Raw genomic sequence first — 118,541 nt, 5'->3', positions numbered from 1 at the left:
GATAATACCCCTAGAACGAGCATAATTCTGACTACCCATTATGCCTGTAAGAATGCAGGGAAGCCCTTCTGGTAGTAGCCATAGTACGATGTATTTACACGCAACATCTTTCCAAAACCAAAGTGATGCCATACCCGTGGTAACTTAATTACATAGCAGTCAGATCCAAAGAAATTCAAGCTATTTTAGAAGTCATGAAAAACAAGTATAACTCAAGCTAAAAAAAGCTACCTTGAAGAAAACAGTCACATAAAAATATTTGCTATAAAAGGTCTTTTCATTAAAAAAAAAAAAAAAAAAAAAAAAAGCTCATATAGACCAGAAGTAGTGTGTCTTTACTGCTCTGCCCTTAGTGGCCTCTGCTCTGCTCTGGAGCTTTTGTAGCTGGCTCAGAGCTCTTGGGTCTCACTCAGAGCTGGAGACAGCCCCATTCCTGGCAAAGGCAGGGGAAAAGAGACTGCTCCCATGTACTGTAGCTGGCAGCCTGGGTGTCCTGCCCCTTAGCATGTGGCCAAGAGGGCCTGTGAACCCACTGCCTTGAATCTTCCTCTGATTTTATTTAAGATTACGATGGAGGAGACCCCAGAATCTCTAGCATATGATTCTTTCACCCCTTGGAAGGAAATAGGACTGAATATTCCCTGCCTGTGAGGAAGTTCTCCACAGAAAGAAATACTAAATTTTATCATGGGACTCACATTTTAATTTTTCAAAGATTAAGTTTCACCTGAATGAGTGAAATACTCAATAAGGAAATACTGAACCTCATCAAAAAAATTACCAGTGGAAAGTGGTTGCAACTTTTAAATATCTGCTATTGCTAAAATATTAATACAAGTTAGGAGATATCTGTAGGGACAGTAGCTCTCCTTGTGTTACTGCTCAGGCTGAGCCACTTCATCGATGCAGCTGGGTGCACAGCCCTGACAGAGACACCACACCACCACCACCGTGCCAGCACGCAGCAACTCCCCTCCATGGTGGGAGCCTGCTGGGCACTGTACAGTCACCACGTGTGCCAAGGGGTTCACAGCTTTAGCCGTGAATGTGAAATTCCTGCCCTGAAAAATCAAAACGTAATTACGATATGCACATCCAATAAATGGAATGAGAGGACCTAATTCTTTTTGTGAAACAAATGTTTACTTTTAGACCATAGCAAAAAAAAAAAAAAAGTTTCAATAATTTTGAAGCTTTTGTTTTTAGTCAGTCATTGATCAGCACATTGAGCACAGGCTCATTTTATAACCCTGTATAGAAGGCAACATCTGACCACTAGCACAGAGTATTTTCACCTTCAGTTAAAACTACACACAAACTTCTAATACCAGTTTTTGTTTTTAAGACTCTTTATATTCCTGTTTAAACCACCCAGCTGTGAAGAGGTAGTGAGTAAACACGTTCAGGATGGAAAAACATTTTCTTCAAGCTATATTATGTAAACAGATGTGCTATAGGGCATAATATCCTAACTGGTGGCAACTGAAAAGCTCCCATCAGCTAAACTGAAGCTGTATCTAACCCTCCATCTTCAAGGAAGAATCTGTGCAGCCACCATCAGATGGTGCGTTTCTCACCAGACGTCAACACCTGCTTTTGATATTGCTGGTAATTTAACCCCCACCTCCACCCCCCACCTTTTTTTTTTTTTTTTTTTTAAAAAAAAAAAAAAAAAAAGACTTCTTAATGCAGTCCTCCAGCATTTTCTGTTTACTATAAGCTATGTGTATGCATGTCATGTGTCATGAATGTAAAAATATGCATATGATCACTTTGGCAAGGCTTACCAGTTACAGATGAAATCCTAGAAAAAGAAAATTAGATACCTAAAGCTATATTAGCATGATGCTAAGTACTAGGATTCATGTGACAAAAGCCAGGCCAAGCAGCCTAGAGGCAGATATTATTTCTCGTGCTCAGCCCAAGGTGCTTCCAGGAGGAACTGTAAGCACTCTCAACTGTGCAGGATCTGAGATGTCCAGATACTCCTCTAATCCAGGAGCTAACCTGCTCAGTAACAGTCCCTGAATATATTTAATGTTAAATACCATGTTAAAGTAATTCATTTTGGGTTTTTGTTTGATTAGCATACAGCAAATCTGCCATGTACAAATGCAATTTCCATAGACACCAAAATAAGTAAAGGATTAATCCAGAGGAACTAGTGTGATTATTTTGGCAAATAGTATACATGCAAAGAATAGTTTTTAAATACAAGATGAATTTAGCAAATTTTTCAACTATAAAAAGTTTCAAATAATCTTTCTTAAAAAAGTTTTCAAAGGCTAAAGCAACATGAAGATGGAATGAAATACACAGTTTTGGGACAAATAAAATGTTTCAAGTCAACTCAAAGCACTTCCAAGGCCAAAACAAAACTATCCAGCATTCCCATAACACCCATGAATAACACTGAAATGTGTGTGGTTTATAAACAGAAATAAATTTGCAAAATGTGACACCTCACTATTCTGAATCTATCGCCTTGATTTATAAATTGTAAAATTGCACTGGTGTTTTATCTAGAACTGTATTTGTGTTCAGTTTCAATGCAACTTTCAATGGAAGAACTTGAAGACTTTATTATAACATAACACAAAATGGAAAAAAAAAAAAAAAAAAAAAAAAAACAAGCCTGAGCGAGCTTCAGGAAGATATTTTTAGAGAAAAATAAGACTAATATTTTACGAGGGCCTAAAAGCCAGTCCTGCCTCACTCTCTGACTGCCTGTTAGGGCTTTACTCTGGACTGCTACTGAGAAACATTTCTCTTAACAGCTACTCATGAAGCTGAGCACACCTAATATTTAGCCCCAGAAGCTCTCACTGCAGCCACAAAAGCTGTAACCATGGAAGGGTATGGAACAACATCAATCCACCAAAAGCCTACTGCCACTGCTGCTGTTCAATACAAGGAAGTGAAAAATCTTGCAAGTCCTAGATAGAAAGCAATAAGGTGTCAGGACTGGTTGGAAGACCATGGAACAAGACAGGGATTAACTGGAGGCACGGGGTAGAGCACAGACAACTGTGGGGTGTAAGTATAGAAGGATATGCACCTCTGTGTGCCTCTGAAAATGGACATTTTATTTCACAGCATTCTTAAAGCAAGTTTGTGCCAATACAAAGTATGAACAGAACATATAGATTGCTCCTATTTCAGGAATACGTAGATAAACTACATTTGCATTTAGACAAGTGGTTATAGAAATTAGAAGTTACTATAAAGGTGGCACATGGTAAAAAGGAGGAGTTTAAAAGAAAATGCAGTTAGGAAACAAATGTATTGTCTAGGGAACAGCAGTCTGAACTCCATTATAACATGTCATGATACACCAGTGTGAAGTTAATCAGAGATGTCCAGACCCATGCATCACATTAATTACAAAAAAAAAAAAAAAAAAAAAAAAAAATCTTCTAAATATAAAATCTATAAAGAAAGAAGTAGGTATGTTTCAAAGGTATCATACATTACAGGACAAAGCGTAGATTTGAAAGACACAAGTGTGAATAAAATTTCAATCAGCACTACTAGAAAATCACTCAGCGAAGGTGCAATCCTTCCTGGGTGTTCCCACATCCTCCACCCACTTGCCAAGTGGAGAGACTGAATCCTTTCCTCTGACTAGGCTGTAGGATTTCTGTATCTCCACTTTGTCCTTGTTGTGGAATAAAACAAGGAGGACTTCCACATCTGCAGTCTTTCTATCCAGAATACTTTCAAATCCACATCCTGCTAACCAAACCTATCCCAACGTTCTCAGAATGAACTGCTCTGATACTTGGTTTTGCCAAGGGCTTCAGGAGGTAGAGGGTCTCCATTTCATGTCTTCCCTAGCCATATCCAATGCAGTTGTACTGGTTCCACCTTGCTAGAAACCACAGCCATTGCAACTGAAAGCAAACATCATTCTAAATGCTAACACTGTCCTGTAAAACATCGTAACGCACACCACCACTTCAGGTGCCATGGGGTGCTTGCTTTGGTAGGACTTGGGTAAGAAACAGTGCCCTAATATACCAATCTTCTTATTTCACCAAGGAACAACATCTCATTAAAGATAATAAAAGCAAAATTCAAATGGTTTGGTCTTGCTCTGAGAGAAGTTAATTCCATAAAAGTGCTGTCTGCCTGGGAGCAAAGAGACCAAGCAAAACAAATACCATAGGTAGCCTGGAAACTGGAGAGCCGCTGAGGTGGAGTGTCATCTGACAGGGCAGCAGGAGAGTTCAGAGGCTGTAAACACGTACCAAAAAAGTTGGGAAACAATTGCAACGAATTCTGGGCACCCATGGAGTGTGTGAAGTAATGGGAACCTCAGAAGGTTATCTAGCTAGGAATGGCAAACAGCAGCAAAACAGAACTATGGCAACAGAGCCCCAGGGTGTGAGCTGGGGGCTCACCAGGAATGTCACACTGTAAGGATTCACACAGGCCAACTGGGAAACAGCTTTGTCCAAAATGAATTATTGCTAACAGAGGGCTAGTCACTCTGTAGATTCTGCCAGCAAGGTTCGGGCTTATAGTTTCACTCCCGTCTCTTAAGGCATGTCTACACTGCATATTTGGCCTGCAGCCTAGACTCAGGGGCTTTGGCCTGGCAAATCTCTTGACTGATTGCTGCTAGCATCCAAATTAGCACACAACCGGCATGCTCCCTGCTGAGGGGAGGCAACTGAGAGCCAAGAGGTGGTAAGGAACAATTTCTTAACCTCCCCTTTTCAGCTGTTTTGGAGTGCAAGTATAGGAGTGCTCTTCATCAGCTTCAATGCAGAGTCATCACGGGTTAGCCTGAACCCCTGCACCTGTGGCTGAGGCAGAGAAAATGCTTTCCCCTCCAATCAGGTACAGCTGAAAGGTAGTGAGGAGCTGGTTTGTACTGTCTCTCAACTACTGCTTGCTGCTCTTAATGTAAATTTCTATGTTGACACAGCATTGAAGCATCTGCAAGCACCTCCATGTCTTTGCTTCTCAGAAGAGAAACCTCAGTGTCACTGACTAGGCTCAGGGCAATGACACTGTTTACTCAACAGCGTGGATGGTTAGTAAACGGCGACATAAACATTGATTCAGGCCCAAGCCAAACACAAAATGCAAACTTGGCCCAAGTAGGGCCCAGTTTTCCAGTAATTTTATTCTGCCAAGAAAGCAAGAAGAGCAATTAAAGAGGGATGAACTGACAGTGGAAAAGCAAAGTCAAACAATAGGACATGTCTGCAACCCACCATTACTGCCACAACAGAGGTAATATAAGCAAACCTATAAACATGCCTCTAATCGTGAGGATGCTAGCTGGTCACAGATATTTAATTCATATCAGGATACAGCACAACTGAATTAGCATGGACCGTGTCCATGAACTATTTAATTGGGTATGGTGCCCAGCAGCGCAACTGCACTCCTCACAGCTTTTCAAAAGAAACCTCTTCAGACTCCTGCTGCATTTTGATGTTCTACCAAATGAGTTAGCAGGCAAAAAAATTTCCAATTAAGAAAGAATAATAATTAAACACTGGAAGAATGTAGATACAAAATAAATGTCAGACTGGTGATTATAAGCATTCTTGGGGAAAAAAATAACCACTCCAAGAAATCAGTGTTACAAAAGAGAGGTGATAAATAATGCGACCATTTGCATCTAGTCAAAATGCATCCTATTTCAGGCTGTAAAGTGTTGTAGCAATCTTTGCATCGTGTATTTACTGACCAAGAATAACTCAATGAATAACAGTGAAATAACAAGCCAATTTCAGAAAAACATGATGTTTGTAAACCATTAATGAACTGAAAAGAGGCAAGAGTCAAAGAGTCACAGAATAAGGTGTGTTGGTTTTGCTTTAAAAAAAAAAATATTCACTCAGCTTTAGCCATGATCATTAATTACAAAATTAACAGGCATGTGACAATAGACTGATTAGTTTAGAATGTGCCTACCCTGAAATACAATTAATTAAGGAAAGCAATTGTGATAACAAGTAGCTGATTTGTACAATGAAATTAGATCTTGTCTTTTAATTATAAGAAATTGCATCCTCAACAGTCTGTCCAACCACTATCCAGGCCAGCCACTACACTGCAAATGAAGCAGAGACAACACACTTGAGCTAAAAAGGGTACAGAGAATAGATTCTTTGCCAAAGAATACACACTGAATCTACAGTAAATTATGCAACTCTTCTTTACTGGCCTTGGAGACTGTTAAATACAGCTATTATGAATGGATAACAATATTTGAATAATAAAAAAAAAAAATGCTATACCTGAGGCTAGCAATTATATGCTATCCCTAGAGCAGAGCTGCAAGGAAACATGGTAACGATGAGAAAGGTATTTGTTAGAAAGTAAACCCGCTGTTATTAGCTAATATACAGTATAACACACTTTGATCCTATTTAACTGAATAACATGATGCAAGTTACCATAATGATTTACTCTTACCAGAAGTAAATCCAGTCAACTACAGTACTTCTATATGAGATGCTGGAAACTGCCATGGCTTTTCTTTAAGACTGAGCATCCACTCAATGAAATCTGTCTCCATTAATGATGAAACCAGAAAAATGAGAACAAGCAAGAAATGTCACAACAACAGAATTTGTAAAATTTCTGCAAACTCTGACAGAATATTTTTCAGTGTTTGGGACTCTTCAAAAATGTTTCTTCCCTATGGACACTAATGCCACTTAGCATGAACTCAGCTGTAGCCCCTTCCATTTCTCAAAGAATTTACAGGACATAATTACAGGACCTCCTTTATGTGCACTGCTCTCACCTACTCCTCAAATTTTTGGGAAACTTTTTTCCTGGGTTCTCATCCCCGTGACACTGATATTAACCATAAAGTACAATTGCACAAAGCTTAGCTCCTAAGGAAACGAGACTATAAAGCAGCATTCAGATTTACCTGCTTTTGAAACTCATTCCATCCATGTTTGAAGCTTTTCTGTTCATATCTGCAAACCTAGGAGGCTTGAATACTCACCTAAAAATGAGGGGTTTAGGGGGTCTGATCACATCACAAACTCAGAAGCTTCAGAGATTCATCCAACACCAGTGAAAATACAGCACTGTGAAGCAAAGCAAACATTTTAAATGATAGCACTAAAAACTCCACTACCAAAATATTCCAATATAGTTTTGGATTGGTGCCATTCCTGTGCTGCAAAGTCACAACTATCTAGTTTTTTGCATTTGTTTTTCTTCAAGGCTATCAACTCAATAGTTTCTCTTGGGGACTTGCTCATTTTGATGCTGTTTTTTTCTTAAATATATCTGCCTTTATACAAATGTTGGATATCTCAGTTTTGCTTACACATCTAGTGCTCAGATGATTTGCTCTGATGGTGCTGGTAATCTGTGAAATTGAAATATGCAATAAAAAGCTTATGCAAAAGCAATTCAGAAATAAATCTGAGAACTGGAACCACAGCAAGAGAGGATGACACATCTATATCTGTTTCACAGAAACAGAAAATATTAGTAGCCTTTACTAGTTCATCAACACTCACACGTATAAAGTGTACGGGATAATTTATAGTTAAATCTTACTCATTTGCTCCAGCAGCCTCTACAGATCAAAGAGAACCCAAACCTAGAAAAGTTAGGAAGGCTAAAGACCTTAGGATGTTCTACAGCAGTACTAGAATATTTGGTGCAAATAGCTACTGCACATCAAATGGACATAGAAAAAAAACACTTGGCCCCCTTTTCTGTGCTCATGGAGGAAGAAGAATGAGGAAAAAAAAATAAATCAAATAAATGTCTATTAAGAAGAGAAAACATGCGAAAATATGAAACGCTCAGAGACAGGAACCTTTCACAAGCTGGCTTTCTGGAAAGCTAAGATCTTTGAAATTGTCACAGTTCTTGAATGAAAGCACACTGGCATAATACCTACGTATTTGTTTTCTGTGAGTGTAATTTTCAGTTCAACCACCATTAAAATGAGAAATGGGTCATTTAGACACTGATCAATGGGTATGACACTAATAAAATGGCGTACCTCATTTCTCTTTTTCTTTATTTTGACATTAAGAGTCTTGTGAGAAACATCTAGAGAAAGACAGTGTGCACTCTATCAATATTATCTCATAATGATGCTCCTTTTTTGATGAATGCATGAAGTGAGAGATTTGGGTATTTCCATGGCAACTTTAAGTCTTTGTTTGTCTAGCAAAGAAAAGCATCATCAGGGATATCAATGGCAGATCAGCTTTCTTTACTTGCTTATAGGGAGAAAGAGGGCTGGAGAGAGAATGACAAATATGAGAAGCTGTCATACTTGATATACACATTTTTTAGCAGCATAAATTGGTTTCTGGCTCCTGTAAGTACAGCTATGCACTCTCTCATATGCAACTCCCATCCATTCTGTGACCACAAAGGTGAAAATTAGTGATGTGCAAATTATCTCCTTTTTCATGATTTGCTTGTTTACACTCAGATAGAGCTTCAAGAACCAAACTGCTGAGGGTTTATGAGAAAAAAAGATCATGGTATCGTGAACTGAACCAAACTTGCTGAAAACTCTACCACATCATGACCCCCAAAAACGCAGCAATAAATACACATAGTGGCTTCATTGCACTTCGTGCTTAGATAAAAGTACGTAAGTGCTTTCTACAAATGAAGGTCCAGGCTTTTTTGAGAGCCAGAATAAGTGAAATATTAATGATCAGGAAATAAGAAAGCATGCAGTCATTTTTCCAGCAAGGTCTTGAATTTTACTTAGAGCTAATGTTTAATAAATAAGCCAGTTACAATAGGCATGCAATGGTACAATGGGTCTGGCAGTAGAGTGAGTAGGACAGCGCATATTCACAGCCCATGTACTAACTGGATCATGCCCCACAGCACAAACTTTAATCTTGCCATGATTATAGCAACAGTCTTTGGCTGGCTGCAAAGGAATGCTTTGCCATAAGCGCAGTTATAAGATCTTTAGCAACTGAAATGCTGTAGCACTTATTCTTGACATGGTAATATTCTGTACATATACATTTATTCCCTTCGGTGGGTTTTACCTGCAAAAAGGGTCCTAGCAAATTATTAATTTTCTGGTGCTGTATGCTGAGCATATTCAGACGATTCTATTAACATTGTCTCTGCATTCATAGATACCCACACCAGACATATTTCACTGCTGTTTTGAATGGTATTTTCTCACAATTGTTTACCTTATGACCAGTTGTAACTTGGAGTAAAATCTGATTCCTGCCAAGTTTTCAGTCCTGCTTCCCATCTCATTTGTTTATAAGCCTGATTTATTATGGGTGGACTTCTCAAGGATATGCTCTGTGTCTCTTACTATTTTTTAATAAGACTAATACATTTTTTTGAGCACTTGAACAAGTTAAATGGGGCCAAGTTGTTCAATGGTTTACACTGGCATCATTCTGCCAGGCTTCAACAGAACGGTGATGATTTAAACCAGCCGCTGGTTTAGTTCATAAAAGAATTTTAACAGCAGGTAGCAGTATTAATTACTCATTGTGAAAAATTAAAATGAAATACAACAGCTCAAATCCTTCCCTTTAAAACCAATAAAAAGGGGAGCCTGCTTTAGATACATTTGATGAATAACAGCTTAGCAGCCTAGGGTAGTACTTACGCTATTGTGGATGATCACCAAAGCATATTATCCCTAGAAAAATAAATCAACTGATCATACTCTCTATACGGTACAGGCTCTGGAGGGAAAGAAGGACACTAGAGGAAGCAGTGTCTGGCTTGGCAAAGGAGGAATCCCTGGATTTCAGTCCATGGCTTAAAAGTTATTTTTGTATCTGCATTACCCAGCAACAAAGATGCACAAACTGTTTCTGAAGCAAGGGGTCGAAGTCAGATCTCCTTTCCCCTGCATGAATACATAGGATATCTTGTGAAGAATAAGAGTCACTATTTCTCTCTGACTTGCAGAAATATGGAGCAGAACAGTTCTGGAAAGAGAGGAGGAGAGAGACTGCTTATCCTTGCCTCCCTTTAACAAAATAGCTTAGAGGCTGGTGGACAGGGTAGATGAGGGAACACACTTTGAACATACACTCTGATTTCACAGATTCCTACACAGGGCAAGAGCTCCATCCAGAACACAGAATCATTAAGGTTGGAAAAGACCTCCAAGATCATCTGGTCCAGCCATCACCTATTACCAATGCCACCCACCAAACCACGTACCTAGAAATGTCTCCTAATTTCCAACCTGAACCTCCCCCGGCACAACTTGAGGCCATTGCCTCTAGTCCTATCACTATGTACCTGTGAGAAGAGGCTGATCCCCAGCTCCCCACACCTTCCTTTCAGGTAGTTGTAGAGAGCAATAAGGTCTGTCCTGAGCCTCCTCTTCTCCAGACTAAACAAACCCAGTTCCTTCAGCTGTTCCTCATAGGACTTGTGTTCCAGGCCCTTCACCAGCTTCATAGCTCTTCACTTGTCACATTCCAGGGCCTTGATGTCCTTGTAATGTACTGAGGAGCCCAAAGCTGAACACAGTGCACAGATTTACAAGGAAAACTATACAAGTGGTAGCTCCTTTCTGCACTCTACTCTGTTCTCTTTCCCTGCTTCTCTATCAAGTTTGCAATGGCTGCACAGCTCCTTTGCACCCAAATGTGTCACTAAGGCTGCATGCACCTGTCCCACTACAATTACAGAGAGAACTGATTGCAGGACAGGAGTCGCATATTGCTGTGGTTTGTGCAGAGTCTTCAGAGTGCTGAGCTTCCAGCAGGCAGGTGAGCTGGGCTCTAACAGGTCACCAGGCATTTTGGTTCTGTCTGTCAAGGCACGGGCACCAGACAAATCTCTGGCTACCTGGCAGCAGCAGAGCTCAACATGATGTGGTAGCAGAAAAGTAAGTCAGGGGAGATTTCAAATGTCTATCAGAAAACTCAATAAGACACCTCTATGATGTGCTGGAAATAGAGTAAGGTTTTGAAAACCGAAGTTTGTGGTTTAGGAACCTAAGTGTGTGTTCAAAGGGATGCATACCCTTCAAGCTGTTATCAGTGTAAGCTAAAGCTTTGTAAAGTAGTCCAAAACAAATCAGAAGCAACCTCACCTTTTCAGTATGCTGTTTCACCTGAGCTGATTTACCTTGTTTATTCCAAAAAATTCAAGCTCATCTATTGCTCCTGTCCATAATGCATTACCCCACTGGGCTATAACTCTGCAGCTTGCATCTCTTCAGCCCTCTCTTTTTGAATCTGTTGTGCAGGCACTTCCACCTACCCCTCAGCAGACCAAATTAGAAACACCATGCTCTATGACAGGTAGAATGTCTTGCTATGGACCCAAAGGCTTTGTCCAAAGCTTTGCTCAGGGTTTGCTCACCAGAAAGGCTGATTCCAGTTGCTTCAGCTGTTAATGAATACCTAGCTCTTCCAGATGGCCACACATCACTCCTTTGGATGTTGTTAGCCCTCACGGGCCCCCTATTTCTAGGTAGGTCTTTAAACTATGGAAAATTCTACTGCCTTCTGCTCCTAAACCCCACACAGGTGGTTACAGACATTTTTTAATCCTCTTGTGGACATTTGTCCTTAGGGAGCTACATTCTGCCTGAAACATCTGTACTGCAGAGCTTATTGCACAGTCAATTGAAAATACTGCCTGTTGTTCCAGTGAGCAACTTGGATTCAGACTGTAGGCTTCATGGTCTATGATACTCAGGGGGATGAGCTGAGATAAGCAAAGAATAAAACGTTTTATCTGAAGTTGATGAAGTAAGTCTTGTTCACATATTGCAGTGTCTCCCAAGAACGGCAACATAACTGCATTCTTAAATTCTTCACGAAACAGAGGCTGGGGGGCAGTGGGAGCACGGAGTATCTTTGTACCATCACACAGCTGATGCAGATACTGTTACCATAAAGGCTGTGAAAGTCAGGGCTCTATCTCGCAGAAAAATTCCATCAGCTCAATTAACTGCTGTTCAGTAGTCTCTGCAGATGCGATGATAATCAGCAGTTGTTGCCAGAGTCCCAGGACAGCTCATGAACTTATAAATCTGTTGAAGCCAAATGCAAATAGTAGTCAAGAGCATCAAGCAGATTTCAGATTGTCCTTGGAGAATAAAGATGCTTTGAGATGCTATGCCATTATGGCTACTTGCTTACAAAATAAACAAATGCATGCAGTATTGCTCATATGAAGCTGCAGAAACATGCCCTCATATTCTTCAGTCAGAGAAGTCCAGAAAATCATGTCTCAGCGTGAAAACCTCTTAGAAACACTGATGAAAATGACTTTCCATCATCCAAAAAGTATTCACACCTCAGCAAGAAGCTAAATAAGGACACTGTTCAGGGAGTGTCCCAGACACAGAACTATTGTTTTTAATCCTCTTACTCAAATACGCACAAGTACAGAAATCTCCTAAGGTGCTTAGCATTGCATTTGACAGAAACAATCTATGGCTGTACAAAGTTAAGGGAGAAGGAACTAAGCAGACATGTCTGTATTTATGAACAGAGAAAGTTCATGGACTGGGTCAGCACAGAGAGGGCAGCTCAGCACCCACGGTAACGGGCATCCTGCCGGCTTTCTGGCAGTGCGTGGAGATGTCTCAGGAGGATCATGCAGTCTGGATTTCAGATCCCATGAGGCACAGGAGCCTCACATACAATGCTAAAGCAGCCTTTCCTGGCAGATCTACTCAACATCCACAGCATGGAGGGACACCTTCCTATGAAGCAGATTCTAGACTAATAGCAAATTCTTATTTCTTTTGCATATCTTTTTATTTCTGAAAAAGGCTGTCTCAATCCTGCAGAATTTCTGCTTGCTAACACTGCTACACAAAAACAGCTGGATCCACCCAATATATCACTGCTTTCCAGAGCAACGTTAACAGCAGCACAAGTGAGGATAAAAGCACAGCTCTGTAAAGCTGTTTCCTCATTTTCTCTCCCATTCTTTTTTTTTTTTTTTTTTCCTCCACTTTCATTGATTTCACCTTTGTTCTTTACCCATTGTATTACTTTTTCTTTGTTTTTGCAATTTCACCTTCACTGCCATCTCTAGCTCTTCTTCCCTACCTGTGCTCTACTTCAGGAACAGTTCATGCATGCTACAGAGCAATGCTAGTGCCCTATATATTGGAGACCCAAATTTTCTGTTCCCACTCCTCTTCTAGGTGTTGGATTCTGCTTACACTTGCACCAAAATAGCAGTCCATATTACTGAGGTATACAGTAATATGGAAAAGGTGAAAACAAGTCAAGGTGCAGCACTTGAAAGAGTAAATATGATTTGTTGTATATTGTTTACTGACTTTTGCAATTATAATAAGCTATATTAGGAAAAGGAACTGAATACATATCTATGAGCACTTACAGGGTCAGAAAGATGTAATTTTTGGAAAATAGGGTATGCAAGACAAACTAAAAATGCCTATAAAGTCACTAAAAATAGTGTAAAATCTCTTTTTTAACATTTTTAGCTGGCTTTAATAACCTAATTTTGTTTTTCTACCTCTACAAAGATATTTTCTAGGCCAAATTGTCATTGTGAACATCAAAACCAGCAAAAGTACACGCAGCTAGGCATCATGAAGAATATTTGTGCAACTTTGAAAAATGCCAGAAATCAACACAAAATAAGTTGTGTGATGAGACCTAGAAAATCTGTTTGTTCCTGGTAGCTTCTCTTTAGCAGCCATCAGCTCTTCTCTTAAACCAGACATCAAAGGTCTGAAACTCGACAATGACTTTTGATGTTGGCACAAGTTCAGTAGTTAAAGTTGAAGACTTGTCGCATGAGGAGTTTATGCCAATTATAAAGCATAAAAAAAGAAATCGCACACATGCAGGCATATGTTCATTATTATAGCAACACGTCCACCAACGCTCCCTTCTTTCTTAATGTTTGGCTTATTTTTATGAGAAAATAAAGATGAAAAATAGCTCCGTTTTTCAAGGTAAAATGCTTGAAAGAAACAAACAAACATCAATAGTTGCTTTGCCTACATGTACGCTTTTTTATTTATTTCATCTTCCAGGATTTCATTTTCAGCTACACTGTGCTGGTACATTCTTCAGCTTAACCTCCCTTACCCCTCCATTTTTCTGTACTGGATACTTTTTTGTTTTTAAGTACAAGATGCTAGTTTCCTACTTTTTATACTATCGACCCATGGACAGGTCCCTTCCCCGTGAGTCATAATGGCATAAAACAAGTTTACCTATGCATTTCAAAAAAAACCTAGATGACAGTCTGAATTCTTATCTGAGATCTTTTAACTGCCCCTTAATATTACTAACACTTCACAAGGTTGTAATTATCCCCTAATGAATGAGTCAGCAGACACCCAATGGGTGCAAGTTTTCCAAAAATAATCTGTATGTTTTCACACATAGAAGACATAAAGTCCTGCAATTTATGGGTATTTAAGGGATGGGAGAGAGGATGACTCCCAGGCTTCAGAAGGAGGCAGATAAGCTGCAAAGCAAAAATGCAAACTGAATCAAGCCCAATTGCTGCACTTCCCAGCCAAGTGATGGGGCAGGGTGTGAAGGACTGAAATACATGTAATAATTATTAACGCATTCATTAACTTCTTAAAGGAAAATCTTCTAAAAGATCTTAACAATTTGGTATCCAAAATCTTACTGCCTTTCCAATAGTTGTTGATATAGCTTTGTCCTGGGGAATATTGATAAATATCTCACCAAAATTATTTGACTTCTTCCCAGACAGATAGATTCCTGATGGAAACATTTCCCATTTCCTTCCAGCTCACCTGATGCACTGCTGCAAACCCACCTTCCCAGATTTGACATTGAACACTGACCTTGCCACGCTGGCTACCAGAATATCAGGGAACTTGCAAGTTCCCAAGCCAGCAGAAGAAAGCTTGGAAGCCCTCAAAGTCATAGCTGACACATCTAGGGCTTCCAGATTTTCTTCCACAATTTGAAGCCTGACAGCCATCGCAGCTTCAACCTGAGCAACCCTTCTAACTTCAGGGAGCTTCCCAAGCAGCTTCCAACAAGCCAGGAGCATCCCAGAGCACCCCAGGGAGCCATGGCAGAGCCAGGAGTCAGAAGTTATGACAGCTGTTGATTGTTTCATTTAGGAAAACTCAAAACACATTTTTTGATTTTCCTGAACTGAAAAATTTCCCATTTTCCTTTGAGTGGAAATTTTTGAAATGTCATTTTTTTTGTTCCAATTCAGAACAAAAACATATTGGAATTCATCTCTCCTCCAGCGCCTCTCCCCATCATAAAACTTCTGAGTCTCAGCTGGTTCTTCTGTTTTCAATGCCCTCATGCCTTTGAAATCTCCCTCTGAGCTCTCTCTGATGAAATAGTAAAAGCAAGTGTGTGCAACTATTCAGTCAAATCCCAGATGTTTGAGTATAAATATTCTCATCGTATTCAACAAGCAAATATCTATTGGAAAGTTTTGGTTTACAATATTATAGGAATGACTCTTCATACAAATGCCAATATTAAAATGCTAGAAAGATAATTCATGCATAAATAAGAGCATTCTTTATGGTTATTCATTGTTTGCAACTGGCTGTTCATTATTCTTGTTGGAAAATAATTTTGTTTATCAAGCAAATAACAGACCAGGATTTCTGTGCCCAGCCACACACTACACACACCAAACAGTGACTGAAACTTGCAGCCAATGTAAGTAACAAGTTGGAAATGTATTGCCCCAAATTGATCTGCAAAGACTTACAGACATTACTCATAAAAAGTTAGATAGATAGAAAAATAGCAAAAACTAGCTGCTAAACATGCTACTACCAGTTCTTTGACCCACATTAGTAGACAGAGCATGCAGCAGTGAGGAATTAGCTCTGCCACCTCTCCCTGCCACCAGGGCATGCCCCACAACCTCAGCTGAGGAGAGGCTTTACCACAGCTGCCTCTGGTCTCCCATTGCTCCCCGGATCGTGGGAGCTGCAGGACTGCTGAGGAACACACCATTTGTGCTGGAAAGCTTCCTAACGCTTTTGAAATCCCAGCTGCCACAGGCAGTTCTTGGGAAAACAGGATCCATACAATCTTGGTGCAAAATTGTGTCACCACAAAACAAAACAAAAGGTTTTTGTGCGGTGGTAATCGGATCCCATCTACAATCATTCATTTTAAGACAAATAGGAAGTGATGAATGAGACTCAAATTCTTTTTGGTATGCACCACCAGCCTGGATTTTGTTAAGACCAGAGACACGTATAAGGAATGCAGTGGCCATGCTTGCAGCCTCTTTCCCTCCAAGCCGTTTCGACTGGTTCCCCCAGTATTTCTTCAGCAATGAATGCAGATCTGAACTCAGATCTGCTGTGTTTTCCATGCAGTTGTGTTTTGTAGGCCTTCAAAAAGATGGAGATAGAGGCCAGGTAGGGGGCTGTATTCTCTCTCTGAGCATCATCCAAGAGCATACTGCAGGTGATACGACAGTGACATCTCTTTGCACTCTGCTCCCCTTCATGACGACATCCTTTCCAGGTCAGTTTCACATTCTTGATCTCCTCTTTCAACACTGATGAACAACCTGGAGAGCCTGCTGGCTTTATCAACAGATCAACAGTGCTCAGCAGTTCCTAGGATTATGCCCTACATGTACAAGAACTGATGAACAATTAGCTAGCATTTCTGTTTGCTATCCAAGTCCCTTAAAACTATGTATTTTAACTCATATGCAGGAGGGGGAAACCAGAAGAATCCTCTTGTGACAGGAAGGTGTAAAAGAGATACAGTCAGCAGGAGGCAAAAAGAAGGCAATGAGACAGTGAGCTCACGAGTGTCTCCACCTCAAATAACGCCTGAAAAGTCCTTAGGAGGAGGAGGAAGAACTAGCATTTCTTTCGGTATGTTTGCCTCTCATTAGCATCTGAGGTCTCTTCCAACCTAGACAATTTTGTGATTCTGTGATTATCTTTTGTGTTAAGATAAAGTTCATGTCTCAGATTCAAGGACCCCATATGAATGCTGGAAATGGTGCAGCAATTCCAAAGTACCTGTTCTTTCATTTAGCTACCTGAAGTACTTCCACAACTCTGAAGTTTCAAAACCTGGCCCCAGCACACATTGTGCAACAGAGTTTAGAATGGCCTTTAGCTCATCTTGGCAGCCAAAGATGCTTTGACCCAAAAAATAAACTGCTCGAGGCTGTAGAGGAGTGCCTGTCAAACCACGAGGGGTTGGAGCTGCAGTGATGTCTGCATGTAATACCGTGTGGGTATGAAGTCAAAAGTTCAGCTACTGGGTACTGCCTCTCAGCAGAAGCTCCCCAGGTGAACTGGTGACATTCCCCTTACATATCGGCACAACCAGTGAAGTTGAGGTCAATACAGCAGAAGTAAGGCTGCAGCTAAATCTTATATTTCTCATAGGAAACAAGTACATTTTCTACTGTTTTTTTTCTACTGTTCTGAGAAATACACATAGCCATCTACACCAGAAGAGCCACAGAGGATTACTTATCAACGAACCTGCAAGCCTGTCCCACAGCCAGTCAGAACAACCTTGGGTTCAATCCCAGCTCTCTTGGGGCCATTTTTGGCAACAGATGAGCTCAAACACCTTCAAATTGTGTCAGCATCACATCAGAGAGGGTTTTTGTTGAGGGTGCATAGCAAACCTTTCAATACAGGCTTTCCCGAAAGTTATCAGTTCGCTAGTTTTGCCAATATTAGCTCTTAAACTGCTGTGCTTACAACAACCCCATAGGAAATACAGAAATAGGTTGTAGGTAGCATTTTTGCTGCTTGGTATTTTATGCACTTAAAACAGTGAGAATTTACACTTTACACTTGGGATTGTCAATGTTATCAAGTCAGACATATTTGCAGCAACAAAAACAACCCAAACAATGTGAAACTGTAAACTCAAAATTCAGGTGGTAATTAGGCCTAGTGGAATATCAGAAAATCTAATTGTTAAATATATTATTCGGCAGGTTTGACATGATCTAATAATTTTACTGTAATTATTATTTTATTGCTGGAAATACCACCTGCTGAAGTATTATACAAATATTTCTGGATTATCATAATAATATAGCCTAGACCAAAACAATCATTATAAACCCTAATTATTCTAAGAACTGGAACACCACTGGTCACTAAGCCCAGCTGTTGGCAACTATATGTATTCACCTCCTGCTTTCCAAGGAGTGATTTTTACAAATGCATTAGAGGAGCTTTCATTTTCAGAAGTGTCCTATTACGAGACCCATAGCATGCTCATGCTGTAGTGCTGTTAGGGGCAGCTTCCCAAAGAACATCAACACTTCCACTGTGGATGGAATACCCACACTGCTTTTCCTAAAGGATCTTATGCTACTACTTGTTCACTTATAAAGCAGTGCTATCAATTCCATGGTATTCTACCATGTTATTTAAGTGTTTTCTAAGGTGTTTCTAAGAGCAAAGAAGTTCCCACTTGGAGCATTTTTGTTAATTCCTCAGGAAGCCACTAAACTGGAGCACTTACTGTAGAAAATTAAACCCTACAGCTTATTTATATATGTTTATGTTCTATCAGAATAAAGAAATGCACTACAGACAGTGAAGTTCTTTTCATTAGCTTTTATTTATGGTCAGACTGCAGCTGTAGCCTTTGGGCTAGCTGACATACTTGAAGTGTTTTCTAAAATAATAAATACACTGGCAAAAAAGAGTTAGAATTTGGCTTCATATTGCTAAGGCAGTTACAACAAATGCTACCCTTTATTTACCTAGTTAACTTCCTTCAAAGTTAATTTTAATTAAAAGCAGAATTCAGGCTGCGTACCTAAATTTTAACCGTATGCTGATAAAGTGAAACAAAACATAGTACCACGTTGCTGAATATTGTATAGATATTGTATAGATTCCCAACAATGAACCCACATGATATAATACCACAAGTCCAACCCAGTCCGGTAGGAGTCTCTGCAACATCTATAGCTAAGAGCACTTTGTTGCTGGAATGCAGCACGCCCCAGCTGTAACAGGAACCACTCCACGAGCACTGCCTCCTCTCCACTTCCAGGTTCATGCAGATGGAGTCAGCTCAGGCCCATTTCTAACATTTAATTTCAACTTGTCCTAAATTCTCAGAGGCACAAGATGCTTTTTTGTTGTGCAACTGTAAAGCAGACAGTAGTCCTGGCAAATAGCGGCAGTTCAAAATACCACTTCAGAAGACGTGCAGCCTAGTACTAAACTCACTTAATCACTAGTTGCTACAGAAGAATGGACAAATCTGATTCATTACAGATAGTAGAAGTTTTACATTGGCAAAATCAAGCTATCAAAATGTAGAAAACATCTTAAATAAGGTTGTCCAGGAAGCAAGTTTATCAAAAAAAAAAAAAAAAAAAAAAAAAAAAAAAAAAAATGGAAACACTATAATGCCGTTCCAAACATACAATGAGTTAATCACATGAGTACTTGGCTCAGGACAGAGAAAGCACAAACTGTAGCAGTAGTAGGTTGCCATCTTCTTTATTGGACAGCCCCTGAAGGGAAGATACCACACAGGTGTTTTGACAATGGATCTCAAAAGAAAAAAGTTTCAGAAATATCAATTATCACCTTTGTAGAACATTACTTTCCTGTGACTACTCCTAATATCTTGTGATAGTTCCTTCCCTCTGCTGTCTTTAGTTAATCACCATCCTCCCTAGGTCACTCAACTCCTTAGCTGGCCACAGTTATCCCTCATTTGCAGTGTTCCTTGCCACATCCTTTCATGAAGTTAACCCCCTTACATTCCTTCCCACCTGCAGTCTCAACCTCACCTCAGAGCTGAGCTTGCCTCTTGATCCAGTCTCAGCTTCCTCCTACCTTGCAGGCATCAACTCTGGTCTCCTCACCCTAATAATGCAGCTTCTACTCATTTATTTTCTCTATGCCAGAATCAAACTTTTATCTAAGCACTGTCCCACATCTTAAACTGGTAGTGACAGCACAGAAGAGTTTCCTTCCATTTTGTTTCCACAACAGCCCAGCACAACGAGGAGAGGTGACCGCAAATACAGCGAGCACAGCACCTGGCTGTCCTGGGGCAGAGATGCTCAGTGCAACCCTCAACCTTTGAAGAAGTCATCTGCTTCTACTGAGCAATGCAGCACCAAAAGGTTTTGACCTACCTTATTTTCAAACATGGTCAAATCCATACTAGGTCGCTGTCCTTAAAGAAACACCAAAAGCTATCCTTGAACCTGCAGCCACTCCTCTGACAGGTTTGAAGACCTAGCAGCCCATTAGAAGAAACAAAGAAGAGAAAACATGTGAATTCTTTTTTCATCTGAGTGGATGAACTTCAGGAAAGGGATTTCAACTGAAATTCAGCATCAATACATGAGGGGAAAAAGCTAACAAAAAAAAAAACAAAAAAAAAAAAACAAAAAAAACACTCAAGAATACATTTAGAATGGAAATAAGCAAGAAGTTCCTAACCACATAAGAATTGGGGGGTTAAGAACCCTTTTTGCAGCAGGTTCCCCCCCACAACCACCACACAAACTCCCCAGATCCTGAGAGCAAGACTTATAGGATGCACTTTCCTGAATGACTTGGCAGAAAATGAGACTCAGTGTCTCAAGAAATTCCACCTGTTGCAAATACCTAGCATGAAAATGATTACCCTTAACAGATAAAGTAAAAAGCAACTCGTAAGGGAGCATTATGATGAAGAATGTTAAACTATAACTACCACTGATGCCATCGGGTCTGCCAAGAACGTGCAGAAGAGAAAGACAAATGCAAGAAAGAGGAGAAGCATAGCATGAAATCACAAATGTTTTTTGACAAGGTTCCTAACTGTCGTTACAAGCCTCTGATGAAACCCAGTACTGCCAGGGATGCGATGATGCTGTGCTACAGTTCAAGCAAATACTGGATGCCCAATACATAAAGAAGTAGACATGCAAACCAAAAAGAAACACACCTCTGCAGGGCCTCAGGTTTAGTAATGCTTTATTGAGAAACCCAGTGTTAAGCAGTGGGTCATGCCAGCTCACTGACTAGAAAGGGTCAGGTTCAAAAGAAAACCAATAAGTGTTCATTGGCACCTTTGTTGGCCAAAGTCCTGAGCATTTCCTTAAGATGCAGATGTTGTGCTTGAGGACCAGGTATTGTAAAATCTGGGGTACCTTGTAATAATTAGTGGAATGGAGAAAACCCTGTTGCATGACCACAAAAATTGAGAAAGAAATCAGATATGCTTACATTAACGAAAGACTGATTTGAAGCGATTAATTAATTTCAGATACAAAGCACTCTCACAAATTTAGCTGAGACATAAGAAATCACAACAGGCTTGTTATGAGACCCCTCACTAGCAAAGAACAGGTTTAATAATCCTGATGTTTCTCAGACAAAACATGCGGGGACCAGATGTCGTTTTCCCATCTCCAGCAGGGAAAATAACTAAATGCAAGTAGACTGTTGTGTTTGAAAAATTATTTTCTATTTAGAGTTTGTTTGCTTGTTCTTAATAAAGCTATGCATGCCTCTGGATTTGAAACTCCTACTGTCTCCAGAGCGATGGTTTGTTCAACATCCTCTTAAACTCACTGCCTTCCACATCCATATCATAAATCATGGGGGAAGCTTCTGAAATGGTCAGCTTGATTTTTAAAAATCCTTGTTTTCTTTAGGCTTACCTCTCATTAGTGAAACAGAAGCCTAATTATGCTGGTGTAGACCATTTGGACAGAGAAGGTGGTAATTTACACTTAAATGTCTTGCAGTAAGGACTGGGCAGTATATTGTCCATATACTGTTGTGCATAGAAGTCCTTTGCATGTGCACATGTGTCTAAAATTAAAATCCTCATTTTCATTTCTCAAATATGGTCAAGTGGCAGGTATAAACAAGTTGTCAGCAAAGACTATCGGAGTACCATAAAGGACTATATCTTCCATATGGAAATATACTGTGTTCTGACAAGAGGGAAGAGACATGAAAGTAGCAGCAGTGAACAAGAGACCAGCCAGACCACTGACACAGACTTCACCATCTACCAAGCCTTCTCTGTGACCACTCTGGCCAAAACTACTTATGTCCAAGCACTGGTCTCCAAGGGACTCCTGTTCTGCAGATCACCCAGGTGGGCCCTCAGCCCCTGCCTGCCCTGTGCCCTTCTCACTTAGACTGGGGGTTCTGGGGGGAGCATGCCCTGCAGCCCGCGCAGGGCTCAATGCACTGCCTGGCCCCTTGTGCTTCAGATCCCTGTACTGCTCCTGTTGCCACATACGGATACAGAATAAAACAAGCGTTGCTAACACTTGTGTGTATGTCACCGTGATGATAGCGTGGCAGGAAACTTATCACATTCTGAATGTACTTGTGAAAATCCCAATCTCGATGTGCTGGCATTTAGATGTATAACATTTTTAAGGAAGCTGGTTTGATTACAAAGGAGAGGTCACAGCGTTCTGGGTATGGAGGCTTCTCATCCACATAGAACTACAACACTTTTTTGACCTTCTTCACTTTGGCTGCTACAGAAATGCAGCAGAGGCTGCTATCTCATCACTGCCACTGCCATCTGGAGCCCTTTACTTCCTTTCCTGTTACTCAGGAGATCCCTTGGTATCTTTAGGAACATCAATTTGTACTTCTCAGAAAAACATCCATGTTTGCCAGAGAAATACTCTACAAACCTGGCGGATACATTATGTGAAGACACCTTGCAGTCATTAAGTGCGGTGATTGCTCTCAAGCCCATCACTTCCCACTTCTCACATCATCATGATTTTTTGACCTCTCAGTCTATGTGTTTTAACAAGGATTTTAAAACACTAACAGCACAATAGCTTCTGCCTAGCGCTTGCCTTAAACCTTTTCTAATTTCCCACTGTAGTTTTCATTTTATTCTTACTCCCACTTCTAATGGCTTCTTGGCATCCTGTTTCCTAACAACATACTATTAGCACTTCTCTATTGTAATCCCCTCTTTAGCTGCCTAACCCAACATTAGTATTAGCATCAGCACTATCGTGTTATCATGTAACATAGCTGCATGAAAAATTACAACAGTTGTGCTGCAGTTACAGTGTAATTACTTAGTGCCACTCAATCTGAAGAGCTGTGGTAATAGGTTGCATAACCAATTAAATTTCTGGATTCTGCTCACAGAAGAAGCTCTGAAACAGAGTCACCATAGAGGTTTCTCAATCCTGTCTGCAACTGATTTGCAGCAGTGATGTGTGAAAGGGAGCCAAAGCCTGAGATCTGCCTGTTTCTTCCACTTTCTCCAGCAGCAAGTAGAATGTACTACCTTGGTCTCAAACTCCTGCACTTATTAAAACTGATGGTGTTAAGGAAAATCTTGGCAAAATCTCACTCCACTCTTAGATGACTGAATTTATATTCTGCACATGATGTCCTTCAGCCTCAGACACAAGTCAGAAAGCAAAGAGTAAGCTACTTTTTCCAGTAGACTTTCATAATCCAGTTATTGTTTATGAATTTAAATTGTATCCAAATGAAAAGTGAATAAGCATCCTGATGGCTATTCCTTTGACATCATTGACTTATACAGTGTCTAGACATCTGGAAAACTACTGTAGCAGGCTGTTTTCATACATGGGACAATTTTCTTTCTTGAATCACAATGTTTTCTATTTTTCTGCTATATATTTGTTGATAAACATGGTGGAAAAGCTAAGACGTTGCCTAAATTATAACAAATACAACAATAGTCTACATCCATATTTTTCCACTACTTCTTCAGTTAAAGGGAAAAATTAAGATGAAACTAAGAATATATATATATATATATACACACTTACAACTATACATACACAGAGAAGACTAGTACATTTGTCTTCTAGAAGGTATATACAAATCACAAAAAGCTTCAGTCCCTTCTGAATTCTTTCTTAATCTTGGATTCCCAGGTAGTAGCAGTAATATAGAAAAATCAGTGGGGATTTCTCTATCCATACCAAACAGAAATTTGTGATGTTTCCCCTTTAATTAAGCATTTGCCCGATGTAAGTTACAGCAGCTTTTCCTGGGTAACTTTCAAAGGCTATGCAATCCACTGAAAACATGGTGGTGTTTGTATGAAGTTGAGTTTTCAAACTTTTCTTATATTGAACTATCTTTTCATTTGTTTTGCGGTGCAGAATAGTTTTTAGTCTTGGAAAATTTTACAGTAGACTACATTAACAAGCTAATTTTCATCCCTAATTGGTGCAACACTATGTTCAAGACAGTAATATCAGCTTTTATTTTCAGACAAAGAAAAAACGTAGTCTCTGTAATGCAACATTATGAAAAGCTTTAGAAATGCTCACACACCTAAGCCAATTTCAAAGATTGAAGCATGGTTACTGTTACATCTACGTGATAAGAATTTTGAGGTTGTTCTTTTATTTGACTTGTGTCCTCTCCTTTCTCTTTGGGAACATGGATGCAGTAGAGGGAGAGAGATTAATGAGAATATGGGAGAGAAGTGGGAATCATATTGTTCCCCAAATAAAAATAAAAAACTAAATCCTTAATATTGCCAAATATCAAATAAGACAACTGGGGGGGAGGGGGGGAGGAGGAGGTTCCTTCCCCCACCAAAATAAATAAATAAAAAGAGCACCTGGAAAGGATTTTTTTGTTTGTTTCATGGAATATCCCCTTTTTCACTAACAGTAAACATCTTTCAGCAAAACTTCAGTATCGCTAGAACACAAAACTCTTCTCCCTCCCTCCCATAATAAACAGCTTTGAATTATTTGCTGTATTGCTTATATTAATAGTGACACAGCATGAGGGAGTGCAGCGAATTAAGAGGGGCCACTTGTGAGAACTGCTGCATCATATAAGCTTGACAGAATCAACCAGAAGAGTTTAATCAAAATTACATTATTGATTTGTGTTTTAGAAATCATATTAAATATCTGCCAAAATCACAAAGCATCATGAAGACTTAAGAAATCTTCTCTAACTGCTGCAATTGCCCTTTCTAATAAATTTCTTTAAGAGAAAGTCATCCTTCCATAAAAAGATGCTGCTTCTTGAGGAAGGCTAAGGCCAAACAAATTTAGCATCTGCCCAAATAAAATAACTTTTTTTTTCCTCCTAAAAGTTTTTTAGCTGCAGAATGGCAATAGGTCATAATACAAGTATTACTTGCAGATCCGATAAAATATGTCTAATGGCTATAGAGAATTATACAATTTAAAAAGTGAGATTTAATACCTTTTTAAAGCAATTTGATATGAAGTTCAATCTCTGGGTTAACTGAGTAAAATAAAATCCCCATAAACAGACAAAGAATCAGTTTAGTCAGCAGGTTAGTTTGAGCAGAAAATTGTAACCTCTAAGCTTTAGAGTGATCATCCCACTCATTTCTCAAGACAACCCAGTGACTGCTCTGACCAGATCAGTAGATTATATCTGAGGAGCAAGCTCATCACTGTAATTTATAGAAAAAACTCTGCTTTGCTTACAGAAAATAAAGATACAAAAATTAATTATATGGATTTTAACTACTGCATAGTTCAAAGAGTTTGTGTATGTCTTTTCTAAGTGGTTCTTTCCTTCACTGTTTACTTCTGAAGAATTATATTCCTGTGTGAGCTCTCTCCTCATTGTCCCCTTTCTTCAGCATCTGAGAACTCAGCATTTTCCCAGTTTCCACACTAATCCTTACTTTACTTGAACTCTGGTCTCCATGTTTGCTTGAGAAGTCCAAAGTGTTAGCGCTACCAAGCTAAACGTCCTTCTAACACAACCTTGTCTTTTCAAGCATACTTATGCTCATCTATGTCTCTAACCAACACCTTCTAGTAAGTGCTTAGAGAATTTTCACATTTTCACATTAGTCCCAGAGGTAAGTGGCCTTTTCCATCATTCTTTATACTAAAGCAATCTGATATCTACTATCAGCTTTTGGAGATCTGTTGCATTTGACAGCTACCGTGGGGGTACCATAACAAGCAACTTCTGAAATAACATATTATTTGTTTAGCACTTTATTGCCTTTTGTTATTTAGAAAGCATTTCCAGAAAATAATATAAAAAAGCAGGACTTAAGGCAATCCTTACATGCATGCCTCATTTAACCCGTATCTAACTGCTTTCCACCTGGCAAAGCTGGAAGTTTTTGTCTCCTAAAACTCCTCTGGTAGTTGCAGCAACTGGCTGGTGTAATCCAGATAACTTGCTAGTTCTCAATGCCATCTCCTGCACCCCATCTTCTCTGTCTAGGCAAGAGCTACAAGGTGATAGTTATTTTATTGCAATTCAAAAGATGAAGGGACCAGTTATTCAGACTTAAGTGGCATTTTGAGTTCCCAGCTGCAAGATCCAACCTTCCCTTTAGAAATTCAATCATTTTGTCACTAAAGGTCTTTGAATGCGTGAAGTTCCACTTTTTTGCATGCTCAGAACAGATGCTCTGCAGATGCTACCAGTACTGCTCTGCTTGGTGTGTGGCTTTTAACTGGGCCTACTCATGTTCCTGCTAAGAGTTCTTCACCTAGCTCCAGAGGAACAGTATACAATAGGCAAGTTTGTCATGCTGACTCAAGACACACCTAGGAAAACTAGTTTGAAAACATGGAGACTGCTAGTCTATTTCAAACACACAGTGAGAAGAGAAGAGGTAACAATTGTACACAAGCTGTTAGTCATCATGCAAGACATGGTTCAGTACACGGCTCAGTTGGAAGAGAAAAAATGGAGGGTGAGGTCCCGATCTATCACATCCCACAAGAATGCATTCTGCCACATATCTACAGATGCACACTGTCCTCATGTTTGTAAGAGTTGTTGAAGCCATGCCATATTGTAATAGGAGTCAGCATTTATTGGCCTAAAGAAAAACCACAGTAGCATGAACAAGAGAGCGATGTACAAAAAAAAAGTTCATCTGTATTTCACTTACTCCTTGAAGGATCTCTCATGCACTGTAGCCCACTAAAAAATTTGTGCAAAATAACTCATACCTGTCATGGAAGAAGTATTCCAGTCTTCCATCCTTCCTTTTTCACTCCTGTCATAATAAAAAATTAGCACCAAGAAAAATTCTTGTTTTTCAAATCAGTCCTGGTCTGTCCTAAAACTTGATTTCAGTGCCAACAAACTGAAAATTGAATACTGCCACACAGATAATAAATAAAAGACTAAGTTAGAGTAAAAAAAAAAAAAAAAAAAAAAAAAAAAAAAAAAAAAAACACTAAAACACTTTTTCTTTCTTTTCCCAGGACTTATAAATTTGTGCTCTATATGCCTCAATAACTCTTTACACCTTTTGTGATCGTATAGAGTAGAATGTCATAAGATCATCTCATATACAGATCTATTAGAAACCATTTTAAAAGCTTTTAACGATTACAGATACTTGTTTTTTGCTGATGCCTTTTTTTTTTTATTTTGTTTTGTTTTATGACCAGCACAGTATCTCTAAACAGTTAAAAAAAAAAAAAAAAAAAAAAAAAAAAAAAAAAAGGCCAACCTGAAATCTTCACAAAATTACAAAAGATCCACTACTTCATTTGAGATCAAGAAATTGTTTTCTGCAAGCAACCCTGAGCTAAAAGCTCAAGGTCACCTTCTGCACACAAAATCTTTAGCAAGCACTAGAAGCCTGTAGAAGCTAGGTAAGGTGTTCTTCTGGTCAGTTCCTGCCCATGCTTTTGACTAGTGCCAGAGTCTCAGTGTCAAAATCCTAAGCTAAAAGTTTCATTTAAAATATCTTACCCTTTGGGATCTAACTGTGTTATGCTGGCCTTATGTTAAAAATGAAGGACACCTTACGTTTCCTGTTAGGCTTGATTTGACATTTCTTTCCCCTTACAGCTATTCATTGCTGCACAAAGTGATAAAGCATAAAGCTTTACTAAATCAAATTTTACATCTCTCAGGCACATTTTTCAGCCTAAGGAGGTAGGGGGGGAAAAACAAAAAAAAAACAGCCCCATCAGTTTTGATGAGCACAAAGAACCTTTCTGAATTTCCTTGACTAATATTGTGGCCTGAGTGTTCTGCTTCTTCTCTCCTTCGGTGCAAATGGGAAAGTCATTTTAAAAACAAAAACAAGAAAAGCAGCTTTCTCTCACATTCAAACGTTCAACCAGAAGCTCCCCAGAGGCTTCTGTGATAGCTCATTCATAATATAATTCAGCTAGAGTAGTTAAGTGATGCTGCTGTACAGTTTAAGTGCCTTTACTAATTTTCCTGGCCCTGGGGGGCTCTGAATCATATATTTCATCTGAAATGATATACGTTTCAGAGAGCAATCACAAACACTCCCAAAGGAGTACAGGGGGACAACTGGACAAAGAACTTCCTTTTATAAATACACATCCTGCATCATTTTGTAGTCACTCTTACAGTAATCTGTACATGTAGTTTGCTCTGAACATATAAATTTAAGTCCCCATTTGGGATTCTGCTGTGAACTTGAATGTTAACGCACATTACAGCTATACATACTTGTACTATTAGCACACTTTCGTATATATGATCACAGACATGCATGAAAATGAAATTTTTTTTTTTTTCTTGACAGAGCCCAGAATCAGACAACCTTCCTGACTCTGTGACCCCCGTGGCTGAAAGCTACACGGGTAGCACCACTTCAGAGATAAAAGGATAAGAGAAGTTCCAGGAGCAGTCTGAATATGTCCTGAAGGATCCATAGTTTCACTAGAGGACAAAGGTGGGTTGGGCATGCAGTTCAGTCCCAGAACACAGCAACATTGATCTCAACAGTCCTGACTGCTTCATATCTTCCAGCAGATTGCCTAGCAATCCACGAGTGTCTCCATGAACACCAAGTGGTCCACCACGACCAATGGGATATTCAGCTGGAGTACAACAAGCTTCATATAAAAGATACTCTAGATCAATTGAGTATAGAAGAATTGGTGCAGGGTTAATTGAAGCTTATAGCCACGTTCTCTGTTGCTCATACAAATGGCTGTAAAATCTACCATTCCATGCAAGAGCAGACATGGATTAGACCAGGAAATATCATAAGCCATAAAGGCATGTCCATAGTATAATGCAATGAGACGGAATCTCCACTTCCAATGAGAACAGCAAAGAACAAGAGTTTATACATTGCTGTACTTTGTCATATGCTAGATACATAGAAGGCTACAGTCCCACTACTCTTCAAAATTGTAATGAAAGGCAGGAAAACCTTTTCTTATGTTTATTAGCTTACACGGTTCAGTATCATTCATAACATCTAAAGTGAAATCTAATGCCACCCTATGCAAAGTGGCCATATACCCAAAGCTGGGACTCTAAGACAAGTATTTAAGGTATGTGAAGGCTTGAAGCATCAATGCTGCCTCTAAAATAGAAAGGGCATCTGGATTATTGGGCCCCACTCCTGTGGAAGGACTCGAAGATAAGCCAGTGTAAAGAAGTGTCATAGACATAAAAGCCCAAAGAAGTTTAAGTCTCACTGATGGAATGATTCATATGTTAAGCCCAAGCTGCATCCAGCCAAGTTCTGTAGCAACCTAACCAGTAACATTATTTATATTGCTCTTATATATGCACTTATCTATATTGTAACTGAACATAAGCAGATGCAAACAGAAGAAAACAAGATGGGAAAATTGGTTTGTTCATCGTTTAAAGCAACTCAGTAGGTCATCAGTATCCAAATGAAATATTCATACACACAGATTTAGTGTCCTTTTCCTTTAAAGCCATGGGAAAACAGATGGGCTGTCCTGTATGCCCTTTAGGTCAATACATTTGTTGAACCAAACAATAAGCAAATGCCAACAAACATTCTCTAGTAGCTTTCTATGCTTCTCCCCAGTCTGCTGTATTTTTACTTTCTCCCTTTAAAGATGTCATTTAGCAAGCCTGAAGTACCAAAATCTAAGTATAAAAATAACTGAGCTTTGGCAAACTCCTGGTAGCATATGAGAAATTGAGATGAAAGCAATTACAGAACTAAAGGGAAGTCCTTACATATCAGGGAGCATATTGGAAGAGGATGGGATATTTTTCATACTCACAAGGGTTCCAAGTGGTACTGGCCTTTGAGATGAGCAAGAGCCAGCTTTTTCCCCCCCTCAAGCAGCTGCAACGTCTCTCGTCATCATCTCCATTTCCCCACAGATGCTATGGGGTCACACCAGCTGGGACCAGGAGTCTGAAGGCTGAGATACCATGAGAATTGCTGTTCCTGCAACAGTATAAATTAAATGTATTCAGAAGTCACAAGATGTGACAGCAACACAAAATGTCCTTTTCAATTTAACAAGTCCGTTGCTTTTGGATGTAGCTGTTCCAAACTTCTGGGAACTTCTCTGAAGTAAATGTTTTAGTGCTATAAAAAGTGCACAGCATCAGCCAGTTTAAAGGCATTCTCTTGACTTTCTTCTTTTTAGAGTGTAACACTCTAATAACAACAACTTCTATAGAGATGGTAAAGTAATTACTTTGAAGAAACAATGAGAATTTCCAGTCTTAACCAAAGCTCACTGAAATAACTGGGGAAACCCCGTGTACTTCAGTGAGCACTGACTGAGGCCTCCAACATCAAATTCTATCATCCTTAAAGACTTGACCCTGCACCACTAAACATTACTGGGAATTATGCCATTGGCTTCAAAGGGAGCAGGAACAGGCCCTAAGTAAGCAAAATTCTTAGTTATTACTCCAACGGGAGTAATCCTGTCAGGCCACAGAATGTGCATATACAAGCCAAAAATTCAACAGTGCTTTCTAAATTATATCCATACACTTTGTATGAGCGCACTCTGTATTTACATATGCACGAATCATTCCAACACACGTATCAGGTAATTACGCAGAAGGGCAAAGGGGACTCCTAAGAGAGCTCACCTATAAACCTTAGTCTGTGTACCCGATGGGGTTCAGAGCACTTCCCTGATATTGTACCTCCAAAACAGGTATGCAGAAAGACAGTGCAGTTTCCTCAGATGAAATTGCAACAGCATGTCACAGGAGCTTTAAAATTAAGCTCTCCCTGTCTTCTGTCCTTCCATGATATGAAATAAATTGGAAAGAATTAACAGCTTTATTTAACCACACTGACCAAGCTGATGTGCTGACAAGTGGTACAGACTGTGTTTGAACCCACCGCCTTAAGCAGAAAAAGGCAGAAGAACAAACCCCATATTTAAGTACATGAATTGCTTTTGCAGGGTGGAACCTGATATCTTTGCATAGCAGTCATTACCCACGCAGCCACACATGGTATAACACTGTGAGAAGTATGGCAAAAAGCCATAAGATTCATATCTAGGGTCTGTGACTGTGGGCATATGAAGCTGGGACATGAGCTCAAGCAGTGAGAAAGCTGTTGTCAAGGTTTAAATCTAGAGAAGTTTCCAATAAGCAGCTAAAGCTCAGGGTGCTCAAATCTGACCCCATCTCTAATAAGTGTGGTTCAAGAATTGCTACAACTCAGTTACTTTTTTTGCCCACCATTATTCACGCCTCATTCTCCCAGACCAAAAGTCACCAAGATCAGAAAGTTTTATTGAACAGGTATCTAAATTTCACCTAAACAAAGTTTCCAAAATCTCTGATGCTTAAAAAATCTAGACCTAAAACACTTCTGAGGAGTGAGGAATTACATTTTGTTTTTTCCTAAGTCAAGTTAACTATTTCCTCCACTTTACCAACATCCACAAGGTCCACAAGGCTCAAAAACATCTCCAGAATTTTGAACATTCAGTTTTCTTTTGGATTTCCCATTTCCCTACAAGCATACCCTACCCTGCACAAAAAAGGAATCAAGGATGGACATATGTCAGACTAAACTTTCAAAATATCTTTTTTTTTTCCTCCTCATTTCAAGATTCATGACTACATTTGAAACCACAGATACACAAAGAAAATGATGATTCTTGGTATGAAACAGCATATTCAGGTTCATTTTTAGCCTAAAGGAGTTCAAACCTGGTGCTGAGACTTGGTGCAAAGGGATGTGATACGTAATATGCTGAATTAGTAAAGAATTTCAGTAAGAGAGGAGACAGGTAGAGAAGCAGCTCACATATTCCCTGAGATCATTAAATACCTCTCTTAGCAGAGGACAGGGTGTTTCACTGGGTACAGAAAGTAAACTCAAGTCTCGGCAGCAGAGGAGTTAAAGTTTAACTAAATAATGAGTTCCAACAGAGATGATGATAAAGGCCACTAACTCTAGAGACACCTACTGCACCAAAACTCAGTCCTTTGCCAAAGATTCCAGCTAGGTTATTGATTCAGTGAGAGTGCAAATTTTAAAGGAAATTAAATCCTCCTGGAGAAGGAGGGTTCCAAAACTGGTAGATAAAGATTGTGAGGGGGAATTGAATGCTAGAAAAAGCGCATGCATCCACCCTGAACAGAAGGGTTAGCACATTGCTTCCTGAAAGATAAAGAAAGGAAAAAAAAAAGTTTTTTGTTTTTTGTTTTTTGTTTTTTTTTTTTTTAAGTTAGCTGAGACACAATGAAATAAGTGTGCTTTCATCTACAAATTTTCATAAATGAAGAACTTGAAGGACATGTGTATACATTACTCAGAAGAACGCCTTTCCTCCCTCACCCTCAACAAAACCCTGAGGTCTCCACTCTCACCAGTTTTATTAATCAAGATCTTGTTGGCTGACAAGAAGAATCCACCAGCTTGACCCCCCTCCCCAGCCCTGGGCACGGCCCTAGATACATTTGCTCTGCTGGTAAGACAGACAGGATGAGGATTTCCCCCCAGTAACTCTCCAGCTGAACCAGCTGGAGGCCTCCCATGGCAGGAAGTCAATTTATAGACTTCTGACACACAGCAGCTGCTGTCGAAAGCTCCCCACAGCTTTTGAAGCCACATTGACCAGCCTGCTTCCATTGGCTCCCTATTTTAACAGCATCTTGAAAAACAGAAATTTATGCCCAAGGGTTCAGAGACTCTCAGGGCTTTCTCTTTTCTACTTCAGATTCCGGTGACAGCCTACAAGCAGACAAACACCTCAGTGGATCTGTTTAGCTCTTGTACATCATACCACTCCCAATTAGTGCCTACTCCCAAGCTCCGTGCTCTGTTACAGAAGTTGAATACTTGTACTAAAGGTAATGCTTCACAGCTAAATGTTATTTGGGGCAGTGGAACTCAGGGAGGAATGCAGAAAGCAAATAGTGGGAAATTTCTGTATAGGCTTTTGTAAGCGTCACAAAACCAGAAAGGTTTGAACTGCTGCTTAAAGCCATTATTTTTGGAGCAGGATGGTAGGACAGAAGGAAGTTGGGATTTGTCCCATTCAGTAGTTCTAAAACTAGCCCATGTTGTCTCCTACTTTGAAATAGACACATCAGTAAGAGACTGCTTCCATCCATGTATTTTGCTGCTATTTTGCCTTTGTGTTGTTTTTTGTTTGTTTGTTTGTTTTTTTCTTTTTTTTTTTTCATCCTGTCTGGCATTTCCACCAGTACCCATTGCATTACTTTTTCGATGGTATCCTGCCTACCACATTATTTCTTTCATAGCACAAGGGTGCAGAAAAGAGGAATTTCATGAAGTTCTGATGGTCTCTTTGAGTTCTGCAAAAGTCAGAAAGATTTTATCAGCTGGCATTTTTCATTATTCCCATCCCAAGAAGCAGCTGCTTTCCCCCCTCTGCTGGCATCCTGCCAGAAGAACAAAGCCGCCTAGTTAACAGAACTGTCAATAATCCATAGGCTTCAACCTGATAAAGTCATCAGGGAGGCTATTATTAAATTGGGTCCTAAGAATAGTGATAGATAATTGTGATTGCTTTACCAGGTAAATGAAGAGGAAATCTCTGAAATAATTTATGTCAAATTTGCGGAACTCTGAGCATCGACTGAGGCCTCCAACATCAAATTCTATCAGCCTTAAAGACTCAAGACTGCACCATGTGGAGCAAAAATTTTCCATGCTGGCATTCTCCATTGGGGTTGCTAATCTCTGTGTCATGGTTAATGTGCAGATTAGATGAGAATACTCTTTTTCTAGCTCTTTTAATGCCACAGTTCTGCCTCAATAACATACTAATTCTGGCCAACTTCTTTGGAAAGCACCTTTTCGGTAAAACCCTGGTGAGAGACAAAGAGGACACATCAACAAAACAGGTCAAGCAATTGCTTTCAGACTGACTTGAAATCTTCTCAATACACCTAAGAGTCCAGCATGGTGAGGCATGCACCATTACACTTTATCAGAGAAACAGACAGCTAAAATTTTCAGCACCTGAAGCTTTCAAATAAATACCTACATATTTTGCTGGCACAAATCGCTAGGAAGTACATCAGAGTAAGCCTAAACGTGTAGTTGGATACTGCATGCTGGAAGCTTCTGGATGCCGGATGCTGCAGACAAAATTTCTTGCTCTTCCAGAAAGACAAGAAAGTCCCTCCCAAACCTTCTGTGATCTTTTCTCTACAAACATCTCTATCTTTTCCACACAGCCTCCATTTTTCTCTTTCCTAGTCTTCTAAGTCAGATAAACTTTCTCCATCATTGCTTTTGTTCCCTTCATCCTCCACTTCTTTTAATACCAATTCTTACTTAGGACTAAAAGACTTTTCCTGGCTCTGGTAGTACTCAGCTGCTGTAAGAAAGAACATTTATTTCACCTGCTTCTACTTCAGCCTACTCATCCATGAAACAAAGTACACGACTTGCCCACCAGTCACAGTCTCCAATGCAATTTGTTCACACTACTTATATTGGTATTTAGGGAGGATGGGATATAATAAACTACAACTTCCTCACTGCAAACTAAAGATCTCATTTTCCTGGCATCTAGCAACCCTGCGGTATCTTTGTTGACAACCTGCCAAGATCTTTGCAGGTTCTCAGCAAATCTGTTAGTCTCTGCTGGGGCCAGCTGCTGTCTACAACCCTCACATATTCCAAGCTTCGTTCAATTTGACACACCCCTCAACGTATTACGTGCTTCTGACCTCAGGGGAAATCAGATGGAAAGACACTTCTGCTGACCATAGCAGAAACCTTACCTCATGAGCCCTGAAATTCAATTTGTATAGTACCACAATGGGTGAGAAGAGATGGGGTCAGAAGAATGAAGGGATTTTCATCCAAGCCTTCTCAAAGATTCAGGCTTGGCATCGTGTCCAGAGACATTTATCCACCCTCCCAAAGAAACAGATGAAATCGCAGAAGCTGATAAGATTTGAACAGTTACCAACTTTCAAAAAACACTTCAGATTTGTCAGCATTCTAGTTCTGATCCATCACAGACTGCAACGTGTTCACATGATTCAGCATTGTTTCGTGAGATGTTAAATATTATACACATCAAGAGTTTGAGTTTTGTTGTGTTGCTTTTGTTTGGTTGTGTGTTTTTTTGTTTGTTTGTTTGTTTTTTGTTTTGTTTTGTTTTTTGTTTTTTGTTTTTTTTTTTAGACTGTGGAAAGGTCATAATAGTTTTTCTTCATTGTCCAGCTAGGCTGCTTTATCTGTCACAAAGACATACACATAGCATGAAAGTGCACTAAAACTCCAGTTAGACTGACAGAAAGAGGTGACCATGAGGCTGCATAGTATTCACAAAGTATGCTACAAACATACCTACTGATTCAGGCTCTGGCATTGAAAGAGGGAACAAAGAAAAAAAAAAAAAAAACACAAAACACACTCAAACCCCAGATCATTCAAGCACATATAGCAGACTTCATTTGTGAGAATGCAGGTTGTATGAAACAATACTTCCACAACTAGGTGAAAACTGAGCAGGACTTCAAGGGTCAGTATGGTGGATTTACACACTTAAGTTAACAGGTCAGCATCTAAGTTCTTTATTGGAACTAGCCCAAAAGACAACACCCTGCAGAAATCATAAATGTAAGAACAGGAATTTTGTGACCACTCACAAGCTCAAAAGAAAGAAAATTATTCCCAACAGGCTACGTTCTTTTTCCCTTAGTAGTAGTAGGGGAAAAAGACAACCACCATTCAGATGCAGAGGAAGAGGAACAGACACCCAACACATTGAAATCAGGTGCACACACTCTCTAGCCATCACCAATGATACTCAGATACTCCAAACTTGCTATGGTCACACAGGCACAAATTTGTGGGAAATAGGTGTGTAGTTGGTGCTTGGATCCAGCTTTAAGATGGCCTATTTGTGGCCTTTAAGGTGGCGCTTGGCTTCAAGGTATCACTTGACTACTCTTTTAAACTAAGCTAATTCGAGTACAAAACCATACACTGGAAGTTTTCCATTCCTTGGTTTCCAGGCCCAGATCAGAGCCCTGCATGCCATCCTTTCTAGCAACCAGGTTTTGGCAGCTCTACCTTACCCTCCGGTTATTGTTGTATTGTAAGCATATGAAAAATGAAAGAAGCCATAAGGATAGCAGCTGAAGGAAAGCAGAGAGGGCTGGGTTAGTGCCTGGGGGGGGATATGAAGGTGTTTGTTGTGAGATGGTCTTTGGATGTTCTGGTTTAATGGCTCTGTGTGTGTGGGTGCTACATGATGGGGAGGTTGCTATTACAACTGCTTGTTATTTATAGAAAAGAAACCACACGCTCCTGCCTAACTTGTCAGCACTTAAAGCTGCATACAGGCAGCACCTTCCTTCAGGCAAGGTCTTCCAGCTTAGGTTTAATTCAGTTTTATTTTAAATTTTAAGCAAACATTCAGAATAGTAATAATGCTTCACCACAATCTTTTGGCATCACACATCACTCTTAGACTTTTTCCTCCGTGTTCTCTCATGCCCTTTTCTCCCCAAAACCCTGCCGAGGTATGAAGAGTAGTTATCCTCTAGTTTATTGCACAAACGGACAATTACCACATGGGAATCACAACAGCTATTTTTAGATAATCTCTCTCTGGATCTTCCACCTTATGCATTTAACACCTTTTTTCCTAAAGCAGTATATTTAGTGATACAAAATACATTATTAGTGATGCTGTCAGTAATATCGTATAACCTTAATGCATAGCATAACAAACTACACATCAATACTTGGTTAGCATCAGCTCTTGAGCCATGCCATCTAAGTGCACCCTGTAGGTCCTATGACATCATGTGTGCTAAATACCAACTGAACTCCAAACCTCTGCTCAGATGACTGAGCAGCCCCATGACACACTATAGGGGTACCAAAGGGCATGCTCAGTCAACCCACAAACCTTTACTAACATGATCTCCCCTTCAATACATATTAGTTCCAGCTAGATAACACTTGTCTCATGGGAGAAATGGACAAGGCGAGGCAACTAAAAGGAAAAGACTGTACATTTCTTTAATGCTGCCACATTGATATCAACAGCAAATGCAGAAGAATTTTTCACCTGGAAAGTCAGGGGCACAACAGTAGTATTACTTCTACAAAGGAATGCACATTGTCACCAGAAAAGTGTTACAGCTGTAATAGTGTATCTTGCATTACGCATTCCACTTGATTATATTTTATAATCATCTAAAAAATAGATTGTTTCTTCATAATAATCCATTCCTAAATGAAAAAGCTCTAAAGACCTCTCTAAGGCAAAATAAATATGCCCAAAGCGTAACACATTCATGCATGTTTTCACCGAGTTCTAAAGTTCTGCATCTTGAAGCATCAGGATGGAAGCTCTTAAAAGAATGCTGTTGAACAGGTCTAACAATTGTCTAAAATAAATTTTACAGTATGGAGAGAGAGTTAATCCGGAAGACTGATCCTTCCACTTCTTGACTGATAAATACTAAGCCCAGTAACATCATTGAAGTCTAGCCATATCAGCGTTCACATAGCTATTTAATAGGATATGCATATGCATTTTTACTCAAAATTTATTTCTATTATTTTGGGATAATATCTTAAAATCAATATGCTGTAAATACTGCTCTACTAGAGGATAATTCAGATTTTCATAGTTCAGGAAGCCTTCATATGCAGGAGCTCTTAATTTTTCTGAGCAGTTCTGCAGCTCAATCACATGTATATCACTTGCCACCCTGAAAGATGTACTAAGTCTTAGCACAGGTACACACACCAGCAGAAGGGATGCGACTATTCAGATTGTCTCATTTGTTGGATTGATGATTTGATCCCTAGCTACTCTTTTCCAATTTGTCTTTTACAATGCTCCCACTTCTCTACTGGCCAGATACAACTGACAGGTGCTTAGATATCTATAGGCACTACATCTATACAACGTTTTATTAAGGGAGTCAAATTAGTAACAGACTGGGAAATAGAATAATCCATACAAGAGACTCCCAGCTCATGTAAACATATTACATGCTGTGTGTAGCTTATTGCCAAGGAAAATTTTTTAGAGTTTAGCCAAGAGAAAATTTTTTGTTTAGTCCAGGAAAAGAATCTGATATTAACTGTGTTTTCTGATCCAACCAGAATGAAAATGCTCAAGTTTCAGATCAATTGTTCCAAAGATTTTTAAGCATATTAGGAGGATGTCAGTCACACTAATGTAAGTCACACTGCAGTGCAAAAGAAATCGTTCAAAAAAAGTCATGCTCTTTCTCAATCACTAAGTATTATAAAGTAATCTAGCATAACAAATCCAGAAAATACCAAACCCATAACTATACAAAGTGAAATGTAGTGTTGATAAGGTGTTTTAATTAGAATTTAAAGCTCATTTTGCAGTTACTCAGACATTTTCGTCTTTAGCCACCAAGTATTGAAAGTAAGAGATTTGCTGCATACATTAGTTAATAGGTCAAACAACGAAATTACAAATGTAGATATGAGGGAGAATCCCTTACTCAATGAAAAAAAAAATCAAGCCTAGGAAAAAAAAAAAAAAAAAAAAACTACAGAACAGAACAGACTGGAAAGCTTTCAACAAAATAGGCACTTCTCCTGCCCTGCCCTATTCTTCTGCTTCCCCCTCAACAAATTAGAACACTAGAGGCAAAACTTTTCAGAGGAAAAGATTACTTGGGAAAAAATCATTCAATTTGAAATTAAACAAATAATTATAACCTTTTTCCACTGAATATACTTAAAGGGAAATAGTAGGTACTGTTATTTGTTATAATAGATTAAAGTAAAAATGAAATGTTTTCACCAAGTTTCTTGAACTACTTGAAGTCTATTTCTTTAGGGTGAGTATGAAAGGAGGAGTAAGATCTTTAGTTCAGACAGCTTAAGATACTGTGTTTTGCTCCAATTTAGTAAAAAAAAGTCATTTTAAAGCTCTTAGCCTTTAAATTATATATTTTTTAATTGTATTTCCAGTGAATAAATTAAGACAACTTTAAAGTGTTGAGTAAATTAATTCAGATTAAACTCAAACCAAAGCCAAATCAAACTTTGTTTTGTTTTTCTTCCCTTTTTCTTTTCCACTTCTTACTTCCAAGTTTTCAAAGGGCTCAAATGAAAACAACAAGAAAAAAGTCTTAAGTGGGTTTGAACTCGCTCAACCCTAGATAATACAAGAAACCATACATGTATATGCCTACTCCTTCCAAACTTCCTTCCTGTGATCAAGAAATTGTCAGAGAAGTTCAGGTCAATTTCAAACCATTACTTGAACTGAAATAAAAATAAAATAATAATAATAAAACAGGATGCTATGAGGTAGAATTTAATTAGTGTCCATCCTCTTAAATACACATCATTTACGAATGATATAGACGTTTATTTATTTGTACATTTTAGAATCATGTGCAAGGTGAAATCATATTGAAATATTGTTTCATAAAAAGAGCATGAACAGTCCAGGTAAGTGAAAAGGCAAAATTTTCCTTACTTTAACATTTTGTTTTGAATCTTAATACAAGATTTGTGGTAGAATCCAAGTTTCACACTGTCAGAAACAAGAAATCAAAGCAATAACTGAAGAGCCTGCTGTGACTTGGAATGAGACTAGCATAGGAAATCTCATCCAGGGAAATATGATAGTTTGGTCTTGTAAAAACCAGTTGGAGTAGCCCACGTGACAAAGGTGAGAACGTGCATGACATGAAAGAAAGTTTCACCTTCCTTTTTGCTCTTTCCTTCCAACTGTACAAATAAGAAGTAATTTAATAGGAAAATTATTTTCACTCTTCCCTATTTTGTTCCAAAAAAATATCAAAAGCATTTTTCCCAACTGTTTCCTACTCCTTAGTTTGCTCCATACACCCTTCCTGCTTCCTGGTATGAAAAACGATTAGAAATGAGAAAATGAAAACTGACTTGCTTCCTTGATGGATAGCTGATAGCTTTCAGTTTAAAAGGCTGAATAAATAGAAGGAAAAATTATTTCAAAAAATACTATTTAGCAGGAAGGGAATCTTGCAAAAATAAAAAGCATTTCGGATTGGTGTTTCAAAACAGTATACTTTCTACAAAAATATTCCATAAACAAAACATCAGCTTTTGCACTGGTTGCAAAAGTTGGTTGGTTTTGGCACTTCACCGTCCCTGGGAAGTGCTAGTCATATGCGCAGTCAGTCCCTGCACCTGCCTCCCACCACAATTCCCAGCTGCTGCAGTGAACAGAACAAGAGAATTCCCAAATTCAGCCACTCAATGACCCTGTTCTTGACATTCAAGGATAAAACGTATTCACCTTTTATGAGCTGGCACAAAGCCTGTGCACTATTAAAATCTCACTTCAGTCTGTTAGGATTTTTTAAAGTAGTCTTCTGGATCTTTCCTTAGACGCAATTTCTCTCTCCGCCAGAGTTCCTGTACCAAGTAGCTGTACAGACTAATAAGAAGATTTCAGTTGGTTTGATTACATCAGAACATTACTGACCACTCTATGATCATTCCTATGATCATTCCAGCTGTACAACTGTTAAATATGGTAACAAAACACTGAAAACACCTTGGTCAGCATACCTTTGGGGCTTTGAGCGCTGGCATGCACCTTTCTTTCCAATTTTCTTCCTTTTTGCATCTTTAAATGCCAGTGAGGGATTTTTGTCAAAGTGTGTCAGTGGCAAAATCAGGGCACCAGCTTGTTAAATAAACAATCAGCCCCAGCCCCCAAGGCATTCCAGAAAAAGGAGAGATTTCTCATACTTATATCTTTTGCAAGTTAAGGTTTATTTAGGTTTTGAATCCCCTTAAGGCTAGCATACAACATGTAAAGCAGAAGCCAGTAAGAGAAATATTTTACTCCTATTGCTTACTGAAAAAGAACAAGGCTTTTGAAACAGATCAAAATGCCACATTCATTATTAGACAAGCAAGGCTAATGTTGTTTAAACTTTCTTCTTTATTTAACTTGAGTTGCATTCATTTGTATCTATTTTTAAAAGGTAGCTTAACTTCCATATAAACAAGATATTTGGAGAGCAATGGCTTTTAAGGCTCACACTAACAGAAACATCCAAATGAAAGGGAATTTTTACACCACCACCCCTTTTTTTTTTTTTTTCCCATTTAAGAATGCACAGGTGTTGCTCAAAAATAGCCCAAGCAGTATAGCTAAATGTAACCGTGCCGGGAGAGAAAAAAATCAGTCACACATACTAGAAGTTTTACTTGATCATTCATAACTAGATACATGCAAATATATAAACAACTATTTTTTTCATATGAATACCCAGCCTTTCAGGAGGATGCAAAGCAACCTAATACCAGAAATCTTTCCCTGTTTCAGATTTGGTTTAAAAAAATGACTCAATGGAATGGCTGGCTGAAGTTCACAAAGCTTGAAAACAGCTCTGGACCTGTTTTTAAGAGTTCATAGCTTTTCATTGCTATTAGAGATGAATCTGAAATTGCCTAAAGTTGGAGGGTATTCAGAGCCAGGATGGAGAGATAAGAGAGGCAAAGATAGGCTACAGTTCTAGAAATGAGCATTACTAAGTTGAAAAGCACCTAGATCCTGGTTGCATGTAATAGCTCCTCTCTAAATAAATGGAAGATTAGGACAGATTAGTGAAATACCAGTCTATTTGAAATGCACAAGTGAGGTGATTTGGATTCATGCATTCTTTGACTATTCAGGTAAAATTCACTGGGGAAAAAATAAAGTCCCATTGTGACCTCCAGCAGAATAGCTGCATCTCTTACCACGTTTATTGGAAGTTAACAGTGACCACCGCAAACTGGTGAGAAAGTTTACTATCCCATGATCAGGAAAGCAATACTTTTTCCATTTTGCCATGAATAAAGCAAGTTGGTGCTTGTGCAAATTTGGTGTTACAAAAAAGTGCAGAACACAAATGCTTCTTGTGTAGAAACTCAAGAAAGGAAAGAAAACTCATATCTATTTCATTTAATTTCCTTATTGAGGAACACCAAGCTTTTCCAGAAGTCTCCCCCGTTTCTCTCACAATCACGGACTAGCTCTAGACTGCATTACCTTGTGAAAAACAGAAAGCAGCTTTTTATAAAGTTCACCACAATTTGTTACTGCTCAGCAGGAACCTAATCTGGACTTCTTGCAGTGCTGCAACCCAATTTAATTTCTCTGTCAGACTGCCTGATGGATGTGTCCATAGAGTTTTCAAAAGGGAGATAAAATTCTTTACTACTTAAAGCAGAAAGTACTTTTCATTTCATTTGCTATCCAGGGGTTCAGACATCACCTACTCAGCAGGACTTCACTAATTCAGTTCTCTATTTCTTCAGCAATGTGTCTAAGTTTTATTCATTTAGAATGAACTATCAACAGTCCTGGCTATCGGGGGAGGTCCCAATCGACTGGCGGCTAGCAAACGTGACGCCCATCTACAAGAAGGGCCGGAGGGCAGAGCCAGGAAACTACAGGCCTGTCAGTTTGACCTCAGTGCCAGGAAAGCTCATGGAGCAGATCCTCCTGAGAGTCATCATGCAGCACTTGAAGGGGAAGCAGGCGATCAGGCCCAGTCAGCATGGCTTTATGAAAGGCAGGTCATGCCTGACGAACCTGATCTCCTTCTATGACAGAGTGACGCGCTGGGTGGATGAGGGAAAGGCTGTGGATGTGGTCTACCTTGACTTCAGCAAGGCTTTTGACACCGTCTCCCACAGCATTCTCCTCAAGAAACTGGCTGCTCTTGGCTTGGACTGGCGCACGCTTCGTTGGGTTAGAAACTGGCTGGATAGCCGGGCCCAAAGAGTCGTGGTGAATGGAGCCAAGTCCAGTTGGAGGCCAGTCACTAGTGGCGTCCCCCAGGGCTCGGTGCTGGGGCCGGTCCTCTTTAATATCTTCATCGATGATCTGGACAAGGGCATCGAGTGCACCCTCAGTAAGTTTGCAGATGACACCAAGTTAGGTGCGTGTGTCGATCTGCTTGAGGGTAGGAAAGCTCTGCAGGAGGATCTGGATAGGCTGCACCGATGGGCTGAGGTCAACTGCATGAAGTTTAACAAGGCCAAGTGCCGGGTCCTGCACCTGGGGCGCAATAACCCCAAGCAGAGCTACAGGCTGGGAGAGGAATGGTTGGAGAGCTGCCAGGCAGAGAAGGACCTGGGAGTGATGGTGGATAGTCGGCTGAATATGAGCCAGCAGTGTGCTCAGGTGGCCAAGAAGGCCAAGAGCATCCTGGCTTGTATCAGGAACAGCGTGACCAGCAGGGCTAGGGAGGTGATCGTCCCCCTGTACTCAGCTCTGGTGAGGCCGCACCTCGAGTACTGTGTTCAGTTTTGGGCCCCTCGCTACAAGAAGGACATCGAGGTGCTTGAGCGGGTGCAGAGAAGGGCGACAAAGCTGGTGAGGGGCCTGGAGAACAAGTCCTACGAGGAGCGGCTGAGGGAGCTGGGCTTGTTCAGCCTGGAGAAGAGGAGGCTCAGGGGCGACCTTATCGCTCTTTTTAGGTACCTCAAGGGAGGCTGTAGCGAGGTGGGGGTTGGCCTGTTCTCCCACGTGCCTGGTGACAGGACGAGGGGGAATGGGCTTAAGTTGAGCCAGGGGAGTTTTAGGTTAGATGTTAGGAAGAACTTCTTTACTGAAAGGGTTGTGAGGCATTGGAACAGGCTGCCCAGGGAAGTGGTGGAGTCACCATCCCTGGAAGTCTTCAAAAGACGTTTAGATGTAGAGCTTAGGGATATGGTTTAGTGGAGGGCTGTTAGCGTTAGGTTGGAGGTTGGACTCGATGACCTTGAGGTCTCTTCCAACCTAGAAAATTCTGTGATTCTGTGATTCTGTGAAAACAGAGAAATAAAATGTATGAACAAAAACCTTGCATTGGTGAGGCTCTGACTCACAGGCACAGGCACTCTGGAAATCGCAGCCTGTACTGTTCAGTGTTTTATCCCTTCATTTTAACTCCCAGTAATACTGACCCAAACACTAGCCAAAGAGATAGTATTTAGCCAGGCTGCATGATGGCTCTGCATGCAACATGAGCCAAAAGGCGATGGGGAATTGGCGCGTGCCATTTGCACAGTGGAGGGAGAACTTCATGGCCCTCAGCTACAAGCAAACCAGAAACCCTGCAGAAGACAATATAACCCTCAGGGAGAGCAGAAATAGCACCATCTTCTTTCAAAGGAAGTAAACAGTAAACCTGTGAGCCAAATCTCACGGATTAATGAGTGCTTGTTCTAGAAGATTCCCTGAAAAAGCACACATACACTTCAAGTGTTCCAAATACACACCCCTATGTAAGGGTGCTATAAATACTTTGGCTTTCATTGCTGTCATTATTAAACTTGGAAAAGTGCAGCCACACCTATAGGCGAATCGGAAATCCCCTCTGAAAATATATTAAAGCATTTTGATAACAATAGGGTTATGATTATTCTTCCATCCATGTCAATAACTGTTTTCATAAGGTTGGATACAAGTAACAACATACTGTGAAATGACATTGTGCTTTTTTTTTTAAACTGAGCATTTCCAATTTGCATCATAAATCAACCTTTTAAAGTTATAAAGCAAACTTTAGAATCGAACTTCTGAAAATTTGATAAATTCATTATCAAAATTTACTTGATCTATCAGTGATGATAAATTCATTATCAAAATTTACTCGATCTATGGAATTTTCAGAAAATTCCATAGATCGAGTAAATTTTGATAATGAATTTCAGTGATGCCTTCAGCACCATTCCTCTTGAGTAACAGAATTTGACAGAGCTAGAGGACAAGATAATCTGGATACACACATTTTATATGTGAAGTATCATGTTGATTTTTATCCACCACTAATTCCAAGGCACCCTGAGAAGAGGTGTAGTATTCTCCACAGAAGGCAAGAAATTAAAACAGTATCAACGTTGCGTAAGAGTTGTTTTAGGGTAGTTGAAGTTATAGAATACTTCTAGAGACCAGAAAAAGCAACTGCATTCACCAAATAGAAAAATAAACAGCCAGGGATGCTGAAATAAGAGCGACTTCACCGTCAATACATTGCTTAGTAAGAAGTTCCTAAGCAGTTACAAAGAGGACCCAAATGCAGGGATAACGTGAGCAAAAACAGCCTCCTGACAGGAGAGTTCGGCACCACCTGCACATGCTATGAAATATTGTTTGGGAGGGCAGAAAGTGAAGTTGTTGTAATCACACCCAGAAAGTCATTAAACACATTATCCTAGCATTAATCCACTACTATCCCAGCACTACAGATCAAAAAGAGTAATGACAAAACATCAACTGAACAAGTGTAATTATTTATCAAAGCACATTACTAAAAGGTATGTTGCTTTCAGGATCACAACTATAAAGCAGAAGGTCAGATTGCAAATAATATAACAGCATTTTCCTTCAGCATTCTTACATGTTTTTTTTTTGTTTTGTTTTGTTTTGTTTTTTTTTTCTAATTCTTGAAGATTACCCAAGCCCTTTAACTATTTTCTCTGAAGCCCTTCAAACACTATGACAGGATGTGAGATCCACATACATTTTAGTTTTCTTTATCAAGTTATCTGCAGTACAAGTCCTCTAATAAAAGTATACATTCTGTCTGATGTGAGCTTACCTCAACATAGGAAATAAAAGGATATTAGTAAAGACTGTCCACTGTATGTAAAGAAAAGTCATATATGCCATTTAAAGCTAGCTGAGCTTGTTAGACTAGATGGGTGCCCATAAAGTTGTGTTTTGCTACAAGGAAAAGAAATGTGGAGGGAAAAAAGACACCCACATGGAGGGAGCTAGTGGAAAGATATCACATGAGAAACACCAGGTCTTACACACTGAAACAGTGAACAACTGACACCACGTGATGTCCATAGACACTGTCTTCCCCCTGCCAGCTTGACACATTGATTACAAGTCTATTCCCATGCCTAAATGCTCTATCAACCTTTTCTCAGTTAAAAAAAAAAAAGAGACATGACAATTTTTAAAACAACTTCTGAAGTGGATTGCTTCATGAAATTAACCCTTTTCCCGAAGACTCAGATATTCACTTAATGCTAGAGCAAAGGAGATGAAGCCTTCAGGAGGAATTTAAAATCAAGGATAAAGTAATCCGTCAATGTTCTGCTCCTTTCCTGTTCCCCTAATCCAGCACCAGTCTAACAGCAATACCAAAACTGAATGCACATCAAAGCCAGGGGACTTCTGTTGTTTTCTTTTTATCTGTGTGGATGCAAAACAAAAGTAAGCTTGCCTTTGTCAGAATTGAATCTAGACTTCTAAATCTCAGAAATATAACCCATGGCTTTAAGCATTATTTTACTTAAAGTGGTACTCCTAATGGGTCAGTGAAAAGAATCCAGATGGCTCCACATAATGTCATGTCAGATGATGCTATTCCACAGTTTTATATCAACTAAAATATTTTTGTGAAAAGCATAAAGTAGGCAATGGCTAATTCAAATAAATAAATCTATCAAGCTTATTTCAAAAAACAAGGAATTGCCTTCTGGAATTGGAACTTTTCAGAATCTGAAGTTATAGGTACTGTATATAGAAGTCACGATTACATGATTAAAGTCCAAAAATAGTCACGTTTACATAGAAACACTCTAATTGAAAAATGAACATATTTACTTGGAAATCCTCTGAAAACACATGCTTAACGTGGAAAAGATCTTGAAAACTGTGGAATAAAAACCAGAGTATCTGCCACAATGTCAGATCTTTCCACAAGTTGAGCTCTTGCTGTAAAAGCAAGTAGTATGTAGTCTTTACAGTGATATCTCAGTGTCTCCAACAGTATATCTGGATGTATAAGGTGTTCCTCTTAGCTGTCAAAAAGAGTTCAAGACCCTTCATATTTGCTTTTCATGAAGATATTACAAATATAGAATCCAGCCTATTAACAGCTGGATAACCTTCCAAACTTATCTTAGGAGACGGAAATGACACCAAAAAGATGGTTAGGTCATTAGATTCATTGCTTTAGGGATGATGTTGCAAAATTTGAAAGACCTTAATCAATGCAAGCAGCTCAATAAAGTTTGACCAGCAATCAAGACTGAAATAACTATGAAAAGACTGTAGTTGCAGAAAACAAGACAGCACCAATCAAGGTATTAAAAGTGAAAGTTTCTTTTTTCCTCAATACCCAGGAGTAAAACATATTTAAAACTAAAGGCAAAAAGACACTATGTGATAGCAATTTCTCAATTCTCTAGAGTAAACTTAATTAGGTATGCATAACTTATTTCTGCCCATAACACCCATCATTCCCCCACCCCAGCACTGTGTATTGTTTTTATTTTTGTGATTTCTACAATACTTTGTTCTCCACACCTAATGAAGGTACCCTCTCCAGTAATCCAATCTTGCTGTTTCTCATCCTCTCAATCTTTCTCTAAACCGTACATCTCCAAGCACATCACCTCAGTGTCAGCAGAAATTGCACTTCGCTAATTCCCATCTTTATTACAGCTCTGTCTCAGTCCTGAATTAGTTTAGCTTTCCTCATTTAGGTAGATGGGACTTGTTACAGTACAGGACATGTGTCCTGCATGAAGCAGGACTATGGGAGCAGCTCTTCAAATGGTATTTCAGTACAAACTTGCATTTCATCTCTACGTAGGAGTGACCCATAAAATATAATTTAACTAAAAAGAAATCTTACTCATTAGAATACACATAACATGAAGTAAGTGCCCACACACAGAACTGCATAAAGTGAAGGGATGAATTAAAACCTATTTCATTACTTTAGTTCACTAAAATATTGACAAATGCTCACTTTAGAACCCTACTGCATACATTTACAATGTTATAAACACAGACCTTGCCACCAAAAACATTATAAAAAGCCTGTAACTTTCTCAAAATTTAATTAATTTTTGCTATCAATTTTCATAACCATCTGAAAAGTTGCATTCAATAAGAGATAAAGCAAAGTACGTTATTTTTTACACTCATTTCAAAAGCTAAGAATTTTAACCAATTATCATAATGTACTTAGAGTTTAGGTGCAGTAACTCTATATTTAAGAAAAATATACTAATTCAGTAATAGGAGCATACAAAGTCAGGTTTCTGAAAATAATGAACATACATTAATTCAAAGCCATCAATATGAACGCAATACTTCTAATCTTTTTCACATTGCAAGGACAATTTAGAAAATGTAGAAGGATTATACTTTTTGTGGCTGGTTATTCCACAGTTAACATCAAATCCATATTTTGCTTTTGCAATGCCAAGAGTTAGCATAAGAAGAAGCTAGGTTACAAATTACTCTAACAGCAGGGTTTTACAATAGACAAACATGGGAGTCATTTATAATGCATTTTCTGCTATTAAAAAACAAATAAACATTTACAGTCTGTGCTAATTAACTTTACTGCTGAATTAGTAGTATTCCTGACTGTTCTTAAACAGAAGAAATATTGCAAGGATGGCAGTAAAGTCAAACACTGCAGTGCAGAAAATGTCAATGCCTTTTAAAACCTCTCTTGTCCAAAAGCTCTGTATCCTCTGGAGGACTTCTTAAGACCCACCTATCTGTGCTCAGCATCAAAATCCTCCACAACATATGAACATGTGACAGAAGTTTATAAGAAGGACATTATGTCAGAAAAAAAGCGACCACAGTTTGAGCACAGTAGCTTAGTAGCCCTGCCTCACCAACGTACAGCATTCGTTCTCCAGAGTTAGCAAGTTTTGTCCTGGTGCAAGGCTAAGTGAATGTAGCTAAATAAAGGGCACGTTCTAACAGCTCATTTCTCCATGAAAATTGAAACTCAGCTTGGACAGGACTACAGTCTTCATGAGTTTTATAAAACTCATGAAGTATTTATATGCTGTTACCAATAAACATCTCTCTAGTGGTTTTGTTTTATATTGTGTTTTTTTTTTTTTTTTTTTTAAACACCTTATCTTGCTGCTATACTGCTCCATGGCAAGTGGGGAGTACAGAATGTATCCAATTAGTTTTCATGGAAAAAAAAAATAAATAACTATAACAAATGTTTTAGTTCTACCTTAACTGAAGTCAATGGTACTTTAGGATGAAGCCTGTGTGAAAGCTGAAAAGCATGTGACAGCAGAATCTCTAAGAACCAGATAGATCCTTCCCCTCATCTTGCTAGAAGAATTTAACAAGGTCTGGGCTGTGCTCAGCATATAGAAAAAGTACCTGTCAAAAGGAAGAGAAAAACATACTGGTTACTGAATTTACAGTCTAATAATATTTTCTAGATTATAGTCTCCACCTCTTGACAGAAGTCCCAGTTCATTTAAAAAAATTATTTACCTCTTAACTGTATCATAATTGGAATTGTTATTAAATGCCTCGTTAAATGACTTCCCCACTAAGTAGACATAAGTCTGGCCAAAGAGTTCATTTAAAATACGAAAGAAAACAGTTTACAATATAGCCATGTAATCATGACTGGTAACTTTATCTGGCAGGAATCCATCACCAAGATCTCTGCACCCTGTTTTATATTTGTTTTTATTTTTATGTTTTAAAGACATCCAGTCAACTTCCTCTCACACCTCCATATTTTTGTTGTGCTACAAGTCATAATTAGATGCTAATGCAGACAAACAAACAGCACTGCTAAATGCCATACCATAAAAGCACTCCAGGACAACAGTCCATGCATTTTCTTTACTCAAAAATTAATACAACAGTTCCTCTCCTTTAAAAGTCCTCAAATTTATTTTTTCAAATACATTTTTTCCAAAATGTGTGCCACAAAATATTTTATTTTTTTTTTCTCTAAAAAAAAAAAAAAAGAAAAAGAAAAACATTTTTCTGGGTGGATAATTATGGAAGTACCATTTCACGAGTACTGAAGACAGCAAGAGACCTTTTGTCACAGCTTCAGAGCTTTGGAGTCAACCTCTTACTTGCCTCTTTTCTGCTCAATTTCTTTTGTGCTTCAGAGCAAAAGATGTTGTATTAAGCTCCAATATTAAAGTCTGTTCTCTTTAGATCCAATATGATGTTTCCAGGCAGAAAACCTCAAGTTTTGAGAGCTTAAGTGGGGCTTCAGGCCTTTCACCAGCCTTAAACACATGGATCAAGTGCTTCAGAACTGCAGCTATAGTCATATTGCATCTATCCTTGCAAGTGTTAACAGAGAAGTGTGCTTCTAACCAGAGATATTGCTATCACCAACACAAACACATTGCATTAAATACATACAAATGTGAGTCCATGTCAGCATATTTGTATAGAACCATCTCCAAATGTTATATATTGAGCATTTTAGTCATTTGACTGCAACATACACTGCCTGAAGATACCTCCAATTAAAGAAGGGCAGACAACTGACACTGTTAGGTTGTACACTGGAATACCAGGAGAAAATGAAACAGGGTGTGTTACTATGATCCTTATTTCTGAGCTCGGTATGGTTTTAAATTAACGCAACTAAAATCAGCATTTGCTGCATGTCCTGGTTTTGGCTAGGATAGAGTTAATAGAGTTAATTTTCCTCCTAGTAGCTGATATGGCACTGTGCTTTGGATTTAGGATGAGAATAATATTGATAATATGCTGATGTTCTAATTGTTGCATAACAGTGCTTACACTAAGACAAAGACTTTTCAGCTTCTCGCACTGCCCCACCAGTAAGGAGGCTGGGGGTGCACAAGGAGCCAAGAGGGGAACAGAACCAGGACAGCTGACCCAGACTGGCCAAAGGGATATTCCATACCCTATGGCAACACACTGAACAATTAATATGGGGTGGCTGGGTGGGATGGGCATCAGTCAGTGGGTGGTAAGCAACTGCAGTGTACGTCACTTGTTTCATACACATTATTATTATTATTACTATCATCATTATTCTTTCTTTTCTAGCCTATTCATGTCCTGGTGCCTAGAAGACTGGTATACTGGAACACCCTATGGCCCACGTGTTAACATGAAGTTAGAGTTCCTTGTAGCGGTCAGGTCAGGGTTGCAGTTCTACACTTGTAGATCCTGACTTTGCTGCAAGGAAGCTAATCAACCTTTTAACTATGGCTAAACCAGAGGCAGATGGGTGACCGTGCAAGTGACAGAGATATTCAAAATACCCACAGTAAGCTAGCACAGATTGTTCTTTCTAGGAGATGGTAATCAATGCAAATCTATGCATTAGTTATGAGGTGTTTTAATTCCAATAATAAACATTCTGTGATTGATGAATTTTTCACAGCTGTTGTCTATATAGCTGTTTAATTAGAGCATGCTGGCAGAGGCTGTTAATTCTTCATCAAGTTGCCGACTCCAGTGCATTCCTCTTTCTGCAAGGGAGGATGACAGTTGCCAGAGCGATTTGGGCGGCTGGTCAGGGGACCTGACATTTGGCATAAGATCAACGTGTTAGATGACAAGCCAAATTCCATCAGCTTCCTAAAAATACTAGCAGAGTGATAAACAGAAAGTGCTTTAATTGCTGGTGCTACTGTCTTTGCTTTTCTGTTACTGATGGGCACCGGATCCAACTACACAGAATGCCTGCTCCATGATACTATTATTCCCAGAGAAGGGAAGAGCCAGCCAACCCTAATCTACCAGGAAGGAAACAAGATCAGCTGCCCTGGGGGTGGGAGGCTGCCCAAGGTTCTGGCATTTAAGTATTCAACCTTCTAAATCCACATATTCATCCATCCAAATCTCCTTCACTAGAATATTCCAGGAGGGAAAGGGAATCCCTATCTTAGGTAAGTATCATGTGATACATGCTCAGCTGGGGGTCTTAGACATGGAGATCCCCAAACAGATACAAAATAGGGGCAGCCAACACTATTCCCACATTGAGGCATCTAAGACCGGACTCAAAGAATTACATCCAGAGGCCAGAAGGATGATTTTAATTCACCTTTGTGCCTGCATCAAAAGCCCCAACAGAAATGTCAGTTGTGGACATAGCTCCTGTGCCACAGGTTTCTCTCCATTTAAAGCCGGGACTTGCAAACTTATTCTACATATGCCACCACATAATTTTTAGATGCAGTCAAGTTCATCCATGTTCACACTGGTCACATACAGATGGATCAACTGGACATCTAGAACACTGACCTAAAGTAGAAGACACCTTTTATGTTCAGAGCAGATAGCTGAAAAGTTTCCTGTCATTAATCTTTGTTTTGCTTTATAGGTGTTGATACAGACTCTAAGCTCTTTACAATAAAAAGATGTTTTGATTTCAGTCACAAGACTGGGTCCCTGAAACCAGTCAAAATTCTTGCAACAAAAAGTAAATTGGATCTGCAATTTCATTGAAACCTCAGGGAAAAGTTACATTTCCAGTAGCATGACCTTTGATACCAAAAGGGCATGTTCACATTCATCCCTTCATAATTAATCATGTTGAAAAGTTTGAAAAATTGAACTGCATCTGTTTAATACTGAACCATTTCTAGCTTTTAAATGAAGTGTTTAAATATCAATTCACTTCTACATCGTTTTTAATCTCAATTAGAACTGCAAAAAGCATCTAAACTTTTTCCACTTAAATTTGCCACAGATGCTTTCAACAGGAAAATTGATGTTGCTCATTGAGTCATGCCAACATACAGAGAAATACCTCTTCTAAAGAAGACTAGTTTGGCACAAGAGACAAGTGTTAACATCTGAACTATTGAAAACATTTGAAACACCACCAGTTCAGTAAAAACAGCTCTGAGAAGTAAAAGCACATACAAAAAATAAACAGTTAAAGCAAACCTTCATAAGATAGTAGCAGACTGATGTAATTTGCTCTGAGCCTCCAGAAGACACTCTGCATCCCTCACCAGCCTGATGTTCCAGTATGGAAATTCTACAACAGCCAGCCTGCTGCATTGAATATTTTTTTCCCTCATCCATCATAATTTTCCTGATCATCAGTAATCTGCTACTTCCAGAGGCAAGAATCCCTGTTCTACTCAGCTGCTAAAGCCTTCCACTCCCCAGCCAAAGTGAAGTTACCCTGTACCTTTCTTCACACAAAACAGCGCTACTGCCTCATGAATGGATAAATGCTGTGTAAATGGTCATCAAGATGGGCTTTAGATGCCTGCCTGTTGTCCCTCTCTCCCTCCAGACCTGAATCTATAATTAAGACAAAACCTTGCTTTTCATTTTCATTACTTTGAAAAAAAAGTTACAGTAGGTCTTTTAGTTTAGATGCTCAGTAACCCAAAAGCAGCTAAAACAACTTTGCTCATTACCTTTCCATTTTTTGATTTGTTTCTAACAGTGTAGAAGACTAAGTTCATGTGATATGAAAAATAACAAAACACCAAAGCTCCTGGCAAAACCTGTAAGAATTCATAGTGCCAAGTCTTACATTATAGCATTCAGCAGCTCTGCAGGTTGCTTTGCTTACAGCAATTCAAAATTTGCAAGCAGCAGCATGGAGTTCAACTTATCATTTGTCAATGCCTTCCTGAAAGGCAAAGGATGAGTTCACAGACTTTAGAGTGGGTTTCCGCAACTGAAACCTCTGGTAAATGTTTTACCATGCTTCTTACCAGAAAGTTGAAAACAAAGAGGCTTGAGAAAGATGAGAGTTTTATGATTGCAAATCTTCCCCTAGTTTTAGTAAGATTCTTCAAAGTCATTTAGCATTTCATACCTGTACTTGACTTACACCTATACATGAAATCAAAAAGCCTGACCAGTTCTCAACACCTACTCCAGGGCAATGTGTTTGCATACTTCATGCTCTTATTTTCTGAATGGCTGAGGGGAGTGAAAGAGAAACAGGAGAGAAAAGGCATCTTTGTTGCTTGTTGTAAAGAGAAGAGAAAAGAGAAAAAAAAAGAAAAAAACTGAAAAGCAAAATTAAGGGGATCATTTATTTGCTAGTAACTGACCCATCACACTCAAAGTTTCCTTGGTCACCAGGTATCTGTTACAATATAAACTGTAACAAGGGAAACCAGTAAGGGCACTGCCGTACATACCTCACAGTTTTTCCATTAAAATCTCAGACTACTTGGAGTTCATTCGCATGATTACCACATTGTCCTACATACCATTTAATATGCACCACGGTCTTCATATCACAGTTGCGCGGCATTCCTCTGCATTCTTATGTAAGTCAGATTACATGCATTGCCTGGTTTTCTAAAGAGTTAGTAGGCAGCAAACCATATTTGACTCTTGATATACAAGAAATCACCACTTAAATTCAAACGATCACAACACTTCATATTATCTCTGCCGTTTTTCACCTCCTCCATGCAGACTGTAGGAAAACTCCCACAACAAGTTGGGCTATGGTCATTAAGCAGCAGACTTGGAAATACTAACCTCCCATCTTCCCACTATTGACTTCCAGATCTACATACTGGTCACCAATTCTCTTTGCCAGAAAGCCAAGCTTTTTATCCGTTTATCTAATTTTATTAAAATGTTTAAGCTTTCCTGGTAAACTTTGCTGTAAGCAGCTCTCTTGATAGTGCTAGCTCTCAAACAAGCAGCAGCCCGCTCCCAGAGGTGCAAGTTGCCAGGGGGTGTCACCAGCCCCAGGAGAGCTTGGGACCAGCACCTGGCTGCACACTTCTTCCCCTGCTGGTCATCGCCCCTCACCTTCCCCAAGCTGGAGCTGGGAGCAGCAGCAGTATCTGCTTTCTCCAGGATAGGATTTCTCACACCACTTAGGGCCCTTTTGTCACCCTGCTCCATAGCATCAGCCAGAATCATGTTACTGTTCAAAAAGTATTTCATTCCTGTTTCATATTTTTGCTAATCATTAGCTGAAGCTAATGCTGATGAAAAGCAGGAGGAAAAAAAGTTTGAGTATGCTACGTAATGTTACAGACTGGTTAAGTGTTATTAGTTTCATTCATGGACAAGGAGTAGAATAATACATGTACATGGAGAAGACACCTACTGATACATTTCTTCTTAATATGTTTATCAAGATAAAGAGCATAGCAGTGTCATTTCTAGTGGTCAGTCCCTTTGTCTTCAGTCATTGATACATTAATTTTCTACTCAAAGTATAAAATTATGTTACATAAAATACACATAAAACCCCAGGAAAAAAATGTTCTTGCACATTTCCCATAACACATCAGGACAGGAGGCAACTTATTTTTTGTTCTTTAAGGTCATACTGTAGCCATCAGAAAGTAGAGCTGAAGCCAGGAGCATTGACCTGGACTTTTTTCCTCATTTCTGCCAGAACTATGCAGCTTTTCATCCTCTCCCAGTATAATTCAGTGCATTTGCTAGGCAGGCTCAGATGACAAAGCATTCATCCATTTCTGAGTCTGGGAAGCCATTTTTTCAGAGGAAACCCTAAGGGACTACCAGTACAGCTGTTCCCTGAAGAAGTACCCTTCTGTTTTAGGTTTCCTTCCATCTTTCAGAGTCTGAAAGGAAAGATCCAATAATCATCTCAAATTCTCAATTCCCACAGGAGAGTAAACCAACCTCTGAAGCAAATTTGTTAAGAATCCAAGTTCAGAACCAGTGAATCCAAAAACACTAATAACTTCTGTGAGAAAAACAATTTGGCTCAAGAATAACTTTAGAAAAAGTAAAACAAACAACAACAAAAGATTTAGAAAAGCAAAAACCTTCACTAAAGCAATTATTGTTTGCAAATATCAGACAGCCAAAATTCAAGGCAAAACCAGAAGTGTTGATGAGTTGATCCATTGCAATTAGTGAACAAAATGTTATGCAGAATCACAATACATACTTTTAATTACTGGAGACTGGCTAAGCTTTCATACTGGACAGAGAAGCTGAGAGAAATTCTTTCCAGCTGCACTCATGGAAGACTCCATAGACTTCAAGTAGCTTACACACGCACAGCGCAGCACTTACTCCACAGCAGGCCAAGAGCCTACTCCAGCTGGTATCATATTATGCAACACTCCCTCCTCTATCATAATACTTCAGTGCTCTGACAAGCAATGCTTAAAAGCACAAAATCAGTCTGGCTTTAGCTGCCTTCTTTTCACTTCTCCAAGTTTAAAATCGCCCTCTCTTCCCATGGAAATAAACCACATTGCCTAAAGTCACTGAAACAAAGACATCACCAATAAATTAGTGTAAAGACATACAACAGTGAATAGATTGCCAGCATCTGAATCTTGAGTAATTCCTTTTGATTCTATGGTGCAGCACTACAACAGTGCAAGTGAAAATAATTTTTTCTTCCGGAATCCTTGGTTAACCAGAAGTGGCCCAATTCCGTTATTCTTTATATTTGGAATGACTTAGTACCAGTATTTCAGAAGCTTTTTATGCACAGGAAGTGTTCTTTATGTAGCCTTTTTTCTTTAAAGAAGAAAAGTCATAATAGTGATTTAATTGATTTTCAAATTCATGGCCTCTAACTTTACCTAAAATTGCTCAACATACAGGAGTCACTGAATTGTCTTGGTGGAACACTGAAGCATTCAACTGAAAATATAATGACCATAGCATCTAACCACATCGTAGTAAAAAAAAATAATAAAAAGATAGGGGAAAAACAAGGGGGGAGGGGAGGATACAAGAGTAAAAACCATCAAAGAAAAAAACCAAACAGCTACTTCTCATAATGCACTGTTGTAATGGCATCTCCCTTCTAACCTCTACCAGCTGGGCATTAGGTACTGCACAAACTTGCAAAGTTGACATCCAAACATTCCCCATGTAAGAGGAAAATATTAATGGACTGGCATTTCACACACATGTATTATTAAATATTTCCAAAAATAATCTTTTTAGGAAGGAAATGAATGAGTCTCTATTTGCAGGCTTTACTATATATGTGTGTTGATATACAAAGGAGAAATAAGCAAATAGAGCATTTACACGCTCATAGATCTAAATGCATTCATAAAGATGACTTTTGTGAAGAAAAATATCTTTCACTCTTTCATCAATCCCACCCCAGTGTCCTCTTTATATCTAGTCACAAGAGTTTTGTTTGAACTGTAGGCTTTCAGCCATGCCATATAAAATATGAAGGACACAAGCCAAATTCTACTCTCAGTTACACAGTTTCAACCTTGAACGTCAGACTTGCACCAGTGTAAACCAATAATAGATTCTGGCTGCCCTTATGGACCTGATTTTGGCAGGTGGATGGAACAGGATTTGAAAGTTGTATTTATTTACCTCAGGAAACTAGAATTCACATCCAGCTTAGAAGAGATTTGAAAGTTTTATGGTCCAAAAAGCTAATCTCGAATGGAATTCCTCACAGCATAACATCACCATACAGAAGAGTCTTGCACAATTCATTTTTATGCCCTTAATCCTTGCTTAGATATGGTCCAGGAAAAAACAGGCAGGATATTGCAGCGCAGAGCTAAGGTGTAATCATAGCAAAAGCACGGGGATAGGACCTGGAGCCAGCGCTACTTGTTGTCAGCCTGCCTGCTTGCAGAGGGTTGCCATTCCCCAGTGGCTTCTCAGAGCGCTAAATTACAGCACAGATGCAATGGCAAGGAAAGGAAAGGGAGGTAAAAATAAAGTGCCCTTTGAGAGTTTTTAATAAGCCTTACAAAGAAATCATGCAACTTAGGAAGATGTAAATCACTTCCCAGCTGAAAGGTTCGCTATTTATGCAATATATGCAGCTATTTCAAAATTACCATGGAAGTCATTAGAAATACAATTTTTAATCTTGTAACAAATACCATATATAACACATAAAATAAAACATATAAGATTGGAGTGAAGACAATTTCAATGCCAACATACCATTAAATTGCAAGAAACATTCCAGCTCTATATTATCATCAGTAGGTGGGCTGTTTCTCCTAATCTGTGCCAATGGGGAAAAAAACACATTCTGAAAGGAAGCTAATAACCAGTTCATACTAAAGGGTTTAAGATCCATCAGTGCAACCAATATAGGGACACCACACAGAGGCAGAGTTACAGCACGACCAGATACATAACATTACTTCATCAAAACAGATATTTAATACTCGATAGCCACAGCCCCTTATTATTTATCCTACTTAATTTATCCATTTTCATGAGACTACTAGGATACCAGCAGCAGAGCAGAGGAAGATGGCTGTGGAACAAGATAGAAAACATGCCTAAGAGGAGCACATGGAATTAACAGTACTTCAGAGCTTTGCTCCAACTTGCAACTGGCAAGCATACCAACCTCTCAAAAGTTTAGTTCTGAACTAATTTAAATAAGGTAATTAGTAGTACTTGAATGGTGACTGTCACCCACTAAGCAGTGATGCATTGAGATTCAACGCTTATGTCAAGAGCTTCACATGGATTCTGCAGACTCTATTCTATTCAGAAGGATGGCGTGAAGTTGTTTAAACAAGATCCTGTAAGACACCTTCTTCATACTGCGGATAAGATCTGGAAGCAGGTTTGCTTGGCAGAGTCTTGCACCAAGTGAAAGTTGTTTAGCTTGTCAGCATCAGGGAACCTTAGTGCAATAAGTCAGAGCTGTTTCAACAAGTGATCGCAATAGAGCTTTTGAATTTATTTCCATATAGCAAGGAAGCGCCCATAGCTTCAAGGCATATAACATACTAGACCTGGTCAAACAAGAGCACTTGACAGCAGATCCAAGCTAAGGAGCTTAGTTGGGATCAACGCACCATTAGAGCTGACTATACACATTCAAAAAAAATTACATAAAGTGATATGTATCTAAGGTCACTGTTAGAGCCAGAAAGTAGTGCCAAAACATTCTTGCAGGCTTCTCCCTTCCTTGGCTTGCCCTCATTCACGGACAGAGAGCCCAGGCTGAGACAGGGCTCAGTGCAAGCTTTCACTGGCTTACCCCTCTCTGACGACTGAACAGGTCATGTTGCAGAGTCATTTATATTTAGAGGAACAGGTGGGCAGCCCCACTCCAAATTTAATCAAGTTAACACTTTATACTTCTTCATGGCTTTCATAATTTTGATTAGCTTAGTGTTGCAAACTAAGGGATGGGCTACTGCAGCCTGTTAAGTTACAGAGATCATTTCTCTACAAACAACTGAGTTTTCTTCTTTCCAGGAAGGTTGTTGGTTTTGTTTTTTTTTAATGTGCAATTTCAAATACACATGATTTTTCTTACTCCCAACACAGATGTTTATCAGTGAAGAATTCTCCAAACTCAGGATAAAATAGACCTTAGTATGACAGAGACAAGAGAGTAACGTTATTTTCATATGCAGAGTTGTGTCCCCAGACTGAACACTGGCAGTTTCCCACTTTCCACCAGAAATCCAAAAAGGAATTCACTATCAACATCCTTACTCAATTTCAGTCCCTACAAGTCTATGGACACCATGTCCTCCATCAGAGATCTTGCCAAAGTGAAAGAACCACCCCTAGGTTTCCAGCTCTTTCTATCTGTAGATGTGGCCTGGGGATCACCCCCATAGCACACAAAGAGTTACCCCAGCATTCCTCAGCAACAGGCAGGCCACCGGTCTGGCAGAGGCCAAGGACCTTCACACCCCTGGGCTGCCACCAAGACACCTTTCACTAGCAGAGCTCCCCAGACCCATACATTTTTCTAAGAGGTCTGGAGCCAGACAGCACAACAGAGAGGTGCCAGACATACTCATCTCACCTGAGTGTGGCAGCTTAGTCCAGGTCCTGGTTTCTGGTAGCACAGTCCAACACTAGATGTAAATATTTACCTGATTGCTCTAGTTATTGGTACAGATAAATACAGACAAAAAAAAAATGAAGCTAGAACAGCCTTTTCCTACTAAAACTCACTAGCTAGACATCTTACAAAGATGGCCTCCCTATGGTACACCAGTATTTCTTTCTTTCCATATTTGAGCAATATCTCTATAGGAAGCAGAACTACACCCTATGCTAACTTTCCAGACTCAGGATCTTTTTAAGGACACCATCTCATGTTCACTGTAAGTTGCTTATAAGGGTATCTAAGGCACATATGCCCTGCAGAAACTCCAAAGCCTAAATGGAAGCTAGCATTTTCCCTCTTCATTTTTAAATGAGAGATGTGATAATCCTTAAGTGTTGATAGAAAATTGCAGGTGACAGTCTCCATTTTGTCTCATTAGATTCTGATAATCTAAAATAGCATATTGGTAGCATGTTCACAGAGCGACCTGATGAGGGGGCAGCACTTCCCACAGCCCTGATTTCAAGTAGGGTTAATGTCAGCAATGTAAAGGATAATTAATCTTATCTGTCAGTGCAGCTGCTTCACATAATTTTACCCTAATAGTGATATCACATATCTCTGCCAAGTTAAAGGAGTAGAAACAGAATACTCCATTCAGATGTACTTTGCCAGTGATCACTTCCACCCTCACTAGAGCAAATCTTCAAATTCATAGATTTAGAACTCTCTGGCTTAGATATCTAATATCTATAAAACTTTCTAGTATAAAATTTTATATTTATATATGTATACACACATGCATATATATATATAAAAGGCAAACTCTTTACTAAAATCTCTGGAAAAGCAGTACAAAAACACAGCATTAAGACACAGACTTCAGTATAAGATTTCCAGTTAAAACAGCAGTTTCTAGAACACAAAATCCAAGACAAGCCACCAAAGTAGTACCAAAGTAAGGCACAGCCCAGCCAAGCCAAGGAGCTTTTTTTTGTTCCTGTGAATTTACCAATTTTATTTGGAATTCACTCTCTGGTAGAGGGAGCCTCATCTGGCCCTTTTAATAAAGGAAGTGGCCTTTGGAAACCAGGATGGAGAACCTGTTTCCATCTGAAGTTTTTGCAGAAGATTTTTAAAGGAACACCCACATGGCATCTAGCTTGTTCATACACTCAGTGAGACAGGGCCTTTGGAAGCCTCCTACTCTTCTAGAGTACAGAGCTAGAAAATAACGTAGTCAGTAAAACTGATTTTTAGCATGAAAAAGAGCATGCTCTAACTGCTCCCACCATTCCAAAGGAGCAAAAGTTGCTCCTCTATAAACAGCTCCATAAGATGTAAATGGCACTCATCTTCCCTTTTACCATACAGGCACTTATTGGTTAAGAGAAAGCTGTAACAAAAAGTAACAAGCTTCAAAAAGCCTTTGAAAAATAAACTTTATAGGCCATCCCCAGAGAAGCCTGAAGCTGCAGGATCACTGATGACTGCTGCTGTTGCTGTCCTTTTTGCAGGAAGGCAGATACTGAAGAGCCCAATCCCCATGTTCTCTGGGCCACCCATGGAGCCAACTGCGTTTCACTTGGCAGCACAGTTGCTTTCTGTTGTATAATTTTGCAAAATACTGTTGCTCAAGTGATAAAATTAACCCTCTAAGGATGCAGAGTACAAAGAAATAGCTTTGATGGATCCAGAGATGAGAAAGAGGGGAGGAGAGGTTAATGAGTTGTAGCTGCAGTAGCTCTGTACAGAAAGAGAGAAGTAGAAGAGAAAGCAAGAAATGACCATCAAGGAGCCAGAAATAGAGCAGCATGGAAAACTCTATTACCTACTGGGTGGCCTGGATCCAAGTTCATGAAAAGCTGCAGTCAATCAGCTTTTGACAGAGGCACTTAATGTTACTCAGCTAAGTTGCAGATTCATAAGCAAAATGAGCTTACTGAGAAAGTGACAAACTCAAACTTGGAAGATCTATTAAGAACAATTCTGAGAAACATTTTCAGGGAAGATCATGTTCAAAGTTACAACACAGGGCATTGTTCCTGCAGAATTTTACCCTGAGCCCATGAAGAATGATGCTGACATCAACAATCCTTCTCATAGGTATACACGGGTGATGATGGATCCAGGTCCCTGTGCAAACCTGAGTGATGTTCCCAACATGAGATTACTTCCACAGTTGAATATAAATACTGCCAAAATTCTTGCAAGTTCTACCAAATTATTTTGCTGAAAATGAAGTTTTCATAGCCAAAGAGCACAAGATTAGCTAATACGTAGAAGTAAAAAGGGCCCGAGTGCCTCCATAGTTTCAGAAGTTTAATATGCACGAATGTTAAAAAAAAAAAGACCACGTATGTGCAGGTATATGTCTGTCACTGAGAGTGGGAGGTAACACAAACAGGAAGTTTGAACTGATGAGGAAAGCTGCCAGATATGCAAGAGAGACCAATTAAATGCTTGTAGTAATGCTACTGTGAAATGCCAGACTCAGGACAGGAAACTGAAAAAGTTGTTAAGGAAATACCTGTGCATGTCATTTGGCCTTTTAGAAGTAACTCACAACAGTAAAATCTGTTAAGTATATCCAAGGGTGCATTAAGATGACAGATTTTTTTCCCCCTTGATTTCCAAGAACATTTTAAGAATTCTAGCTTAAGCTAGCAAGTATCTGGGGTGAAGCTAATACTCCTATGGTTATTTTCTGTGCTAGTTGAGGTCCAGCTATTGTCAAAGCTATCAGTTTTTACATTAGGAATCCATTTTTTCCTCCTTAAACAAATGCCAATAGTTTTAACAATTTTCAGGCCAGAAGGGAATGGGATCTTTCTATACAACAAAGACTGCATTTGTCTAAGACATCGACCCTCATCATTTCTATAAAAAAAAGTGAACAAGTTTTCAGAAGTCTTCTAGAAAAATGTTCTAGGTTGAAACCTCTAACACAGATTCACCTACTGGGATTTGTAGATGTTCTGAGTGCTGCACAGATGAATGACCTTGACTTTCACCAGTTATCATAAGGGACGAAGACCAACAGCCCCTTCATGTGACTGGGGACTTGATCTAATATAGGAGTACACAGACACAAGATACGAGAGGTGCACAAATATGAATGATAAAGGCTTGTTTTGCCCAGCTCTTGGGGTATATGTAGGAGGACACATGTTATGCCATACACAGATTGGCCTCCAGAACTCTCAGACCAGGAGACTCTCAGGAGTTATGAAAACCAGCTATTGAATAAGTGAGCATCGTAGCCACTATCCCTTCAAATAAGATGATCTCATTTTTCAAGGGCACAATTTTAGAAGGGGTGAAGATGTTTTATCTGCAGGCACATTGTTCTGTATTCATTCTGTGAGATTCAATGGATGCTTCTAAAAATCAGTCTCTTCACTTCTGAGAAATACATAGCTGCTGTTTTGCATTTTGCTAATAGAGATGGCTCTCAAAGCAATATTATACCACCTGGTAAATATTGATCATAGCACCTTTGTGCAGCTGCCGGCACATTACAATTAAAGAAATAAAGCACAGAAAGCCCTCAAACAGGAAATCCACACAGGAGTAGCACACTGACACAGGGTACCCTAAATCCTCATCTAGTTCCTAAACATTGGATTCTGCATTTCCTGAGCTCTTACATGAAGTGGGAAATTTCATACACATTTTTCAGTTGTTTTTTTTTTTTTGTTTGTTTGTTTGTTTTTAATTTCACTGTTAACTTCACAGATATCAAGAATACTTTACTACCCTTTTGTACATAGAGTAATAGATTTCTAGGGCAGATGTGCAAAGTAAAAAATCATTTTCCTCAAAATGACAGATTGGGAATTCTCCCCAGCAATACAAATATTGCATTGTTCATCTCCTAAAACACAACACCTAAGTGAAATAAACAAGAGCAAAATTACATGATCACGAAAAAACACAAGTCAAATGGTTATCAGAAGCCACCATGAGAACAAAAGCATTATGAAAATTTTGTTGATCAAAATGATTTTGGTAGAATATTTTTGCTTGTCAATATTATACCAATAGAATACTTGTGTCTGCTTTTGTAACTGGCAGCTTTTAACTCTAGGGCAGTAGAAAGATGACTTCCATTTTGAGTTATTACAAAAGGTAGCAATACTTCAAGCAGTTGAGATTTAGTATTGTTCATACTAGAAAAACAGGAATATTACATATGAAATTGATGATCACTGATAATAGATACCATTCACAACATAGTTTAAAAGAACAGGAAAGAGAAAGAAGGGAATATGCAATATGACTGAGGAAACAAAGGCTGCACATGAAATAGAAAGCCATCTCACAAAGGAAATTCACTTGGCCAGACTTGCTGGAATAGAGAGTAACAAATTACTTGAAAACAGCATATGATCTACCCACGTCACCTTATTTGTGAAACAGAAGCCACAAAAATATGAGAATCGCAGATGAATCAAATGCAGTTATATTATAAACACTTCATTTTAGCAGAGCCAGGCACAGATGTCTGGAGACACAACAGAAAAATGAAGCTAGTAAACAGTAGAGACAAAAAAATCCAAATATGTTATGTTCATCCTTTGTTAACAAGGATTCTAGACCCAACAAGACCTAATATTGCTAAGACAGCTCTAGATATCTAGAAAGATGTGTCATGGAGATTCATGGTGAACTATTTCAACTGTTTTTCAGATGAAAGATTTAGTTTGACTGGAGAAGAGACCAGCAATGAAGGGGATTAAAAGATCGTCTGCCCTTTCTTTCATCTGTGACAAAGGAATAGGTAGCTTTACTGACCGTGTACACTAGGAAATATTGCTCTCCTACACAGGCAACAATAGAAAAAGTTTTCAGTTTCTCCCTTATTCTACCTACATAAGAAAACATTGTGAATAGAGTTTCAATCTCACCTTCAGTTCCAATCTAACTTGAATACTGTCAACCACAGACTTTCTGGTCTTTCTGGTAAGCCGTGAATCTTTATTCTCACTACTCACTGAATAACGTTTTTTTAAATAAAAGCTGAGACTGCTGCCTTTAGAGAACATAGACTCTTCCCATGGTCTTGCTCAAAAGGTTGCCAGATTACCAGGTCCAGAAACCTCTTTACTTCTTCTTTCAGAAGAATAATTCCCAGCACATGGCAGAAATATTTTAATATTCTTAGAAGAACCTGAATTGACTAGGGTTTTATTGTTTTGTTTTTAAGCTAATAACATATTGGTGAATAATATGAGATAAACATCATACAAGATGTTGATAACTGAAATGGTACATAAACTTTGTAGTGGGGCCTCAGGAGCTGCATACCATACCTTACATATTCCTGAAAGTATTTACTTCATAAGGTGAAAATCACCTTAGCAGTACACTGCAAAGCAGATGGAAATGTGCTAATAAGTTTGTTTTGATATGCAGTAAATGACTATGGCCTTATGAAAGTCATGCCTTTTTTGCTGCCCTTTTAATAAGATTAGACCTTAACGTCCTATGAAAGGAATTGCTACTTGTCCACAGAATGAGCACTGTCATCACATCACAAGGTGTAAAAAGAGAGAAAGGACCATAGCATTTCAAAGAGTCTTCCTAGTGCCCGGGTAATGGTGTCCTCTGAGTGCCCACTGAACAATTACTGTGGTACTGGTGTCTAAGATGTTCCCAACAGGGACAGAAGTTACTCTGCCAGTTCACTTTACCTACCAGAGAGTCAACTTGCAGGAAGTAGTTGCATTATAACTGATGGAAGACTGGATATTCCCTTCGGAGATGTGTGAGATTTTTAATTTTATATTAGGAAAACTAGCACCATGGGTAGAGCATAGATTTGCAAAATATAAAATTCTGGCTGCAGTTCAGAGCATCTCCCTTACTCAGCAAAGCATTTATTCCTAAGGTCAACTTTCAGCATGCTCAACATGCTTCACTGAACACAGCAGAGCTCCTGCAGAAGTGACAAAAAATAAAAGCAAGCACAAAAAAAAAGAAGCATTACTACTACACAGATTGTTTTTGAACTCCTCGCTCAGTCCAACATTTAAAATTAGAAATTTCTCTGGTAACTTTTCTAAAACCATCCAGGTAAATTCTGAAGTTAGTTCATTGGAGAAAAGGTCTCAATGATACATGGGCATAGGATTCCCCATGAGTGGACACTCATTCACTTATACATGCTTAAATGCAGTCAGGCATTAGACAAATGAGAAAATCCTTCATGAAAGCTAGCAGTTGTATTTCAGAGAAATTCAACAAATTTGGTGTATCAGAGCAGTGCTACAGAAATATTAGAGCTGACCATCTCGATCCTCTTGACTGTAAGATTTTTCACATACATCTGGTAAGCTTTCTACTTCTTCTGTAATGGGATGTTGATAAATAGGTATATTTTCTAGTGGAATAAAATGCCAGACATTAAGGCTATGAAAGAAGTACAGTAGGTAATAGATACTGTTTCAAAAATCCTGAAACAAAATATTGCTTAAAACTGTTTATTGTGTACAGTAAAATATATGCAACTCTAATAGCATCTCCTTTTCCTTAGCTCATAGGATATAAACACTGAAATTACAGTGCTACAAGGTTTTCCCCGCTTAGAACAACCTATTAGGTCAGCAGTTACACTACCTCCCTTTAACTGCATTAATACCATCTGAGAGCCAGGCAATGCTAAAACTAATACCAAAGCGTGCAGAAAGAGAGGAACTGCTACATTCCATGGTCTGGATCAGAAGCCACTAGCCACCTTTCAAAACACAATGGAAGTTCTTAAACAAAACCTCCAAATTGAAGTGCGGCCCCAAAATATCTGAAGACTTCTCCTGTAGCTCTTGCAAGGTAAAACTTTTCAGAGTTCTAGATACTTACAGACAGCAGATTGGAAGGAAAAAATTATCTTCCTGGGCTGCAAATTGGCCAGCAGTCATTCAGGTATGTTAGCCTAGTGCTGAACACCTGCTAAGATAACTTCCAGGATTTGTCAATTAGACACTCTGGTAAACTAACATACTTCTAGGCTTGTAACCGGGTCAATTCAAGCCTGAATCTCCCTCCAAATGACCATGTACGTTTGTACTTTGTTGTAAGATGGAGTTCCACTGTATAAAGATAGCAGAATTGAGCTGTAAGGTACAGGATCCTAACAGCATTTTAATGTCAATTCTCCTCAGAATTGACAACGTCTTACTCAAGAGTCTACTTTAACTTACACAGATGGAAAACCTATGGAAAAGGTTTTCCTCACAGGAAAACTAACACATCTATTCTGGTACAGTATGAGACAAAGAAGAGTTTACTGTAGCTGCTTAGCACTTCATTTCAAGTGGCACAAACTTTTATTGACAAACCACTCAATATTCAACTCAGAACCAAGTCTCGACCCAAAAATAGGTGGGAGCTACAGGGCAAGCACTTCCTTCTCTTATGAACCAATATTTTCCATCAAGAAAAATATGATAAGCTTTTCAAATATGCCAGCAGAAACTCTAGAAATCATCCTGTGTCGTGTCTGTTGAATGTTTGTGGTTTTGTTTTTTTTCAAATGGGTTGATGTTAGATTGCTTTTTTCCCTTTAGCTGAGTAGTAGTCTTTAAAAGGTATTATTTCCAAAACTGAAGTCTCACTTGTGACCAAACAATACATCTGATGCTGCAATTTGAATATCAAATTTTATAGCTTGCAGGCACTTGACAATCACTAACTTATAGTTTTGTCAGCCCAAAGAACTCCCTCCTCCCCCCCCCCTTTAAAAAACTGATGAGGATGCCCTAAAAATAAAGCATTCCTATGTTTAGATAAAACCTATTTTTGATTCCTACATCCTTTGTTAGGATGCAGAATGAGATTCTGGTGCTTTCTCACGTGCAGGAGTAGATCTGGGGCACACCTGACATTTCCACAGCTCACTCAATCTCAGGTACAGAAACTGAACTTCAGTAACTCAGACTTTAATTCCTTCTATGTGAATATAGACCAAAATATGCTTCACATGTTAAGCAAATGATTTCTAACAACATGATTTGTTATTATAATGCATTACTTCCACTAAGAAAAACAGTCCTCAGTAAGCCACTAATTGAGTGCCCTTTTTAAGGCAAAAGGGCTTCTCACCTGCTTCAGGTTGCTTTAGATCACTGTTCTGTCACAGAATATAGCACCTACTCCAGATGGAAGTTTAACAAGGAGCTATAACTCAGACACCTCCTACTTATCTATAAAAACCCTTGTGATACGACAGGGTTTATCTGGTTGCCTCTCCTACCAGTTGTTCCAGTTGAGAGGAGACCAGTTGTCTCCTCTCCTATCAGTTGTTCCTACCTGAGGGAATTACTGCCCACAAGCTGGTATTCTAGTGCTCTTAACCTCCATGGTGATCTCCAGTAGATCAGGAGCACCCAATTTTTCCTGCAGATTCCCAAAGAATCTATATGCTTGGATGCATTTAGAAAAGTCTCTAACACAGCTGTAAAGTAACTAGTGCCTCAGTGAAGGTTTTCCATGCCTGCCAATTTCCATCACCATCTCTGATGTCCATTCCCTTAAGCACCCAGAAATTAAACTAAGGACATTTCTATTGAGACTGAAGTACTGTGTCACAAAAGCAACTAAGATTTCAAGATTCATGAAAAACTTCAGTACAAGTTTAGTCTTGACTTAATTGCAGGACTCCTTCACAGTTGCTACAATATTCATTATCTTAAATAGGTAAAGCATGTCTCAGATGCAAAAGCCAGAGAAAAACCTAGAGGAATTCACCCCATTACCACATATAGTTTCCTATCTTTTACATGCCTTTCATCTCCACCTGTACTACATGAATTCCTTTTAAGAACACTTCTTATATTAATGAAGATGCTCATTGAGTGACATTGTAGTCCTTGTGCACCTAAACTACATCTAGTTCACACCTGAACAGCCCAGATAGTTTGTCAGCTACACTGATGTGGATGTTTGTGGATGAGATGGTTTCTTCTGCATCACTACTGTTATAGCTGTAGACTGTTGGACAGCTGGCAATAAAACAAAAATCAGCTACTGATTCAAGAATAATCTTAAGATTTATGCATTCACAACAATCTACTGTTTTACATGTATTACGTGTATTTGAGTTGCGAAAGTTTGCTCTGCATGAAACAAGCCTTTATATGCTAAAAATGCAAGAATCGCCATGCCTTTTTTTTTGTTTGTTTGTTTAAAACAGAGAAGGCCAAGATAGGTTTACAAAGTTTCACATCTGTAAAAGTTATCTTTCTGTCAGACAGGACTGAGAAAGAATAATTTTTAATGCCAAATTTTCTATAGTAGTGTAAATATCTGAGTTCCTAAAACAATGAAATATAATACTATACTCTGTCCAACACTACTGAAAACAAGCCTGTGTATATTTTTTTAAATCCTATGCAAGTACAAAAAAGATAAAACTGTGCTTTGCTTACTTTAAGTAGTGCAGTGACATACATAAAACATCAACTATCACTTGCTCAGTCCAGAGAGGAATCTTTTTGATATGTAACAAATAGGTAACTTTTTCAAGTCTAAGAACACCTCCAACTGATAAAGAAGAAATAGAAGGCTGGCCAGCTCCACATTGTCCAGAACTAATATTTTCAGCACAAGGCAATACTGACTACTTTGTTACATTATTCCCTGTAGACTGTATTTGGGCTTCGAAAGAAATGTTTAATGCACTTCAAGTTTTTTGTAACATGTCTTCAAAATTACTTCACCATAAAGTAACATCTGCATCTGTTTCATTAATGGTCCACCTTGAAAAACATAGCTGTTCCTTCAGTGCTCAGCATTTATGTTTGTCCACTACTATCAGGTGATATATATCTGTTTAACAAATAACTTGTCCTGGTTTCGGTTAGGACAGAGTTAATTTTCCTCCTAGTAGCTGTTAGGGTGCTATGTTTTGGCTTAGGATGAGAAGAGTGCTGATAACATGCTGATGTTTCAGGTGTTGCAGAGCAGTGACTTCCATGACACTATCATCGGAAAGTATTCCTATAGTTACGAATTGTTTTGAGAGCTCTCAGAGAAGCAAAATAAAAAGAAGCAGCAGCAAGTGCATATAATTTGTTATTATGCAAAAAATCAGTCTGACATAACATCTCATTTTCTTTGTATAAAACAATAACAAGCCCAAAGGAACTATGCTGATTTATATCAGCTGAGGATCTTCCCTAGTACCTGAAAGTCAACATCACCACTATGGCCAGTAGTCTACTATACTCAAGAAACAGTTAAACCCATGATTGTTCCTCCGCTGTAGCACACAAACATTAGATATTAGCCTCCAACAGTGGAATCATATCATATTTGTTCTGTAAACTGAACCAAATACCTATGACATCTGTGAGGAAAAAGAAGCCAAAGGTTTGCACAAAGCAGCGAAGTAAAAACCATTTTGGATGACTACGTTTTTCATCTAGCAATAGTAAAGGAAATCATGCACATGAAGATTCAACTGTTCTGAGAAATTGTACCAAAACTGAATGTATTCCTTGTCCTTTCCTGGAAGCTTGTCACAAAAAAACAGAATAAATTCATAAATTTCAGAAGAAACAGAAGAAAAGCATCTCACATCTGTAAAAAAGAAATGCTTCATGAGAAAATAAAGAGGGGATGTTTCCCCAGATGCTTGAGGTTTTTTCTAAGTACAATAGAATATACTTGAGACATTTCTTAAATAACTTTTTTTTCTGATTTACTCCAAGCCTTTATCTAAAAGAAAAAAAACTTGAACAAATAGCATACATCAAATAAACAATCAAAGCTAATACTGTCAGCAAGAAGTTTGCAAGATCAACCTAAAGCTACTCCAAACACTATCCCAAAAGTTGTCTACAAGCAATGTGGAATACCACATCTCATATGATGAATCTAAGCTTAATACCTTTGTCATTCTGTCTGTGATGATTAAACAGAGTAGGAGTAGAAATGGAATCAATATAAAACTTTATGTAGCATTTTTTTAAGCCAACTTTTTACTTAAGGAATTATTTACCTTTGATGTAAGGTAGAAAACAGTTTATATTTTAACCCAGGGCACAGACTAGGTTCTGTGTAAATGTTTCCAAAAGCAGCTCCTCTAAAGCCACAGCATTCATTTTTCTTCTCCTCCAGTGCCTATATGCTGACAGATGGAATGACGTGCTTTGGGTCGGGAGGCTTTCCCACCATGCAGAACAAGTCAATTTACATTCTCATCAAGATCTAGCAGCTTATGTTTGAGTTTCCTTTATTATATTGGTAAAGTATCCCACTTCTGAAAACACAAAGTTACCCTGTTAAAGCAAACATGAGCTTTCTCTCATTGTTCTTCATAAGGCTCTATGCTAGGCTGTCCTAACCGGAAAACTCTGATTTACTTAATCTGAAGTGCAGCTTGTTTGATGTTGCATAAATCCCCACCTAAGTACGTAAAGTGCGCTCAAGTGCAATTCATCCACCTCAGGTGCCATATTCACCCTTCATTTATGAACGTGTAATGCTACAGAGAAGGGGACTGTACAAGCACAAGGAGGGCAGTTTTCTATAGGTACAGAGAATATTCAAACTGTTAGAGTGGCTACACAAATACCAAACAAAAAAAAGCAAGTAACAAGTTTGTGTCATAAAAAACTACCACTGAATTTGTGCATGAAAGTACAAAACAGAACAAAATATTCCTTACTCAAAAAAGTGTGCTCATGAATACACACAAAATACTCCAATGAGGTAGTAAATACTGGAAGTTATAAGGTGAACTTAGAAAAAGTTAATTAGACAGAGCATTAGCTAGTTATTTCAGAAAATCGAGTCATTAACAGGATTTCATGAGGGAAAAGGGGCATCCCAGCATGTGGGGAGTTGTGAGTGTGCCAGGGCAGAGAGGAAAAGAAATGGGACATACTCAACAAGCAATATTATAAGCACAGAATTTGGTTCAAGATACGAACTGCTGAAGAGTTACAATACAGTTCTACACTTTTAACATATATTTTTAATATCAAAGATGTTAATCCTGTAAGAACACTGATCAACTCAGAAAATCTAAAAAACAAGGAAGCTTGTTATATGGAAATTAGAGGGAAAACGTGAATTGGTAAATGGCTGCCAAAATCCCAGAAGCTACAGGTGGCATGGATTATTAATTTATTCTGGGCTTCTAATAGGACATACAAACATTGTGTTCCTACAGAGAAACATACAGGTGTTCTCACACCAATAATGAAGACTAAATCTCCTGGTAACTTCATTACACAGCACAGAATTCAGAATAAATATCACACTACAACAATTTTTAAAAATGATTTAAAACCACCTTATTAGCAAAATTGAACAGGTTCTTAGAAGAGATCTCTTTAAAAATTGAAATTCTGCCCACAGAATACAGAAAACAATCCACATCCCACAAGCTACATGGAGGGCCACAATGTTTTGAGGAACTACGTACATTAAAGCAGAAAACTTACAAGTGGTTTGATGATTATTATTTTTTTGGTCCCTCTGGTCCCCCCAGACATTATAAGCAGGAATTCTCCCCAAACACTTGTCAAGGTCATCAAATGATCACTGTGAAAAAAGAGTATTTAAGACAACAATGAAGCAGGAAAAAAAAGGCTGTGTATTGATGCTCACTGCAAAAGCCTTTGGGATATTTTCATGTAAGACAAAAGTTCTGCCTAACATCGCTGATACCACATTAAGCACAAAATCTACTTAGAGCCACTGAGTCAATATATTTTTAAATATTTATTAAAATATGACTGTAGCCTAAGGAAATATACCTGATATTATTAACTATGACACATTGATAACTCCATGCTTTTATCATAGCATACCCCATGTTGGAAGGGACCCAGAAGGTTGATCACCAAGTCAAGTTCCCAGCTCCACACAGGAGCACCCAAAACTCCAGCAGCTGGGTGCTGTGACCACTGCCTTGAAGAGCCATTTCAGTGCCTGACCACGCTCTGGGTGCAGAACCTTTCCCTAACCCCCAGCCTGACCCTCCCCTGTCCCAGCTCCATGCCATTCCCTTGGGTCCTGTCACTGTCCCCAGAGAGCAGAGCTCAGCACCTGCCCCTCCACTCCCCTTGTGAAGGAGCTGCAGGCCATCATGATGCCTCCCCTCAGCCTGCTCTGGGCTGAGCAAACCCAGGGACCTCAGCTGCTCCTCGTACATGTTGCCTTCCAGACCCTTCACCATGTTTGTTGCCCTACCATGTTGCTTGCTTTTATCATGTTGCTAAGCGCAAGTTGTATAGGCCAACAGATACACTAAATAACCAAGCCTATTTCCAGTTTACTTTTGCCACAAACACTGTTGTAGCTACCTAAATTTCTGTATTAAAGACATTAAAAATTCTAGTTAAAAGTTGGATTATTAGAGCTTGGTCCTGTTTTACCAGTGGAATCAGTGCAACACTTCGCTTTCACTTCAAGGCAACCAGACCACTCCCAGTGCTCTTCCACAGTAAGTTTTGAAGAGAACAGTAAAGCCAAGAAGAATTAATGCAGAACTTGCAGATGAAATGGTCAATCAGGCTGACAAGGAAGGAGGTGAGCAATACAGCCTGAGAAACCAGATCTCAGACATAACAGGGGTCAGTTCTTCCAGTTAAGTCTTCAGAGCCATCCATGCACCCCATAGAAAGAAGAGTGCACAAGTCCACCCATCCTTTCCTGCACCATCCCCTCCTCCCAAGCCTGCAGGAGCCAGAGCCCTCACAGGCAGGGACACCACACCTGAAAACTTCCCCAGGGCTTCAGAAGTGCAGCTGTGTACTAACTGCCCAGCAGGAAATACAAGTTTCGATAAAGCAAAGAAACGGGGAAGATTCAACTATGGGCAAAAAGAAATGTGAGCACATACGAGAGTGCTCCTGTATAAGTCAGCCGAGATGATTTATGGTGCAGCCCAGAGCACTAGCACAAGACCTGCACTCCACAAAGCCAGAAGCGGATGGCCATCGAACAGTCAGACTGCTCCCCATGAATCACAATTACAGAAACACCTGTGATAAATGGCTAAAACTCGCAGTACTCAATAACCTTTAACTCCTTTCATTATTTTTTTCTTTTTAAATTTGTGTGTAAATGCATACACACTTGTTTGCAAGAAAACTTGCCTGAAGATAGTTGCTCAAAGTTTCTTTGCTTTCTCTACAGGAAAAGTGACTTTCCTTTCATCTGTCAGCAGATGTTTATTTCCTTTTCACATTCTAATGCATCACATTATTTACTGTGGCAAGATTAGCTATGTAAAAAGACCCATTCTCATTTACATGTACTAGACCTGCAGACTCTATGGTTGAGTCATCCTTATGGTTTGAGGGGCAGAAAGAGGAGAAACTTCCATTCTCCGCATTCTCAATCTTACAGTTTAAGGACACTCAAGTTAGCAATACATTCATCTCTTACCACCCCAGCCAAATTTCAGATGTTACATTGTCTTAGCAACCCTGTAAAAACAATGTCAATTCTACACGAGATAGAAAGCGGAGGCAAGCACTGGATGTGCTCTGTGGTAACTCCAGCAGTGCTACTGGATGACTAGCTGTATAGCAAAGTTTTAGCAGTCCAGTTTGCTGTGCAGCCGCATGTTCTGCCTGAATCTAACACAGAATGCTCCTGAGCATTAATGCACCTATGCTACCTACCTTCAAGAACTTCCTATTTAGGATAAAAGCTTTGATGGGACTGATGGAAGCAGTGAAATAACAGAGGAAGCAGCAAACGTACAAGTTCCACACCGGCCATAGATATGCCCATCCTCATCATCTCAGCTGACTCCATATGACCTTCCAATTGTTGGCCCCACAGTTCTGAGCAAATCCAAGGTTTCATTTCCCTCTGCTCGTAATTCTGTCTTCAGAAGAACTCAAGTCCAGAGCCAAGCCTCACCGGACACCACCATGTTTTCCTGTGGCACTCCGTATGCCTGATGCTCTGAGGCAGATACAACAGGCAGCCAGCAATACCTGACTCTTTGATTGTGCCTGTGCGGACAGTTGGCTGACCAAGCTGACTCACAGTACAAACAAAGTTCATGAACTCCTGCATATCTTTCATCAAACCTGGCTTTTATATCTCATGTCTGTAGCAAAATCAGATGTGCGAATTTTACACTTCCTGGTATCCACAAGAACTAGCACAGACTGATTATCTGCTTCCCAATTAACTGCACAAAACATTTGAGTATCAGGTCTTCATATAAAAGTATTATCACAGAATCACAGAATTTTCTAGGTTGGAAGAGACCTCAAGGTCATCGAGTCCAACCTCCAACCTAACGCTAACAGCCCTCCACTAAACCATATCCCTAAGCTCTACATCTAAACGTCTTTTGAAGACTTCCAGGGATGGTGACTCCACCACTTCCCTGGGCAGCCTGTTCCAATGCCTCACAACCCTTTCAGTAAAGAAGTTCTTCCTAACATCTAACCTAAAACTCCCCTGGCTCAACTTAAGCCCATTCCCCCTCGTCCTGTCACCAGGCACGTGGGAGAACAGGCCAACCCCCACCTCGCTACAGCCTCCCTTGAGGTACCTAAAAAGAGCGATAAGGTCGCCCCTGAGCCTCCTCTTCTCCAGGCTGAACAAGCCCAGCTCCCTCAGCCGCTCCTCGTAGGACTTGTTCTCCAGGCCCCTCACCAGCTTCGTCGCCCTTCTCTGCACCCGCTCAAGCACCTCCATGTCCTTCTTGTAGCGAGGGGCCCAAAACTGAACACAGTACTCGAGGTGCGGCCTCACCAGAGCTGAGTACAGGGGGACGATCACCTCCCTAGCCCTGCTGGTCACGCTGTTCCTGATACAAGCCAGGATGCTCTTGGCCTTCTTGGCCACCTGAGCACACTGCTGGCTCATATTCAGCTGACTATCCACCATCACTCCCAGGTCCTTCTCTGCCTGGCAGCTCTCCAACCATTCCTCTCCCAGCCTGTAGCTCTGCTTGGGGTTATTGCGCCCCAGGTGCAGGACCCGGCACTTGGCCTTGTTAAACTTCATGCAGTTGACCTCAGCCCATCGGTGCAGCCTATCCAGATCCTCCTGCAGAGCTTTCCTACCCTCAAGCAGATCGACACACGCACCTAACTTGGTGTCATCTGCGAACTTACTGAGGGTGCACTCGATGCCCTCGTCCAGATCATCGATGAAGATATTAAAGAGGACTGGCCCCAGCACCGAGCCCTGGGGGACGCCACTAGTGACTGGCCTCCAACTGGACTTGGCTCCATTCACCACGACTCTTTGGGCCCGGCTATCCAGCCAGTTTCTAACCCAACGAAGCGTGCGCCAGTCCAAGCCAAGAGCAGCCAGTTTCTTGAGGAGAATGCTGTGGGAGACGGTGTCAAAAGCCTTGCTGAAGTCAAGGTAGACCACATCCACAGTCAAGGTAGACCACATCCACAGACATCATCTAACATTCATCTAGAAAATTCCTGTAAGAGCCTTTTACTAAGTGACTGCACAGAAACAAGCTACAAATACTTAAAAGATGACACAAAACCAACAGCTTTTACAGGCACATTTTTTCCCCACAACTGGTGTCATTGTAAAAAGCCTGATATAACTTATGTTCTGCAATATCCATGCCTCTACACCTCCTTAACCCTTCAGCTAGGCATCTCACCCCTTCCCAGATGTCTTCTTATCTCTTTTGATTCCTTTTAGCTTCAAGCTTTTTACACCACCTGGCTCTGGCTCCATCTTCCAAGGCATCAAGAGCATCATTTGCCTCACTTGGTACTCACTCAGTATAGCAACAGAAGCGGGTGCCTTGCACCACTTACTGCCACGGTTCAACCAATGGCTAGGCTATGGCTGTTCTGTAAGCACATTTTTTAAAAACTGTATTTTGATAAATCTATTTTGAAGCACAAATTAATAACTTTTTGAACTACTCTGTGCAAAGAAGTGAACCTTTCACTGAGAGATCAGAACTTTCCTAGCAGCAGTGTTTGCAACTCACTTGTCTCAACTCAGACTTTTACTAGGTTGAGTCTCTCACTGAGAATGTTACATCTTTGCTGAATTTGGGCAAGAAAGCATTCTGCCTACCTGCCCAAAATAACATCTAGCCTGTAATTAAAGGTAGCAGTTCACAGTTCTAGCTGACCACCAAATGTATGCTGATCACTTACATGGAAGTTAGCTCCGCCCCTTAAAAAATAGATCTAAGCACAATACTATATTAGTAACTACGATATGTGAATTGCCATCCTGAATTACTTCGAAGGTCCATCAAGCACAGTATCAGCAGACACCAGTATCAGACATTTAAGGAGGCAATCCCTATGGGGGCAATTATAGACTAATTTACCCATCAGGGAAATTCCTTTTTAAACTCCATCAATTATCCCCCTGAGGCACAGGGATTTATATATCTTATGCTTTTAATCCTTTCTAACATAACTCTAGATTATCTTATTACATTCACTTTTAACCCTTTTTCAAGTTCTCATCTCGTTTCACTATTACAATTTTAAATTATACGTCTGTCTCCAAATATGTGTAGATAAACGACAAAAAATTCTAAATGGAAAACTATTAATGGGAATTGCACACAAAGCACGTGTCATGGAAAATGCAGCAAGACTTATCACTGAGACAACTATGATGAACGTTCAACTTAATGTGTTCCAGAAAACCTCTTTGGGTCAGATAAAAGCTGCATCTAGAAAAAGCAAAATTAAGCATCAAACCTCACAAAGGCAGTCTTTGGTATTTTCACGAATACCAGTAAGCCTATTTTTGAGGGTGTTTTTTCCTGTTACAGTACCCAGTATATGATCCAGCTTCTCAGAGTCACAGAAGTTAGTCTGTCAGACCCACAATTCAGCGATTTCATGGGGAGTAAGAGAGGAGACTGCTGTGAAATTCAGCAAGAGACCCTGCGTTCACATGGAAAGCAGAGAAACATCTTTGGCATCCCCCTGCAGCGGCCCCTTGACAGGAAGGCTATACACAGCTGAAGTTTCCTGCTCACTGCAGAGCTGCTGGGAGTAGATTGAGGTAAGGAGGCATGGGAATCAGCTGACCGTATTAACAGGCACTTTCCTGGTTAGCCTTAGGAGCTGAATGAGAAAGATTTATAAAAACAAGGCAGAGGTCCTGCCTGCTCTGTGCCTGTAAGAGGACATAGGTCACATAATGGGATTTAGCAAGAAAAACTGCATGCTCACCAGGACTTAACAGCTGACCAAACTTAGTTCTGGAAAACTGTTACATTCAAATCCCAAGAAGAACCTGAAATAGTGATATAATACAACATACACTTTAAAATATGTATATTTTTGTTGTTGTTTTTTGTGTGTTTGTTTTTGTAGCTTAGACAGTACATCATCTTTCCAAAGACAGAAACGGCTCTGAAATAACATTAAACAGTTACCAACTTTTTCTCTGGGTATATAAAGCTATCGGGGGGCACGGGGAGAGTTCTGGCAACAGTATCAACACTCCAAGAAGAAAGCTCAGCTCCCCTCTGACCTCTGCAACTGCCAAGTTTTTCAAGTGTTTCCTCCTACTTTCACCCAGGGAACTTGATGGATGCACTGCTACCATTCCTAGGGGCCATTCACATCTTCCGATCTGCCAGCTCCATACAGGGCCGTTCCCTCCTCTGCTGTGCATTAACATAAAAGAAAAAAGCAGCCTCTCCCGCATCCCAACCTCAACCAACCTGTACGGGCATCTCTTGACAGGCAGGCACAGCAGATACAGGCCATGAAAAAGAGCTGCTTATCTCTCCTCTGTCTTCTGACTGTGAATCACTTGCTGTAAATAACTTATTCATAGCATCTGCCAGGGACAGAGATCAGGTAGACTCCCTCCCCCCCCTCCCCTTCTTGTCCACAGTTCTTAGAGGCCAAACATAAAACCTCACATAAAATGCCTGCCTAACACAGCCCACAATAAAAACGTGTGTGAATAATCAATGTCATGGCTCAGGAGATGAAGAGCCAGAAGTATTTCACATCAGTCCCAAAAGCGAACTTACACTAAGTTTTACATAAGGTGAAAACATTTGTTTCTAGTCAAGAAAACCCTTTCTCTACAGCAACATTTCCTTTTGTTTGTTTGCTGAGTTTTGTTTGTATTTTTTCACTTGTTTTTGTGGGGAAGGTGGGCAGGGGGTTCAGGGACACATAAGGGATTTTATATTTAATACAAGATGAACTGATTTCACCAAACAGCATTTTGTCAGTGGTTGGAATGACCACAGGGGTGACAAAATTCAAGTTCATGTTCCCATGCTCAGCCAGACAGAAGGAATCTGAACTGAGGTCTCCTATATCACACCCCATAAAACATCCAGGAGTCTACAAACTTTAAGAATAGGAAGGAAGCACCCGCACACCTCACCCTAGCTCTGTGACAACATTCTTTTCTTCAACTGAAACCACTTCCTAGGATAAAATAATCTAAGGATAACTTCAGGTGAACCAATGCTGGATTTTTTGCTCAATAAAGCATTCATCAGAAAAAAAAAAAGTTACCCCAGCATGAAACTAGAGCTGTAATTCTATAAACCTGATAAGCACAGCTCTGGAAACCCATTAGGGGAGTAACAAAATTTTCCATGGTTTAGAGCTTCTAGACCAGAACAGGCCATACCAAGTGCGATGTTGGGACAGCACAGAGGAGCATACTAGAGAGCTCCTCACACAACAGACCATCCCCCCCATATGAGGTAAAAAGCTTGCCCCTGCTCATCCATGCCTGGTGAGCTATTCAGTGAACAGACAAAAGGAGCAGGGCAGCGCTACCTCCATACTACCACCCCACTCCTGAGCGGGAGCACCGGGAGGTGGGTGATGCACAACGGGTGCCAGCAGAAGCAAGATAATGGCTACCTGAAATGCCACAGGTAAATCCATATACAAACGATGTTTTGTTGATTGCAAACCCAATCCTATTCAGGTCAAAAAGCATTTTACATGCAGCAGACTTCAATGTCTGACTACATTCTACTTATTTAAAACAGCTTCTGCCAGTCATGGAGGAATTAAAAGGAAGGCATCTGCTGGCACTCTGGTACTCATTCTCTCTGAAGCAGCAAGAATATTATTTGAGTGTTATCATTGGCAACATTTCAAATTCATTCACTGCCAGATTTTTAAAAATGCCATGTATAATTAAATATCTCCCTTCCATGGCCACCACATCAGACACAGAGGGGGAGCAGTGCAGCCAGATTTCAGTCCCTGAACAAGGGGTCACTGGAAGGCACAGTTCACTAAACCTGCTTTTTGAATAATCAGGATAAACCTAAACATTATTCCTTTTCTTACCTTTCAGAGTTCACTTCAGTCTCTCCACTCATCATCTGGTATTATTCAGACTCGCTCATTGCAGGCGTATTAATGCTTGATCAATGCATGTTCCGTAAGGTTTTAATTTTAATAGCATGATATGCACAGTATCTTAAGTTCTACCTTATAGCTCTTGTGGCTGTTATAAAAAGAATTTTCATCTCATTTGCTTTTGAAATGCAAAATACTTTTTCAGCTTCTTCCATAAAATTGTTTCAGTGCACTTGAAATTTTCATTATATTTTTGAAGGATTCCTCTAGTTAAATTTTAATTGAATTTTCATAGCGTATTCTTTACCTTATACTTTAGTTATACATACAACTTCAACAAACTTTTCTTCTTATAGTTCCTTGTTCATGTTTTTAATTCTCTCAAAGCCACTTACATGTTTGCCAAAATTTAATACTAATTGGCAAATGAGATTATAAACTGGTTAATTTAAAACAGAAGTTCTAACTGAATTTCTGTGAGCAACCAAAAAGAAAGAGGGGCATTAGGTTTTGATTGTAAATCACTGCAGGAATGCTTTAAGAAGTTTGCGGTACTGCCCCTACTCCTATCATCTCACAACATTGTAAGCCACCTTAACTCCCCTGAGCCCCAGTGAACTGAGCAGCAGGTGAGAGTCTCCACCACAGCAGGATTCTCTACAGTGGTTTAATCGAAATCCAAGAACAAACCACAATGAATGTGATCAGCTCTGAATAACAAATGTTTTGGCCTGATATTTTAAGGGAAGTCCATGAGATACATGGCCTCTGACATACAGAAAGCATCAGGTGGGCCAAGGCAGACTGTTGCTTTATTACTGGCAAGAAGGCAGAGGTGCAGGAACCATTACAAAAGCAAACAGATTTCTGTTCTGCTCTAAGTATGTCACAAAATGCAATGTTGTGGACTGATGACATGTCAGCAATAATGTTAAACAAAGCCATCTGAAATGTTGAAACAATGTTTAAGAATTACATTTATGACAAATCATTGCGCTTAAAAACACTGAATAGAATCAAGGCACTGCTGTGCCAGCCTGCCATTGCCCAAAAATATCAGTAGAGAATTCATACACAGAACTGCACAAAGCCTAAACAAGAGGCAGGATTTCCCAAACAGAAAGCAGCAACTTAGATGTAGAGAGGGCTGCACTGCAGCTGAGATGCCAGGTACCTATGCACTGAATCATGTAACTATCTACATTCCCCAAGAAAAATTTTGTGCTAGTGCCATGAGTCCAAGACTTCTGTTTTAGTTCACAGTGTGGGTATGCAGCAAGCTGATTAAAGCAAGCAGTGAGCAGCAGTGCCGATCTCCTCTCAGCCACAGCAATTTCCCATTCCATTGTCTGCTTCTGGAACAGCAAAGACAGAAAAGCCTTCTTCATTTCCAATATGGCATAGCAGTTACAAGCAGGGTTGCCCCACAGATAGCTGATACAAAAGTATACCTTTTTTCGACTAAGGCACAAATCAACATAACTTATTGATCCCACACATTAGTGCATGTAGGGAATCAAACCAGGTGAGAACAGACCAATGCCAGAAGAGCCACATGCTTCCTCACGCATTGCACCTCAGGCTCCTGTCACAGTAGCTTTTCTTCCTTTTCCACACTTCTCACACCCATCTCCACCAAAACCAGTGCAATCTGTCTTTATCCAAAGGAATGGATCCAGCTTAAAGTGGACACGTAAAGATATTACAAAAATGGACAGATTGTATTAATATTTCCTACATAACTGGAAAGTCCTTTTAAAGCCTCTTTTAAATTCCTCCTTTCATGCAACTGAAAAGTCATCCTTAACACAAGTAGTTGAACATGCTAGTCACACCCTGGACTGATGATGATTCATTGCACATATAACACCTGGGCAGAGAAGAATTAGCAGCAACACCATCAAAAACCTGTATGCTTGTATTTCCCTTCCTCTTTAGGAAAGCTGCTGAGAGCATCAGGAAGAGTGAAGACTCCAGGTTACCTGCTCCTACTCCAGCTTCAAGGCTTAGCATAAGCATATGGCTAAGTAAATCAACTGTCTTTAATAGCCCAGAAACTTGAACAAAGCACTGCATTGATCTCACAAATAACTAAATATACTGTGAACCACTTAAGTGAAAACACACAAGCTTGAGAGTTCAAGCCATTGCAAAGGTGAATTCTCAATTTCCTGGAGGAAAAAAAAAAATCTCAGCTACAGGGCAGCTGGATGGCCTAATTACAGCTGTATAAGCACTCATTTCAGACCAGACTTCCAGCTCTCACATGCTACTGTGAAACCATCAGCACTTTCAGGTGAAAAGCTGAAGCCCACTGCCTCCAGTATGCCAGGTCATTCAAAATGAATGAAGCACAACTGTCTTTCCATCAATTTGCAGAAAGGTGGGTTCACAAATCTAATCTTTCCCTGCAGACCCATAGCAAAAGAAGCATAACCATTTCTGTGATGGACAAATAGAAGAATTAATAAGATTATTAATAAGATTTAGCAGGCAGCCACAAAATGGGCAATGTGTTACGGTTGCCTGTCTCTGTCAAATTAAAAGACAAGACTTATGTTTCAAGTGTCACAACTTAGTTAGAAAAAGAAGTTAGTCAGTAAGCACGAAAAGAAATTCCAACATACTCTTCTTACCTTTCCCACTTTTGTATCCTTTGCACACTAAGGTAGGCAAAATAAGATTCATCACAATAACAAAAAAATTGCCCCACAGCAACTTAGGTAAAAAAATCAGAATAAAAATCAAAAGATAGCCCTCCCCTCTGCCTCATTTTCTAAATCCTAATGTGAAGCTAAAATGAGTCTGCATTGCCCATTTCCCTCCTCTATCCCTTCCTGCAAGAAGGGTTACCCAGGGAACCCCCCTGCTTCACTGACAGGCAGGTCTCCATTACAGTGTAAATCCCTGGTGACTTCACAGCAGATGTACCAGTGGAAAATTAATGCAAACAAAAGGATCTCACATTCATTCCAACTTCCAGTTTCACACAAACCAGTAACATTGCTAGTATTAAAAACAGGGGAAAAAAAGTTACTACAGACTCTTCGGCACATGAAATCAATACACCAAAGTTCGTGAGTAGTAACAACTTGTGTCTTTCCCCAGCCTCACCTTAATTAACAGAGGACAAAGGATGAGTGGCTACAGAGAGGGCCAGATTCAGAGTTTTTCCCAAAGAGCTGCCCACCTCTGAGTGCAATTACCTTCCTCCACAATCAGTTTGTGATATGTTTTATATCAAGTTGGTTTTGTGTGTTCCCCCCCTCATTTTTATTTTGTTTCAAGTACGGGGTATATTTAAGTGCAAGTACCTAGATCAGCAAACTCTACTATTTCCCCATAAACACATCAGGCTACCTATGAGGGCACGGAAGTGACACAGACTTGTGCAAAGGACATTCTGGGAGTGAGGCACCTTGAGAATTCCACTGACACCCAGCTCTGAAACATCAAAAGATCTGCATGCAGTGCATATGGTGTCTGCACTGGAACAGGCTCCCCAGATAAGTGGCCACAGCACCGAGCCTGCCAGAGTTAAGAAGCGTTTGGACGATGCTCTCAGACATATGGTCTGACTTTTGGGTGGTCCAGTGTTGAGCAAGCCAGGAGCTGGACTTGATGATCCTTGTGGGTCCCTTCCAACTCAGGATATTCTTTGGTTCCGCACAGGGCAAGTGCCACTCATGCTCATAGACATATGCTTGTGAAGGACCAGACTACAAGATGATAGATATACTTAGTTTCCTTTTAAGCAAATCTATGAAATTATACATAGGGTAGGCGTGGTCTTTTCACACTCGAATATTTGGTACACTCTTCCCTATTCTATCACCAAGTCTGAGTGCATGCTTTGTGTTTCTTTAATTATTTTTTTTTTAATTGGAATTGCCTGAGCTTTTCCAGCAGTTGGACTGCATGCAAATCAAAACAGATTTTTTGTTTGTTTAAAAACAAAGTCTAACTCTCATGGCCAGAGAATTAGCAGTCTCCAGACTCCGGCATACCATAAAGTCTCAAAGACCAGAAAACCCATCAAAACCTTCAATTTTTATTTTTTTTTTTTGCGCAAGTCATATGATTTTAAATACAGTTTACTTACACTGCTGGGCAACACAGAATGCTGTAGCAGAGTCAAAAATCTATTTAAAAAAATATCACCAGTCATGAATGTTTACAGAGGAACTGGCAATCCACGTGCAGTACTTTTCTATGAAAGTGGTAATTTAACATATCTGTGCATGTGCATCAATTCACCTGCTTGTTTTCAATCGGCATTGGTCATTCTTCTGTTAAAGCACCATGAAGACCAACCCCACAAAGTTCTGACACCACATATAGCCTTGGTCAATCAGAAATTGACTCCTGTTACCCAGTGCAAGAACACAGCCCACACCTAAGTGAGAGCTATATGAAGGCAATGAAAGTACCTTCTAAGATGTTCCCCTTGGAGGTGTCCCACGTCAGGCAGTGCACGCAGCACAAGCAGCCTCCAGATTCATTATCTGAAACCTTGAAGCACATGGAAAACGCCACAATTCCACACAGCAATAAAGAGGCACCATCATTCCTGTTGCTTATCTGCAGGAATCTCCTGGGAGTGCTTCTTCCTGCATAAACTGTAATTACAGAGGCTGAATCAGAAAATTCCATGTTATATTTCATCATGTTAAGTGTCTGTTACTTTCAATCCTTTCCCCTCACAAGAGATCTGAGAGAATATGTGGAAACAGAATAAGCACAGAAGTAAATATGGGCTCCCCTTTAAATGTAGTGGGCTTGTTTCCAAGGCCACACAGGGAAATAGAGGGACTTAATACTGTAAATGAGCTACAGCCTCAGTCACCTAATACATCTGCAGCAACTGTTTTGGCACCATGTAGTTGAGCCAACAAAGTTTTTATTTAACATCATTTGTATATATAACTTTTTTTAATAACCTACATAGATGCTACTATGCTATAGTGGCTCAATGTGGACTGGGGAAAGTTTCAGTTATAGAAGCTCTCTCTATATTTAAAAATCTTTGTTAGTCTCCTGTCTGTCAGTCTAGTGAAGCAGCCAATTTAGAAAAGCACCTTGTACGAATACTGCAGCAGTCTGAGCACTGCTGGCATCTTCCAACATTTAACAATGCATAAAATCTCCAGCTGCATAGCCAGCCCATCCACAACACTATTATGCAATATTTTTTTGCATATATTCCACAATACATTGAATTCCTGGGCAACAGGGAGCTCTGCCATGTTTATCTCCTGCAGTTTGGAAGGCAATTCCTTCCAGCTCATAAAAGCAACGCTAATATTTATTCTGTTCCCTTACAGACATGTCTTTCAGAGACACCGTCCCTTTGGTCATCCAGAACACACAGGAAAGGAAGGGAAGAGGACAGGTGGGAACTGGACTGAAGATTTTTTAGTTTTTATACTTTTACTCAAGAGCATATTTGTTGCTAAGTTAGCCCCAAACAATCAATTCAAAAAGTTATCTAATCTCAAGGTGACAGCAGATACGTATTTTGGACAGGTTTTGAGGATTTCCTCAGCAATTTTTTGGACAAATCTGGCCATATTGCTAGTGATACTGTTAGTCTCCTGTCTTCATGGGGTTGCAACGTTAGTCAGAATCCTAAAGCCACCTCTACTGTCTGACTAGATTTGAATCTACATCTTTTGAGTGAGTACTGCAATGTCTCTATGTCCTCTGAAGCTGTACTATGAGTGCTTAAGTATTCATTTCACACTGCTAGCACTACAAAAAAAATCCTTCCCTTACCAGAATAAGGTATCTGTGAGCCCTTTATTGCTGTTCCATGCCTTTTCCCAAGCCTAAAGGAAATTACATGGAGACAAGTCTCAACCCATCTCATAGCCATCTACAGAGACAACCTGCCAACCTGAACTACACCTGGAAAACAGCACAAGCTCATTGATAGAAATTTGTATCTTAAGTGTTTAGTTCACATTATGAACGGCAGGTTTGAGTTCACATATACTCATCCTGAACTTTATGCTTATGATATGGAAACACACACCTTCAGATTTCATAACACTTAAGACTGGAAGACTAATTCTGATGATATTAAAAATACTTTGTGTTCTGGTGTGCCATACAGGTCAGTCACTCACTGTTCTTCACCCAAATATAGCTCATTTCTCTCCGCCCTGCCCTGCACTCCAATAGCCTTCATCTCATGGACTTCCCAGGTTAAGCCCACACAGCCAGCTGAGCTTCAGGAAGGGCGAATAGTCAAATATGCACAATGTAGACATTGCAAAAATATATTCCATATTTCACCAGATTTTGTATCCCAGTATTTGCTGTAACCTTTCTCTCCAGTACAACAGGAAGAAACTCATCAGGGGATATTATACAAACAAATGGCATCCAGCAGCAGAAAAATAACCCATATCATCTCATCAAATCAGCAGTTTTGGAACTAATCAGCATATAGAAATACTCCTGGGGAACTTTGAGAGTCTCAACAAATCCAGAATTTCCCAAGCTGAATTGCTCATAAGAAATATTTCTGGAGTGAGAAATTGAAATAGTTTCCAGAAAGCCTTGGATACTACCTGGTTATTTATACATCCACTGCTTAGACCTGTATGAACTAGTAACTGCAACATACAACAGACTATTCTGCTGTTCTTAGTTCTGCTTTTACACAGTCATTCTGGAATTAAAAATGAAAAAATGAGATAAATATGGGACTCAAACCTTCCCTTATCAGATTTGCTAAGTTATAAGAGGATTCTGAAGCACAGCAGCACAGCTTTATGTGTGCAAGAGGATTTGCCCTGCTGAGCGTATCACCATTGTCATTCAAATCAACAACTGTTAGAGAACAAGTCATCAACACTTACATATGAGAGTCACATTCCACACACAGACCTCAGCAGCTACAAGGTGGTTGATCAGAATTAAGTCCTATGAGCTCAAAACAGAAGTTTTGCTCACGCTAACTTTATCAGAAGCACAGAACTGCTACCTGGCTATTGATCAGTGTTTTTTTTCATTTATTATTACATCTACATTCAGAATGGTAGGTATTGTCAAAGATAAAAATGGAGACAACTCCGTGGGAAATGGTCTAACACACCAACAGAAGAGCACTGAACAAAGCAAAATCTTGCTGAGGAGTTCTTGACATAGCTGTCCTCATGGAGAGGCTAACAATCATATTGCATACTATACATTACATACTATACATACAGACAGAGCACCAATAGAATGGCCCCAGTAACACACAATTACTTTTGACACCAGCAATAGGTTTCCTGGATTTCTTCCATGATTTACAACCAGAAAAAAAAAAAAGTCTCTCTCACATTCAGACATGGAAAAAAAAAAAAAAGAATCAATTTGCTCAAGCTTATTTGAACTGTGCTTAGCCACAAGCTGTCCTTTCTCATTACATCATTCCAGCTACTACCAGGCAGAACTTCAGCTGCTTTCGCACAGCAACTATAAGCCTTTCATTTTTCTACTATCATTTAAAATATTAATCATTTCCCTATTAAACAGCAAAGATAAAAGACTTTGGCCCTGTCTGTCAAGAAACTGAACCATACCCAGGAAAATTAAGTTGTGTTTGTGTTCCATTTAATTTTATTGCTCCCAAATGCTGCCATTTGCCAATAGGATGTACTTGAACAGGAAGATAAAACCCAGCACACGTTCCTGAATGTATAGAATGCATTTGAACATAATTAATTGATGAGAACTATAATTAATATGCAAATAAATCAAGTGTGAGCATCCCAAAAATGTATGAAGTAATACTAGACATGAATTGACTTCATACCCAGAGACATTTGTTCCATTTAAAGAAATGTTAGTCATGTGGTAGACTCGTGAGGGCCCAAACTGTCCCTGACAGTACAGAGTGCAATGGCTTTCACAAGTAGCACGTACAGGTGGGACTTATTTTACCACAGTAGCTTTATTATAAGTTGTTGAGAGTTCTATGTCAAATTGGGAATGAATTCTCCTGCCAATGACAAAAGCAAGAGTCCCTATTTAGTTTCTGCTCAGTACCGTGACCAGCATATGATTTGTGTATGTCTATACTGTGGACTGCACACTGGAAAAAGGATGCTAGAGTTAGTGGTAAATAAATCAGAGTACCAGAAAGCCTCTAGCGGAAGCAACTCCACAGTTAGTTTTCACAGCTACAGTGCCAGGGCAGCCTGACTACTGCCAGTCCTTCAGCAAGTTCTCACAAACCAAAGCGCTGCTGCTTCCCAAACACCACACTCTGCAATGGAAGCATCCCGACTGCATCCTTTGATCTGACTCCCCAGCAAGATGCAGCAGAGGCATTAGGAGACAGGAACAGAATATGGTAAAAAGAATGCCAATCCACCACAGTGTAACTTGGTGCAGCTACATCTTATGTACAATGTAGGGTTTTACACACACAAAAAAAGGTACAATAGCGGTGGGAAAGGCTCACACCGTATAATAGTTAAGGACTGGTAAATGAAACTTAGAAGTGGTATATTCAAAACAGAGAGTTGAAAGGTGCCTCACACAACCTATAGTTAAATTACAGTACTTTGTGATACGGGATGTTGCAGGTATCAAAGTTTATGCAAGTTTATGGGGAGACTGCACAAGGTAATGGAAGAGAAATATCAAAAAGTTACCAAAATAAAGGACACATCTCTGCTTCAGAAGTCTGAGTTGCAAGTTATCAATAGTGTCTGCATGAAGTACTCTTTCATACTTGCCCTATTCAGGGATTTTTCCTGCAGGCAGCCAGTTCTGGTCACTGTTGTAATGACCAAGCTGTACCTGTAGTCCAAAGCTGTACAGCTGCTCTGATGTTCACATCCTTACAGTCATAGGGCAGACCATCATAGCATTAGTTAATGTTTAACATTAGTTTTATTCAGCATAACTGACCAGAGCTGCAGAAATGCATCGGTATGAGCTTTAACAGAGCTCATACCTGGAGTAAATTAGCGAGTGTCCAGAAAGACAGGAAAATTAGCCAGTGCTAAACTCAGTCCTGCTGTGACCAGATGGTTTCTGGCATCTCAGAAAAAAAAAAGAAAAAAGTGGATTTCAGCCATAAATACACTCAGTTTATTAAACATTGATCAGTAGGAAGCATTGTAAGTATCCAGCTTTGATATAGTAAAAGCACAGGACCCCCAACCCAGTATTGTTCAGGAAGTGTATGCAAGAAATCATCTCAAATAACACCACAGAAAACAAAAGCAAAAGGTAAGACATTAGGTAAGAGTTGTTTTTTTGTGAGGAGACCTGAACAGGGCTTACACTACAAAACACTATAGGTAATTCAATATAGCACACATAGAAGCCTCCAAGCATTTAGAGCTGAAGGGCAACATTTAGACCTTGATGACAGGTAGGAATCCATGGGGCAAAGAACATTGCAAGCCATGCCTACAATTAACAGCCCCCAAACAAAATTTGGATCAAAAACCAGGCTGCTAGAAAAGACCCTCACAAACGTAGCCTTCAGATTGAAAACACATTTGAAATCCCTTGCTGTCAACATCACACCTTGTTCTGGTATGACACACAGTTTTAGAACCATCCGTATGAGGTATTTCAGAGTCCCCTCCTGAACTCTAAGAAGTAAAAGGCATCTCTTAGCTGCTCTTCTACAGACAAACAACAAAAACACTACATACAAATCTAAAATTCTTCCTCCTTGCCTTCTCCAGCTTTCCACATAAAGTGCTGATTAACAGGCCCACTTTAGGAAGGCAGCAGCCAAAAGAATTACCCTTACTTTTAGGCATCGCTGGTATTTCAGTATCTAAAATCAATTAACAAGCTGTGTCTATTAAGAGACCCATGAACAGCTACAGAAAGCTGCTTGGACTTGCCTCTTATCAATTCTTAGCAAGAAGAAAAGAACAGTAGTGGGAAGCTCTCTTTAACAGGAGAATTTTCTATGTATGAAATTATTGTGTTTATGCCATGGAACCAACTCTTTGTTTTCCTACAAAAAAAGAAATATTTTCTTTTTCTTACAGTAAATCATGCACGCGCTGTGCAACCTGGCCTTCTTTTCAGGGGGCTGACTGCATTTGCATAAACAATATCAGTCTAATGTTTATCAAGTCATTAATTCTTCATGAAAGCATACAGCTGTATAGAAAGGCTTCTTTTATGCTTCAAAAAATTCAAGTGCAAGTGTTATTAAAAAAGGAAGTAGTTGCATGATTGTAGATCTTGGAGATTAAAGATCATCAGGGCTAGCAAATAAAGCAATCAAAATGCAGAAAAATTATGGAGAGTTTTTCACTGATTTCTTACTTGTTCCTTATTTCAAGGTGTATTTACATACAGATAAAATTCCAGATGATAAATAATACAACAGAAAGTTGTTTTTTCTCCTAATTTGGCTAATTTCATAAAAGACTTGCAGTGACATTATAAAAATGTGCTCATCTACAGCTTCTATAATTGAATCAGACTGGGTAGAAAAAAATACCTCTACATTTCTTCTTCTTTGGTCTTCCCTTCATTACATCCTTTATATTGTGTAAAAAAAAAAAAAAAAAAAAGTATCACTCTGAAAGCATACAAGTCTTTAAAAGTCATTAATACAAAGCCTTATAACTGGATACAGGTGCAAGTGACAGAACTTCACCACAAACTTTACTCTAAAACATTTAGATTTCTCACACAACATTTTTATACACTGGAAGTTATTCTTTCAGTGAAATTTTGAAGAGGATGTGGTTAAGAGGTGAAAAAAGTGAAACATGGTCCTGCCATCAATTGCCACTCTATTGCTGAAGTTTCCTGCTTCACTGAGTGCCTGAGAGGTGCACACATACTCCAAACACTGACCTATATGATACTAGATGTCTAATGTGCAGAATGCCTCCTGACAATAATAAAAAACCTCAACTTATTGGACTGGCATTTCCAAGGGAAATGGAGACACTTTGGGATAGACTTTGGCTCCTCCCAGGTGGAGACAGTCTGGTTATCACTCAATCACAGGGTGCCTCCAACATAAAAAGGCAGATAAAGAAACAAAGGCAAAGACAGCAATTCCTTTCTGCCATCACCTCAGGATTTAATGAGAAGTCAAGCAGTCCCCTCTTTCTCATATTTAAATAGAAAGACTTCAGGCCAGACTAGAGGCCATCGGCTTCTCCACCTGCTTCAGCTTTTCCCCTTTATCATCATGTAATACATGTAGCCCAGCTTCTGACCTTCTTGCTCATATTGAAGAGCACCCCAGCATATGCCAGCACAAACAAATCATGATGGGATGGACCCCAAGGCAAACACACAGCTCCACTGGCTACTACACACCAAAGTGTCTGTCCATGAGCACCCTATTCTAGGACAAGTACTGCAAACGTCCACTCTGATTTAGCCAGATTACTCTACAAAGGCTTCTTTTGAGTTCATTGGGGCTGCATACAGAAGAATGACACTTCAAAGTCAAGATGGTTACAGCCAAGCCAATACAATTAATACTTTGCAATCCAAGAAATCCATATCTTAAAAAAAAAAAAAAAAATGTAGTCTCCAGACAGCATGAAGAGTAATAAGATAAAGGAAAAAGACCATGTTTTCCATTTATTTTATAAAAGGCACTAAAGCTTTTTCCACTAGCAATGAGTAATTGCCATAAATCTAAATGAAGAAAGCCTGTTCACTGAGCAAAGACAAAACCAGTTACTGTATATCACAGCGGCAGAAGGATCTAAAGATCAAAGGGTAAATACCATTTCCTGCAATGTGTTTTTCCAGAATACAGCTTACTCAGCTCCTGAGTAGCTTTACAGTAGAGTAGGAAAAACTATGAAAGGAGGGAGCAGCATATGTTTAGGATCTGGTAAATAAACACCCAGACACACACACAAACAAGCCATGCTTGTATAGTGGAATCAATGTCTGTGGCTGTAAAAAAAATGGCCCTCTTTTTTTGCTGTTGTATCACTTGATATGTTCTTCTCCCATATTAGCTCTTAATCCAGGTCAAATGACAAGCTTTGCTATGGATTCAAACTCCTAACCACACGCTTTGTTTTGCTACGAAGAGCAATACTTACTTCATGACTCCCAATGGCCTGCGGATAAAGGCCCCTTCACTACTCCATTCACAGCACAGCATGTAGCTCTCGCCCTAAATCTAAGAAATACAGTGCAACATTACGGCTGTACAGAGTGAAAAACACTACAGAAACAGCTACAAACACAAGCAAGCAATTTTGTAAGAGGTTTTTGAAAGGTTTCAAAAGTCCCAGCTCTCAAAAATAAACTCTTTCTCCTCACTGGGTTATATCCTTTAGCAGTATTGATTATTCCTTTGTATCACAATGCCTCTAGGTTTTCCTAAGAGGTTCTTACAGAGCACTAGGGACTGCAAGGGCTATGCATTCCAGTGAAAATGCAGTGAAAGGCAAGGCAACAGAAGTGATCTGGAGTCCCTCACATACAAGCTGAACCTCTCAGCAAGACACCCAACACAGCAGCTCTCAGGACAAGGACACTTCTCTGAGGCAAAGAGAAAAGAGGAGGTAGGAACAGATTTGCTGCTGCTGTGGGAGGGTTCAACACGAGCACTGGCTTTCAGAGCAAACACACAGCCAGGTGCTACAGCTTTTGGAGACTAGGAAGTGAGACCCTCAAAAACTTCCCACATCTCCTGCCCCATGGGAGAGTCCCTGAGCAAGCACCTGCAGAGGCTGAGTGCCCAAGGGAGCACTGATGGGCCAGGAGCTACAAGACACAGCGCATTACTGGGGCCCATTCCTGTTAGGGCCACACAAGCTGATCCCTTGGCCATACGACCACAGTTCTGCAGTCAGAAATAGGGCATCCCCTAAATATGAGGGAATCAGCTATTGCCATGTGGTAACTGTGGGTGAAGCCTAGAGAGTGACTAGTGCAGCCAGCCAGAGCAAAGGGGGCTCCTTTGTTTTTACCCCAAAACAAGGGCCTGATTCTTTTTTCCCCCCAACAGCTAGGGACTGCCCTCCTTTTTGTTCAGGAAGCCAAGGGCTAGTATGTTTTACATTCCCCTGACAACCAAGGCTCTACAGCATGTTCTCCTTACTCAAGGAGCAGATTAATGAAGAATTGGCTTCAGGCAGGTTTGAGTGACACTCGCACCAATTTCAGACAAGGCTTGAAGAAAAGGACAGTATTTGTCCTTGTTTATCTTTGTTGGAGAACCTTTCATGACTGTTCTTTGCTTTTTGAGTTATCCAGACACTTAGAACTACAAGCAGCCTCCCCAGATGCTTCCCTGCAAGTCTTTGCAGGCAGCTAGTGCAGCAGGAAGAGTAGTTGCAGGGCTGCACCTCTACTGTCCCTCTCCTGTGAGCAGGCTCTGCACCCACAAAGAGCAGCCAAACCTCCCCACCACTCCTACTTCTGGCACTCCACAGGCTGAGGAGCCACATCTCTCTCAACATAAACACACACCCTTGCCTCAAGAAGCACAAGATGCACCCCTCTGATCACTCCTGTTAGTAAGCTCTACAGAGATGGACTGACTTGACAATAATCAGCCTTCCTTCATATGCACACCACAGTTACCTCATATCACAACACCTCTCCTCCTCCTCCAAACATGTGATAAATAATAACCTGCTTGCTGCTAATCCAGGGGCATTGTTTCTTACTCCCAAAAGCTCTGTCCTTCAAGCCAACACATCCTTTATTCTCACTCAGGAGAAGCAGGGTGGTTTCCACTAACATTGTCTGTTCTATTGCCAAAATGGAAACCACTTTGTCCTCACACTGAACTGTATTAGTATATTTAAATATCTTCTATCACATAGGAACCTATTCTGAGTTTTACATAGCAGCTTCCAGTCCAATGGCTTTCATCTGAAGTTATTTTAAGGGCTCCCCCAGCCCACCAAAAAAAAAGAAAACAAAAAAACACCACAAACTGAGGAAAAATGGTGACATTTCTGCTATATTAAAATACCATCAAGGCAAATACAAATTATTAAAAAGTAAAAATGTCTCTAGAATATCAGAAGTACAATCAGGTTTGGCACTGCTTTCTTGTCTAAATCTAAGGTTTCTCTTACATTATAAGCATCTGCAGATACTATTTTTAGTGTCTGCTCTGAGCATTAAACAATTCAGTCAGCCACTTAACTCTAAGCATGTGAGTAGTCCCACTGAAATGCAAGCTAATTTCTTTCCGAATGCAAATTATCTGTAGTTCTCAAAAAGCCATTCAAATTGTATTTAAATGTAGAGGACCTTTCTACCTGCAAAAATCTGAATGTAAACAATTTCCTATTGAAGTTTATTACCTACCTGAAGTGCATGCAATAATGTTGACACTCATTGGCTTATTTTTTTTTTTATTTTATGGAGAAAATGTACAGAAAAACTTACTCCATTTAACCAATCCTTTGGGAGATTTTCATTACTGGCCTTACATAACAGCAATTGAAGATAGAAACAAAATATTATTTAACAAGGTTTTATATGACAACATAAAAAGTGACTGCTAGCTGAGTGTTGATTCAGACATATTTCTGCTAGGGTCACTTCCCTGCCAAAATATACTTCCAATAACCATACATAAATTTTATTTTTAATAAATAACCACTAAATGGTTGTATAAACAGAGTAAACTGTGGGTAACTGTAGTTTAGAATGAATATCTGTTGTAGCAACATTAACAAATACCTCGCACAGACTGACTCCAAGTCAGTGCCACCATCACTAGCTTGTTGGTTGGTGGCAAAACCAAATGATGTTGGAACACGTCAGTGGTTTCCCCTAGTGAGAAATCTACATCCTCACTACATCAGCTTTCACACTCCTGAAGTATCCCTCGTGTTTCTACTTTTCAGATGTTCGGCTTTGAAAAGCTTAAAATTTATAAAGAAATAGTCACTGACCCAGAAAGTCACTATGGCAAGACTGTTCCTATACCCTGCCCAAAACATAAACATATAAAACACGCTTATATGGAGGCAGTGTGTTCTGAAGTTTGAAATAGGAGTCTAGGATTTAAAAAAAATCAGCTACCAACTCCTTGTGCGACCTTGGGCAAGTCTTTCAACACCCTTATCCTTCAGCTCTCGAACTGCGTAGCTAAAAAAAAAAAGTGATTGAAGGGGCCTTGTGAAGGATATTGATTGATTGCTGCTTGCAAAGCCTGCTGAGATGCCACTGGGAAAAGAATTAAACTGTATGTATTTAAAGAATCAATGTATATTATTACATTATTACTGAAATAATGGTAAACATATTGTAAAAAAAATAGAAGAAAAAAGAAATAGAAAAATAGTTGCAGATCAATTTGCAGAAGGTGAATTAGATGCAGTACAGTATACCTGATCCTGTAGCAGTAAAGTTAAAGAAAGCAGGATGAGACCTTTCTGTAAGAAGGGGTCTGAGGCCCAGGTCAGCGAGCACTACCCAGAATTAGGCACCCTCACTCTTGAAGGGCTTAGTTGGGACCTGCCCATTTAAGTCTTAACAGTGGCAACCATTCATGAAAATTTCTTCAGGTAAATCACCCAATTCCTTCAAAAAGCTACCTTGTAATTTTCTTGTTACAAAAGCAGTTCTATTTTTATGCTTTCATCAACCACATGTACATGTATGTTTAGGTAAATTCTGATTTCCCAACTATGCAAATGTAAGAGGCATTTTACACTTTTCTTAAGTACTGACACATTTACAACTGCAAATTCTCTAAAACGTCATTCAACCAAGACTGATTATTTGCTGCATAGTGAGCAGAGGAAAGAGAAAGAAAGGAGCTGTCAAACATTCTTGCTTTTCTTTTTAGAAGGGAGGAAAAAAATAGGCTTTTCTTTGGAAAGAGACCTTTTAATAAAAGGATGATGCGAGCACTGAGCAAATAGTATCAGCATATCTGGAATTCCTCATAATAATGGAAGAAATATTTAAGATGGCAGAGAAAACCTTATGGGTTTTCAAAGGCTTCAGATGCATTTGTTTGAGTTGGTCTTCTACTGAAGAGACTCCATTTATTTCCTGCAACTTACAGGTGTATGTGGTCCATTTGCGTGATGCATTCAGCCTATTGCCCCTCCAAAAAAAAAAAAAAAAAAAAAAACAACTAATCAGGCCACATTTTTCTTGACTTACTCTATTTCTCAGGCTGCTTGCATCTTAAAATAGTCATTCCTATCTCCCTGTGGCCATTGTATTTTTCCATCACACATTACCAATAAATTGTCCGCATTTCATTATTGGTGTACTCTATTATTATATAATCAAGATTTGCAATAAGTTACATGGAATGCAAAGGTGCCTTTCCTCAAGTATTTCTCTCTCAAAACCAAGTAACAAAGCCACCTTGAGTACCCATGACCTGAAAACTTGCAGTAACTATTTCTATAGAATAACAGGATTATTTTCACTTTTACTGTTATAATCCTTGTAAAACAATGGCCAAGGAACAGGCTCTAGTACCTTTACTGACAGAAAATAGCAATGAAATCTGAGAGTCATCCAATTGACTTTGACAACTTGCAGAGTAAGACTATTAAATTAACCAAGTCACATCTATGACTCCTAAACAGTGACCCCAACATATGGTTTGACACCTTTCCCACTGCTGCTGGAAAATGTATGTATTTACTTATTAAGCTTAGACAGTTAAATAGATTTATAGACTATTCTAACAATAATAATGAAAAATCGTCTCCAATCAATCAAGAAATGCTATATAGCATGTTTCTACAGACCCAGATATTATCCAGGATATGGGCATTTACAGCATAATTGTCCCACTAAGCCAATAACATCACCTTTAAATGGAGCTGACAGTTCTTCCCATCTGTGGTAAGAACTCAGTCTGCTTTACAGTAAAAGCTGCAGTATGAAGCTCACTCCCTCCACCTGTCTCATGCAGAATCAGCCAAAACATGCTGCACTTACAGTTTTGTTAAATGAAGTAATGTCCACTGGGAACTGAACAGAAACTATTACACCTCTTTTGCATAGGAGCATATAGTTGATATGTGGCCTAATGTAGAGCTATATAAACAAAAAAGAGCAGCCAACTCTCAATATTTGACCCTGATTTTATATAATGTAACCAAAGATAGATTCACTGAAACTTAACAAGGATTTTGTATTCATTTCGCCTTTTTCATGGATTGCTGTAGCAATGCACTCAATGGCTATTATGCTTAGCTAAGTTTAGAATATTACGTCTACTTCTGAAGTACACTGGCTCTTCCGAACTCTAAATAAACCACTGAAAGGCTTTAGGAAACTTTTCAGTATTAGTGCACACACAGCCAACTTGTAGCAACTGGAAAGGGGTTCTGCGTTGTATGCTTGATGCAGACTATGGGCTTTGGACAAGGCTAGGATGGCAGCATATTTTTTTTCTTTTTTTTCCTTTTGGTGGTGTTTTTAGTTTATTCTTAATAAAAATAATTTTTAATACTGGGAGATCTTTTCTCACAAGCAATATTTGAAAATATGTTTAACAATCACCAGAAAATAACCAGAAAAACAGCAGGGCAGATAGAGGCCAGCACAATCGCTAAGAACTCAGAACTGCCCAAGCCAAGGGGCAGCACCCCTCCTGGAGCCACATTGCACTTATTCCCTAGATCCTTACAAAGGAGGAAATGGGGAAATGTAAGTCCTTCAATGCAAATATTTATCTCAGGTTTATTGTAAAGGTGGACCTCAGTGCACTACAACATAATGAGTTTAAATGTTACAACCTGTGTGGATACAAAACACCATCCCTGGCTCTAAAGAGGATTGTTTAAAGTGGTCATGGCTGGTTAAGGCTCTTTAAGAAATGCAAAAGCACATTTATGTCTTCTTTTTACAATTCTATTTTTCACTTCTGTATATGCTCAACTAGAACAACAACTTTAAAAATCTTAGCATACAATAAACATAATAAAAATAGGAAGCTAAGAGAGAGTGCGGCTCTAACTGCTACAGGTTGATTTCATACCAAAGTCAGACAAAGCCTAGCAATCTTTAATGTACTTCAGAAGCACAGGGTTTATCACAGGTTGTGATTTGGCCCACTTGGCTGACATTTTAACTTCAGCACATCTCCATCCAAGCCTGAAACCTGGCAGACAACGCAGCTTTCCTTTTCTCCTCAGCGAGGGATCTGATTTTGAGCATTCAAACAACTGTGACTAAGATCACTTTCTATACAGACATAAATTGATTTCACAAGACAAATTACAAAAAAAAATCCCCCAAAACCTTCTAAACTTAAAGTAGGCTATAAAGTCAGTGCTGAAGCTGAATCATCATTAACATTCTCCACACAAACAGCAATTGCAGCCTTGAACTCACCTGCACGCAAGCAGCAGTGGGGGCTCTCCAGGGCCAGGCCTGGGCAGCTGCAGCACCCAGCACCTCATTGGGGACAGGACTATAATTGAGCTGGAAAAGAGCCCCATTGCAGCATCATTCAAGAAAAGAGTAAATGCCCCTAGTTTTGGCTTAAATAGGGCTCCCGGGACTGTGGCAGGTGTTTGAGAGACCTCAGGTGAGGCCACTCAGGACAGGTAAGGCCCTGCCATTAGTGGTCTGTCACGGACCTCCCACGAGGCAGGTGTGCAGACCTGGGCCAGGTCTCACCTTCAGCTTCCAAACCTGGCAACCATCTCCTCAGAGATTCTAATGATTCCCAGTTTTAGAGCCTTTTTCCTCTTTTTTTTTTTTTCCCTCCAAATAACCTTGCAGTTAAGCCCAATTTTATAGGCATTGTTTAAGCCTGATAACTAACTCATGGATTTGACATTGAACGTGGAGTCAGTTACGAGAAGTGGGGAGCCGGAAAATACCTCTTTGGTTATACAGTGGGTCACATACTAATGGAAAGCCATTCCCAAAACTTTTCTGCTCTTTGAAACCATTCAAACCGTGAGGCTTTCACTATTTCTCCTGGGAGGTAACTCTACACTGTATGAGGAAATGTTTCCTAATAGTCAGCCTAAATTTTCTTTTGCTCAATTTCATGCTTTTATTCCTAATAATACACCCTTCAGCCATCCTAAAAATCCTCTCTCTTCTGAATGTTTGGACCCTTGCAGTATGCTAGACAGTTCACATATCCTCTTTAGTCATTGTTTCCTCATTCAGATATTTCTTTTGGAAAATAAACTTGGCAGAGACCAGAAGACAGCTCTGTTACCATCAAACCTCCTGTGAATGCGACTGGAAAAAGAAAAGGTCCTCAGTTAAGTACTTCAATGTGCAAATAACACACTTTAGAGTTGACAGCGATCCCCAGAGTAGTGATTCTCAGAAGCTCTTTACATGGAAATCTCACTCTGGAATGGAGAAGGAGCTTGAACCAACTTTAGGAATCGAGAAGGATGATGGTGTGTTCTCATCACTAAAGCACATGTATTGGATTATCTGAAGCTACTCCTGGCTCTGCCATCAAACTACTGTGTGGTTGGTCTCCTATGTCTTTGTTTCCCTATCTATCAAATGGTTTTACGGGAATGTGGCTTTTCTTTTTTTTCTTTTTTAATTTTTTATTATTTTTTTTCCATTCAGTCTTTCATTTGAGCCTGAGTTTTCAAGAAAAAAATTGAGGGGGAGAAGAGTACCTCTGAAAAAAGTTCCCTGCAAAGTACTTTGAATGCTAAAAGCATTAGGATATACAACATATATGTTTCAAATACTGAAGAAATTAAAAATTTCTTCCTGTTTACTAGTTGATGAGGAAGTAAAGCACTTCCCTAACTCAAAGAAGAATTTCTGACAAAGTCTGTCAAAGGTCTGTAGGGTGCTGCTGACATTCTAGGTTTGACTGGGAAGTGAATGTGCAAATGGAAATCTATAAAATGATATGATGGACTGCTTTCTTGACCTTCATTCAGCGTGTAAGTACTCATGTAGATGGTAGTTGAGGTGTGGCTAGAATACTTTGTGTGGAAGCAACCTTGAGACAAATCTCAGCAACACTGTGCTATGTTGATTTTATATGGACAGACTAGGTGGAGAGGATGAGAAACACCATTTAGTTTCCATAGTCAGTAACCACTCCAGCAACCACATCACTCACCAGCACCTAAACCCCAAGCCAAATTTTGTGCTGGGTTCACAGCACCCATCCCTGCTCACTCATCACATCCTACAGATAGTAAGTCTGCTAATGGTCTCAGCATCAGTACCCAAACCACCTGCATTTTCTTGTCATGACCCAAATTCCACAGTGGGATTTGGATGAATTGCAACAAATTGCAGCTGGATTTTCGAACCTGCATGGGAAGAAAACCAGAACAACTTTCTACAAGCCAAAGGGAGATTTCTTGACTCTCTTTTCCAGGGCTAAAAAACTAGAATAGGAACTAGTTTTTATACATATGAATGTTATGAAGTATAAGGATGCACCATCCACTACCTCCAGTCTTTTCTTGGGTTTCTGCTCCTGGCCATTTACAGATGAACATAAGTTTTTGAGGAACTGAGTACTCTGTGCCAGGACTGACTAATTATGAATAGGTTTACCAGTCAAAGGAGATGGCCCTGTGCTTGAGAAAGTATTTTAAGAAAAATAAATAAATAAATAAATAAACATATATATACATATATATAATGTTTAAAAAACAAACAAACAAACAAACACAAAAAAACACTTCCTACCCTGCATCAGCCTCCCAAATTGTTTTGGTTCAGCCTCATCTTATTTCTTCTAAGCCCATGATCATTTGATTGGAGCAGTATAAGGAAATACTGACAAAATTATACCTCATCTCTTCACTGACTTCATGCCTTGTGTGGTAAAACAGAATACATGTAACCTGAATACAGGTACAGGCTATTTGCTATCACTAGTGAAAGTAAATCATCTAATGCCAGATGAATGAGCTAAGACAGAGTCAGGTACTGAATATAGTCTCCTTAACCACACAACCACTACTTCTGTATTATTTTGCTATCTTTTTATCTTTTTACTGCATCCTGGAAGACTATTTTATACTGTTTAACTTTGAAGAAGTACACAATAATAAGCATAAACTGGACAACATTTTCTTCTCTCATACTAATCTTTCTCTGTTCATTCCATAAACTTAGCAAAAATTGCATCTCTACCAAAAGGACTTCCTTGATTAATTCAGCGTTGTCGCTGAAATCCAATGGTACCATTATAATGAACACTGCCCTGTGCTCGCACTGCGTCTATCACAAAAACTGTTATCCCATAAATTTCCTATGTTCATATCCAATTATTTATACAAAGGAGAAGAAAAAAAAAAAAAAAAAAAGAAGAAGAATACACCACTTGTTTTGGTAGATTTTTAGTAAGAGACTGGGTTCTTTCTTCAAAGATGTAGGAAGACACTCATCTGTCTCTGCTCAAAATGAGAGCACACATGATTACCCCTCCTAAACATGTCCTTTGTATTTCTCTAGTTTGGTATGATTTGTTTCTTCATGGTATTCTCTTCATTGTAAAGAATCCAGTCTCCTGGGTTTGGTCAAATCTAGTTTATCACTCCACAAAAAATACTGGTATGAATCAACAGTTTGTCTAAAGTAACAATGTTATTACTGTTCAGTGACCAGTAATGTTATGTGAATGCAATGCATGTTTCTCCAAATTCTTCTATGAAAGCAATTAGATTTAAAAATTCAAACATAGAGTTTGAAAGGTGGCAAGACCATTTGATTTGTTAAATCAATAACTTTGCTGGACATACACCAGTTTGTATCATGTGGGTCTTGGACCACAGAATGAGCCATAAGTGTTCTAAATACACCTTCATGTCCTCCTATATTTATAAAAGATGCTGTATTATCTTAATATATATTATCAAAAACAAGGGACTTGGTTAAATAAATTTTGCACTGATATATTTCTACTGATGTAGTACAAACACAACAGCAGCAAACAAGTTTAACAATAACAAACCAAGCCTCATATGGACACACCAAATTTCTAAGAAAATTAGCTTCTCCATCTGCTAAAGTTAACCAACGTATTTGTAAAAAGATAATGCACCAAAAATAATAATTTGAACAAAGGAGGGAGGAATGAAGCTCAACATCAGAGCTGAAAGCGAACAGTAGTGAAAGCAATAAATTGAACTTATAAGGTCCAGAAAAAAAACATGAATCACCCAGCCTAGCAGACAATATGTGAAAAATACTGAATGGGAACATGCCACAGAGACAAGATGAGACGAAGTAAATATGTCATGTAGAACAGATGCTGCAAAACAAACACAATGGCAAAAATAATTATATGTTAATCAAAGTCTCAAGAGGAAAAAAAAAAAAATCAATGTATTAGCAAGTTTCAAAACAGCTGCATCTAGTTTTGGACAACAGAATTTGCACTTGCAAAAATCCCATCTGCAAATCCAGCCATGGAGGAGATGCGGGTACAATCCATTCCGGTAATTGATATGTGGATGTTTCTAGCTGACTGGCTGATAGAGTAACACAGCTGAGTACCTGAATACTCACATTCACCTATTCCTAAATAATTTCCAGATGCATCATTTGCTACCACAGGCTGTGCTTATCAGAAGGGAACTGCTGAACAACACCTTGCCATTCTAAACTTTCAATTCAGAAGACCAAAGTCAGCTCCTCTAGCCCATGTTCAGTATTCAACCCTAAGGTTTCAGAAAAGGTTACAGAAGCGATGTTAAACATGCACATCCAAGGGCAATTCTCATCTAGTAGCAGATGAGACCTGATCCAAGAGGCCTAAAAATACATATTTAAGTCAGGAATTAGCACTTATTGTGAGTAATGCTTCCAAAAATGGAATCTCAGAAGACAAAAATATTAGAACACTGCAAAATCTTACTGGTTCAGTTAAAGACATTAACAAGTGTATCTGTAAACACAAAATTCCAGAGGCTCTGAAATTTAAAAACACAATCGGTTACAGTTTTGTGTCTTCCATGACTATGAAACATGAACAAAATAAAATTATGATATAGCCCAGTTTCTTCAGTTTCTGGATCCAGAAACTGAACTAGCCTCTAGCTCTGATGAAACAACAGAGTTTTAACGTGAGGGAAAAAAATCTTTTGTTAATGCTTCTGCAATTATTATGTATACTCAAATATACATAACAAAGTCACAGACCCATAATTGGAAATACAGAAGACTGAGGTCTGACACTTTTCTGAGATCCTGAAAATAAAATTTCCTTCCTAAAATTGATTCAGCTTTCCAATAAATAATTATGAGATAGCTGTGATCAAGTGGGAGCGTTACAATGAATACAGTAGAAAATTCCCACCGAGAATTAATGTTCCTCAGAAGGTAGAAAGTTGGTGGGGTTTTGTTGTTGTTGTTTTGTTTTTTTTCCTTGTTTTTCAGCTACTGGAATTCAGTCTCCCTCTTTTTTCAGAAACCACAGAAAAATGTCTCTTGCTCAGCTTCACACTCACCGTGGCAGAGGTTCAGCCAATAAAGGCAGAGAGTAAGACTCCTGGTAAAAGCAAAAGACAACTCTACTACAACAAAGTGTTTGGAGAAAAAAAAGACTGGGCCAAACATAGCTAGTTTAAGGCCTGACTCTGACCTCCTGAACTTAACGGATTTCGAATGCTAATAAGGATGAATTTGAGCAATTCACAGAGCTGGGGAAAAAAAAAAAAAAAAAAGCATCATGGGAGCATGCTTATGCTCTCTCTGTATACACACAGACACACACACAAACACACGTATTTGGAGAAAGCATTTGTGTGAAAAGGATTTCATTGCTATTCTAAGCTGTCTTTAGCAAAATTTTCACAATGTTCAAAAAAACAGCCAAACCAACAAACAATCACAACACTGCAGGTCTCTCAGCAGACAAACATGTAAAAAACAGAAGCAATCTAGAAAAACACTGAACTTTAATGTGTTTAAGTGCTTTGCTGAATTAAGGTGAAAGAAAGCATTTAAGAAGCTTTGAACCCTATTCTGTTACTCTTAAAAGTTATGCTTATAACTGACTGGCAACATTTGAAAATCAGATCACTATTCACACCTGTAATATTATAAGTGGCCTGGGAAAACACAAATAAAACTAATTAAATGCCATAGCTAATTTATTTAGTCACTTCTTGTAAGTGATATGAAAGAACACATTTAGTGCATGAACTTGTACATGAAAAGTCATCTCTCTGTAATAAAACTTTTTTTTTAACCTCCTGAGCTGGACCCAGCTGCTTTTCATACATCTATAACAAACTTTGTGCCAAATGAACTGCTTATATATTTTTCTAAACAAGCCCCACTTTACTTTTTCCAATCAGTCCAGACAGATGGCAAGTAAAGAAAACACTTTAGAGTCAATCTGGTGGAGACCGTCACTGAAGTGCTTTTGCCAAGAAGAAACAGACTAAACATGAATGAGGCCAAATAGTGAAGCTTGTTTTACAGGCTGGAGGTACTAGACTTCTCTGGGCTTACAGAAACTCAATAGCAGCTTTAAAGTGCTTGCAAAGAGCCGCTTCTCCCTTTTCCTGCAGCATGTAGCAACTGCATTCTAACTGGGATAGCAATATTTAGTCCACACAAGCAAGAATAGGTACTGCATTTCTAAAAACACGGGCAGGGAAGTGTTTTTTTGTTTGTTTGTTTGTTTTGTTTTGTTTTCTCCTGATGTACACAATAGTTTCAGCACCCCATGGAATACGTATATTATTTATCATTGCAAAGAATGAACTTTGCATAATTTGCCTACAATATTACAGAATCACTTGCTCCTATTCAAAGGTCTGACTGCTCATTTTTTGAACAAAACCCGAATGAACACCACATTGATACATGTGTATCGACCCCAGCCTTTTCTCTCTCTCTCTCTTTTTTTTTTTTTTTTTTTTAATCTGCTTTTGTGAATGCAGCTAAGGAACTAAAGAAAATAAAAGGAGATAAGAGAAGACCCAAAATAAAAATTCTGGCAAGGTGCTAGATTTTCCTACAAGACCTTATTCATGTGTGTAGTCTCTCGTATGCCTTACACTGCGATGCAATACCTGCCAAGTACAGAGGTTTTGTTGCCTACCACTCTGTAAGACCTGACCAGATTCAATAACCACTGTAACAAAATTAGTCTAAGTGTAGCATATAAATCTGTTATTGCCCCACGAGGTTTCAGACAGGGTGGTTAAAGCCTTGGCATCCAGGCTTCATCAGTAGATGAAGGATCATTCAAGCAGGAAGTACAGAGAGTACAATATAGTTTGTTAATCAGTGAGTCAGATTCACTTTGACCCTTTATCAGAGACAAAATGTCACCAGTTATCTATATGACTCAAACCTGTTTCTTTTTGTAGAAAACAGAATCTCTCTTAAAACAGTCAAACACTGATGGTATTGGGAAGCCTGAGACTCTTTCCTTTAAAAGGAAAAGTCTGTTTGACAATTTTTGGTTCTGTTTTAAATGCGTGTAAACTACCAGGAGAAAAGAGGAAACACAAAGGGCCCATGTGCTACTTAAATTAGCATTGACTTCAGTAACTGATGGAGCTGCTATTGTGTCAGGATAAACATGTAGAGAGAGTATTTTGAACCATCAATGCAGAATTACATGGAGCCATTTCTGAAGCTAGAACTGGCTAACTACTTTACATTTCTCACAGCTTCCACCTTCTTTTCTTCAGCTTTTCTGTTGTAATGCTCTTTCCTCATCTCTTTTTTTTTTTTTTTCTGATAAAATGTATTTTTTTTTCCACTCATATCTAGCCATCTGAGGATGAATCACCGGGATCCATTTCCTCTTCTGTACATCTCAAGCAGTGGGCCAGATTTCAGGGAGGTCAGCATGCTGGATGGGAAACATCTGGATATCAAACTGCTGTCTGATAAGCACTGCTGAGAATGTGGCAACATTTGGTGGAAGAGTAGCTCTTTAGAAAAGTCCTACCCTAATACTGCTGAAAATTATTTTTAAGTCTAAACAACTACAAACAGACTGAATTATTTGCCCTCACTAGCTCATTATAAAGTAGTGTTGCTTTGCCTTGTTTCCCCACAGGAGTATTTAATTTACTAGTGTATTCAGCAGACACTGTAATTTTATGTCAAAGCAGCTACAAGTCTAAAGAAAAGCATCAAAAGATGTAGATATAGATAAATAATCAGGGATCAGTTTAAAAGATATATCCAGAAGACAAAGATTCAAAAGATGCTATTAACTAGATTGCACAGTGGTAAGGACATTCAGTAAACAGATTATCTCTAATAAGCTTATCCTGTATTAAACCACTAATGAGTCGATGCTGTGATAAGACAGTTCTGAAAGGCAATGAATTATAGACACAGAATAATAGGAAGGGAGTAGCACAAGGTTTCCCTTCTCCCACAGTGCTCCCTGCACACACTCCAACCGCTGGTAAGTGCAGGCCTGCAGCTTGACCCAACAGGTAAGTCATTCAGGTAAAAGCTGATCAAATTTAGTGTTACAAAATTGTTAGGACAAGAGAAAAAAAACACTGCTCTCAAAGCCACCTGTACAGCTTGCAGCATTTTCACAGAAGCATGGAAAGTGCAAACCCAGTAAAAACTTTGCCTGAGAGCAGAATTGTTTTTCTGCAGAGATCTCATTGCAGAACGGTGATGTAACAGTTTCACCAAGAAACTCTCCGAGGTCAAGAACTTTATAATGATAATTTCAATAACTGCAAAACTCATCCAAGACTGAAGTACATTTTTCCTATCACTAAGGTCTTCACATCATGAGAATGAAATGATCAGAGTGAGAGGGGAAAATTGACATGAACAAAACTTGCCAAAAAGACCAGGTCAGACCCAAATCTATGGTATTTACAAGCATCCCTTTGAACTGAGAGATGCACTAAAACCTGTCTAAGTCATAAAACAGCTTCTAGTTTTCATAATAGAAGAGGTCCCTCTATTTCCAGGACCACCAAGCATCCAGTTCCCAGAGCAATCCCTAGACATACTGCATTTGATTTCTGAATACAGAAAGCATCATCCGCTTTGTTTTAAATGTTTTTATGACTGCAATTACAAAGTCAGTATCAATACACCATCAATTTGCTGCAAGCTATAAGGAAATCACTCCATCATTTCCAACACATGCCAACATATACTTGATTTATGAAAAGGTCAGGGAACAAAGAAATTCTCAAACCAGTGAAAAACATGTGAAATAATCAGAAGGAAGTCTAGATTTAAAAAAAAAAAAATAAATGCTGAAAGAGCAGTGGACAGGCACAATAAAGAAAGAGGCTGGTGAGCAGAAAAATTTAGGAAAGTTGAAGCAATTACCCATTAAGTAAATTCTCAAGACATGTTACAAATAAGCATGTCCTACCAAATCTAAGTAGGAATGTGCCAATTAGCAGTGCAAACATTCCAGTTCTGAGAATATCTGGCTGTAACTGTGCATCTTGGAGGGCTAAATCACAAGGTTCAAGCTGTGGACTCAGACGATGATACCAGGGCTCCAGCCAATTTTCAGGGTACCTTTTCAGAGTCAGATTAGGCACACAGCTCTAATGACGGCAGAGAGACTAGCTGTCATGCAGAGTGGTGAAAAACAGCTTAGTGTTTTCACTATGTATTTTTCCACCCTCCAGAAAAAGCATGTTTGCTAAACACAAACCATGTAACCTTGTTGTCGTGGATAATGCATTAATTATACAGTTCTACAATTAGCAGCTTCAAGTTAAAAATAAATAAAAAAAGTTCACAGGTTTGCAGGCTGTCATAAGAAATATCCACAAAGTGTTTCTTTCTGTTTATTTAATCTGCTTGTGAAGTTGCTGTGGAAAGAGAAAAATAATGATGCATGGAGAAAAAATCCTCCTGAGAATCCAGTCATTGATTAAAAAAATGTTAATTAAGAATGCATGCCTTCAGAATGGTATCTAATTTGGCATACAGGGAAAAAAGCATCTAAGAGTGAATTAAAGGCAAGTCCCATGATAAAGATGCTTTGGTTTGGATTAAACTGCTAAAAGCCTCGGTCTTTAAACACTGCAGAAAAAAACATACCTACATATACCAGAGGGAGTATTAGCATTGTAAAGAAAAACTGTATACAATGTGATAGCTTATAATTGCAAAGACAGTGGAAATAAAAAGTTTAATAAATCACTTTTCTTCCAATATTTTTGCCTTTCAGAATTCTCTCCTTTTTTGGCTAAGTGCTTGCAGTAAAATTGCAGTATAACAAATCTTTATTCGGCAGGCCTCACTGTCTGGCAAGTTGTTGGAGAATAAAATCTTGATCTATAAATTAGCAAACTGAAAACCTACTTATCTAAAAGCACAACGCATACCCTCAGGCATTTAAATCCCAAGGCTGGTAGGTTGGATCTAATTGTTTCCATCATTCTCTCTACTGTGAGCACACCCAGGATGATATGAACCCCCTTCCCAATAATAGGAACGTACCAATAAAGGCTATTGTGGTCCATGAGCTGACCATTTGCCCAAGGAGTATAAACAGTGAGTATACTGGCACACAGAGGGAGCAGATTCTGGCTTGTGGGTGCTTAGAAGAGATCCATACAGGCAGATAAGTACTACAAGCTGAGAGTGTTTGAACAGAATTCCACTGCTCTCCTAAATCTTACATTAACACAGTACTGTAACAAGAAGATTAATAGCCTCCTGCATGCATTGGTTACCACATACCACATCATGCTGACAATCCATACACATTGCACAAGCGAAAAAGGAAATGGTTGATGTAAAAAACACTCCAAGGGTTTCATATTTGTGGAATTTCTCTTTCGCATTAGGCAATTCCTTTATTTCAGTAATTCACAAAGAGGTTACACATGCATCCTGAAAGGGCAGACTCAGCCAAAACAAAATGCTCAACTGAGCATCTTTATTCAACAACATCAATAGAAAAACATTTCCAACCATACCAGCATATGCTCAGTATTGAGTAGAAACGTGCCACAGAGGGAGCCGACGGAGGAAACTATGAAATGTATTGATTCCACGTATTTCTTCAACGTGGGTTTCTGTGGAAGTACTATCAGCAGCCCTGTCTGGCTTCTTACAGTGATTCATCATCGTGCTGGCCCAGGAGACCAGAATGATGTAAGCTAAACTGGGACTTTCAAGGAAGCATAAGGAGCACTGGCATGACACTCTCATCAAATTTAATATATTGGCTAATTCTTTTAGACCCTTCCAAAATCCCTAGCCTTAACTTCATGTTTTAAGCACAGGTAAACCTTGCCTACTGACCTTTAACTACTGCCAAAATAACAACTGCTGCATCTGCTAGAACTCCTTTTACGGGTATCAGTGGCCTCTTGGGAAGCAACCAAACAGAGATGGTAAGATTGTTTATAAAGCCTGGGAGCAGCCAAACCAAACCCTTTGAATCCAAGTGGTCCTAAACTTTGAACTCAGAAAAAGAATAAAAATCAAAATTTTATACCCAGAGCTCCTTTCTTTAGTGAGTTGAGCCCAGGCCAGATCCAATTGTCTCTTTCCTTTTACTGACAGCAGATCCTGCTGTAGCAGTGGGGCCCTCCCGAGAGGCGAGCAAGGTTCCAGAATTGGGGTAAATCTCTGCCTGTCAGCATATAATTTCTCATACTCATACAGTGACTTAGCATGTCTGTAGGTAGAGATAAAAAAAAATATCATAATTGTCTTTAAGGAAATAAAAAGAAAGCTGTTAAGGTAAAGAACACCTTTTAACTGAGGTGCATAAAATGAAGCATTTTTGGTCCAACAAACCAAGAGCCTAGAGCTGAAATGCTTTTAAATTAAGTTGGGGTGGGGGGGAGAAGAAGGGGTTGAAATTTCCAAACTCTGTATGCAAAAATGCCAAATTAGAAGCTTTCTGAGGTTGATTTTTATATGCTCTGACATCCTTTTGCAGTGTGTTTGCTATATACAGGAAATTTCAGTCTGAGCTCAGCCAGTATAAAGTCCTTCAGTACTACCACAATGCTAATGATATTCCAAGCATCCAAACTAAAAATACTTGACTTGTTTTTTTTTCAAATAGTCACTGCCTCCTCTTTCTCACTGAGGGCTGTGAAGCAGAGGACTGTTTCCAGCTTCTGTTACTGAGTTATGAGCACACAAAAATTTTACTTTGAACATACGACAACAGTATGGAGGAAGAGGGATCACCCTCATAAAACTCCCAAATATATCAAATTGTCCAAAGAAAGAGCAGACCAGACATGAAAAAAAAAAAAAAAAAAAAATCAGTTAAGAAGTTTAGAGTATGAAATCCCGACTCTTTTTCATTTTTCCTCAGTTAAAATCTCTTAAGAATATTTTATAGCGCTATTTGCACTATAATCTCTTTTACCACTCCTCCTCATGCCTTACCTCATCTATATTAGATCAACAGAGACACATCTGTAGATTACAATATTCTCTGAACACATTAGTATTAGATACTTTTTAGTAAGCAATTATTTCTTCATGGTTTAAAAATATACAAATAAATCTTAAAACTCCTTGTTGACTCTGCATTAATTATTTTTCTTTCATTTACTCAGATATCTAAGAATAACACATGGGATAAACAGATTCAAATGCATGCAAATATATATATGCATATTTACACAAATACAGATGAGGTTGTCTAGAAGTGATCCAGCAGAATGGATAGGAAACAAAACAGAGCTGTCAGTAAGATTTCCCAATGGCACAGGAAAAACAGATGAACCAGTGCCATCTTCTCCAAACTGTGGGCATCATTTCTGGTTATATGACCCTGAAAACTGTCCTGCTTTTTCAGTGCCAGGACACCCACTGCACTGGTATCAATATCAAGCTGGCTTCTTAATGCCTCACTTTTCTGACCCATCTCATCTTATCTCACAGAGCTCACTGCTGAAGAGAGGGAGGGCAGTCGTGGGGTGTCAAGCCCAGGGAAAGGAAGCAGCAGCCCTAGGGTGCCGCTGGCCCTACTTACCATCACAGCCCAGCACAGGCAGTCCCAAGGTGGTTGCACAGAGGCTGCTGACCAGCTTTGAAACATGTTTTCTTCTATCAACGTCCTCTACTCTACTACAAACAACAGAGAAGAATAATACATAAATTTATTTGGGATTTTATGTTATTTAGGGAATTATTTTCTTTTGCAACAAAAAATAAAGATTTTTTTAATGTTTTGGTTTTTCTTTACCAAGTCTCTCAATATGTTTGTTTTTTTTGGTAACTTCCCCATAGTTAGAGGGACAAAAGACTGCTTCAGCTAAGAGCACAACAGGCTTGATCATGGTTTAAATGATGTCTGATAGCATAGGAAACATACAGTTCAGAAATTTCTTGGATACTTAGTGGGATACACCACTACTCTCACTCCTCTGTGTAAGTCTGACACACAACTGGCACAGGCTTACTTTACTGGCACCCGTCACAACATGAACATCTTTCTTTTTTCATCTTGTATCTCCTTTTTTTACTGCTGCTTTTTGGGTGGGTCATCTAGGGGATCCCTTATTTACCACTCTTGTAATGCTTCTAAAGTCTTTCTGAAATCAGCCATTCTGCAGTCATATTGATTCATATACAGTCCTTTTTTGTACTTCTAAATTGATTACCTGTGCAACTAATTAAAATCATTACCTCTAGTAACTTCATTGTTCCATGGAGTATGCCATGCAGTACAGCTCATCTCAGATTTCCCCAGTATTCCCCATTAGAAGTCACCATTTACTTCTCTCACCCATACTACCTTCCTCACTAGAAGCAGAGCCAAAACAAACGAGGAAATCTCCTCAAAGGGTTGTTTTGCATCTCCTGAGGCTCACATACCAATAATAAAAATAAAGGAAATGTCAAACCAGTTGCTGCTTAATACTTTATAAATGATTAAAAAATAAATAAATAAAAGGCACAATTAAAGGAGGAGGAACATTTGCATCTCCTCACCATTCCCCTGGTTACCTTCTGCCAGATCTCAGCATATTTGTCACTAGCAGAAAAGCAGCAGCATTCATTGTGTGAACATGAAGACACTGAGTCAGCAAAACGTAATGCAAAACCTCTTTCTTCTCTATTTGTTTAGACTCAAACAAAAGGGAAGAAGACATGCCCTTTCCAAAGGTGCTTGCTTGTCCCAAATCATACCAGCAACAGAACTGTTAGCAGTAAACAAACAACACTCAGTATTAAACAAAGCTATCGACCTGCAGAAAAGAAGCACTGTTTTCACAATACTCGGGCAAGCCATGAGGCAGAGGCATGAGGCAGTGATATGCAGCTCTCCTTTCCCAGCAACAGACACTCCTCTTCTGCCCTTCGCTAGCCAAGCCCGTGCAAATGCAGCTGCTGGGTCTCCTTACCCAGAGGAAGGTCGTGGTGCAGCCGGTCCTTTCAGATGAAGGAAGGTCACTGCGTCTGCGTGTTCATGGCAAAAGCTGTGTGCACCTACAGGACGCTGAAGGACTGTCCCTAAGGAGTCTGTCCACAGTACCAGGCAGCACTGACAAACAGGTCTTAGCATTGCCTAACGTGTTTGACCAACACAACTACTCGTTCCAGCCTTGGCACAGCACAGCCACTGGGGCCACGTGGTCAAAATTCTTCTGATTCAGTCTCTGTGGGCAAGGAGGCAATGCTGCTCCTTGGAGGGTCATCACCAGCAGAAACATCTAATCTTCTTTGCTGAGATAACCGTAGCTTTACGGGACATCATGTCATATTGCAAAATGACTTCAGGGATGGTAGATGGCCTGGGCGCATGGTGAACTCTGCAACCCATTCTTGCCTTAGGAAGGAGCAGAGCCATTTCAGCACTCAAAAAAATAAGGGACATCTGAGAAAAAGGATGCCACATGACTGTCCACAGAAATGGGAAAAGCTGTAAATCCATTCCTTAAATTTATTTTCCAAAGAAGCCAACAGCTTTGCTCTGCCCTCTACACACCTTCTGACAGGCAAACTGAGTTGCAAGGAGAGGCTGCTTTTAATCATACAGCTCCAGAGCTTTGCTGCCCCATGAGAAACAACAAGTGGTTTCCAAACCAACAAAAGAAAATTGGGTTAGGAGTGACCTTTTTCCCCACTCCTACCACAAGTTCCTGCAAGTGAGAAACTAAATAAAGCATTAAGGAAATGAAATGAAATAATGAATTGGAAAAGCTATAAATAAAATGTTCAAGCTGAAGTGAAAAATTGAAAACAAACTGTTACAGTCAGAAAGTGCAATAGGCCACAGATTTTTTTCAAAATCCTCCAAAAACATATTGCCAAAGAGCTACCTGGGAAAGGGGGGGATGATGAAAAGCAGTCCAGCCAGCTTATACTCTGAATTAGCAAGGCACTTTAAAAATAGTTAAGTTCAATAAGATTTCCTTGTGAGCTCCAAAGCACTCGAGAGTCATCATCAAGGCTACATCAGAGAAGTCATTTAGGATTGCATGGAAGATTGATATTTATGGTGAATCCTATTTTGATGAAAACATCGTCCCATATTCTCAAGTTCTTTTTACAATCCCCTAGCACATGTCCTAGCAGTCCTTGGGGCATATTAGAGCACTAGCATTCGCCATGATTACAATGGCAGCTCATAGCTCTCTGTTTAGACTGCAAATACAATTTTGTTGATGCTACATGATCTGAATTTTAAAACTACAGCTTTCAGGGCACTGGCACTTACTCACATGTTAAGTCAGACAGTTGTGTGCTCCCATCTGCACCACAGAATACTCTCTCTTTGTTGGGTAGGTAACAGTTTTATCCGACAAATATTTTTAGAACATAGCAGCTGAGCTACCATCTATTACCACTTGGAAGGAGGGATTTAACCTCAGGGCCTCATCAAGTTTTCTTGCAGGTACTGTTTCCACACAGCCTGCTTCAGCTGTGAGCAGTGTTATAGAAGTGACTTTTCTAGGGGAAGTTTATATTCCATGTTTCCAAAATCATAGAAATGCTGTCAGAAAATACATTTGTTTATGTAATCATAAACATAATTTAATTTTAAACATGATTTGTTTATCGCTTATAAATGTGAGAATTTCCAGAGGCAAAAAAAAACAGCTATTAAAGTCAAATATAGTACTGTTGGACTGAGAGAAGTGGGAATCAGGAACACACCAATATACCAGTCTTGATTTCTAGTGTTGGCTTCATTGTTTGTTTGTTTGTTTTTTGGTTGTTGTTTGTTTGTTTGTGTGTTTTGTTTTGTTTTGTTTTTTCACTGCAGTATCAATAACCTTGACTATAGGGAAGAGCAGTACTGAGGTGAGAATTACCACACGCACAACAATCTCAGGTTAGACCTACCATGAGGCACAAGTTGCTTAAAAGAAGAATTCGACATTTAATCTCTCTTCCTCAGTTTCCTCAGCTATAAAAGAGGCATAATAAATACTTGATTTTTTAATTACCTCCTGGGTGTTTTCAGTGGTAATATGTTAATGTTAAAATATTAAATATATATATGTATATATAATTAACATGCCAGGAGTATTAGCAATGAAAAAGTGTCAGAAGTGTCAGAGTAGGCATTAGACCCTACTCTCATTCTTTCAGTCCTTCCAGAAAACATTTTGGAAAAAATTATATTCCCGAGTGGACATTATAAACATTTTATTATGTACTTCCCTGGAGTTATACTAGTCTCTGTCATGGAACAATCGGTAAATAAGCACCCATTTTTACAAGAGTGCTGCAGGCTTCTGTGTATTAAAAAATCATTCAGCCTGTCTGTTGCAGAGACGGTACAAATCCTGCTTTGGACTCGGACAGTTACTTGCAGTGGGCACTGATTGCCCAGTGAAAATGATTTCTTCTTTTGGAGTCTTACTGTTTTTATGGTATTTTCTGAAATCATATATAACATTTTCAGACATAAATTGCCTATCTCCTGCTGTTCCTAGGCCAAATTTGTAGTTCTTGGGCAAAATCCCACTGGAATATATTGCATTTCCTATGTATATCTGTTGGTTCATATTGACTCCTGTGCTGGGAGTTAAAAATGCAGTGACTTTGGTGACCCAAAACCCAACTCAAATTACCCACTCTTGCTTACTGAGCAATCTAATCTAATCTGGCTGTCACAGACAGTTGAGCTCTTCAATTTCAGCACTTCTTGAATTCATCTTAGCCACAATTATATTTTGAACTCTCTTTTCTGTTTTTTGGCATCTACAGTTACAACCTTAATAGGAGTGAGTTGGTAGGAACAATCAAGCCAGTGAAAAGAATAAAACTATGACTCAAACATTAGCCCCCAGTTGTTGTGTTTTGTTTTGTTTTGTTTTGTTTTGGTGGTGGTGGTGGTTGTTTTGTGTGTGTTTTTTTATAGAAAAATTAGAGCTTCAGGCAGAGATGGGCAGCTAGGTCATTAAATAATATTAACTAAACCCTCTGTCTCTTGTCCATCTACCATTTGTTCCTCGGGTTTGAGAGACAGAGAAAAGGGCATCACTTTTACTTTGCCCATAGATATTCTTTGCTAACTGAACAGAGGTAGAAGCTTGGGAGTCCCTTTTCACTCCTGATAAATTCACAAGGAAGTACAGCAGCTGACTGACTAGCTCAACAAGCCTGTTTTCCACAGATAAAATTAAATGGTGTTGAAAAATTATATCTGTACGAATTACAAGGTATTCCAGACTGTTGAGTACTTGAGTTTGATCCAAAGCCTGTGGCAGGCATTGTAAAGGCTCTCCTTGACTGCTGTGACCTTTACATTGGACTCCTCCTGATGAGTACAAACGAGGATTTAGGAACTCAGGTTTAAGCATCCCTGCTTTTCAAAATCTTGGACTATATCTTGCCCTTAAGTCATTTTGCTTTGCTTTCAGAGATGGTGTGAAAACCTTATGGCACATCCACACTACACAATGCAGAAATCCCTGCACCAGCTGGTGTGAGTACCCAGCATAGCACCATGCTGAGCCATTAGCTCGGGTCCAGGGAATAGTACAGATATATTAGCATGGCATTACGCCCAAGCTAATGAGCTCAGGCTAGCTCTGCTTTATACTGCCTTCATCCAAAGATAGCTCCTTTGCATTTCTCTATAGCCCCACACTGCAAAGAGTAAACTTGTCTCTGCACCGCTGAGCCTTATCTGTTCCATGTATCACAACCCTGCTCCCGTGGACCCGGTGCTGCTGGAATGACGTTTCTTTGTCTGAATTCTAAATACTTCAATATGCAATAATGTCTGTTCCTAAACTGAACCGTATTTATCTGTCCACACATCTCAATCTACAGAGCACCTGCATTTCACAACATTTCCTATTCTGTCTTCAGTATTTCACATGCTTATATTGTGTGTGAAATAGAGTTTTGAATGAATCCCAGTAATTACCAGTTAGCTCTTGTGTCCTTAGTCTTGTGGGGAGGGAAGAATTCTTCATTTTAGTCCTATCACCCAGGCCAAAACTCATTTTCTTAAAGCAACACTTATGTATTCTCCTTCTGTTGACAGAAGATCGCCTCTTGAATAGCGGGGAGTTTATCACTGAAATAGAAAATTTCATTGGCAAGACAGGTTGACTGACAGCCATTGCAATTAACGGGAAGATTTCAATTGTTATGCATTTTTGTGCCATTGGCAACACTGATTATTAGCGGGACATGCACGCATGTGAACATAACTGTATTTGTTACTTAGCAGTTCTACTGTGTCATCACTATTAAGAGATTTCTTTCTTCCTGCTTACCAATTCCAAGCGACCAAACATACGTCTTTGATCTGCCTGAAAGGATAAATATCCTACCTAGGGTCTGAGCACATGAATAGCTAAGCAAAGATCCTGACACAGCAGAAAGCATTTGCACAGACTCAAGACAAAGTTTAAATGCTGAAATGGAGCAACCAGAATAGAAAACACTGAATGGCGCAAACTTGTAATTACCAACAGGAGCAACATCCTTTCCTCATCAATCCTCAGGCATGCTTAGATTAAGCCATAAAGGGTTAGACGGTTCTTGAGGGATAGTGTTTCAGGGTTTTTTGTTTAATGCTTTGGAGCTAAATCACGCTTGCCTTTCTCAGGGGTGCACAAGACAAAGAAGAGGCCAGATGGAGCCCTCCTCCCCTCCCTGCCACACCTGGGCAGGGGCCAGCCTCAGCACGGTGCCCAGGGGACGCTGGCAGCACGGCGGCAGCCCCGTGAGCGCTCTCCGCCAGGCCCTCACCAACCCGCGGGCAGCAGCAGAAGCAAATGGTCCCTCTATTGTGCAACCAGGCAGCAGAGCATCTTTACGCTCGCTGCAACACCTAATGTATTGCAGAGACACAGTTCACCCCCTTCGAAGCACCGATGCCTTTCCTTTCTGCAGGCAGCCACTGTCAGGGTAGGTCGCTGCCGCCAGGCCTGCCTCCAAGCACGCACCCTGCCGTGGCAGGGCCCCAGGGAGGCTGCCCAGGGAGCACGCTGTGCCCACACTCCCAAAGCAGCAACGGCTGCTGCCTTCATGCTGCCCGGGGAAGGAGCTGCAAGTTCCCAGCAGGATACTTCAGAAGGTGCAGCCAGCAGCTGGAAGGACTTCAGAGGCAACGCGCTGTGAGTGAGGGACAGCACTTGTGAGAGAAGCACATGAGACAAGCTTCCAGGGCCACAAAACATCTCCCTGGAGCCCTAATAAACAAGGTAACTTAACCCAAGAGGCCTTCCTTCTGGTCCACGACACAGCTGCACAAGCAGCCGCACACTGCAGGGCTGACAAATGGGGACTTGAAGCCCAGTGCCAGCGGTGCGATACCCGCAGCGCTGCTGAGGGCGAGCCCTAACGCTGCCCTGGTCATCGGCATGGGGCACACAGCGGGGACGTGCATTCAAGGCAGGGACACACTATGGGATTTCAGGCAGGGGTATCTGAGGCAGAATCTGTCCTGTTTTGAGAGGAAAGAAGACACATGGCCAGCTACCATGCAGCAAAACAGAAACCGGTGCCTTATCTGTCCCAGCGGAGGTGCGTGTGCTGCCCACACACAGCCAGCCAGCCCCATGGGGAGCTGCAGAGCTGTGGGAAGGCACGAGGTGCTGCTGGATGGCCAGGAGCAGTGTGGGGTACATACACACGTGGTCGGCGCTCAGCGCGAGAAAGGCTTCTTGCACCAGGCTGCTGCAACCGGACTGTGCAGCAAGAAGAAATTAAAATATGGAGAAAAACAAAGCACAACCTAGAAAGGACATTTCATAACACTGGTTCCACTTCCTCACTTTGTTTGATCTTCATGGCACATAATGGAGAATGCCTGGAGCCGAAAGGAGAATCTCAGAGCCAGTGCTGGCCATAAGAGAGTGAAGACACCCTGTCACTCTGTCCTCCCCGTGTCCTCAGGGAAGTGCTGTGGCCAAGTGACGTGGTTCGTCTCACCTGTTGCTGAGGAGGTTAAAGCCACGCTGCAGGTTCGCTCTTTCTTTCTTTCTTTCTTTCTTTCTTTCTTTCTTTCTTTCTTTCTTTCTTTCTTTCTTTCTTTCTTTCTTTCTTTCTTTCTTTCTTTCTTTCTTTCTTTCTTTCTTTCTTTCTTTCTTTCTTTCTTTCTTTCTTTCTCAGGGCAGTACTCCAGGAGCAGAGAACTCTATCTTCCATCTAAAATAGAGCAGCGCTACCAGTTACCTTGCCCCGTGTGAAGCAATGCTGTAATGCTGGTTGGACTCGATGATCTTGAGGTCTCTTCCAACCTAGAAAATTCTGTGATTCTGTGAACAGCCACTGCAGCCTGCACCAGCAAG

General features: G+C 39.6%; 1 long non-coding RNA gene across 2 annotated transcripts; it reads right to left on the bottom strand.

Annotated features, from left to right (window-relative positions):
* Positions 1 to 18,535: 18,535 nt before the first annotated feature.
* LOC311441082 lies at positions 18,536 to 98,371 on the bottom strand. 2 transcript variants are annotated; one of them, XR_014695787.1, is made up of 7 exons: positions 98,260 to 98,371; positions 84,390 to 84,578; positions 72,124 to 72,223; positions 49,145 to 49,299; positions 29,947 to 30,116; positions 20,098 to 20,200; positions 18,536 to 19,464 (listed from the first exon to the last, which is right to left on the bottom strand). It is a non-coding gene; the product is annotated as an uncharacterized lncRNA (long non-coding RNA). The 2 variants fall into 2 exon arrangements; XR_014695788.1 differs by lacking the exon at positions 72,124 to 72,223.
* Positions 98,372 to 118,541: the final 20,170 nt, after the last annotated feature.

Source organism: Aythya ferina (assembly GCF_964211825.1).
Source record: "Aythya ferina genome assembly, chromosome: 9".
Taxonomy (NCBI): Eukaryota; Metazoa; Chordata; class Aves; order Anseriformes; family Anatidae; genus Aythya; species Aythya ferina.
This window is presented reverse-complemented; position numbering and strand designations above follow the sequence as displayed.